The 126,889-nt window shown below is 40.3% G+C and overlaps 1 protein-coding gene across 6 annotated transcripts; it reads left to right on the top strand.

Annotated features, from left to right (window-relative positions):
- Nucleotides 1-14,975: 14,975 nt before the first annotated feature.
- Nucleotides 14,976-121,218, top strand: LOC125467215 (monoacylglycerol lipase ABHD2-like). 6 transcript variants are annotated; one of them, XM_059639339.1, is made up of 12 exons: nucleotides 15,023-15,084; nucleotides 19,531-19,628; nucleotides 31,888-31,957; nucleotides 36,281-36,489; nucleotides 59,765-59,940; nucleotides 61,217-61,384; nucleotides 71,803-71,986; nucleotides 90,088-90,180; nucleotides 92,201-92,314; nucleotides 103,711-103,780; nucleotides 105,223-105,307; nucleotides 111,450-121,218. In XM_059639339.1, exons 4-12 carry the CDS (start codon nucleotides 36,287-36,289, stop codon nucleotides 111,650-111,652), a joined length of 1,296 nt encoding a protein of 431 aa, XP_059495322.1. In that variant the 5' UTR covers nucleotides 15,023-15,084; nucleotides 19,531-19,628; nucleotides 31,888-31,957; nucleotides 36,281-36,286; the 3' UTR covers nucleotides 111,653-121,218. The 6 variants fall into 6 exon arrangements, with proteins under 6 accessions (XP_059495320.1, XP_059495325.1, XP_059495322.1 ...); XM_059639340.1 differs by lacking the exon at nucleotides 15,023-15,084 and adding an exon at nucleotides 15,109-15,126; XM_059639341.1 differs by lacking the exons at nucleotides 15,023-15,084; nucleotides 19,531-19,628 and adding exons at nucleotides 15,110-15,126; nucleotides 23,106-23,255.
- Nucleotides 121,219-126,889: the final 5,671 nt, after the last annotated feature.

The raw sequence follows: 126,889 nt of genomic DNA, 5'->3' as shown, positions 1-126,889 counted from the left end.
GAGCCCACGAAAGGAACTACATAGTCAAAGTGTAACTGTTTCCGGGGTTTACTTGGCCATTCCCACAAATTTGGGGGAGACGTTGGCAGTAATTTCTGTCCTTGTTGGCACTCTGGGCACTGCCACCAAATCAGCTCTGTCTGTATCCAATTCTGGCCACCAGACATAATTACGCGCCAACATCTTCATTTCAGAAGCCCCTGGGTGACCCTGGTGGAGTTCAGCCATTATCTGGCAGTGACCCTTACTTGTAACAATCACTCGCACTCCCTGTAATAATATGCCATTCTCGACTGTGATCTGGTCCCCTTAGAGATTTCAATTCGGGTTGTGATGGCCCTTTGCTTTCCCCCATCACCACTAACTGTTACAGTTTTTCCAGGACTGGATCTTTCTCCACCCAAAGTCTGATATTGTCAGCTATGGCTGGGAGTTTGGCCAGAAAATTTAAATCCATTATGGGTTCTTCCAGTGGCAGTACAGTGGCAGTATTCCAAATTGTAATTATGTGCACTTAGTATTACAGCCCACCGCTAAATTTGTCTGAAGCTATGAGTGTCAGTACCTTGTTTGCTTTAAGTAGACCTAGTAGAGGTTTGCAGTCCATTATTATAACAAACTCACATCTGAAAAGGTATTGGTGGAACTTACTGACTCCAAAAAGGATTGCCAAATGTTTCTTCACTACCTGGCCTTTTTTTACACTCAGTGGCCCAGTGGGTAGCACTGCTGCCTCACAGCATCAGGGACGTGGGTTCAATTCCAGCCGTGGGCCACTGTCTGTGTGGAGTTTTCACATTCTCCCCCTGTCTGCGTGGGTTTTGTCTGGGTGCTTTGGTTTCCTCCACTGTCCAAAGATGTGCAGGTTAAGCAAATTGGCCATGAGAAAAGCAGGGGTACAGGGATAAAGAAAGGAGGTATGGATCTTGGTGAGATGCTCTTTGGTAGGTCAGCATGGACTTAGTGGGCTGAGCGGCCTGCTTCCACACTAGGGATTCTATGATTAGACAAAGTCCTGGCTGTATACACTATTGGATATTCCTCTCCTTTGGGTCGCCTATGAGTTAATACTTCCTTGAAGCCGTACAATGAGGCATCTCATGTCAATACCAGATCTCACGTGAGATCATATTGTGCCAAGACATGTTAGAGTATGATATCTGTTTCTTCATTATTGGCTATGTAACCATTTCCAAGGCTGACCCTTTTTTTAAGAGTTGATGCAAAAGTGCCAGGATAAAGGCTGGGTTATAAATGAACTTTCTGTAATAAGCTCACCAAGTAAAGACCTAAGCTCTGGTACAGACGTGGGAGCCCATGCACATTTGATTGCCCTCACTTTTATCTTCCAACAAGTGTAACCTGGTCTCGTCGACTCTGTAGCCCAAGTCGGTCACTTGGGGTGCCTGGAAAGCACATTTTTCCCTTCATAGGGCTTATGCCAGCCAAAGGGCAACGTCCAAGTTCTCTGTGTGCATGTTATTGATCTACCCTGTCATTATCCCGTCACCGAGACAAATAGCGAACTGGGTTGCCCTTGTAAAATGCTTTCCATGTCCGTTGAAAAATTGCACAGGCTGAAGATGCCTCAGGTGGCAGTTTCATATGTTGATACAAGCCCTTATGATTATGAATTGTAGAATACTTCTGGGAATCCTCATCTAATGACAATTGCAAATAAGCATGGCTCTTGCTAGCTTTGTGAAGGCAGTCCCCTACCAGATTTGCATATACATCCTCTGTGCGGGTGACTTGGTATTTATTCAGCTGTGAAGTGCGGTTTATCATTTGTTTAAAACCTCCATCAAGGCAAACACATGTACCAGCAGGTTCAAGTACAGCTTCTTCCCAGCTGTTATTAGAGTGATGAATGGACCCTCTAACTTCAAATAATGACCTTGCTAATGTCGATCTTGCCTAATGCAAACCATGTGCAATGTAACCTGTATGTCTATGTCCAAGTTATTTTTTCATGCTATGATCTGTATATTCTTGCTTACTATGATCTGCCTGTACTGACCGTAAACAAAATTTTTCACTGTACTTAGGCACACGTGACAATAAATCAAATCAAATCCTTGACACTCATCAAGCTCCCTCAGAGCCAGCTCTCAGACTGAACAGAACCTCTGACATAATAATAAAATGTGAGGCTGGATGAACACAGCAGGCCAAGCAGCATAACCTCTGACATTCCTGTTTATATCTGTCAGCCAGGGTTCCCTGATGGAACCAGATTAGCAGCTCTAATCAGGGAACTCATATTTAATTTGGGGTGGCACGGTGGCTCAGTGGTTAGCACTGCAGCGTCACAGCTCCAGGGACCTGGGTTCAATTCTAGCTTCAGGCAAATGTCTGTGTGGAGTTTACACATTCTCCCCGTGTCTGTATGGGTTTCCTCTGGGTGCTCCAGTTTCCTCCCACAGTCCAAAGATATGCAGGCTAGGTGGATTGGCCATGCTAAATTGCCCGTAGTGTTCAGGGGTGTGTGGATTATAGGTGAATGGGTCTGAGTCGGATGCTTCAAGGGGCAGTGTGGACTTGTTCGGCCGAATGGCCTGTTTCCCGACTGCAGGGAATCTACTCAATGAGGTCCACTTGGCTGACCTCATTACAATCACCACAATATTAATTATACTTTGTGAATATTTATCCTGGATTTAAAAGATTTATGTTCATTTTATTTATTATGCTTCCCTTTCTATAGTCCATGAATGCAGAACAATTATTATGAGATTTTAGCTCTTCTTGCTTCCTGCCCTCTCACATGAGGTTGAAAACAGACTGTCATTGGTAACTTATCAGCATTTAGCAATCTGCAAAGAAGACTGTTAAAAAAGTGGTTTACCAAAAAGAAATTTCTGCCTTTAAGACATCTACATGAAATGGGTTTGGACCATCTGAACCTGCATCATAGCAGGAGCAGAGCCACAATACACGCTATCCCCGATATGGATCAATAATAATTTCCTTTAGTCAGAAAGACTGCAATAGACTGATGTGAGAAATATGAATGACAGTAACACAACAATAAATGTTTTTCCTCAGTCGAAGATGCGTCATCATTAGAAAGGAAACTACAATTTACATCTAACCAAGGTGTATCTAAATATGTTCAAAGCTGACATCTGTGTATAAATTAGTGGTGCATTCCGTGCCATATTTCCACCTTGAAATTCTTAGCAGAGAACATTTCACATTTCTGAATTCCATACCACACTCAAACAAAGTTTTGAGGATCTGACCACAACAATGTATCCCCGACTTTCTAACTGGCATTCTCCAGGAAAATGTATTCCCACAGGTAATACCAATTCATGGAATTAGCTTTCTGTCTATAACCAACATATACATATTTTAGTCCTCAGCAATGTTATAAAATTGTAAGGATATTTCTGTAACATTTCTATTAAGAGGTAAGAGTTGACTATTTTAAAAGTAAGTGGTGTCTTAGTCAATATTGTATTTGCCTTTCTATCATATAATATCTGAACAAAATACCCTAAAAAGCTTCTCACTTTGAATTACCTCTGCAGTAATTACGAGCGGGTGAGCATGGCAGCTATTTTGCATACTACAGCCTTCACACAGGGTTGAGATGAATAAGTAGTTAGCCTGTTGTTTTTCCCTCTGGTGGCTACTGAGTGAAGTAAATGGAACTCTGTTGCTTCTGTTTGATCAGACTGTTTGTCTGACATCCAGTTTTGGAAAAGCTACAATTTTCTCCAGCTAAACAAATTGGAAAGATGAAAGCCATTGTCTTCAGTCCACATTTCAAATTCTGCCTCCTTGCGATATTGACTCTATTCCTCCCTCTAAAGTCATTGTCTCAGTTGAAAAAGATTGTTTCCAACTTCATCCTGAGCTGAGTTTATTTTTCTGTTTTCTCGCCATCATGAAGCCCACTTCCTTCCATTTTTGTCATATCACTCATCTCTCCACCTATTTGTGTTCAATAGGTTGCAATCTTCATTTATTGTATGTCATTGTATCAATTCTCTTTTGCAAATGTGCTACTCTCCTCTATCCACAATGATCAGCTGATCCAAAATTTTGTTGTTCCTATATTATATCTCGGCCTTCTCTTCATCTCATCCTTTAGCATTTGGTATTCAGCTGTATAAGACTCATTGCTCCTGGCTTTTCCCCTTAAACCCCTCTACCACCATGGCAGCTACAACAATTTGCATTTAGATCTTGTCTTCAACAAAAGAAAATATCCTTTGAGCGCCACACATTTGCTTATATTTTGAGAACTCCATTCCTCACCCTCCCCCAACGTTCTTCATAAATTCAGATGAGAATCTTCATTTGAAGGTGAATTTATCTGTTACACTAATGGCTACTGAAGACCTGAGATGTATTTTCAACAGTTTTTTGTTTCTTGTCTCAGGTCCTTGTGTTCATTAATTCATTAATTTAATTCATTAAAAATTCATTCAGGGGATATGGGTTTCACTGGTAGTATCAGCACTTCATACCCATCCCTCAATTCCCTTTCCCTCAATTCCATTTAGAATGTGATTTTCTTTTGAATGACTACAGTCCTTTTGGTCCAGGTAGATCCACAATGCTATTGCTGGGGGACTTCAGGGGTTTTAACCCATTGACAACAAAGGAATGGTAATATATTTCTCAACGTGGATGGTGAGTGGCATGAAGGGGAACTTCCAGTTGGTGGTGTTCCCTTGTAGCCTCTGCCCATGTGCTTCCAGATGGCAGTGGCTCTGTGTTTAGAAGATGTTGGGTAAGGAGCATGGCTCATTTCTGCAGTGCATCTGGTAGATAGTACTCACTGCTGCTACTGAGCATCAGTGGGGGATGGATTAGATGTTGAGAATGTGGTGCCAATCAAGCGGGCTACTTTGTTCTGGATGGTATCAAACTTCTTTAGAGTTGTTGAAGCTGTACTCATCCAAACAAGTGGGGAGTATCCCATCACACTCCTGGCTTGTGCCTTGAGCAGGAGATCAGTCTTTGGGAAGTCAGGAGGTAAGCTACCCACTGCAAATTTCCTGGGCTCTGACTTGTTTTTATGGCCACTGTACTTACATGGCGAGCCCAGTTCAGTTTCTGCTGAATAGTAAGATCGTTGATTGTCAAGAGGTGACAGTTATATTCTCACTTGTTGGAGATTGTCATTTCCAGGCACTTGGTGTTAATTGCCCCTTGTCAAGTCCCAGCTACTCCAAAGTTGAGTCAGAACGTCTCTGAATTTTTTGATTTAACAAGCACCTACAGTGATGAACTCCTTCACTGATGTCCTGGGGCTGAAATTACTGGCCACAGCAACTACAGCCATCATGTTCCCCTTTATATCAGCTGTTCCGCAGAAATGTTGTTCTTTAAATAAACACTGAATAAGTCCTGTTATTAACTTCTCTTGAGCATGAGCTTTTGATGTCGGATGTAAATCACATCTGAATATATTCCTCAGACAAGAGCATTGAGAATAAGATTTCCACAGTTTAGTAGTTGCAAACTCATTGATGTATTTACAACTTTTGTATGTTATGCGCAAAGGAGAAATTTGCAACCATGATGACTAAAGCATACTGTAACCTTTATTCATTATGCGACAAAAGAAATATAGCAAACACTTCATTTCATGAAAAGTCTCTTTAATTTGTAAGTGATGGGAAATTCCCCTAACAACTGTATTACTTAATTCAATGTTTCAATAAATGCTAAAGAAATGCCTATTTTAATTGTGTCTTTTTAATGCTTTCTAAGCACTATTAAATCATTTTGGGTTAATGCTCAAATTAAACATCCAGACAGATTTAGTATAAATGGATTAAATTATTGCATGATTAAAGTGTCATTTAGGAAAAAAATGTAAAAATCTCAAAAAAGTCATGTGAAACTTAAATAACACAGTGTGAAGCTGGTTAACACAGCGGGCCAAGCAGCATCAGAGGAGCAGGAAAGTTTGACATTTTGGGTTGAGACCCTTCTTCAGAAATGGGGGAGGGGAAGGGGATTCTGAGATAAATAGGGAGATGGGGGAGCCGGGTAGAAGATGGATAAAGAAAAAGATCGGGTGAGAGTACTCAGCCAGGTCAAAGAGGTGCGGTTAGAGCCAGTGAAGGTGAACGTAGGTGGGGAGTTAGGGAGGGGATAGGTCAGTCCAGGGAGGACGGACAGGTCAAGGAGGTGGGATGAGGTTAGTCGGTAGAAATTGGGGGTGCGGCTTGAGGTGGACGGAATGTTTAGGGAGGCAGGGACTAGCTGGGCTGGTTTTGGGATGTGGTCAGGGGAGGGGAGATTTTGAAGCTTGTGAAGTCCACATTGATACCCTTGGGCTGCAGGGTTCCCAAGCAAAATATGAGATGCTGTTCCTGCATCTTTTGGGTGGCACCATTGTGGCAATGCAGGAGGCCCAGGATGGACATGTCATCCGAGGAGTTTGTGGGGGGGGGGGGTATTGAAATAGTTCGCGACTGCGAGGTGTAGTTGTTTGTAGCAAACTGAGCGTAGCTGTTCTGAAAAGCGGTCTCCAAGCCTCCGCTTAGTTTCCCCGATGTAGAGGAGGCCACAATGGGAACAGCAGATACAGTATATCACACTAACAGATGTGCAGGTGAACATCTGTTTGATATGAAAAGTCTTCTTAGGGTCTGGGATGGGGGTGAGGGCGGAGATATAGGGGCAGGTGTAGCACTTGCTTCGGTTGTAGGGAAAAGTGCTGGGGCTAGAGGGGAGTGTCGAGTGAACAAGGGAGTCATGGAGAGAGTGGTCCCCCCGGAAAGCTCAGAAGGAGGGAAAAATGTCTTTGGTAGTAGGGTCAGATTGCTGATGGTGGAAATGTTGGAGAATGATGCGTTGGATTTGGAGGTTGGTGGGGTGGTATTTGAGGACAAGGGGGATTCTGTTTAGGTTATTATTGCGGATAGGAGGTGTGAGGGATGAGTTGCAGGAAATGCGGGAGACACAGTCGAGGGCATTTTCAATCACAGTGGAGGGGAAGTTGCAGTTCTTGAAAAAAGAGGGCGTCTGGGATGTTCGGGAGTGGAATGCCTCATTTCGGGAGCAGATGTGGCAAAAGCGAAGGAATTGGGAATAGGGGATGGCCTTTTTACAGGAAGGTGGGTGATGGTAGGAATATTCTATGTAGTTGTGGAAGTCTTCACAAGCTTCAAAATCTCCCCTCCCCAGACCACATCCCAAAACCAGCCCAGCTCGTCCCCGCCTCCCTAACCTGTTCTTCCTCTCACCTGTCCCCTCCTCCCACCTCAAGCCGCACACCCATTTCCTACCTACTAACCTCATCCCACCTCCTTGACCTCTCCGTCCTCCCTGGACTGACGTATCTCCTCCCGACCTCCCCACCTACACTCACCTTTACTGGCTCCATCCCAGCCTCGTTAACTTGTCTGTCTCCTCTATGCATCTTCAATCTGCCTCCCCCTATCTCCCTATTTATTTCAGAACCCTCTCCCCCTCCCCCATTTCTGATGAAGGGTCTAGGCCCGAAATGTAAGCTTTCCTGCTCCTATGATGCTGCTTGGCCTGGTGTGTTCATCCAGCTCTAAACCTTGTTAGCTGTTCAACTCCTTCACTTTGGTATAACCAATTTATTCTGCAGGCTTATCTCTTGTCAATCATCTTTATCCAGCCTGTTTGCACATTTGCTGAATTGGACAGATTAAATGACTCATCTCCTTGGGTCCAGAAACCAGATATTCAGGCCCAAAGAAAGAAACACAACCAATGTACTACATGAGCCCTTTTCAGAGCCAGTAAGGCTCTGGAGTTAAACGTTGCCAGACAGGGGAAGGAAAGGAAGAGAAGTAAACTTTTGGAAGCTAAGAATTGGGTTTGGTTTGAAAAAGATGAAATGATTATCTTAGGGACAGTGTAAAATATACCTTTGAAGTAAGTTACTTGATTGCATTAAAAGTGAAAGAGGAAAGTTTAAAGTCAGCTTTCCTGTTCCTTTGATGCTGTCTGGCCTGCTGTGTTCCTCCAGCTCCTCACTGTGTTATCTCAGACTCAACAGTACTTACTATCTCTAACTTTACATAATAATTATAAAATTAGATAATTATTAAAAATAGAGTTACACTTCATACAACATGGCATAACACTTTCAAGGCATTTTACAATGAGGCTAAAATCTTGAGAGTCAAAGTTCTCATTAGTTCAATTATTTTAATTGTACTCTTGAGGGCCTCAGTAGTTAAAAAAGTGCTAAATCATTGATTTAGATGTCTAGAGTTTTGAGTTTAACAGTGCAGATATAGACAGAGGCCACATCAGAGGTGTTTTGCCAATGAAGATTAATAGTCCTGCAGTCATTATTATTACAGTCTCCAGACCAATATGTTTTGCCCTCATTTTCACTAAGTGTTGGGTGTCAAGATTGTTGTAGCCCATGAGGTAGATATAGTAAAGTGGTTATTTATTTAAAACCAGATGAAAGAAGTTGCCCAAATTTCCAGCTATTTCCAGGTCAAGAAATTAGAAGTAAAATAGCATTGGATTGTCCCATAATTTTGAAAAATTTGGTATGTAGAAATGAAAATTATGCCAAAAGATTCAAAATGAAAAACACAACAACCTCTCAGTGAAAATTGATAAAAATAGGCCAGGAAATTATATGTCATACAGTCTCACTTCAGTGGCTGAGAAACTACTGAAATTTATAGAAGATGCCAAATTACCAAGTACTTTGTGAAGCAAGTTAATTAGTGGCATTCATGTTGAATTTCCACAAGGCTGGTCATGCTTGACTGAATATAAATCTTTGATGAAATAACATAAATGATAGATAAAAGAGTTGGAGTGCATATGGTTTACATAGATCTTCAAAAGACATTTAATAAGTTACCAATTTAAAGTGTTATGTCAAAATAATGAGTCATTGACTTAAGGGGATTGGAGCCATATGAATGCAGAAATTATGGAAGGGCAAAAAAGCAAAGGGTAGACATGTTAGCAAGTTTATTGAACTTAAAGACTATTGTCATACAAGTCCAGATTGGTCTTCTTTTTATTTACTGTATAAGTTACTATGCTACATTTACAGGTAAATGAGGGAGTCAGCTCAGTTGGCTGGATGGCTGGTTTGCATTACAGAGACAACAAGGGCACAGGTACAATTCCTTCACCAGCTGAGATTACCATGAAAGTTCTGCGTTCACAATCTCACCCTTGGCCTGAGGGACGGTGATCCTCAGGGTAAACTTACCACCAGAAGTCTCTCTAATGACAGCACAGTCCTCTGGGCTTTGTGGCTACTACATGCGATCACTCAGAAATTGAAGGGATTAAGTTTGTGAATAACACCAACTATTGTAAATGGCAGTATCAATGAGGTTTATGAAAAAAGTCAGGATAAATTAGACAATTTATCAGGCCAGACAGTCTGGTTACAGGTACATTTCAATGTGAAGCAACACTTCTGGAAGAAGGCTTAGAGAAATGACATACAAATTAAATTAAAACATTTTAAATGAATTTGAGAAAATGGACATTGATGGATTAAAATACAGATCGATAAAATTGCTAGCAGCTGAAGCCATCAATATGGAAAGCATTGATTTAGTATTTACATGCAAGGAATAGAGACACAAGTAGACAATTTAAAACTTACGCAGAACACATTTAGGTTCCACTTGAAGTACCTTGTGTGTAATTGTAGACACTCTATTAGGGAAAAGATTTAAAATTAATGGAACAATATGATGCATTTTTAAAAGACAGGAGGGAGATATAAATTTGAGAAGTATGGGATTTTCTCACTAAATCTGAGGATGAACTGACAGAGTTTCAAGAGGGAAAAATAACATGTTATGCGAAACACCGACCAAATGGTTAGTATGACAAAACAAGATGGAATAAATTAGGATAATCAGACTTTCAAAAATTAAAGGGGATAATGAAGTGGTATGTTATAATTTTAAGTTTAAATATCTTACGTAAAATAATTTGAAGACTCAGTGATTTTAGTCCCTCCCGTATGAGTTCTGAACAGTCTGCTCATGAAAGTTAGCTCACAATTTAAGATATTTATTTTTATGAAAGCAGTACGTGGGACTGTAACAATAGCATCCTCTTAAAATCTGATTTAGTCACAAATGTCTTTTGCACATTTGTGCCTTCAGTACCTCTAAAAGGAAGACTGAACAAGTTTGGTTCAAATTATAAATGACATTATTCCACAGCTAAGTTAAATGTACAGTGATGGTAATATGATCAGAATAGCTTAGTTGAAATGACACCATGTGTATTCATATAACTACACCAAATAAAGAACTTTCAGCATATTTCTTTGGTAGGTTCAGGTACGCTCCTGCCAATGAAACATTTTTCCTTCCTTTCCCTATCGAAACCTCAGAAACTAATAAATGTCACAGACCAGAGGAGGTCCATCTGACCAATTCATCTGCACCACCCATTCAAATATGTATTATTAAATGGTACCATACTCCTGCTTTCCTCATATTTTTTGCACAATATTTGTATCCAAACAATCACCCAAAACACTTTTGAACTTGCTTCTCACACACTTTCAGGCAGTGCATTTTACATCCTAACAATTTAGTATGTGAAAAAGATTTTTCTTGCATTTTTTTTGCAATTCAATAAAATTTACATCCTCTAGCTCTTGTTCAGCAGGAGCAATTTTTCATTATTCATTCTATCAAGATCACCCATGATATTGGAAGTCTCCTTCATATTCCTACACAGTATTCTTTTCTCCAAAGGGTACAGTTCCAAATTCTTCAATCCATTCTCATTACTGAAGTTCTTTATTCCTGGAACCATTCTTGTAAATTTTTTCTGTGCGGTCTCCAATATGGAACATAGATATTCATGCCAAAACACTTTGTCATGACTGGGGGGAGTCCAGAAATAAATAGAGGGAGGGGTTGGGACTTGTGAAAGGTAGGTGGGATGGTGATAAGTGGATGCAGGTAAGGCATTATAGTAATTAACCAGTGGGAACGGTAAAGCGTATAGTTGAGTAGAAAGATGGATGGGTTAGGACAAGTCAGGGAGGCAGATATGGGATAAGGCTGGAGGTGGAGGAATTTTGAAGCTGGTGAAGTCAATATTTAGGCCCTTAGGCTGCAAGCTCCTAAGGTGAAATATCAGATGTTGATCCTCCAGGTTAGGTTTGGCTTCACTCTGACAGTGGAGAAGGCCAAGGATGGATATGTTGCCAAGGGAGTGGGATAGGGAATTAAAATGGATGAAAGTCATGTTGTTTGGTGTATGCAGAGTACAGAGGCTCCACAAACTAGTCCCTAGTCTGCATTTGGTATCCCCGGTATGGAGGAGACTACTTCAGGAGCAACAGATGCAGTAAATCAGGTTGACTGAGGTGCAGGTGAATTTCTGCCAGATCAACCCTTCCCACTCACCAATCACTTTCACACCTTACCTGCATCCACCTATCACCACCTCACTTACCTTTCCCCAGCCCCACCTCCTCACTCTTATTTCTGGGCACTCCTTCCCCTCCCACTCCCCAGTCCTGATAAAGGACTCTGGCCTGAAACGTTGACTTTCTTGCTCCTCTGATGCTCTGTTTGTCCAGCTCCACATTTATTGACCCTGGCTTGCAGCATCTGCAGTCATTACTATCTCATAGATATTCATGCCTTCTATAATGTGGTGCCCAAACTGTACACAGTTCCACATCACCTCTTTGCTCTTTTACTCTGTGCCCCATTCATAAAGCTGAGGATACTGTATGCCTTGTTAACTAATCTCTTCACTTGTCCTGCCACCTTCAATGACCTTTGCATACTTACATTCAAGGTTCCTGTAGTCCTGCACGCCCTGTAAACATTTAATAACACTAAGCAATATTTTAAAATCTTCCAGACATCCCCTGCATTGAGGGCAAGAGTCCCATTTTCTTTCTCCAAATCACTGAAATCCTTAAGCTCAGGCACTGTTCTAATAAATGCACTCTGCACCCTCTACAATCTCTTGCCATTCTTTTTAACAGTATAATACCCAACACTGGGCGGAAGGTTGGCCTAACAAATCACACAGTGTCCCTCAGTATACGTGAGACATTATGGGACTGCTGGACACTAGTTGGACTGAATTGTGGATAAAAGGAATAATATTACAATTTGAACACAATGTAGGAGTAAATTATTGCAGATGCTCGAATCTGTACTGATAACAAACTATGATGGAGATCACAGTGAGAGCAAATTACTACTGATGCTGGAATCTGTACTGAAAACAACAAATTCTGGGGCTCACAGCGTGCCAGACAGCATCCATGGAGACAGAGCAAGCCAACATTTCGAGTCCAGGTGACTCTTCACAGCATCAGACTCTTCAGAGCTGTGGCCTGCAGCATTTTTTTTGTAGTAATTACAATTTTGGCATTTGGAATTTATTATGTCCTTTAAAGGACATAATAAGCAAGTATGATTTCAGTATAATAAAATGTGAGGCTGGATGAACACAGCAGGCCAAGCAGCATCTCAGGAGCACAAAAGCTGACGTTTCGGGCCTAGACCCTTCATCAGAGAGGGGGATGGGGGGAGGGAACTGGAATAAATAGGGAGAGAGGGGGAGGCGGACCGAAGATGGAGAGTAAAGAAGATAGGTGGAGAGGGTGTAGGTGGGGAGGTAGGGAGGGGATAGGTCAGTCCAGGGAAGACAGACAGGTCAAGGAGGTGGGATGAGGTTAGTAGGTAGCTGGGGGTGCGGCTTGGGGTGGGAGGAAGGGATGGGTGAGAGGAAGAACCGGTTAGGGAGGCAGAGACAGGTTGGACTGGTTTTGGGATGCAGTGGGTGGGGGGGGAAGAGCTGGGCTGGTTGTGTGGTGCAGTGGGGGGAGGGGATGAACTGGGCTGGTTTAGGGATGCAGTGGGGGAAGGGGAGATTTTGAAACTGGTGAAGTCCACATTGATACCATATGGCTGCAGGGTTCCCAGGCGGAATATGAGTTGCTGTTCCTGCAACCTTCGGGTGGCATCATTGTGGCAGTGCAGGAGGCCCATGATGGACATGTCATCAAGAGAATGGGAGGGGGAGTGGAAATGGTTTGCGACTGGGAGGTGCAGTTGTTTGTTGCGAACTGAGCGGAGGTGTTCTGCAAAGCGGTCCCCAAGCCTCCGCTTGGTTTCCCCAATGTAGAGGAAGCCGCACCGGGTACAGTGGATGCAGTATACCACATTGGCAGATGTGCAGGTGAACCTCTGCTTAATGTGGAATGTCATCTTGGGGCCTGGGATGGGGGTGAGGGAGGAGGTGTGGGGACAAGTGTAGCATTTCCTGCGGTTGCAGGGGAAGGTGCCGGGTGTGGTGGGGTTGGAGGGCAGTGTGGAGCGAACAAGGGAGTCACGGAGAGAGTGGTCTCTCCGGAAAGCAGACAGGGGAGGGGATGGAAAAATGTCTTGGGTGGTGGGGTCGGATTGTAAATGGCGGAAGTGTCGGAGGATAATGCGTTGTATCCGGAGGTTGGTAGGGTGGTGTGTGAGAACGAGGGGGATCCTCTTGGGGCGGTTGTGGCGGGGGCAGGGTGTGAGGGATGTGTCGCGGGAAATGCGGGAGACGCGGTCAAGGGCGTTCTCAATCACCGTGGGGGGAAAGTTGCGGTCCTTAAGACATTTTTCCATCCCCTCCCCTGTCTGCTTTCCGAGAGACCACTCTCTCCGTGACTCCCTTGTTCGCTCCACACTGCCCTCCAACCCCACCACACCCGGCACCTTCCCCTGCAACCGCAGGAAATGCTACACTTGTCCCCACACCTCCTCCCTCACCCCCATTCCAGGCCCCAAGATGACATTCCACATTAAGCAGAGGTTCACCTGCACATCTGCCAATGTGGTATACTGCATCCACTGTACCCGGTGCGGCTTCCTCTACATTGGAGAAACCAAGCGGAGGCTTGGGGACCGCTTTGCAGAACACCTCCGCTCAGTTCACAACAAACAACTGCACCTCCCAGTCGCAAACCATTTCCACTCCCCCTCCCATTCTCTTGATGACATGTCCATCATGGGCCTCCTGCACTGCCACAATGATGCCACCCGAAGGTTGCAGGAACAGCAACTCATATTCCGCCTGGGAACCCTGCAGCCATATGGTATCAATGTGGACTTCACCAGTTTCAAAATCTCCCCTTCCCCCACTGCATCCCTAAACCAGCCCAGTTCATCCCCTCCCCCCACTGCACCACACAACCAGCCCAGCTCTTCCCCCCCACCCACTGCATCCCAAAACCAGTCCAACCTGTCTCTGCCTCCCTAACCGGTTCTTCCTCTCACCCATCCCTTCCTCCCACCCCAAGCCGCACCCCCAGCTACCTACTAACCTCATCCCACCTCCTTGACCTGTCCGTCTTCCCTGGACTGACCTATCCCCTCCCTACCTCCCCACCTACACCCTCTCCACCTATCTTCTTTACTCTCCATCTTCGGTCCGCCTCCCCCTCTCTCCCTATTTATTCCAGTTCCCTCCCCCCATCCCCCTCTCTGATGAAGGGTCTCGGCCCGAAACGTCAGCTTTTGTGCTCCTGAGATGCTGCTTGGCCTGTTGTGTTCATCCAGCCTCACATTTTATTATCTTGGAATCTCCAGCATCTGCAGTTCCCATTATCTATGATTTCAGTAATTGTTCTTCTGATTAAGGATCAATCATCCAAATTGCTAAATTAAAACAATTATCATATAATGAAAGAACCAAGAACACACAAAGATTCAAGGTACGTGTTGTCAGGTAGAAAGCTGTCAGGTACCTGACGTGTCATTGGTAGACTACGCTGTCAATCATTCTGATGCCTGGTAACGGTCATGGCGACCGTGAGCCCATTGGGGAAACGTGATAGGCGGGACCTACACTTGTGACGGGAGACGTATGGAGGCGACAGGCATAAACGCGGCGGGAGGGATGATGGATGTGATCGGTACCCAATAGCGAGCGCCGTTTGGATTGATTGACATACGTAGGTCGCAATGGTCAGCGGGAAACTGCGTGATCGATGGGCGGGGCGGGAAAGGTGCCAGTGATTGCGGGAGACGGCAGTCGGGGGGCGGGATCTAGCGGTTGCCGGGAGGGTAAGGTGCCGTTGGTGGTATTGCCCAATGTTCAGTGTCGCTGGAGGTGAGGAAAATACTGGAATATTCGTGGAGAAGGAAGGGGGAGGTGAGGGACTCGGGGGGTGGGAAGCTTGCGTTATGGTGGGTTCGGGAAGTGCATTCAGTCTCGGTGGTGGTGGGACTGCCGGGCAGAGATGGAGCGGCCTGTGTGTTGTGAGGAGGAGGAAGTGCTGCTTCTTTACCCCGCAGCGACCTCCTGTAGGCTCCCCGCCCCCACTACAACTTTACAAAATAGCAACAGTATGATTTAGATGAAAGAATTGGCCTAGAACATACAACGTGTCTTTTCATGTCATCTCTGCAATTTTTTAATGTATTTTTTGTTACGGATGTAATGTTTTTCTCCTATGGTTATTTGGTCAAAAGTCATTCTTTTCTCTGTGTTTTCTAAAAATAGAGCTAGGTGTTTTCCTTGTGACCTTTTGTGCCGGTGAATCACCATCGGTGCTGATTCTGTGTAATATAGGGCTGGAATCCAGGGTTTTCCCCCATTTTTGATTTGCGCCTGACGATAAGCCCAAAATTTATTGCTGCCTGTCAAAGTCAGCAGGTGGGTGGTGGCGACATGTCAAGTTTTTGAGGGGAGGAAACCCGATCTTAGTACTTTGGTTTTTCTCGTTGCCTTCTCCTTTACAGCCACACTGCTCCGGTACACACCTTTATGGGGAAGTTGTCTCTTAACTGCGGAAATGTTTTGAAGTTAATCGGACCATTTTGTAGAATTAGTTGATTGTTTTACTGAAGTATGTTTTCCGTCTTGTCACGTGGTAATTGGGATTGCTATGGCTATTCGAGATGTTCTTTTGAACACCAAAGTTATTGAAGTTGCGGTGAGAGGATATTCCCCTTAATTTCAGGATATTTCATATTACGTTGTCTGTGTGCGCTTCATTTGTAACATCGAAATTTTACAAACAAAAGTTAATCATGTCTTACTAGTGCCACAATCTACTTTGCCACAGTGGGATTAATATGTTTCAGAAATTAACTTTTGTCTCATGTTTTGTTTTTAACCCAATTGAAGCTCAAATGGTATCATTTCATCTAAACTCATGTGTCCTAACTTGGAGATAGCAGGAACTGCAGATGCTGGAGGATCTGAGATAACACAAGGTGTAGAGCTGGATGAACACAGCAGGTCAAGCAGCATCAGGAGCAGGAAGGCTGACGTTCCGGGCGTAGACCCTTCTCGAGAGCCGAAATGTCAGCCTTTCTGCTCCTCTGATGCTGTTTGGCCTGCTGTGTTCACCCAGCTCTACACCTTGTTCTGATCGTAACTTCACTGCATATATTTTATTTTAATGCATACAAACTAAAATGCTTCCATTCGTGAAGGAAGTACAATAAAAATGTTAGTGTTAATGCTGTTAAAAACACTGAAGTGAAAGGTTTCCCTTCAATGTGATACATAGTTAAAATGGCATCGAAGAGTTCCTTGCCTTTCCCTTCCCCTCTGATTTAAACTCTAGTGATTTTTGATATTTCCCACTTTGGAAATTTCCCAGCTGTTGCCTCAGGAACACTTGCACTGAAAATTGTCTTGTAAGAGATGTGAATGGCCAGCAAATATCCTGCTGCAGTTTAGCAGTTTGTCACGTGAGTTAAGTAGCAGTATCCTGTACTTGTTTAAATTTTTTTTTCTGTTATGCATATTTAAAACTGGTAGATAATGGGAGGGAGTGAAAAATTTAAAAACCAAAATGAAAAATCATTTCAAAAATTTAAGTTTCTTACCCAGAAACCAAAGAATAAGTTGCATTGCCGTCATCTACTCTACCAACTTGCATTGCATTTCTGAAACATCTGTCATATCTTCTGCTTTGCTGTGAAGGATGATGCATAAAATACACTCTATAGACTTAGCACAGATTTAATCAGAAGTTAAATGTATTTTGTAATGACAATGATTCATATACAATCCTATAAACAATGATCGCATGTAAACTCTACAGTCATACCACATTCAGTGGTAAATGATGATGAACAACTAAACAGCTACTTTTGAGGAGGAGGCTCCATGATATCCCCATCAAGAATGATGGGGGAGCTCAGTACTTTAGTGCCAAAGTCAAGGTTGAAGCATTTACGTCCACCTTCTGCCAGAGTGCCAAATGAATGATATATCTTGGTCTCTGCCTGAGGTCTCCAGCATCACAGATGCCAGTCTTCAACCAATTTGATTCACTTCACCAAGAAACATATGAAAACATTGGGTATTCCAAAAGCCCTGACAACATTCTGCAATGGTGCTATAGACCTGTGCTCAAGAACTACATATACCCCTGGTCAAGCTGTTCCATACGACTACAGCATTGCCATCTATCAACAAAGTAGAAAATTGTCCTTGGCTGCTTTGGGAAACGAGAAATGCAATTGCTTCGCCACTTGCGAAGATCTTTGCATCCTCGCTCTCCATTGGAGTCGTACCTGAGAACTGGAGAGAGGCAAATGTAATTCCTCTCTTCAAGAAAGGAAATAGGGAAATCCCCGGCAATTACAGACCAGTCAGTCTCACGTCTGTCGTCTGCAAGGTGTTAGAAAGGATTCTGAGGGATGGGATTTATGACCATCTGGAAGAGCATGGCTTGATTAAATGCAGTCAACATGGCTTTGTGAGGGGCAGATCATGCCTCACAAACCTTATCGAGTTCTTTGAGGATGTGACTAGAAAAGTTGATGAGGGTCGAGCTGTGGATGTGGTGTATATGGACTTGAGCAAGGCATTTGATAAGGTTCCCCATGATAGGCTCGGTCAGGAGGAATGGGATACAGGGGAACCTAGCGGTCTGGATACAGAATTGGCTGGCCAACAGAAGACAGCGAGTGGTAGTAGGAGGAAAATATTCTGCCTGGAAGTCAGTGGTGAGTGGTGTTCCACAGGGCTTTGTCCTTGGGCCTCTACTGTTTGTAATTTTTGTTAATGACTTGGATGAGGGGATTGAAGGATGGGTCAGCAAGTTTGCAGACGACACAAAGGTTGGAGGTGTTGACAGTGTAGAGGGCTGTTGTAGGCTGCAGTGGGACATTGACAGGATGCAGAGATGGGCTGAGAGGTGGCAGATGGAGTTCAACCTGGATAAATGCGAGGTGATGCATTTTGGAAGGTCAAATTTGAAAGCTGAGTATAGGATTCTTGGCAGTATGGAGGAACAGAGGGATCTTGGTGTGCAGATACATAGATCCCTTAAAATGGCCACCCAAGTGGACAGGGTTGTTAAGAAAGCATATGGTGTTTTGGCTTTCGTTGACAGGGGGGTTGAGTTTAAGAGTCGTGAGATCTTGTTGCAGCTCTATAAAACTTTGGTTAGACTGCACTTGGAATACTGCGTCCAGTTCTGGTTGCCCTATTATAGGAAAGATATGGATGCTTTGGAGAGGGTTCAGAGGAGGTTTACCAGGATGCTGCCTGGACTGGAGGGCTTATCTTATGAAGAGAAGTTGACTGAGCTTGGTCTCTTTTCATTGGAGAAAAGGAGGAGGAGAGGAGACCTAATTGAGGTATACAAGATAATGAGAGGCATAGAGTTGATAGCCAGAGACTATTTCCCAGGGCAGAAATGGCTAACACGAGGGGTCATAGTTTTAAGCTGGTTGGAGGAAAGTATAGAGGGGATGTCAGAGGCAGGTTCTTTACACAGAGTTGTGAGTGCATGGAATGCATTGCTAGCAGCAGTTGTGGAAGCAAGGTCATTGGGGACATTTAAGAGACTGCTGGACATGCATATGGTCACAGAAATTTGAGGGTACATACATGAGGATCAATGGTCGGCACAACATCGTGGGCTAAAGGACCTGTTCTGTGCTGTACTGTTCTATGTTCTATGTCCAGGTATGTTCTGTGCAGTAAAAGCAGGATAATTCCAACTCAACCAGGTACTACCCACGTTAATCTTTGCTCGATCATTAGCAAGGTGAAATACTGTCAGCAGCATTTGCAAATAAATAACTTGTATGTTAATGCAGTTTAGGTTCTGCTAGGACCAGTCAACTTGCAACCTCATTATTGTTAAGGTCTAAATATGGATTAAAGAGCTGAACTCCAGAGGTGAGGTGACAGTGACTGCAGTCTTGATGTCACAGGCATTCAACCAAGAATGGATGTCTGGCAAAACTGGGTATAATGGGAATCAGTGGGAAAACTCTTTGCTCCAGTTGGACTCATACCTAGCATGAAGGAAGATGATGGATGTTGGAAGTCAGTCATCTCTAGGACATCGCTGCAGCAGATCCTCTGAATGATATCCAAGGCCCAACCTCATCTTCAGTTGCTTCATTGATGAATCCTCACCCCTTCCATCATAAGGTCAGAAGTGGGTGAATGTTTACACAATAGTCAGGATCGTTGACATCACTTCATTGAAATTTTGTTCTTATGCAATAAAAGGCTGATAAGTGGCAAGTAATGTTTCTGCTACACAAGTACCAGGAATTTTTTTTATTAATTCACCAGATGAGTGTCGCTGGCTCGGCAGCATTTATTGCCCATCCCTAATTGCCCAGAGGGGACCACATTACTGTGGATCTGGAGTCACAAATAGACCAGACTAGGTAAGGATGACAGTTTCCTTCCCTCAAGGACATAAGTGAACCAGGTGGGTTTTTCAAACAATCAACAGTCAACAATGGATTCACAGTCATCATCAGATGCTTAATTCCAGATATTTATTGAATTCAAATTCCACCGTCTGCCATGGCGGGATTCCAGCCCAGGTTCCCAGAACATTATCTGGGTGCCTGGATTAACAGTCCAGCAATAATACCAGTAGGCCGTTGCCTACCCAACATTGAATGATCATTCCCAACAAGAAAGAATGTAACTGTCACTGAATTCCCCACTATCAACATCTTGGGAGATACCATTGACCAAACACTGAACTGGGCTAGCTATGTACATACTGCAAGTGTGAAAACAGGTCAGAGTCTCGGGGTTTTGTAGTAATATTTCACTAGTTATCTGCTCAATGCATGTCCACCGTCTGCAGGCACAAGACAGAAGTGGGATTGGAGATCTCCAGTTTCCTGTTGGAGAACTGCTCCAACAACTTTAACAAGTTTGCCACCATGCAAGATAAAAGGCACACTTGATTGGCACCCTATTACCACATCAGCATTCACTTCCTTGGCTACCAACATACAGTGGCATTACTGTGTTCCATCTACAAGATGTATCACTCTAACTCATCAAGGCTTCTTTCAACATCTTCCCAACAAAGTTCAAGAGCGGCAGACACCTGGGAACGCCATTCCCTTCTAGTGCACCTTTTTAAATACCACACAGCCCTGATTTGGATCCATTTTGCTGTTCTTTTGCCATCATTGGGTCAGAATTCTGGACCTACAGCACTGTGACCTATTCACTCTGAGGACTGCAGTAGTTCAAGGTGGCTCGTTGCCACTTATTCCAGAGAATTTGGGGATGTTCAGTAAGTGCCAGCCTAGCTAGCATTGCACATTTCCCATAAATGGAAAAGCAGTTTCTTGACTGGCTTAACCTTTTGAAATATTGTGGGGAAAAATTGTTTCATTCCAACTTTTACAGAAATCACTCTAGGTATTTCAACAAAAGAGGTCATTGAAAGGACACTGAAGATTTTTAATAACATTGCTTCTTTGAAATTACATGTTTGGCAATATCTGATCTGCTGTATACTCTGCTGGGCTATGTAAATTGAGACTGGATGGTGCCTGGAATTAGTTAGGCAAGAGGTCGATGAGGAAGGGCCGCTACCTGTGTTCAGACTGAAACCTTTTTGTTCACATGATAGGGATCAAAGTGTATTCAGGAAATACAAAGTAGACAAAGGAACTTGTCAAAAGATCCTCCAGAGATGGTTTATGATTAGCATGACCACACATGCCAGAACATCAGATCAGTTTTTAGAACGTTTTATGCTTTAGAGTTATTCTTTCAGGCAAAAGGGATAATGGCCTGGAAGTTTTTGTTTTAAACGAACCTCTTTAGAAGAAAAAAATCTTCTTTCCTCTTTACCTGATGCATGTATTTTGGCATTATTTAAAGTGACAGACATTTATACTTGCATATCGCCAACTGTGTATGCAAGCCAACTATTGCATTTTCATTGAAATTTTTGTTTTGATAATCCAGTAATTGTGTTAATCAAAGAAACCTGGTTGATAGTTTTATTTTTATTTGAAACCTGATATAGAAAAGATATTTACTTGGCCATTTTGGTCACTGGGAAAAGTTTTTGTTTTTTGTTTTGAATTATGGCCTGTGGAATACCAAGAGGAGAGTAATAGTCCACTTCCCCAGTCTAAGCATCAGTTTTAACAATTAATGGATTTGAAATAAGCTAAAGTGCACTTAGCACATTTAGATTTAGTATTTTCCAAGAAAACTTTACATGTATTAATCTTTACAAGCTTCAGAATCTCTTTCAGGATAGAAATCTTTTGCCTATATTTGCTCTTAGCCTGCACCCCTGCATAAACAGCTGACTCCATGTAGTCTTAATGGAGTATTTGACCATAAGCCTTTATCTATCTTTGTAATTTCATTTTAGTTGTCAACTAGATCTTTTTATGGCATACGTAACACTATGTCATTTGATAATGCTAATGTCCTGATCGACATGCCTATTATCTGTGGGGGTAATGTGGATTTTAAAACAATCTCTAGTTTGGCCTGAGGCTGTTTATTTGAATGTTTTGACTTGCATACACCCACATTTTAAAGGTTGGTCCTGCATATCTCAATGTGGAAGTGAAATCATCATTTGATATTGTCAAATGAAATTGGAAATTGGATGTCAGCTGTGAAATTACTTAAAGGTGTATGTTGTAAATCATGTATGGTTTTTTAGTGCATAACTCTGTATCCTTTGGTTTCTTTGTATGATAAGTAATGATACTGAGATGTATTGTACGGTACGTGCATACCTGAGAGACTCTTCAGGGCAGTAAACCACTGGGTTACATTTAATTTAGAGCATTTGAGCAGGCGATTTCACTCCAGCTGGTTTGTGCTGATGCATATGTTCCACACAAACCCTTCTATCTCATTCACCAAGCTCTTGCATCGCATTTTTTTCATTGTTGTCAGAGGTTTACATGGTTTCAGCTTAAATCCATCTGTGCTATTTTTTCAGAACAACTGAATGTTTAACGTTTTTCAATCCTTGGAATAAAATGTGTTTTTTTTATAGTTGGAAATCATTATTTGATTTATTGGTGAGTGTCTTTCTGTCTTGTGTAATGTGGAAGTATCTTTATAATGTCTAGTCTATTGAACCTCTTCATGGTTTTAAAGATGTCTGTTGGGTACATACTTGACAAATTATAAATATTCAGTAATACTTGCAGTTACTGTATAATGCTTTTCAGTTCTAGCCTATAATTGATACTGAAAAACAAATGCAAGGGTGAATTAATGGTCTAGAGCAAGTTGAAGTTACATAGAAAACTAAATGCACTGTTTTTTGTGTAGAAATAGCCTCAGTTCATAAAATGAATTTACCACTGTTTTGGTTGCTGACAGATTAGGTAGAATTGAGTCAAAATAGATTTTGTTTTTAAACTGAATTTAAGTATGAAAATAGAACCTCTGCTTATCTAAGGCTCAGTTTGATATTTTAAGAACATGGTGTATAAAATGAACTTAAACTATTTTACATGCTTCCTAAACCCCTTTTTTTGTTCTTGCTAGATTGCTTGGAACCATGTAAAATTAATATTCTAACATAGATATAAAGCACAACACAACTTCCTAATAATAACACACATCTTGGATCTGCTTAGTATTTATCCACCACAGCCTTTTCAAATGTCCAGGCCTGAGAAATTCAGAAGAAACATTTCTTCACTGTTTTGTGAACACGAATGGGTTTCAGCTGGATGGGTTTGCGTGTCAGATGTGACCCACAAGATACTTGGGCAACCCGGCTATGAAGGGTTTCTCTTTGAGGCTTGTGACAGAGTTCTAAGGAACATTTATCCTTCTGAACATCTTATTCCTTTTCTCCTGCATTTTTCCTGTTGTTCCTGGGAATCCTGTCTCTGGGCTAGTGTGAAGGATCCTCATATCAAAGAACTGTGTGGGTGGAGAGAAGAAACTTGTAGGAGTTGGCACATTCCTACTTGAAAGGATTGAGGTGATTGCAGTTCATAAATGAATATGGGTCGAGATGACTTGCAGGAATGGGCGTTGACAGTAAGGTGGGTCGGCATTGATGGCTAATACTACATTATGTTGCTTTGTTCTAATCTGTGTGGGAGGGCAGATTTGACCTGTGCTGACATTCTTCAGTTACTTTCTGAAGCTCTCTATGAAAAGCAAAACAATTTTCTAAGATTAGCTCTTCTTACGGGAAGATGCTTGGTTTCTGCTTGCCACCTCCCATACATATAGGTACTTTGTATGCCAAGAATCTAGTGTTTGTATCTCCTAACATATGGTGTCAGTTGAGTTTTAGTCTCTAACTTTGGATAGTAACAGGCATCAGGTTTGTGTGGCTTAGTGCATTTAAAGACATTTTTGAAATATTATGTTTTAGTCTCAACTGTGACCTCATTTGTGCAAGAGGTTTTCTGCAACTTGACACAACGCAAGTCTTTTTGACTCTAGCAATCCAATAGTTTGCTAAATAGTACATTGAAATTATAGATAAGAATGACAGGTGGCCTCGTGAGGATAATCACAAATTGTATTTATTCTTCATGTATCAATTTTGAATATAGTTGGTAAACAATTACTGTTTTTCTTTATTGGCCTTTCTTGATGTGTTTATGAATTGAAGAAGCTGTCAAAGTTGCAAAGTAGAATTAGAAAGGTCAAGTAATTATTTCATTCGAACTATAGTTTCTCAATAGGTATTTTTCAGATTAAGAATCAGGCAGGACAAAAACTAAATGGACATTCTTGAAAAGGGTGGAAGAACAGAGACCTGGTAGCTTACACTTTAAAGGCAGTGACAAGTTGATAAGGCTGTATGTTTTATTTGAGAAAATATATAACACACAGAAATAGCAAATGGAGGCATAGCACACCAAAAAATAAGGAAGTTGCGTTAAATCTTCATTGGTTAGGCCTTATCTGGAGTCTTTTGTCCAATTACCAGCAGCACATTTTAGGAAGAATGTCAACAGCTTCTGAAGGATGCAGAGAAGACTTGTTAGAAGGATGCCAGACGGGGAACTTTACTGTTACTTCGAGAAGCTAGAATTGATTTCTTTGTAGCAAAGAAAGTTGAGAGGAGATTTGGAAACCGGTATTGCTAAGCTTTTGAACGGAATAAAGAAGGTGGAACCCTTTTCATTGACAGGATAGTTAGTAATAACAGAACATAATTTTTAAGACCAAGGCAAAAACCAACTAAGACAAGAACATTTTTTATTCAGTAAGTTGCAAAAATATTACTGGAAAAATGCTGAAAATTGATACGGTAGAAACTTTTTGAAGGAAATATCATGTATATATTTACGAAGAACCATTTGCAGGGCAGTTAGACTAAGTGACTAGCTCTTTCACAAGCCAACATGACATGTCCACTTCCTGTACTGTGTGATTTTTGTGATGAGTAAATCTGATGGAAATGAGGTAACTTAAGATTTGAAGAACATTTAGATATTGTTAACCAGCATGTTTTTTGTTTAGTTTGCTTTGAAAGCAATTAGAGTCTGTAGATCCAATGGAAGGGGAAATTGTTGACATGAGAACCATCTTAGTTGCTTTGTTTTTCCTAAAAAAAAGTGCAGCTGCTGGAACTGAACTGTCCCTTGGGTAGCTTCTGTTCTCTCTCTTGTACCATGTGTGTAGTTTGAAGCTATATGGCATAATCGCCTTTAGGCCCTGACGTAACAGAAGTATGTCAGCTTGAGATTCCCTCAAGTATTGGTGTAAGTAGTAAATAACATTGCTGCAAATCTCCGTAGAGCATGCAGCCTCAATGATATTGTTTTCCCCTAAGCTGCTCTGACTGAGTTTTGCAACAAAACTCATTTCTTTTTTGACTCTCAATCGTAGAACTCGTGAACAAAGTTCCGATTTAATAAGAAAGGCTCAGTGTGCGATCCCATAAGAAATTTCAAGCAACAATAACGGCAGTAAAGTTAAAAAGAACATGATGCTGTTATTAGAGGGGTGGTTGGAGGAAGGATAAGAGATAAAATAAAGGATATTAGATTAGAAAGAAATATCAAGTCATTTTGGACCTGTTCCTTTCTTTTATTGTACAGAGAAATAATCCTGATTTGAGTTATTATTAAAGTATGCAGTAAAAAAAGTCCCCAAGAAGACAAATTGAATGGATGGCTTATGGGGTGTGAAGGGAGAAGATAAATTCTGAGTAGTGGTGGCAAAGAACAGGATTATATGCAAGAGTTAGCAAGAGGAACTTTTTAAAATGTTTTCAAATGTTAGTGAGTTGCTGTTACTTAACTGCTGTCACAGCCTGCTGTTCCCTTCAAACTGGAAAGCCTCTGGCACTCTCTCAGTGAAACCTATTCCTATACCAGTCAAAGGATATCCCTGTAAATTCCTCTGTCCACTCCTGTCCCAATCATTTGAGGGCAGGCTCTGGACCCAGAAACAATTTAATCTGTTTTCTTCCTCCAGGTAGAGAATTCGGCCATTGTTTAAAAGTAGCAATACTATAGTTGAACATAAATAAATGCATTAAAATTAATGATCTTGGATTGAAAGACGTAGTATCCAATGATGGAAGTAAGGAATAGAGGAAAAGAAGATACTGCTAGGAGTAGTTTATTGGGCCCCTGATGGTAACCATACCATGGGGCAAAGAATAAATCGAGAGATAGTGGCAGCATGTAATGAAGGCAGTACATTGGTCATGGGTATTCTCATGTTGATTGGAATAGTCAGATTGGCAGAGGCAGCCTTGAAGAACGATTTTATGGAATTATTTGGGACAGGTTCCTGGAACAGTGTGTTGTGATCTGACCAGGTATCAGACTATTTTGAATCTGATATGTAATAGAGAGGTCTAAATAAATGATGGCAGATTAAAATATCCCTAGGAAACGGTGATCATAACAATGTAGACTTTAGGGGGTTAGAGGGAGCCAGTTGGATCAGAAATTACCGTGTTAACCATAAATACATCTGTAGTTGAGTACATGACAAAAAATCAAAATTAATTTAAATTTTTAATAAGGATAGTTACAAAAAAAATGGTGACCGAGCTGGTGGGAGTGGACTGGGAAAGGAATTTAGCAGCAAAGGTGGTTAAGGAACAATGGCATAAGATTAAGAAAATAGTTCATCGCTAATTTAAAAATTAGTGACGAAGATGGATTCTAGGAATGAGATAGGCCAACTATTGTTGGCTTGGGAGGTTATGGATAGCATTAAATTGCAAGCAAAAACATACAATGTGGTAAAGGTTAATATCAAGCCTGAGAATTGGGGAAGTTTTAAAAGCCACAAACACAAAATGAATAAAGAGGGAGAAGTTAAACTTTGAGGGTAAACTTGCAAGTAATATCAAGACAAATAAGATCTTCTTTCAATATGTAAAAAGGAAAAGAGAAACTAAAATGAACATACACCCTCTTAGAGTGCAAATCTGGGAAGCAGGAAATGGCAGAGATATCTAATAAATACCTTGCAACATGCTTCAAAGCAAAAGACACTATGAGCATTCCAAAATTACTAAATAATCAAGGGGCAAAAGGAAGAAGAGAAATAAATACAATAACTGTTACTAGTGAAGAAATGCTAGGCTACTGGGGCTAAAGATCACTGAATCCCCAGGGCCTGATGAGATGGCTTCCTGGGATATTAAAGGAAGTAGCTACAGAGATGATTGTTGCACAGACAATCATCTAAGAACCCTTGGACTTTGCCAGAGTCTGAGGATTCAAAAATTGCCAGTGTAGCCCCTTTAATTATAAAGAGAGCTCTTGTGATGCAGTGGTAGTGCCCTACCTGTAATAACATGTCTGAACAAGTTGATTAGATAACTGCTGTGTTGGGTAGAGTACTTGTGGATGGAAAGGCACGTTGTTAGAATTTGGTTTTGGTTAAATATTGATGTTTATAAAACGATGGGGGGGAGAAAGCAATGTGTGGTCCTTTTAAAGGATGTGCTTTTTCGCAGCTTGGAGGCTTAAAAAAAGTGTGGGCAGCTTGTGGGTTTCTAGATGCACAGAGCACCTGAATTATAACACTTGTATCAAAAGCGCAGTTTTGTTTTGTTATCAAGACAAGCAGTTTTGATTTAACTAATTAATTAATTTAAACCAGATACTAAAAACCAATTAAAGTCCTATGATTTTGACAAAATAGGCCTAATGGTATTGTAAAAAGTTGATATGTCGTCATAAGGTATAAAAAGATGGGGACAGCTGGAAAATCGGCATAGAGTAAACTGTCATCTGCTAAGAGATCAGCTCTTGGAGAAAGCATCATTCAAATAATGGTACCACGGCTCATAGTTAATTTTCCTGACGCCAGAATTCGACAGAAGATGTCGCTGACGAAAGATCATAGGAGAAGACTCAACAACCTGGAAAATGTCACCTGACTGTAATTGTTAAAATTTTGTTTTGATTTATATATGTGGGACTTGTATTTATTGGAACAGCATACCATTATAATGTTGTTTTATTCAGGGAAAGTTAGCAGTTAGAAGTTTTTTTGGTTTATTAATAGTTCAGTTAATTTGTTCACTATTAGAGTTAGATAAATTGTTACTTGCTGATTATAGGAGGAGTGTCAGGAGTTTATTTCATTTAACCATGCCTTTATAAGAGATTTGTGAGAGGCAGGTTATATCACTTTTCACACTTCATTTAACAGATTATAGGGTGAGGTGAGCCTCTCTGGGTGTTTTTGGTTTTAGTTATTGGCAGGAAGGGTCAATCTCCCCTTTATAACAAAATGGAAGGAAGCAAAAAATAACAGGTAAGTATAGGCCAGAGTTTATTATAAAGGATGTAATAGACCATTTAGAAATACCTAATATAATCAAGTACAGTCAGTATGTTCCATTAAAGGGGAGGCCATGCAAAATGAATTTACTTGAATTTTTTTGAGGAATTAAAAAGCAGAATAGGTAAGAGGAAGCAATGGTCATAACATATTTGGATGGTGTTTGATAAAGTGCCATGTTTGGCAGCTTGTAAAGTTAAGAGCTCATGGTTTTGGAACAGTTATATTAATTTGGATGCCGGATTGACCAACTCATAGACAAAGATGGCATAAGTGGGGAATTTTTAGGATGACAACCTGTAATTAGTTGATTGCCATGGGGATTAGTGTTGGGGCCACGTTTATTTACAGTATATATTAATGACTTGGATGAGTGAAGTGTATGTACGATTGTCATCCACAAACTTGACAAAAATAGGTTGGAAAGCAAGTGGTAAGGATGACAGTCTTCAAGGGGATACAGAAAGTTTAAGTGATTAGACAAAAACTTAACAAATGGAATACATTGTGGGAAATGAGGTTATCCACTTATACAGGAAGAACAGAAGAGCTGACTATTACTTGAATGGAGAAATGCTGCAAAAAACTACAGAAGGATTCTACAGTTCTTGTCCATGAATTACAAAAAAATTGTATCCAAGTTAAGCAGGTAATAAGGAAGGCAAAGGGAATGTTGGCTTTTATCTTAAAAGGAATGGAGGATAAAGGAAGGTGGGTTTTTAGAAAAATAAGACGTTAATTGGGCAACAGCTGTAAACAATTTTGGTCCCATTATTTGACAATGTACTGACGTTAGAGGCCATTCGGGGAAGATTAACTAGGCTAATACCAGGTATGGAGGGACTTGTTACGAGGAGAGTTTGAGTAGGTTGGGTCTGTACTCATTGAAATTGAGAAGAATGAGACATGACTTTATTGAAACAAAAGATTCTTAGGGCAGTTTTAAGAGAGAGAGAATCAAAACGGATGTTTTCCTTTGTGAGAAGTTTATAAACTCAGAATCAGGAGTCACACATTTAAGATTGAGATGAGGCACAGTTTCTTCTGTCCAAGGGTAATGAATGTATGGAATTCTATACTGCTGAGGCTGGATCATTAACTGTATTCAAGGCTGAGGTAGACATATTTTTAATCAGTAAGGGAATTGAGGGTCATAGGGAAAATGGAATTAAGGATTGTCAAATCAGCCACGATCTCGCTGAATGGCTTACTTTTATTCCTGCATCTTATGGTCTTAAATACTTTAATATATTGCTGTTTTAAGATTCTGATTGAGAGCAATTAATTTAGAACAACAAAAAAAAGATTTTATCAGAAAGATTTCAAAGTTAGTGAAGGATTTTGAAATGGTAGATGTGTAAGTTTGGTTGGTCTGTTTGACAAATGGGTAAGAATGTGGGTTGATAATTATGATAACAATGAAGGAGAAAGTTGAATGAAATATTTTCACACAAGGCAGTCTGAATCACGCAGTGTTTATCTGCATTGGCTATTAGGCTATTGTATTTGGGTTAGGTTTATTAGTATGAATTACTGTATTTTTAGTAAATGGTGGGGGGGGGGGGAAGAATTTAAAGGATATGTGTGCATGAGATTTTTATATCAGTTTTTGAGAAGATTTGTACCTTGGGTCGTGGATGAGGTTGCAGACTTGCTCACCAAGCCGGGGTGTTTACCCATGTTTCGTCCCCCTGCTGAGCAACGTTGTCTGTGCACATTTGAAGCATTGGTGTTCCATTCTGCTTGTTATTTACTTGCCTCGGTTTGCTGGGCTGGTTGGTATTATCTTCAGCCGTTTGTATATTGGGCCCAGTTCACTGTGTGTTTTGCTCAAATTCCAGTTGGAATGCCAGGCCTCCAGGAATTCCCAGGCATGTCTCTGTTGGGCTTGTGCCATTATAGATGTGTTGTCCCAGTTGAATTTGTGTCCTCCTTTGTCTGTGTGTATTGAGACCAGTGAGAATTGGTCATGTCTCTTGGCTATTTGGTGTTTGTATATCCTCATCGTCAGTTTTCTTCTAGTTTGGCCTATTTAATGTTTCTTACAGTCCTTGTATGGTATTTTATATATCATATTAGTGTGGGTATGAAGTCTCTTAGATTCATCAGTAGCTGTCGCAGGGTGGTTGTTTGTTTGTGGGCTACCCTGATATCTAGGAGTATGAGTCGTCTTGTGGTTATCTCTGACTTGTCCCTGATGTACGGTAGGGTGACTAGTGCGTCTGGCCGTGTTGTATCATCTATCATGTTTCTCCAATTAAAATGTTAGCATGGAAGGTAAGGGCTGCACGGCATTTTCTGTTCTCTAATTTTTATGGTTCTGTTATATTCAGTGTGCCTCTTGAACTAAACTGTTGCAATTCTTTACAATATTTTAAATCTCACTCGACAAAGTTTTCTTGCTTTATTCTATCTAACTGTTATTTTCTAAATGTGCCAGAAAGTTAGAAATTGGAAAATAAGATTTTTGAATCCTCTAATAAACATCCCTACCTGTGTGTGCTTTAAATACAAATACAAAGGCTCAAGGTCAGAGTTCTACCTCATAAAATTGGCTATCCTGAGGATGAGGTGACAGTGGCTTGAATAGTTATGACAAAGCAGCTGATGTTGGTGGAAACTATTTAATTTTCAAGAAGAAACTTCCCTTAAGAAATCAGGAAATTGAGACTAGTCTATCTGCTGACATTCAAAAGCTGGTGTTGAGTATGTCAAAAATCTGCTTTTAGAAATTTGAGTATGATATCCTATTTCATTTACTTCTGTCCTCCCACACTCATGTATTTTCTTTTGAGAAATGAACACATTTTAAGAAGAAACTAGATCTGCGTGCAACATACTTTGCATTCCGTCTTCCTTCCTTCCTGGATTACAGTTGACATTCAGCAGATTTATTATCGACTTTTACTTCTTAAAAATTAGTTGATCTTATTTCTATTTGTACGTTTTATAGCCTGACTGTAGAGCTGGTCAAATAACATGGGTTTATTCTCAAAATCAGCAAACATGTGAATCACGTTTAACTGTGTCCATCAATGCTGTCAAGTTGTTTCACGGATGAGGCAGGCTGCTCTAAATGATGACTGCGTCAATAGAAAGGAGTGTGTAAAAGCCATGTTGATATTTTAAAGTTTACCTAAAGTGTGTTGGGATTTTTGAATTTTTGTTGGTTTTGTGAGGTGTTTGTTAGCTAAGCTGGGTAAATAAGTTATTTTTGCAGAAGGAATAAATATTGTGTCAAGCCTTTTTTCAAATTTGCTTACAACATCCAACACTGCTGTAGTGTTGCAACTCTTCCAGTCCTTTGAACTGACAAATTCCATCTTAGACATGTGCTTTGTTCTTTCTGGTATACGGTCAATAACAAGTTTTTAAGCACTTTGCCTCCAAATTATGCAACTGCTTCTTTTGATCTTGTTTCACCGCACTATGCAAATCTTCCTTTTTAATTCCTGCCTTTTTCAATAGTGCTTTCAATCAATTCCTACCATACCCTTGCCACTTTAATGTGACCTGAACTTTAAACTATCTTGGGACATTTTTCTCGAACAAAATTATACTACTTGCCAAGAGTATTTGTATAGCAAATTCTGGTTTAGGCCTGAACTTTTTAAGCCATGGATAGTAAGAGGGCTTACAGCAGTTTTGATATTTCAAAAACAGTTACTGTGCAGTCAATAGGAATGTAGTCACAAGGACAAAAGACATTAAACTGCAAATTAAGTTAATTTAAACCTGAAGCTGAACCACAGCCGTTGTTTAAGATTTAAAATGGGTCAGGGTATTTTGTTCTGATTCAGTAATTCACAGGATATTTTTAGCCCTGTTAGAATTTTGTACAGTTAGCATACATTTGTGTTTTTTTAGATTTCCAGTAATGTTTTCATTTGGTTTTAGGCTTTGAAGTCCAAGAACTGAACCTTGTTACCGGAACTGAAGTGTCTTACAAGAGTGAATAACGTAATTCGTAAGTTCTGGTCCATCCTTAATTTCCTCTTGCATTTATACTGAATGTGGAAGGGGATTGTCTGAATTATTTTTTTAAAACTGGTTTTAAAATTAACCCATTCTTGAAATTCTCCCACAAGTGGACATGGGTCTACTTGGAACCGTTCCTATTATTTTGCAAAACACTTCGAAATCGGGTGAAGGGACAAAGCCCATCGTGCAGGGAGGGAAATTGAGATGCTGGTTTGAGAATTCCAAATTGGATGAAAGTTCAAAATCTTCCACATCAATCTATCACATAAAGGTATGTGAGCAAAAGGTGGTTTATGCCATCTTTTAATTACCATTGGATCAGTAATTTTACTGTTGTTTTTTTTTTGTTTACTTGTTCAAGTTGATGGGATTGTGCTGGCTAGCCCTGTATTTATTGCCCATCCTTGATTGCCCTGACCAAGGTGCTAGTGAGCTGCTGGTTGGAACCACTGCAGTTCTTGGAGGATGTAATAACTCTGTGCTGCTTTGGGGGAGGGTGAGTTCTAAGATTTGAATCAACAACAGTAAAGAAACAGTAATAGTTCTAAGTAAGGATAGAATAGCACAGTGTAGGCCCTTCGGCCCATGGCCTTGTGCTTACCTATTACCCTTCTGAGATCAATCTACCCTGCATGCCCTACATTTTACTATCCTCAGAGTGTCTATCCAAGTCGTTTAAGAGTCTGTAAAGTATCTAACTCCACAGCAACTGCCGGCAGCGCATTCCACGTGCCCACCACTCTGTGTGAAGAACCTACCTCTGACATCTCCCCTATACCTCCCTCCAATAACTGTAAAATTACGCCCCCTCATAAAAGTCATTTCTGCCCTGGGGAAACTGTCTCTGGTTATCTACTCTATCTATGCCTCTCATCATCTTGTAAACCTCTATCAAGTCACCTCTCATCCTTCTTCATTCCAATGAAAAAAGCCTTAGATCCTTCAATCTTTCCTCCATAACACCTACCCTCCAGTTCAGGCAGCATCCTGGTAAATCTCCTCTGCACCTCGTCTAAAGTTTCCACGTCTTTCCTATAGTGAGGTGACCAGAACGGAACACAATATTCCAAGTGTGGTCTAACCAGAGTTTTATAGAGCTGTGGCATAGCCTCACAACTCTTAAACTCAATTCCCTTCCAGTGAAAGCTAACACGCCATAGACCACCTTTACAGCCCTGTCAACTTGGGTCGCAACTTGAGGGATCTATGGACGTGGAGCCCAAGATCCCTCTGTTCCTCCACACTGCTGAGAATCCCGCCATTAACTCTGTATTCTGCAGTCAAATTCAACTTTCCCAAATGAATCACTTCAGATTTTTCTGGGTTGAATTCCATCTGCCGCTTCTTTGCCCGGCTCAGCATTCTATCAATGTCCCATTGCAACCTACAACAGCCCTCTACAGCACCCACATCTCCTCCAACTTTGTGTCATCAGCAAACTTACTAACCCACCCTTCCACTTCCTCGTCCAAGTTATTTATAAAGATCACAAACTGCAGAGGTCCCAGAACAGATCCCTGCGACACACCATTGGTCACGGAGCTCCAGGCTGATACATGTCTTGAGGGAAACTTGCAAATGGTGGTATTTCTGTGTATCTGATAACAGTGTGGAGCTAGAGAAACTATGGGCCAGGCAGCATCAGAGGAGCAGGAAAGTTGATGTTTTTTTGGTTCAGACCCTTCTTCTATCTCCTTCCCAGTATCAAACCCTGTTTCTGAAGAAGGGGCCCTGACCTGAAACATCAACTTTCCTTCTCTGCTGCCTAGCCTGCTGTGTTCCTCCAGCCCCACATTTAACTCTGACTATAGCATTGGCAGTTCTTACTATCTCTGATCCATGCACCTGTTGTCTTTGTCCTTCTAACCTGTAGAAATCACAGGTTACAACATGTTCTCAAAGGAGTCTTGTTGAGTTGTTAAACTGCTTTCACTGTGCATTAGTAGGGAAAGAACTGAATGTTGAAGGTCGTGGGCTTACCACTCAAGCAATCTGCTTTGTCCTAGATGGTGTCAAGATTCTTCACTAATTTTGGAGCTGCATCCATCCAGACAAGTTGGTGGTATTCCATCACTCTCCACTTGTAGATAGTGGACAGGCTTTGGGAGCCAGCAATTCAGTTCCTTACTACATAATTCCTAGCGTCCAACCCACGTTGGTAGATACAGTTTGTATGTGACTATTCTAGTTTGATTTCTGGTCGGTGGGTAATCTCTAGGATATTGATAGTGGGCGACTCACTGGTGAAATTCAATTGAATTTCAATAATGGTTAAATTTTCCTTTGTTGGAGATGGTTATTTTCCGACATTTGTATGATGTGAATATTACTTGCCACTTATCACCCAAACCTGGATATTGTTCAGATCTTGCTGCATATCAACTCGGACTACATCGCATTTGAGATGTTGCAAATGGTGTTGAACACTCTTCAATGATTGCACATCTCCACTTCTGACATTATGATGGAGGAGAGGGTATTGAGGAAGCAGATGAACGTAATTGAGCCTGGGATAGTACACTGAGGAACTCCAGGCCTTTGTGGTGTAGTGATAATGCTCCCACTTCTGGGCCAAGGGGCCTAGACTCACCTGCTCCAGAGGTGTGTAATAATATCTCTGAACAGGTTACTTAGAAATGTCTAATCTGAGGAACTCCTGTAATGATGGCCTGGAACTGAGATGATTGTTCTTCTATAGGCAGGATGTTGTTTAAACTTGAGAGGGTGCAGAAATGATTGACAAGGGTGTTGCTGGAGAGTTTGAGCTGTTGGGAGAGGCTAATAGGCTGAGGCTTTTCTCCCTGGAGCATCAGAGACTGAGGGGTGACCTTTTATAGAGATTTATAAAATCATGAGTGGCATGGATAGAATAGCCAAGGCCTTTTTCCTAGGGCGTAATCTAGCAAGCATCGGTTTAAGGTCAGAGGGAAAGATTTAAAAAGAACCTGAGAGGTGGTATTTTCATGCAGAGGGTGGTGTGTGTATGGAATGAGCTGCCAGAGGAAGTGGTGTACAAGTATGACATTTGTTTAGGTATGTGAGTTGGAAGGGTTTGGAGGGATATGGGCCAAATGTTGGCAAATGGGACAAAGTAGATTGGGATGTTGGGCGCAGAAGAGTTGGACCAAAGGGTCTGTTTCCATGATGTATGACTCTAACTCTACCATAGACTCTAACTCTAACTCTCTCTTCATTTGTACTGGAAACTTCTCCAACCATTGTAGACTTTTTTGCCTGATTCTCATTTATTCCTATTTGCTGGAACTTCTTGATACTCTACTAGGTCAAATGCTATCTTTATCTAAAGACTGGTCACTTACTTCTCTGGTGTTGTGCTCTTCTGTCCATGTTTGGGCCAAGGCTGTAATGAGGTCAGGAGTTGAGTGGCGCTGGCGTTATCCAAAGTGAGCAGTAGTGATTAGATGACTCCTTTGCAATTGCCTCTTTATAGTGTCAGTGACCTTTTTTGTTAGCTTGCAGATGATTTGAGAGTAGACATGCAAATAATTGGCTGGGCTGGGTTGGGTTTGCCCAGCTTTTGTGTATGGGACATACTCTGACAATTTTGCACCTTGTCAGTTAGTTGCTAGTGTTATAACTGAACGGGAATAGGCTGGCTAAGTGCATGGCTATTTCCATAGCGCAAATCTTTGGTAATATTGGCAAAGCATTGTTAGGGTCCAGTACCTTTGCAGTATGTGTCTTCAGTCTTTTCTTGATATCACATGGAGGGAAGTGAATTGGTTGAAGACTAGCACCTGTGAAGCTGGGGACTTTGGGAGGAAGCCTAGATGGATAATCTCCTTGGCATTTCTGCTGAAGGTAGATACCAAATCAAGGGCTTGGTTTGTTTTTGCACTAATGTATTTGACTTCTTCTGGCCACCTTCCCTTCTCTCTCTCTCTCTCTCTCTCTCTCTCTCTCTCTCTCTCTCTCTCTCTCTCTCTCTCTCTCTCTCTCTCTCTCTCTCTCTATCCGTTACACTGGCTTTGCATGTGCAATCTTTTACAACAGGACATACTGTTTGTGTAATGGAGTATGAACATATTCGTCTGAAGTCATTGTAGATCTGTTTTTGTGCTTCCCTAACCCCTCTCCTCTTCCATTCTTGACATCACAATTAGTCTAAAGCTTCTTCTCTGCATTTCCACCAACTCTCTTCAAATTTCTATGGCTGTTTCGAAATCAAGTGAGCTGATTTGAGTTGGGAAATTTTGATTGTAGTTAAAGCCTCAAGACCACTTCAGCAATTAACTCATTTGAATGACATTTATACTTAACCAACTCTATCTTTTTAAAATACTTGTAGGCAAGAATGGCAGACTCGGAGAATTTAAGGATTGCTCCTGAAATGCCAGCAATGTTTGACGGGATGAAGCTGGCTGCAGTCGCTGCAGTACTCTACATCATTGTAAGATGTCTTAATCTTAAGAGTCCAACTGCTCCTCCAGAGCTGACTTTCCAGGATAATGCACTCTCTCGATTCTTGCTGAAGTCATGCCCACTGCTGACCAAAGAGTAAGTAAACCATTCGCTTTCCAGCAGTTATTGGATACAAAAGAGGTGTATCCATTGAGGATAGCCATGCAATGTATATTTCTTGACTAAAATGGCGGAACAATGAATATTATTGAATTCTGTTTCAAAGAAATCATTTGATCTTTCAGTTTGCTTCACTGTCGATTTATAGTTGTAACAAAATGTAAAATAATGGCTATGTAGGAATGAAACAAAAACAGAAGGTATGGTTGTTAGTGAGAACGCCAGCCAACATCTGCAGAAAGGCAAAGAATGTTAATATTGCATCAGAACTATTCTTTTTACCCATTGAGACTTTCTAACATTTTTGCTGAAAGAAATTGTTTATTGCTTCAGTGTTGGGAAGAATTGTTAGAAGTGAATCATTTAGCTTTTCAGTCAAGTTGATTGTTAAACCTCTTTACATAATTGCGTCTTAATTCACATTGTATGACTCCAGTTCGTGTGTTGTTCTCAACATACGTGATACAGTGTAGCATCTGCTTCTTGTAGATCTAATGTTATGTGCATTTTGAATTAGATTAATAATGTAAAATGCCATTTTGAAAACTCTTGGATGCATTTTTTTCTTATACATCGAAAGAAAAGTCATTGGGCTTGAAAAGTTAACTCTGTCTCTCTCCATTGATGCTGCCAGACCTGCTAAGGTTTTCCAAAACTTATGATTTAGCATTAAATTATCAATCACTTCAGGGCTTTAAATTTTTGTGGAAGCTTTGCCCACAAAAGTTGATAGGCAGTAGTTTCAATTATGGAGTTCATGTGTTTTGTAAAATTATTTCTCATGTGCTGGTGAGTGTGTTCCTGGAGTACTCTGTAAAGTTTTGAACCCCTTTATTTGAGGAATCATTTCATTGGAGGCAGTTAGAATCATACAGCACAGAAACACGCCCTTCGGTCCAACAAGTCCTTGCTGATCGTAATCCTGAACTAAAGTAGTCCCGTCTGCTTGGCCCAAACACTTCTTGTGTACTTAGTCGAATGTCTCAAACGTTGTAACTGTATCCGCATCCACCACTAACAGTTCAATCCACATACAAACCACACTCTATGCAAACAAAAATTGACCCTCATGTCTTTTTTAAAATCTTTCCCTCCACGTGCTTTTAAAGAAGTGCCTGCTAGTCTTGAAATCCCTGACCCTAGGAGAAGGCAGTTGGCACTCACTTTATCTATACCCCTCATGATTTTATAAACATCCATAAGGCCACCCCTCGGCTCCCTGCACTCCAGTGGAAAAAGTTCCAGCCTATGCAGCCTCTCTTTCTAACTCAAACCCTCTGTTCCTGGCAACATGCTGGTAAATATTTTTCTGAACACTCTCTCAAGCTCAATAAGATCATTGCTGTAATAGGGTGACCAGAACTACACACTGTACTCCAGAAGAGGCCCCATCAGTGTCCTGCACAACCTCAGCATGATGCCCCAACTCCTAGACTCAAAGGTTTGAGCAAAGAAAGCAAGTGTACTAAACACCTTTTTTTAATCCACCCTGTTTATGTGTGATGCAAACTTAAGAGAATTAGGTACCTAAATCCCTAGGTCTCTATGTTCTACAACACTGCCCAAGGCTGTAATTTTAATTGTATAAGTCCCACATTTATTTGTTTTTTACCAAAATGCAATACCCCACGTTTATTGGAATTAAACTCCATCTGCCACTCTGCCTCCTGCCCCAATTTATCTAGACCTCTTTGTAATCTTAGATAACCTTTTTTTACTGTCCACTGTACCATTCAATTTTGGTGCTTTCAGCAGCCTTAACAACCATGCCTTCTATATCCTCATAAATCGTTTATGTCAATGACAATGAAAAGTGAACCCAGTATAGACCATGTGAATCACCAGTGGTAACAGGTCTCTAGTCTGATTAAACAACCCTCCTCTACCGCTCTCTGTCCTGCCCTTAAGCCAATTTTGTGTCCAATTTGCAAACATAACCTACCAGAAAAGGTTGCTGCTTGGTATGGAAGGATTGCTTTATGAAAGGCTGTACTGTTTCGGCTGCTACTGTGGAGTTTAGAAGAACGGGAGGTGACCTTATTGAAACATACAGGATTCTTGAGGGGCTTGAAGGAGTAAATGATACAATCTTTCTCCTCATGGGATGGTCTAGGACCAGAGGCATAATGTCAGAATAAAGAAATACCAATTTAAATCTGAGATAGAACTTTCTTCACTGAGGGTTGAGTGTCTTTGGCGCTCCTTGTGTATATTTAAGGCTGAAGTAGATTCTTGATCAGTAGGGAGAATCCAAAGTTATGGAGAAAGGACAAGTAAGTGAACTTGAGGAATGATGGATCAGCAATGATCCTGTTGAACAGTGGAGCAGGCTCAAGGGGTTAAATGGCCTACTCCTGTTCCTATTTCTTATGATCCTAATGTATTTTTCATTTTTTTTTTGCAACTCTTAATTTTACAACCTTTCGTATAAATTGTTGATGGGACCAGTCATTCATTAGCTGGCTTAATTTTGATAACTTCTGTAAAATGCTTCAGTGCTTTCTTAATGTTGTGCAGAAAGGGAAGCTGATACAGTATTTTTTCTATACTGTTTAGTCTCCCAGTCAACTGAGATTGTTCTGAGGAAATAACAGTGAACAAAATCAAGTTTTGAGGATGTAACTTTATTTTTCAGAAGATAGTTTACTAAAAGTTACTTTAACATTTAGTTTATTTTAATTTGGATACTAAGAGACCAGTATTAACTCTGCAAGTCTTGAGCACCCTACTTTATTTTTGTTGTGAATTGATGAATTTGCATCCATGTTCAGGGAGGCAGTCTTAGCTTATTCACAATTCTGCCAAATCAGAAGTTTGATTATACAGCAGCTAAGATGGTACATCTGGCATTTAAAAAGCACAGATTAAAGTAACGTGAACTAGTTGATTTGGAAGTTGAGTTTGAAATGTTAGTTATTAAGTTGCGGCAGATAAGAAGAAGGAGGGAGGGCCATGGTGTCTTGCGGCCTGGAGGAGCTTTTCTGACTCGTACCACTTATATTCATGAAAGCAAGCACCTTTTAATAATCTAAAATGGGCTATTGAGATTAGACAGAGCCTCCTTCGTTCATTGCTACCTTTTAATAACCATTTCTTGTGCCATTTTTTTTTTCTTAAACAAATTTGAACCTGACTAAATTAGTTTGGATTTAGTTTCTTGTACATTTTCTTTATCTGCTTGAGACACAACATTTAAGAAAATCCAAGTGAAAAATCCATTGATATCTGTTTTCCTTTACAAAGAATTCCAATAGCCTGATGAAAATAGCCTCTGGCTTCTGAAATCATTTTGGAACATTTTCTTGTGGTTTTATTTTCTATATAAACTTAACTGAAAAATGCTTTCTTCAAGTCCTTCAGCTGATTTGTTATTAAAAATAAAAATGGCTGTAATTTGACTAAATGCTGCTTTAAGAAATCATAAAGCAGATAATTTATTCTTCAATATTCAAAATGTCATTGTAGTACCGCCAACATTCATTTTGAAGAAACAGTACAAATTCTGTTCTTTGGATTTGTACAAGTACACTTCTTGGATTCAATTAATCTGGATTATTATTGTGAGACTAAAACTTATAACCATTGGATGGAGGGAAACCTTTGGTGCTTTTTAAAAAAAAACTTCTCTTTTTAAAAAAAATTGAAAGAAAACTGAATTAAAATTTGAATATTTGAAAAAATGTGAACAAATCTAAACCAGATGGTTTACAAGACAATCTCCTGCTGTACTGAATTCATTCAACATTGGCTCTATAATGAACACTAGCATGTTGATAATAAGGTGTGTTGGGAGGTGAACAGGTTTATTAGCGCAGCTCTGCCTCTTGGCTGTAGGTAAGTTTATTTTTAATATAAATGCCTCTCAGATGATGGGTCATACCGTGGAACAATTTTTTTTGTGCGGGGAAAATTGTGAGAACTATTTCCCCTAGTCAAGCTCAATTACTTGTTCTCTTAGGAGTTGAACCATAGTATAACACATCGTGCATGTACTAAAATCATTGTGAGGTATTCTCAGTTGTATATTTGTGTGTTACAGCATTGCTTGTGTTTAGCTAACAGCGCCATTGTTTGCTATGGACAAATACAAAGCACTTTTTAGTTAATTCAAACCCAGTACTTTCAAATCCTATAAATACATTCTCAAATTTCATCCAAAATAATGCACCTCCTCTGTTAAACATCAGTTTTCTTTTTAAAAAAATGGACTTAGTCAAAACAAGGCACATCTGTTCATCTATAAAACGTGGTCAATTACCTAAATGAGGTCTGGAATTTCATCAGACTCAACAAGTGATTTCCTTGCTAAATCCTTCTGTTCTACTTGTATTTAGATTCAATTTGAACTATATGCGTAAAGGTTTTGACCTTTCTCACTATAATTAGGCATTTATTTGCCATTGTTGATCCGAGAAAAATCCTTTAAGTTCCTCAAGTTTTTTTTGTATGAAGCAAATTGAGAATCTTATTTCAACGTCAATGCTATTGCATCTGACTCAATGTATATTCTATATGTATATAAAATGTGTTACTTGCAATTTTCTGAGAGAAATTCCTTTTCACTTCTGTAACCAGTGAAAGTGATCCATCTTTACTTGCCACCTTTTCTAAATTTTTGTGCTAATACTTCAAAGCTGTGCCAGATAATTAGAGTTCAGTGATAGCATGTCACAGGACTGCCTTGTTCATAATTCTACAGTTGGTACACAAAATGTGTAAATAGGAGAAGGTCTTCTCTTCATAGAAAAAAATAGCCTGTTTTGGCTCGTATCCCTACATACTAGTGAGGTAGTAAGTGAAATTTTGACTTGGACAAAACTTATTCACTTATACAGATTTAAAAATTGGGCCCACTATTATTTTTGTAATGCTAATTTTATTCATTCATGTACTTCAATATTAATGCTAGCATAAATTGCTCTCAAGTAATTTCCCTAATTGCACAGGAAGTGGTCAGCTGCCTTGTTCAACCACTGCAGTCTGTGTTTTTGGTGCATCCGGAATGTTGACCACAGCAGGAAAGATGTCCCATGTGCCCACGAGGAGATATGCAACAGTAAATGCTGAAGAAATAGGAAATTGCTAAAGAAAACCAAGTGTATGATTTGGAGAAGAAGAATTATTCTGTCTTTCACAGCTACTTATCGCGTTCCATAGTTCAATACAAACTCCAGTCTGCCGTCTCCCCTTCGTGACTGCCCCTACTGATCTGGAGAATAGCAGCCCTCTAGCTGATAAAATAAACTAAATTACAAGTTGGTGTTCTTTAGGGAAGGTAACTGCTGTCTTTACCTGGTCTTCCCTACATGTGACTGAGACCCATTGTGATAGGTTTGACTCTTAACTGCCTTCTGGGCATTTGGGAACAGGCAGTAAATGCTGGTTAAGCCAGCAACACCAATGTTCCGTGAATAAAGTTTTTTTAAAATAAAATTGTGTTTTTTCAATCATGTAGATTTGATTATAATTTGTGATATTTATTTGTTACTGGAAATGTACACTGCTAAATATTACAGTATTGTGCTATTTGCAGAATTTCCTACAAATTTTCAAACCAAGCAGAACTCTGTCATATTCTTTGCACACCACAACCTTTCAATTTTACTGTTGATTTGCCATGTCAAAAGAAATAAACAAACAGTCTATTTTCATAGTTTTACAGTGAGTAGTTTTTTCTTTCAGATGTATTAATTGAGTACCACTGCTTTCATCTGTACTGTCTCTTGTTTACTGCTGTTCCTTTTTTCCATTATATTTCATAATTAAGGAATGAGCTGTTGTTTTGACATGGGAGGAGGAGCACACCTTATTGCAGGTAATCCGTGCTAACACAAAAATAAGTGAGAGAGCATGTTTTGGTGAGGTCAGGAAACCTGTAGATAGGTTGAGTGAGTGGCAAAACTTCAAAGATGGAGTTTAATGTAAACGAATGAAAGGTCATGCACTTTGGCAGAAATAAGACACTATTATTTAAGTGGAGAAGGCTTCAAAAAAATTGCGGTGTCTCATTTCAGATTTGGCGGGAGCTGTTGGTCAAAGCAGAGTTAATGCTTTGAGTATGGTGACTATCAGAACTGATGGTAATTAGAGAAAAGTGGCATTTATGCTGAAGATTAGGTTGGGGGGGATTGGAGGTGGAGATGAAGCCTGGGAGAGACATGTAGGCAAACGAGGATTTTTTGTGTGTTGGAGGGGGTGTTGGTGGTGGTCGTGGTGGTGGTAAAAACCATGGAAGAACAGAATCAGGCTTTAACTTGGAGATCCAACAGCCAGTATCAACAAGTGGAAATTGAGATGTTGTTCTTTGAGCTTCTGCTGAGGCTTACTGGAACATTGCAGCAGGCCTAAAACAGATGTGATAGTTTGGGATCACAGCGGTGTGTTGAAGTGGCAGGCAACTGGAAGCTCGATCAGTTTTACAGATTGAACATAGCTGTCCTGCAAAGTCGTCACCCAGCCTGCATTTTGTTTCCCTAGTGTAGAGGAGACCTCACTCAGGACAGTGAGTCAGGTAAACTATATTGAATGAGGTGCAAGTAAATTGCTGCTTTGCCTGGAAGCTATGTAGGTGGGGAGGAGATGCTACACCTACAATTGTGTGAGAAGGTGCCAGTGGGTATAAATTGGTGTTGGGAGTGGATGATGGTATTTGTGAGGGTATGGTCCTTGCAAAATGCTAACAAAGGAGTGGAGGGAAATATAAGAGTCAGAGCTGTACAGCATGGAAACAGACCCTTCAGTCCTACTCATGCATGCTGACCAGATATCCTAAATTAATGTCAGCGTTTTCCCCATATCCCACTTAAACACTTGCCATTCATGAACCCATCCAGATGACTCTTAAATGTTGTAATTGTTCCAGCCTCCTCCACTTTGTTCCATATACACACCACGTTCTGCATGAAAAATTGCCCCATAGGTCCCTTTTAATTCTTCGTCCTCTTGCCTTACACCCATGCCGCCTAGTTTTGGACTCCCCTACCCTGGGGAAAAGACCTTGTCTTAAAGTTTTTGAGTAGATTTGTAGCTCGGGTTGTGGATGCTGTGGTTGGTTCACTTGCCGAGCTGGTTCGTTAGTTCGCATATTTTTCATTACCTTGCTGGGTAACATCATCAGTGCAACCTTCGATTTAAGCGCTGTTGTGTTTTCCTGCATGTTATTTAAACTCTGGGGTCTGTTGGAATTGGTTACCTCATTTCAGATCTTTCTTCGCAGTGGTATATGTATAGGGTCTAATTATACATATTTATTTATGGCTTTCTTGGTGGAAAAGCAAACCTCTAGAAATTCCCGTGTTTGTTTCTGTTTGGCCTGCCCGAGGATCCTGATGTTGTCCCAATCAAACTGGTGGTTCTCCTTATCCGTGTGAATGGAGACAGTGAGTACTGGTCATGTCTTTTTGTGGCTAGTTGGTGTTCATGTATGCTTGTGTGTTGACCCTATTTGTGCATCTCCTGACTTTGTTAACTCTATAAGGTTCATCCCTCAGTCTCCAGTGCTTCAGGGAAAATAACCACAGCCTATTCAGCCTCTCCCTATAACTCAAACCCTCCAGCCCTGGCAACATCATTGTAAGCCTTTTCTGAACCCTTTCAAGCTTCACAGTCTCTTCCCTATAGCTGGGAGACCGGACTTGCACACAGCATTCCAAAAGTGGCTGAACCAATGCCCTGGACAGCCACAGCATGTCCTTCCAACCCCTATACTCGACGCACTGACCAATAAAGGCAAGCATACTAAATGCCTTCTTCACTTTCCAGTTCACCTAGGACCCCACTTTCAAGGAACTATGAACCTGCACTCCAAGGTTTGTGTTTGGCAACAGTGCCCAGGACGTTACCATTTAAGTATGTAAGTCCTGTCTTGATTAGCCTCACGTTTATTTAAATTAACTCCCTGCCACTCCTCAACCCATTGACTGATCTGATCAAGGTCCCATTGTACTGAGGTAACCTTTGTCACTGTCCACTACACCTCCAATTTTGGTGTCATCTGAAAACTTACCAACCATACTTCCTGTGTTCACATCCAGATAATTTATATAAATTACAAAAAGCACTGGACCCAGCACCAATCATTGTGGCATACCGCTGGTCCAACCTGAAAAGCAATTCTCCACCACACCCTCTGTGTTCTACAGTCAGACCAGTTCTGCATCCAAGTAGCTAGTTCTCCCTGTATTCCATGTGATCTAACTTTGCTAACCAGTCTATCAGGAGGAACTTTGTCGAATGCCTTACTGAAGTCCATTTGGATCATATCCCCCACTCTGCCCTCATCAGTCCTCTTTTTGATACTTCTTCCAAAAACTCAATCAAGTTAGTGAGACACACTTTCATCAATAAAGTCATGTTGATTATCCCTAATCAGTCCGTGCCTTCCCAATATTTGTAAATCCTGTCCCTCGGGATCACTTCTAACAACTTGCCCACCGCTAATATCAGACTCACAGGTCTGTAGTTCCCTGGCTTTTCCTTACCACCTTTCTTAAAGCGTGGCACCATGCTATACAATCTCGAAGTCTTCCGGCAGCTTACCTGTGCCTATTGATTCAAATATCTGAGCAAGGGCCCAGCAATCACTTCTCCCACTTTCCACAGAGTACTAGGATGCATCTGATCAGGCCTTGAGGATTTATCCAAGTTTGTATTTTTAGATGTCTAGCACTACCACCTCTGCAATAAGGACATGTTTGGTTGTGGTTTACAATCTTTTGAATGTGGAGGCTGGTTGGGTGGTAAGTGAGGAATGGGGACCCTATTGTTGTGGGAGGGAAGAAAAGGGGTAAGGAAGAAGTGCCGATGATGCGTCAGACATGGCTAAGGGTCCAGTTAACCTTGGCATGCATGCCTTCACTGCTTGAATCTTTGCATATTGAAGTTAGGACATCATATTGAAGTTGTACAGGACATTGGTGAGGCCTCTTCTGGAGTACTGTTAAGTTCTGGTTGCCCTATACAAGGGAGGATATTATCAGAAGAGATTTACCAGGATGTGGCCAGGAATAGAGGGTTTGAATTTATAAGGAGAGGCTGGATTGGCTGACACCTTTTTCACTGGACCATAGGAGGTTCGGGGTGACCTTTTATTGAGGTTTATAAAATCATGAGGGGTGTAGATAAGGTGAATGGCAGGTGTGTTTTGTCTAGTGTGGGAGATTTCAAGACTGGGGGGCATATTTTTGAGGTGAGAAGAGGAAGATTTTTAACACGACATTGGGGACAATTTTTTTTTAACATAGTGTGGTTCGTTTGTGGAATGAACTTCCAGAGGAAGTGGTGGATGCAGGTACAGTTACAACTTTTAAAAGACACTCCGGTTAAGTACATGGATAAGAATTGTTTGGAGGGATATGGTCCCAACTCGTGCAGATGGAACTAGTTTAGTTTGGGATTATTTTGGTACGGACTGGTTGGACCAAAGGGTCTGTTTCCATGCTGTATGACTCTGACTCAGTAACCACGGTTGACTGCCTGTTTGTAGAATCCTGTTATATCATAAGTGATTAAGCATTTCAACTGTGCTCCAGGGCAGAGTTCAGTATTGTAATGATTCATGTCTGTGCAAGGAACTCCAGAGTCTGGTTTTATATTTTGAGGATCATTGACGTTTTGGTGCATCCAAATATATAATTAGGATTTTAGCGAGTTTTGAGAAGATTTGTAGCTCAGTTTGAGGTTCTGGATGTGTTTGCTTGGGACAACACATCCATCCTAGGACAAGCCAAACAGAGACACGCACGAGAATTCCTAGAAGCATGGCATTCCAACTGGAACTCCATCAATAAACACATTGATTTGGAGCCAATCCACCATCCTCTGAGAAAGAACAGGAAATGACATCACCGACCCAAGGAAACCTAAACAGATAAATAGAAAGCGGGACGTAACACTAGCGCTTCGTCGGAGGCTCACTGATGTTACCTAGCATGGTGACGAAACGTCTGAAAACTAACCTTCCAGCTCAGCGAGCAAACTCTCATCCATAATTCGGATTTTTCCGTATTGAATATGCTCTATTTATAGATCGAAGTGAAAACATATAAAAATTGTACATAAGCAGCAGGAGAAATTGTCTTTCTCTGACCAGCATTGTCAATTTCTATTTCAGATTTGTGACACTCAGACTTTGTATCTCTTTTGTATTCAGCAGTCGACCTTTTCTTTTACAATGTTAAGCTGTGAATTGAATTCCGAATTACATTTTACTCAATTTTATGTCTGATCTCTAATTCTGAAATGTTGGTATCAAAGTAATCCACTTGGCCTGTTGTCTCTGTTGTGATGCAAGTTCTCACATTGGTGTTATCTGTTTCTATCATTTTTCTTGTCAATTAGATCATCATAGGTTTAATCTTGGATGGGTTTTAAAATGTACACAGTTTTAAATTTTATTATAACAAAGTGTGAAGCTGGATGAATACAGCAGGCCAAGCAGCATCTCAGGAGCTCAAGCTGATGTTTTGGGCCTAGACCCTTCATCAGAGAGGGGGCTGGGGAGCGGGTTCTGAAATAAATAGGGGGAGGAGGACCGAAGATGGAGAGAAAACAAGATAGGTGGAGAGGAGAGTGTAGGTAGGGAGGGGATAGGTCAGTCCAGGGAGGACGGGCAGGTCATGGAGGCGGGATGAGGTTAGTAGGTGGGAAATGGAGATGCAGCTTGAGGTGGGAGGAGGGGATAGGTGATAGGAAGAACAGGTTAGGGAGGCGGGGACAAGCTGGGCTGGTTTTGGGATGCAGTGGGGGAAGGGGAGATTTTGAAGCTTGTGAAGTCCACATTGATACCATTGGGCTGCAGAGTTCCCAAGTGGAATATGAGTTGCTGTTCCTGCAACCTTCGGATGGCATCATTGTGGCACTCCTGGAGGCCCATGATGGACATGTCGTCTAAGGAATGGGAGGGGAAGTTAAAATGGTTCACGACTGGGAGTTGCAGTTGCGAACTGAGCGGAGGTATTCTGCAAAGCGGTCCCCAAGCCTCTGCTTGGTTTTCCCCAACGTAGAGGAAGCCACGCTGGCTACAGTGGATACAGTATACCACACTGGCAGATGTGCAGGTGAACGACCGCTTAATATGGAAAGTCATCTTGGGGCCTGGGATGGGAGTGAGGGAGGTGGTGTGAGGGCAAGTGTAGCACTTCCCGCGGTTGCAGGGGAAGGTGCCAGGTGTGGTGGGGTTGGAGGGGACTGTGGAGCAGACAAGCGAGTCCCGGAGAGAGTGGTCTCTCCGGAAGGCAGACAAGGGTGGGGATGGAAAGATGTCTTGGTTGGTCGGGTTGGATTGTAGATGGCGGAAGTGTCGGAGGATGATGCGTTGTATCTGGAGGTTGGTGGGGTGGTATGTGAGAATGAGGGGGATCCTCTTTTGGGCGGTTGTGGTGGGGGCGAGGTGTGAGGGATGTGTTGCAGGAAATGCGGGAGACGCAGTCAAGGGCGTTCTCGACCACTGTGGGGGGAAAGTTGCGGTCCTTGAAGAACATGGACATCTGGGATGTGCGGGAGTGGAATGGCTCCTTGTGGGAGCAGATGCGGCGGAGGCGAAGGAATTGGGAATTCTAAAATTCCATCTCTTTCTCTCCATCTTTGGTCTGCCGCCCCCCCCCCCCCCCCCATATATTCCAGAACCCTCTCCCCATTCTTCCCCCTCTTTCCCCCCCCCCCCGAAACGTCAGCTTTTGTGCTCTTGAGATGCTGCTTGGCCTGCTGTGTTCATCCAGCTTCACATTTTGTTATCTTGGATTCTCCAGCATCTGCAGTTCCCATTATCTCTGATTTAAAATTTATTATTTGTGTTTTAAGTGTGCCTTGTAGAGGCAAAGACAAAATTACTCACCAAAAAAAAGACAATTGAAGGTACTCTTTTAGAAACTTCCCTTAAATTGAGATGGGAAACTGAAATATTTTACTAATTGTCTACTTAAACTAGGGCTTGTGGCCCTTTTGGATTATTAACTGAACAAAATGAAGCACTTGGCAGCAAATGCTCAAGCTCTTTCGTGCATAGCAAGATTGCTTAACATGCAATTGGATGGATGATTTGTTGCTCTTGGGGAGTTGCTTTGTGGAGTTATGCCAGCCACAGCACAAACTTTTTTTTGCATAGCACCAGGTAGTCCTCCACTCAGCAGGGTCATCAGCTCAGCGTCTCATCTGAAGCTTACTTTAACAGAGCAGCACACTCAACATGGCACTGGTGTAATAGTCCTGTTTGTGCTCATTCTCATTCTTCTGACTGACACAGGAGTTTTACTAATCTGACCCGTACTTTATCAAGTTGTGTTTTCATGACGCAAGGACCTTTCTCATGGTTTCTTGTAATCTTCCAAATGTTTATTCTGATGGAGCAATGTGAAAGCTATTCAGCATGAGCTGTAAAACTGTGTATTGGCTTTAAACCTGAAAATTATTGCACAACAGTCAAATTTAGTGTTTACCCTTAAGTCCCTCCCGAGGAAGATTTTAATATTGATGCTGTTATCACAGGCAATACTGCAGAGTAAATGGAATACTGCGAGATTTTGTATGCAGAATGTGAGAATCCTAGACTCAAGTAAGTTTCTAATGCTAGATAATAAAATGTGAGGCTGGATGAACACAGCAGGCCAAGCAGCATCCCAGGAGCACAAAAGCTGACTTTTCGGGCCTAGACCCTTCATCAGAGAGGGGGATGGGGTGAGGGTTCTGGAATAAATAGGGAGAGAGGGGGAGGCGGACCAAAGATGGAGAGAAAAGATGATAGGTGGAGAGAGTATAGGTGGGGAGGTAGGGAGTGGATAGGTCAGTCCAGGGAAGACTGACAGGTCAAGGAGGTGGGATGAGGTTAGTAGGTAGATGGGGGTGCGGCTTGGGGTGGGAGGAAGGGATGGGTGAGAGGAAGAACAGGTTAGGGAGGCAGACACAGGCTGGACTGGTTTTGGGATGCAGTGGGTGGAGGGGAAGAGCTGGGCTGGTTGTATGGTGCAGTGGGGGGAGGGGACGAACTGGGCTGGTTTAGGGATGCAGTTGGGGGAAGGGGAGATTTTGAAACTGGCGAAGTCCACATTGATACCATTAGGCTGCAGGGTTCCCAGGCGGAACATGAGTTGCTGTTCCTGCAGCCTTCGGGTGGCATCACTGTGGCACTGCAGGAGGCCCGTGATGGACATGTCATCTAAAGAATGGGAGGTGGAGTGGAAATGGAAATGGTTTGCGACTGGGAGGTGCAGTTGTTTGTTGCGAACTGAGTGGAGGTGTTCTGCAAAGCGGTCTCCAAGCCTCCGCTTGGTTTCCCCAATGTAGAGGAAGCCACACCGGGTACAGTGGATGCAGTATACCACATTGGCAGATGTGCAGGTGAACCTCTGCTTAATGTGGAATGTCATCTTGGGGCCTGGGACCTATCTGTTCTTCCTCTCACCCATCCCTTCCTCCCACCCCAAGCCGCACCCCCATCTACCTACTAACCTCATCCCACCTCCTTGACCTGTCCGTCTTCCCTGGACTGACCTATCCCCTCCCTACCTCCCCACCTACACTCTCTCCACCTATCTTCTTTTCTCTCTATCTTTGGTCCGCCTCCCCCTCTCTCTCCCTATTTATTCCAGAACCCTCACCCCATCCCCCTCTCTGATGAAGGGTCTAGGCCCGAAACGTCAGCTTTTGTGCTCCTGGGATGCTGCTTGGCCTGCTGTGTTCATCCAGCCTCCCATTTTATTATCTTTGGATTCTCCAGCATCTGCAGTTCCTATTATCTAAGTTTCTAATGCTGTTCCCTTCCTTTGCCGAAGTACCCAGCCTTCACTTAACACAGTTGTCTCACAGAAAACTTGCATACGGAACTTAATGTGGCAAATTATTGTTGCAATTCATGCTCTATCATTTTCTGATAATTGCTCTTTTATTGAGTTTATTTGTTTCACTAACTTGTGCTTTTTAAGCTCTTTCTAGAAATATCTCCAAGTCTAAGCAATTTTAAGAATTTTGCAAAATGAATTTTAATTAAATTTTTAAATTTGCAAAGGTAGAGATGGGGAATCCAGAGAATAGAGCTGAAAAATTGAAAGTCATTACTTCTGATGAAGTAAAGGCTGTGGAAAATGCACAAGAGACGAGAGCTGTTGAAGTGTTGTCGGGGTGCAAAAGCTCACAAATAGAGAAAAACAAGACCATGGGGGGATTAAACCAAACAATTGGCTATTTTAAAAACCGGATATGTTGAGGATAGCATTGGTGTGTATTTAACCTTTACCAAATAAATTTGGATCATGTTGGCCTGACAGGAGAGGCTTTGGTAGACGGGATATGTTAGATGAATTCAGCTTGCATGTCTTAGCTCAGGAACTTCAATCTCTGCTTTCTTAAAAGAATTATGATGTTTTATAATGCTTTTTGCTTTGAATGCAAAGTCCTATGCCACTGAGTTTTTATTTTGAAGGGAATGTTTAGATTTGGGTTAGTTTCTGAAAACTAATGTTGCAGCTTGCTTCAGTGAAATACTTCTGAGAGATTCTTGAATCTTCTTTTTTCAACCAGGCTTTAAATTCAGAAGAATGATTAACCTCCTGCAGTACAATAGTAATAGTGTTTGATTCAACTAGCTAGCCAGTAAGACCTCTTGAGTATTGTATGAGACCATTTGTGCATGGGGTTCAGATGTTTTGAATTTTGACCAGAAATATTATGTTCACTGATCTAAGAACAGTACAGTAACTCCTTTCTTATCTGCTGTTATCTTGGCTGCAGGCTGGAGACACTGCATTAATGACGAAGCAAACTGCCCAGTGTTGAATTGGATTGGATTGTTATGTAGCTGACTCAGCTTTGCATTTGCTATAGATTTGAGCACACAAATCTAGTTTAATATTTCAGTGAAATCCTTCCATGTCCTAGGCAGCATATGTCTCAGCTGACATAGTTTAACTAGTAATTTATCTAATTTGCTGTTAGTGGAACCTTTTTTATTTGCCTTTACTTCAAAAGGTTACTTTGGGATGGCAGCAGTTTTGGTGTCCAGAGCACATGAAAGGCACAATCACAATGCAAGTCTGCCTTTCGAGAGGTGTTGCCACCTCCCATTGATTTTTCTCTCTTGCAGCCAGCTACTATTTGCATTGATGTCAGTAGCTCAGTGAACCTTTGTGTGCACAGTTACTTTGTTTGTACTGCACTAGAGTATTATATAAATATTTGCTTCTAAAATGGTGGCTTGAGAGCATTTTTCGAAATGTTTATATCATCAGTAAAATACATTGAATAGCATAGAACGTCATAGGTTATTATGTTTTCCATTTTAGTTATACCAGCTGCTGTCTATTTAAACATGGCACAATGTTTGTTTTTTTTCTTTCTTCTGTTAATATCCCCAAAAGAAAAAGTGTACTCCATATGCTGTCCTGGCTGAGATTAGCTAATTCGGCACAGGTGAGCGGTGGACTCTTGAATATGTAGCTTGCTACATTGTCTGATACGCATTGAACCACCATCAAAACTTTAATTTGAACATTTCAATACATTTGTTAATTTTCACAGTTGCTCATTGATTTCAATTTGGATGCCAAATTAGCTGCTATGTTGCTTCTCTTTACTTTCTGTATTTTATTTTTCAGAAGCCACTAACTGAAAATGCTGTGGAATCAGTTTGTGAATGATGTAATGGTTTCAATGGGGCAACGTTTGTGTATAATGTTTTTATGTAGAGAATAACTGAAGCACATGTGAGATGTGTATCATTTTTGAGTTTCAGTATAACCTGAATCAATACTCGGTGTAGTCCCTTGGGTTTATTGTCTCTTGTTTGTAAGATCCAATGAAATAAGAAGAGGAATAGGACATTGGGCCTAGCATGTCACCATGCTTATGGCCTCTGATTAACAGACCCAATCTGATTGTGGCCTTAACCGTGTACTTGCCTGTCTTCTGTCACGAATCCTTGCAAGTCAAAAATCTAACATTGTGCTCCAGCAGGGAAAAAAAAAGTTTCTTTAACATAAGTTGGTCTGTATCTGTATTGGATTGATGTGGTCATGATCCAGTCTGCAATTTGAGCACATAATTCTGCCTAATATTCTTGGAGACTGTTAAGGGTTGTGGACTGAAGTTCTGTTCTCGAGGCAGGTAAGCTGAGGTTGTATCAGCCTACTATTTTTGGATCAAGTAGATTTCTGAAGAGGAGGGTGGGTTTCTGTATTGTTGTCAACAGTATTTTCTCAATCAATGCCTTTTGGATCAGGCAAATAGATCATTTCATTAAGATGTAATTGGACCAAGTTGCTTTTTAAAAATTCATTCACAGGATGTGGGTGTTGCTGGCTATCCAGCATTTATTGCCTATCCCTAGTTGTCCGTGAGCGGGTGGTTGTGAGCTGCCTCCTTGAACTGCTGCAGTCCATGTCCTGTAGGTCGACCCACAATGCCCTCAGGGATGGGATTTGAGGATATTGACCCAACAGCAGTGAAAGAATGTCAATATATTTCCAAGTCAGGGTGGTGAGTTATTTGGAGAGGTACTTGCCAGTGGTGGTGATCCCAGGTGTTTGCTACCCTTGTGTTTCTTGGCAGAAACTGTTGAGTTTGGAATGTGTGGCTGAAGAGCACTTAGTGTATTGCTACTGTGCATCTTGTAGATGCTGCTGCTAATTAGGGTTGGTGGTGGAGGGAGTGTACTTTTCTGGATGTTACCATCAAGCTGGCTGTTTTGTCATGCTTTTTGAATGTTGTTGGGGCAGCACTCAGTCAGGTAAGTAGGGAGTATTCCATAACACTCCTAAGTTTGTACCTTGTAGCCAGTAGACAGTTTGTGGGGCATGAGGTGAGTTACTGTCTGCAGTATTCCTAGCCTCAGACCTGCTTGTGTTGTCACTGTATTCATATGGCAAATCAAATTTGTTTCTGGTCAAAATGGTGACTCCCAGAATATTGGTAGTCGGCGATTCAGTGATGGCAACACCATTGAATGCCAAGAGCTGGTAGATTGTCTCTTGGGGAGTAGTCTTGGCCTCGTAGTTGTGTGGTGTGAATGTTACTTGCGACTCCTCAGCTCAAGCCCGGATATTGTCCAGGTCTTGTTACAGTTGAACGTAGATGGTTTCAGAGTTTGACGAGTCGCGAAGAGTGCCGAACATTGCGCAATCATCAGCAACCATCCCCTCTTCTGTTTTTATGATGGGGGATGGTCATTGAAGCAGACCCTGACCAACTTTGTGAGTACTGCTGGTGGACATTGAAATCCCCCTAACCAGAATAAATTCTGCACCCTTGCCTCCCTCTGTGCTTCCTTCAAGAGTTTTCCAACATGGAATATTGACTCATCATTTGAGGATAGTACATGGTAATCAACAGGAGGTTTGCTTTGCCACATTTAACCTGATACTGAGAGACTTAATGGATTCTGGAGTCAGTGTTCAAAACTCCCAGCAATTTATCCCTGATTGCAACCCACTGTGCTGTTACCTCTTGCTGGGCCTGTCCTGCAAGTGGGACAGAACATATCCAGGGATTGTGATGGTGTGGCCTGGAACATTTTCTTTTAAGGTGTGATTCCATGAGTATAACTTGACAGGCTATTGCTTGACTGACTTGAGAGACAACTCTCTCAATTTTGGCACTAACCCGTAGATGTTAGCAAGGAGGACTTTGCAGTCTCAGAGTCACATGTATAGCAGATCAGATGAAGATGTGTTCTTCTGATAATGGGCAGTGGTTTCATGGTCATCATTAGATCCTTGATTCCAGGTATTTTATTGAATTCAGATTTCACTACCATGGTATTTGAATCTAAATCCCCAGAACTCTAATTGAATTTCTGGATTGATAGTCGAGAGAGAGTACCAGCGTGCCATCACCTTCCCTCCATGCAAAATTGCTACCAAATACCTAAATGCCTGCACTGATGCTTCAAAGTAACACTGAATACATGTACCATTTTAGTTTTCTTGGCAAACACAATCGATGTGTAAATACCTATCTTTCTTGGAACAGTTAAGCCAAGCAAATACCTGTTCCATAAATAACTCTACAACCTAAAATTGTGTTTTGAGAACTACATTTGCATAAAAGTACAATGGTTGAGGAAACAGGCTGATTCATTAACAAATTCAAATCTATGTTAAATAGGTCATAAAAATAATTATGTATGCCAACATTGGTTTCCAACTGCCTGACAGCATTCTGTCTGGCATTGGCTAAATGTAGTGAAAACCTACTATAACTCCTTCATGAGGACACTAAGTAAGTTCCTCCTAATCAGGTCTATAAGTGTGTCAGTGATAATGGGAACTGCAGATGCTGTAGAATCCAAGATAACAAAGTGTGGAGCTGGATGAACACAGCAGGCCAAGCAGCAACTCGGGAGCACAAAAGCTGACGTTTCAGGCCTGTGAGAGGTCTAGGCCCAAAACATCAGCTTTTGTGCTCCTGAAATGCTGCTTGGCCTGCTGCGTTCATCCAGCTCCACACTTTGTTATCTATAACTGTCAGATGTGTGTGCTGTCATAACAAAATTAGTTCCTGTTGGGAGATCCAACTTGCCAAGTTTTGCACCAGATAAAAAGTGAAATAAGAAATAACTAAATCTGCCAGAGAGAAGAACATTTTCTCTTTAGTGTTTGCTTTCATAATTACTAATGGAAAAAGCAAAAGGGCAGATATATTGTGTTTCAGACTACTTTCCCAGATTTATTCTTGTTGCAAAAGCAACTTTTGTCAGTGGTGGATTCACAATGTCTCACCTTAAATACGTGGATGATCACTTGCAGTTGAAAATGCATCATTGCTCGGACTCCAAGTTAAACAAACCTGGGTGAATAATGCACAGTGATTTCGCTTAAATTCTTAAGTTTTATTTCCTGGTGCTACAGACTGTTTGCTTGTAAAATTGCATTTCATTCAATGTATTTTCTTACAAAATGTAATTCATTCACCACCTCTAATACTGCTAATTAGCAGTAGTTGACCTGTAATTCTGCACATGCAGAGGACACAGTGCTGTAGAAATGATCCATAATTAAATGGACCAAATCTGTAACTGTGGACCTCACTAAAACTCAAGAGTAGATTTGTCTTGTGATCACCTGTGATTTTAATTTTAATATCAATCTCCCCTCCAGTGCAAGCTAAACCCTGACTCCTAATGCTTTCTCATTTTCTGGCAGTTCTGGATATTTTCTAATCAATCTGTTTAGAGATGAAATTATGCACACAAATTGAACCCAGCCCACTGGTTCAGAGGTAGGGACACAGCCACTGTGTACCACAAGAAGACTAGCAATGTATGGTGTGCTTTAATTTTTAAATATCAACTCTCTTCTTTTCACCGTAATTAAAGTAGCGAAGGAGCCAGTTTTCATTCTTAAAATCCTCAATCATGATGAGCAGACTCTTTCTAGCAACTGTACAACTTGGACATTGGTGAATAAGTTGGAAAATTGAGTGAGATCTGTGTGGAGATTTCTGACATTGAAGAACAAAATAGAAAATCAACTGTTGAATGGCAAGATGAGATTTATGATATCAATGCATGCAAAGATGATCCTTCACTACTAGTGAGTAGTGAAGGATCATCTTTGCATGCATTGATATCATAAATATTAGATCATCTCACTTCATTGGTACACAGTTTCTTTTTCTCCCATTTGCTGGATAGAAACTAAATAGTGCCAATTTCCGTCATGTAAGTCGAACAGTAATTTGGTAACCCCGGTTTTCTGCCTGCTCCTCCATTTCATCTTGAGCACTGTCATCAATGTTCCAAGGACAGTGACCGCATACATTCCCTGCCACCAGGCTTAGCTATCCTGTACAGTTCCTATCAATTACCCCAGATGTGTCACGCATGCCAGAAATCCTAGGAGGTCCCACCTATGGCATGTGGGAGAATACAGTCACCAGGGCACCATAGAGGCATGGTGCATAGGCAATGAGAAGATAATGTGAGAAAATTTGGTAAAGTCCAGGAAGAAAACTCTCTGAAACTCGCCAGAATTGACACAGCTAACTTCTGGCAAAGTTCAGTCCGATCGTCTCAAAGGTGCCAAGTCTTTCATTCTAAAACCATGCAATTTAACAGGTTCTCAATTTTAGTTTATGACACACTGCAAACTTAACTTTCTTTTGAAGTCTCTGAACATAAAGATTGTTACGCTGCAGCTTAACCTGATGCCTTGTAAAATCTGAAACCTTGATTTCTTGTTCACCCTCTGCCCCAATTTATGTTCAAGCTTTTGGAAAGGAGGAGAGAGGTCACTGTGCTTTGTGATCTTTGAATACTGTTTAACTCCATCCCACATGGCTGGCTGAATTTTTAATATCCTTTATCATTAACTTTGTGCTGACTGTGTATTTTGCCATTAACCAGAGTATTTCCTGTTTAAGCTCAATCATTTTGTCAGTGAAGAGCTTTCCCATTTTTCTTTAAATCTCATACCATTTGGCAAATGACATTTTAATGCTGCTCTTAGTGACTTAACCCTTGACAGCATAAGTTGTGTAATTATTATAGTAATTTACTAGCCAATTTTTAATTTGTGCAAAGTTGTTTCTGTGGCAATTGGTCATGAATTAAAGGTGATTTATAATTATTTTCTGTCATTGGACATGATGCATTTAGACAAAGCATTTGATATAACTGGAAAAATTCACTGTTTAAGAATAGAAAATATTGCAATTCACAACATTCAAAGCTCAGTCTCAGTTCACAAAGTATTCCATCTTTTTAAGGTGCTGACTAAATATTTCTAGCATTTGCTGTTTTTGCTAAGTTCTATTTGTTTAATATGGTTAGCTATCGTAACTAGACTGCACTATAGCAAGTTCTGGTTGCCCTATTACAGGAAGGTTAATAAGCAGGAGAGGTTTCAGAGATATACTAGAATGTTGCCAGGACTGGAAGGTTTAATTTGTAAGGAGAGGCTGGATAGGCTGGGACTTTATTCACTGGAGTGTTGGAGGTTGAGAGGTGATCTTGGAGGTCTACAAAATCATGGAAGATATAGTGAAGATGAATGGTAGGTGTCTTTTCCCTATGGTGGGGGATTTCAAGATTATGGGGCATATTTTTAATGTGAGAAGGATTTAAAGACATGAGGGGTAACTCTTCCGCCCCAGAGTGGGCCATGTGTGGAATGAACTTTGAGAGGAATTGGTGAATGTGAGTACAGTTGCAACTTTTAAAAGACATTTGGATAGGTACATTAGACATGTTTGGAGAGCTGTGGACCAAAGGGTCTGTTTTCGTGCCGTATGACCTTTTTATGACTCAATGAACACATGACATCTTCCAGAGCCATCTTTTATATTGGTCCACATTTACTGTGGTTCAGACTTTGAATTTAATTTGTCTAATATTTATCTGCAATCATATGTAGTTAACTGCACCTGTGCTGTGCAGGAGTGGAATATAATAAGTCAACAATGTAACAGTGCAATGTGTCAACCTTGCATTACTTTTACACTGGAAGGAAATTGGAGTATGTATCTAATTGATGACAGGACTGTTTGTGTTTTAAATTAAGGTTAATTGCATTGCTTCGGTCAACAGTATGCAATGTAGCATTTTATTATTTAGTGGCAAAAAGGAGAACAAATTTAAAAACTCCAGAAGTCAAGCAAGTAGTGGCTGTAAAATAATCTGTAGAGTGTTGCATGACCTGAATTCAGGCTGATCAAAAATAGTATTGGATACTACGACTTGATTCCAATCTTCTAAATTTAGTGCTATCTATGAATGTTCAACTTTTTGCACTGAGGTGAGATTGAAGTTGTATTTGAAGATGTAACTATAAAATTAGTTAAAACTTAACACACAGAGGAGTCTTTTAATCATTGCCCTGGAGTTAAAAAGCACTTTTTAATTTGCTGTCATTGAGTTAAAGATGAAGTCCCATCCTAAGCAAGTTGTGACTTGATTGTTTTCCATTCATGGGAGAATATTTCTGATGCGATAAAATGAGGAAGTAACCAACACGTAAAGCAACCTCTTTACTTCTGGTCAAATAAAAGAATCCTTCATATGAGTTGTCATTTCAGTTACTGTGGCTTCCAGAAAGAAGACATTTAAATGTAGTGTACATTGCACACAAACAATGTCTGGGAAATGGAAATACTGATAGGGAATTTCTCTTCAGCTTCATTGTAGCTTACCAGATCTTCCCAGCCAAAAAATAAAGGGAATTCTCTGAATCAACCCGAAGCGTCGGCCTTCCTGCATCTCTGATGCTGCTTGGCCTGCTGTTTCATCCAGCTCTACAACTTGTTATTTCAAATTCTGCAGCATCTGCAGTTCCTATTATCTCTGAAATATCCTTGACTGTTTTTCACTGTGTTTGAACTGCTTTGTGGTTTTGGTTTGCAGATAATGGATAATGTGGGTTTGAATTGCTTTGTGAAAAACAGTAAAAAGATGTTTCATGGACCTACAACTGCTGGGCATACATTTTAGATGAAAACTTTGCCATTGAAATGGGCAATCATTGTAGGAACACAAGGCATAGGATCATGGCTGATCTGGTCTTGGCTCCATTCTGCTTTCCCCTTGTTACCCTATAAACCAAGAATCTATCTATCTCTGGCTGGAATATATTCAGACTGGGCCCCTGCAACACTCAGGGACAATAAATTCCAAAGATTGACCATGTGAGAGAAGAAGTTCCCCTCTTGGTTTTAAACAGTTGATCCATTATGTTGAAACTAGATTTCTGCATCCTTTCAGTATCTACCTGTCAATTTCCCTCAATCTTGTTTCAAATACCTCTTGTGCCTCTCAACTCCATGATGTATGGGCCCAGCCTGCTCAGTTGCTCCTAATAAGATCATCCCTTCACCCCAGGAGTCAACCTAGTTAACTGCTGTGAACCACCTCTACATCCCCTTTAAATAAGTATACTAAAACATTGTGCATTATTTTGGGTGTGGTCTTCCAATGCATAATATAGTGTAACAGACAGAAGTAAGGTTAAGATTAATTTAAAAACTGGTGGAGTGGGAAGTGATGTAAATATTACAAATACGTGCAGAGTTTTAGTATTATTTTGCCAAGTTTCTGTTGAGTTTTCAGTCAAGCTGCTATGATGGGAGAAGGAGGGATAGGATCAATAGGAAGTCTTTTCTTTAAAGTATGATTTGCACCCTGTCAGTCTGTGGTTTGGGTTTGGAGTATAGGCAGGGGAACTGCAGAAAATAATTGAAGAAAGCAGGATGAGGAAATGAAGTGCTTTTGAAGTAATTTACTAATACATATAATTATATAACTAGAGGTTTTTTGAAATATTTTAATTAATAGATATATCCCACCCCTGATCTGGGGGAAAAGTGGACATGTACAGACAGCATTATATGGTAAAATGGGACGTGTAAGCTCTCCCCATCCTTACGGTCTCCGCAAGTATCTCTCTATGCCTGATGGAGCAACTGCAACATGGGATCTTTTTGAGCCGTTGGCAGAGCATAACACTGGAGGTAAGTGAAACGCTTTTGAGTTCCTAAAGATGCTTGGCCTGCTGTGTTCATCCAGCTCCTCACTTTGTTATCTTGGATTCTCCAGCATCTGCAGTTCCCATTATCTCTGGTTCACATTCTCGTTGGGATAGTTGATCTCTGCAGCAGTGGCAAAGGGTATAGGATTCTGCTCCTGTCTTTTATCCAGCACCTCTTGTGACCAGTTCGCATGGGATCCTTGCAGGAGGGGCAGGAATCTGTTCACCAGGTGTTGTCTTTTAAAGGAAATTAAAATGTGCATGTTAGGTTAATGTGCAGTGCTGCATAAGGTCAGGCCCCACCTGAATAACTGTATACTGTTCTGCTTACCTCATCAAGGTACAGATGTTCATGAGTGATCAAAAGTTCAATAATGAAAGCAGGACGTTCAGTTACAGGGGAAGTGTAATTAACTTTGGCTTGAATGCCATAGAAAAGCAAAGTCTGACATTAGGCTTGCAAGGTTCAAAAGAAATTGGTAAAGTGATGCAGGCCATTTTAAAAAAAATTTTACTGAAGCACTGTCAAATACCAAGAACGCACATTTAAACATTGAGCTTTTTCTTTATTCATTCCTAGACTGCTGACAAGACTAGTGTCAATTACTCTTCTGAGAATTTTTTGACAGTTTTTGAAGTTTTTCAAATTCATTAGTTGCAAGTGTCACTGGCTAAGTACACTTGTTTTATTGCACGTCCCTAATTGCTCAGAGAGCAGTTAAGAATTAACCTCATTGCTGTGGGTCTAGAGACATACCAGCTAAAGATAGCAGTTTCCTTCCCTGAGGGCCATTAACGAACCTCATCTGTTTTCTCAAGAATGGAAAACTCTTACGTGCTGTTATCTTTTCTTACTTTCTTTAAAATTGGCGCCAAATCCCACCATCTACTGTGGCAGGATTTGAATGTGGATCTGCAGAACATTACCTGGGTCTCTGGATTATTAATCTAGCAGTAATACCACTAGACCATCACTCTCCCCTTGAGATAAGAGAAGTAGAGCGGAATATTTTCAATCATGGGTGTTGAATTGTGGAATTATTCACCATTGATGGCATCCAGGTGCAGACCAAGTAAGGTCTGAAGGAACATTGAGATTAAGATAATGTAGCGCTAAAAGAGGCTGGTATCAAATGGCATTTGTAGTTTACACAAAAAAGATTTAAGAATTGATACATTGTATAAAATGATTGTGAATTGATAATTAAATAAAATTCTCAGTATTTAAGCTCATTTTGCTATATTCCTATGTTTGCTAGAGGACATTACTATGGTGATTTGTCCTGGGATAGCCAATCACAGTGAAAAACAGTATATCCGAACATTTGTCGACTATGCGCAGAAGCATGGCTACCGATGTGCTGTTCTTAACCATCTTGGTGCTTTACCTAACATTGAGCTCACCTCGCCTCGTATGTTTACATATGGTGAGTAAGTTTTCTTCCGAACATTCCGCAGTGGGAGAGAAATGTGTTTTACAGCAATGATTTTGGGATATGCAAAATTGTAATAGACATTGTTTCACACATACTGTTTAACGACTATGTTTTGTCCAGAGTTCATTCACCTTAACTGAAGTTTCCAATTCAATGGAAACAAATTATTTCGTTCATCCTTCACGTAATAGCAGCAACTTTTGGCGTTTTATATCATGACATTAGCTTATTAAAGTGGTCCTAGATGCCATTGTGAGCATAATCAGCATTAAGGCCTTCTGATGTTGTTACAGAAAACTGGAAGCCACATCTTTCAACAGACTTGATTTTAGTCAAATTTGGTGAAATGCAACCAGCTAGAATGTTGTGTAACTTGCCAGTAGCACACATTCTTTGATTTGGGGGCAGGGGGTGCAAGACAAATCAATTCTGAGGGCCTTTCGTAAGCTGTTAAGAGTCTCTGGCTGCTTCTCTTGAGTGCCATTGAGATGACCTCAAGGAAAAAAGTTAATTTTTTAAATTTTTTTCCTGCTTGGTAGTTTTCTAGCTCGTAGGCAGACTTTATAGAGAAAACTTTATGTACTGGACACAAAGTGCTGTTGTCATGGTGTTATTTTTCCCACAAATGTAATAATAATTACTATTTGAATTTCACACTTGATTTTAATAGTAGGTTTTGTTACTTGGATTGTGCATAAGACAAATATAGTGCAATAACATTGCTGAACTGATTAAATCTTTTTGGTGGCTCATTGCATTTGTTACAGCTCAAATATTTAATTTACTCTTAAGCTGAATTTGGAGTATTGCTAAAATGAAATCTTGTAGATCATATTTAAAACGCACACAAGTCTTAATGATTTTGTGTGTTATTATGGCACAGTGGCCATCACTGCTGCCTCATGGCATTAGGGACCCAGATTCAACTCCAGCCTTGGGCGACTATCTGTGTGGAGTTTGCACGTTGTTCCTATGTCAGTGTGGGTATCCTGAGTATTCTGGTTTCTTGTCATTGTCCAGAGATATGCAGGTCAAGTGGTTGGGCCACGCTAAAAATTGCCCCATAGTGTCTAGGGATAAGACCATAAGACAGGAGAGGAAGTAAGGCCATTCGGCCCATCGAGTCCACTCTGCCAATTAAATCATGGCTGATGGGCATTTCAACTCCACTTCCCTGCCCTCTCCCTGTAGCCCTTGATTCCTTGTGAGATCAAGAATTTGTTGATCTCTGCCTTGAAGGCGTCTAACGTCCTAGCCTCCACTACACTCTGTGGCAATGAATTCCACAAGCCCACCACTCTCTCTCTGGCTGGCTGAAGAAATGTCGTCTCATTTCCGTTTTAAATTTACCCACTCTAATTCGAAGGCTTTGCCCACGAGTCCTTGTCTCCCTGCCTAACGGAAACAACTTCCCAGCGTCCACCCTTTCTTAGCCATACATTATCTTGTAAGTTTCTATTAGATCTCGCCTCAACCTTCTAAACTCTAATGAGTACAATCCCAGGATCCTTAGCCGTTCATCATACGTTAAACCTACCATTCCAGGGATCATCCGTCTGAAATTGTGTAAGTTTAAGTGGGTTAGCCACAGTAAAAATCCTGTATGGGGTTGGGGGGGTGGGTGTGGGTCTGGATGAGATGCTGTTTGGAGGGCCAAATGGTCTCTTTACTTGTGGGGAATCCCCCACTTAATTTCCTATAATTCAACATGTGCCACATCCAATGATTTAAAACTTGCTGTTATTTGCCATTCTTTGCAGAAAGTGTTTTGTGAATTTGTATTCTTTGCCACTAAATCTTAATTTATCTAAATTATTAAATAGATTTTGAAAGAGAAAACTTCTCTCCTCTTGCCGGTTTAATGGAATAATTCTTCTCTCCCCTACTTAGTCTGCATCCCCTGTTTCTCCTGCTGTGGTTCACATCGCTGCTGTTTCCTTCCTTCCATCTTCACGTCCCACACTCCTTCCCAAACCCTGAATTTTCTTAGCTTTTACCTGCTTCTCTGGCGATTCAAATACTACTGACAATGTGCAGCTGTATCTGCTGTTGTGTGCTTGAAACAATATTTTTGTCAGCTTCTAGTCAATACGATTGAAGCAGAAGGCAAGACATGATTTGCTTGGATTCACTGAGTTCTGAAAAAAATGATGTGACCTGAATCTTGCCAGTGACTCAACAATAATTTCCAGTGTAGAGCAAAGGTATTTGGAAGTTTTAAAAGTTCTATCCCAAATCTGCTCAGGGTGAAATGATTTCAAATGAGTCAGGATGCTATAACTGGCCTTCTGTCAGTGCAGGAAAAATGGAGAGAACATTGGCCTCGAGTCATTAGGCTGACTGCTGTTCTGCTGGAAATTTTCTTCTAAATGTTTGAGGAGTAGATTTAGAATTGTTCTGACGTTGGCGTGAACAATTTCGTTGATCTCTTCCTGAGTAGAATAATTGACCAATGTTCACTTGTGCAAGCTTATACTGCGCCTAGAGTGGCAGAAGTACCAGAGGTGTGTCTGAGCAAGTGCACATTCAGGAGATATGTGGATAAAAACTGGAGGGGGAAAATTGTTTATCATTACCATAAACTTATTTGCGTTCAGAGATCATCTTTGAATACTTGAAGTGCTATCTTATAACTAAATGAATATGTATGTATTATCTTACAAAAGTAGTTAGCAGTCAATAAGCATAAACCTTAGTTTGTGCTTTGAATTTGTTTTCTTTGATTAGCCTCTTTCTTTAGCTGGATAGCTAACTTGTAGGCAGCACTTTTGACAGCTGAAGTCGGAAAAGTGCAACAGTTGAATGTTAACGAGTGGAATTGTTGTAATGGAATACAATAAAACAGTAGCAGTGAATTTTTCTGATGGTTCAGTATGTTTGTATGGAATGTTGCTGCACAACAGAGTCAATAATGCTTGGTGTTAGAGAAAAGTTGACAAAAGCTCTGGCTGCATTTCTTTTTGCTCCCAAAGATCATGATCATTTTTTCAAGATTGCCAAACTGAAGATGCCCCCTCTCTCATTTATACCCAATGTACCAGCAACTGTGTTCTTATGTTCTGGTAATTAAGTTTCTAATTTGAGTCACAGTTTCAGGCGAGTGATGTTCAAATGGAGAAGGATGACTTCTGTGTCTTTTTCCTGTGTGTTGCTGATGGTGATGAAGAAATTTGAGGCTGGAGGTAACTGAAAATCTGATTACAACTTGGCACAATATTTTAGGTATTGGACAGTGCTGAATTGCAAGAGATTGCCAATTTGACCTTTGAACATTTGTTGTGGGAGGGTAGGTACTATTGTTGTCAGTGCCTCTTCTATTAAAAAAATTGTTTTCTGAGTCCCTAGTCCATGCCGGACATGTATCCTTGAACACATAGAATTTTTTCCGGCCTCCTCTGCTTCCAAAACCCCTCCCCACCACCAACTCCCTGACAATACTAAACACTAAAGCAGTTACCACAATCTGTCTTCATTGTTTATGCTTATATTGATGGTATTACTCTTCTGTTTCTGTTCAGCATGCTCTTAATCCTCCTTGCATCCTCAATCTTGAAATTAAGACTCATTGCAGAAATTTAATCTGCAGCTCTAGCTTTATTTTACTCCCTCTGAGAAGAACGCTACAGTCCTACAATCTCAAGCCTTTCTCCAAAATTTCAGAAGGACACCATTTTCAGCAGAACAGTCAGTTTAGTGACTTGAGGCTGATATTCTCTCCGCTTTTACTGTACTGACGTGAGGTTGGCTACTAGCACAAAAGTAAGGTGTTTGGAAAATAAGGGCAACAACTGGACATTAGAAAGACGTAATTAGAAGATAATATTGCAAAGAAAACATTTAGAACATAGAACAGTACAGCGCAGAACAGGCCCTTCAGCCCACGATGTTGTGCCGACCATTAATCCTCATGTATGCACCCTCAAATTTCTGTGACCATGTGCATGTCCAGCAGTCTCTTAAATGTCCCCAATGACCTTGCTTCCACAACTGCTGCTGGCAACGCATTCCATGCTCTCACAACTCTCTGTGTAAAGAACCTGCCTCTGACATCCCCTCTATACTTTCCCCCAACCAGCTTAAAACTATGACCCCTCGTGTTAGCCTTTTCTGCCCTGGGAAATAGTCTCTGGCTATCAACTCTGTCTATGTCTCTCATTATCGTGTATACCTCAATTAGATACCCTCTCCTCCTCCTTTTCTCCAATGAAAAGAGTCCGAGCTCAGTCAACCTCTCTTCATAAGATAAGCCCTCCAGTCCAGGCAGCATCCTGGTAAACCTCCTCTGAACCCTCTCCAAAGCATCCACATCTTTCCTATAATAGGGCGACCAGAACTGGATGCAGCATTCCAAGTGCGGTCTAACCAAAGTTTTATAGAGCTGCAACAAGATCTCACGATTCTTAAACTCAACCCCCCTGTTAATGAAAGCCAAAACACCATATGCTTTCTTAACAACCCTGTCCACTTGGGTGGCCATTTTAAGGGATCTATGTATCTGCACACCAAGATCCCTCTGTTCCTCCACACTGCCAAGAATCCTATCCTTAATCCTGTACTCAGCTTTCAAATTCGACCTTCCAAAATGCATCACCTCGCATTTATCCAGGTTGAACTCCATCTGCCACCTCTCAGCCCATCTCTGCATCCTGTCAATGTCCCGCTGCAGCCTACAACAGCCCTCTATACTGTCAACGACACCTCCAACCTTCGTGTGGTCTGCAAAGTTGCTGACCCATCCTTCAATCCCCTCATCCAAGTCATTAATAAAAATTACAAACAGTAGAGGCCCAAGGACAAAGCCCTGTGGAACATCACTCACCACTGACTTCCAGGCAGAATATTTTCCTCCTACTACCACTCGCTGTCTTCTGTTGGCCAGCCAATTCTGTATCCAGACAGCTAAGTTCCCCTGTATCCCATTCCTCCTGACCTTCTGAATGAGCCTACCATGGGGAACCTTATCAGATGCCTTGCTGAAGTCCATATACACCACATCCACAGCTCGACCCTCATCTGCTTCCTTCCTGCACTGTTCTCTCACTTGGTAGTCTGTTTCTAGAGGGAAATTACTGGAAATGAAAAAGTAGATAGCAAGAAATCGAGAGGTTGATTCCAAACCCCTTAGAAGTGGAAATGCAGATGGATATAAGCATTAAAGAGCATTTTAGGTTTGATAAATCTGCTGTACAATTCAATAATGTCAGGATAATTGTAAACTTGTGCACGCCAATTATTAGGCAGATGAAATTGAGCAGTTTTAAGGAAGTTGTATGCAAACTACATTCGAGCTATAATGAATTTTCAAGTTTTCCAGGGTGATATCTGGAATTAAAAACTGTAGTTGAGGACAATCTTGAATTACTGGGACTACTTCTACTGCAATAAAGACTTTGGAGGTGATTTAAAGCGTTTACTTTCGAACAGAAAGATATTTTATTGGATAAATTACCTGAGAATATTGCATATTTTCAAGAATGGATAAGCATTTGTAGCATTACCAATTAAAAAGAAATGGGCAGAAAGCATCTGGTTCATTTGTTTAGGTTTGCTGTGGCAGATGCCTGGCTCATGCAGTGTAAACCAAGTGACTTTCTTCACACAAGATTCTCAATATCTACTACTTAACAAGTACTAGTTGCATCTTTCTCATACTGCCTTTTTCAAACTTCTTGTCTGGTATTCTGACTCTTGGTTCTTCACCCGAGCTTCTCAATTTTTTTCAAATCATTTTTTAAAAATTCTAACCCTGGCACATAATTTCACTTTAAACAGTGAATATTTATTATTGTTTGAAATTTTGCCTATGTAAAAAATGTCCAATCTGATAAGAGTCGATTATAATTGCAAGAAGGCTGTGACACTGTGAATGTAAGTGTTTTGACTTTTTCAAAGAGTTGTGGTCACATTTAAGATATGGGATTTGAAACATGATGCATCTTCATACAGTTATCACCATTGGTGATTGGCAACAAGTGCCTCCCAGTTATTTGAGGTCAGTGCCTCACTTTGAGGAGAATTTAAAGCTGTGACTTCTGTTTGTCCTTCCTAGAATGTTGGCAATTTGAGAGTTGAGGAAAAAAGGTCTAGCAGGGGAGAAGATACTTTCAGTCATCTGGATATAGTTCAGTCCATCAAAGTTCATTTGTAGGTTAACTTTGCCTGAATGCTTCTGGAGCTGACTTAAGGAAGGTCACTGCTGTTTGTTTGACCATTTTCCTGTTGGATCTGGAGTATGTAGCAGAAACATTTGTTGGGAGTTTCACTAGCCCATGTCACGCTAACTGAAACTGCTGGCCTTCCAGGTGATATCTACATCTCATTTTTTTTCAAGTGAATGCCCTATATATTTTCAACCTTTGACAACTGTCACGGCCCAAGAACATTTTGATTTCTTAGTGCTACTTCAGATGTAGTTTATCATGTGCTGGAGCTATCTGTTCAGTTTGATGTTAAATTTGATTATTATTGAATTTTTGAAGGACTCGCATTGATCAGTTGTTCAAGTTTCAACCTGTCAATTTTTAGCCTTCTGCACTTTTTAACACCACTGCAGGGACCAACTTAATGTGTGAAGAATAATATTACTAAAATCTATGTTCAGTTTTGTATTCTTTTCTAATCAAGTGGTCAATAACTGCTGGTAATGAAATGACCTAAATATATTAACTGGCATGTGGAGGAAAGTAGTTGAATAAAAAGAGTGATTCTCTATCTTTTTATGCCTCAAGCATATTTAATTTTGGCTCTGTTCTCTGCATATATTTCTGCATTTCAAAGCCCTGCCAGCTTATTTTGTCTCCTGGAAATGATTTAGTAGTTTGTCCTGATTTTTTTAAAACAAGAATTAACATTTCAGTAGCCTGTTTATGCTCTGCCCGGATTGGCATTTGGCAAATCTAATCAAATATCTCTTAACAGGTGAATAACAATATTGATGTGATTCTGATGTGTTCAGTGGACCTTCTGTTTAGAGCTAGATAAGAAAAGTCCTATTTTTGAAGCTAGTGCTGTTCCAATGTTGGCCCAGCCCCAATCCGGACCACCTTCAGTTTCTTATTTTCAGATTTTAAAAAAAATCTCAACTGCATACCACCATCTCCACAATAATGTCCACATTTCTATTACAGGTGTAAGGAGAACATGTTACAGGTAAATATGCGGCAGAGAAACAATACTGATGGCTGAGTGCAAGATCAAAGGAAGTGTCTTTAATCAACATTAGCAGTTGCTCATTTGTTGTTTTTTTTTGTTTCTATGATACAAAGCTTCTGGATAATTGTACGACTCTAAGCAACAAGGTCTCGAATAGTTTGCCATCAGAATGCTTTGCTTTGATTTTGTTATTAATTTAGAGCGCGTGCCTATTTCATAAGCAGTTTTTCTCAGTAGATTAGTTTTACGTGACTCTACAGTGATTATACATTGTTCAAGAAGTACAGTTACAACATTTAAGATACATTTGGATAAGTACATGAACATGGAAGTTTTGGACTGATATGGTCCAAACACAGGCAGGTAGGGGCAGACAGCAGGAACTGCAGATGCTGGAGAATCAGAGATAACAAGGTGTGGAGCTGGATGAACACAGCAGGCCAAGCAGCATCAGAGGAGCAGGAAGGCTGACGTTTCGGATCTAAACCCTTCTTCAGAAATGGGGGAAGGGAAGGGGATTCTGAAATAAATAGGGAGAGCGCTACCGGTAGGCGGCTAGAAGATGGATAAAGGAGAAAATAGGTGGAGAGGAGACAGAGTACACCCAGTTTGCTTCAGGACATGACATGGTCAAGCAGTTTTAGGGCTGAAGAGATTACAAGAGAGTTGTGGTGAGAGAGAGAGTTTTGTTTGGGGGAACATGGTTGGCATGGACTAATTGGACCAAAGTGTCTGTTTCCATGCTATATGACTCTAACTCTATGGTATCTTACCAAAGTAGCTATTAATCATAAGTAAACTCAAAAGATGGCCATAGATTTGGCATAAAAATATACAAATCTGTTCCCCTAACCAGTGTTCCAATGGAACCCATGTCTAGAGGTGCAGTACGTTCTATTTATTTTTCTAATGTCTAGAAATTTGCTGAACTTAATATTCTCAAGTTTAGCCTCGATTCTCCTGTCATAATGTTGAATCGCCTGCTATTGCTTAGGGGGATGGGAGCGAAATGCAAGCATAAATGTTCTTGGTAGTTTGTTCCCTAGTAATATTTGAGCACTTGGATAATAAAACATGCGTTAAAGAAAAGGCACTGAAGGTGGTGTTCCTATTCTTGTACCTTGTCTTTGCACTTTATTGGAACTCAAAATTTTGGAGCTCCTCAGAGTTATACAGCATGGAAATAGTAAACTGATCTAGTCCCATTTGCCAGCATTTGGCTCATACTCCTCTAAATCCTTCCTATTCATGTACCCATCCCAGTGCCTTTTAAATGTTGCAATTATACCTACCTACAACTTCCTGTGGCAGCTCATTCCATATGCACACTACCCTCTGTGAAATAGTTGCCTGTCAGGCCCCTTTTTAATTCTTTCCACTCACCCTAAACTAATGCCCCCTAGTTTTGGACTCCCCTACCCTGGGAAAAATACCTTGTGCATTCACCTTAAGTATGCCCCTCAAACCTCTAAGGCCATCTTTCAGCCTCTGATGCTCTAGGGAAAAAAAGCCTCTGCCTCTGCAGCCTGTCTATAGCTCAAACCCTCCAATCCCAGCAACATCTTTGTCAATCTTTTCTGAACCCTTACCAAAGCAGGGAGATCAGAATTGAGTGCAGTATTCTTAAAGTAGCCTAATGAATGTCCTGTGCAGCTGCAACGTGACATCCCAACTGCTGCGTTCAGGCCACTGACCAAAGAAGGCAAATATGCCAAAAGCTGCCTTTGTCCTCCCTGTCTACCTGCGACTCTGCTTTCAAGGAACTATGCACCTGCACCCCTAGCTTTTGCCTTCCTTTCCTTCTGTCAGGCTTTCACCTCCCAACAAGTGACATTGGCAATAGGTTCTCTGTTTATCGCTTAGTCTGATAACCTGCTCCAAGGACCTTGGCTGAATTCTCAGTCTAATTATTTCAAACAACTACTTGACTATGCTTTTGCATTATTTCTACTGGAGCAGTTGTCCTTTAATAAAATTGTGTCCGTGACTGTTAGTATTACCAATACTGTGTCAATGCAGTAGTCCTGTTGAAAAATAGGGAGCTACTCCAGTACCCCTTTCAGTTCCATTATATTCTCAATATGTGCCAAAACACATTGCCCCATTGCTTTATGGGAATTGTTACATATAGTTGTTGTTTTTGCCCTTACAATTGTGATTTTCTTTTACTGTCGATGCTGTGATAAGGCACTTGGTGCAAGCCTGCTAAACTGCCTTTATGCAGATGTCTGGAAGTTTTATTAATCTGTTCTCGATGTTCAGTTTGACATTGAAAAGGCATTATCAAGAATAGACTTTCTGGAGTATTCAAATGAATAGTTTGTGCTTGTCAATATATTTTTTACACTTGCATGTGCATTTCTTGACTTAACTTCAAAAAGACAAAACAAAATTAGTATCCATTGCAATGTGTTAATATTGTGATTCATTGTTTGTGATGGGAACAAATTACCTGAAGTGAATTGTCAATTTTTGTGTGTTACACATGAACACAAATATATTTATTGAAATTTCAGTAATTGTTGGCTATAATATGATGCAGAATTATACCAATGTTATGGGTTCACCCATTCAGTATTGATAGTTCATTGCCGCCTCCCACCTTCATTGCACTGATGCTTGATGCAGAGTAGTGCCACTAAGCTATATACCACTTATCACTCCCTCTCAAAGAAAGAGATACCTGTGGTCCCTGATGGACTGTAGATAATTACAATGTACATTATTGTAGAAGGTACACTTGTGTAAACTTCAGAACTGCCTTTATCAACAGCACAGACTTCAATCTGGGGTAGCAAATCTTTGAGTACCTGAATATATTGCCCTGTTACTGACAGGGAAAATATTTGCTCAAAAATAATGTGGCTAAGATCTGGTTTGTCAACTGGGGAATTCTCTGTTTAGTTTCCAGTGTTAGTACAACTTTGAAAGACCAATCAAAAACTGCTGCTGGTCTGTGTTTACTTTTGGCCGTCCATAATAAGTGAAACCGAAAGCTCCTTAAAAATGAATTCCCAGGTTGAATGGTATTATAACTCTTGACAGTGAATGGATTTGCTTGAATTTGTTTCTAAACTTCAGAACACCATTCATATTTCTAAATTGCTCGGATTTCCCGCCTGCAGTTAGCATCTATAAAAACAGGGGGGAATAGAATGAATGTAGATTTAAATGTTTGAACAAATTATTTTAAAATCTGCTCTTTCAACTTAATTTAGTGATTTGAAATTTAACTGAGGGTCTTTTTTTTTTTGTAGGTTGTACATGGGAGTTTGGTGCCATGGTAAATTACATAAAGAAAACATTTCCTCAGACCCAGCTGGTGGTTGTGGGATTCAGTCTTGGTGGAAACATTGTTTGCAAATATCTTGGAGAGAATCGAACCAATCAAGAGAAGGTTCTTTGTTGCATCAGTGTTTGCCAAGGCTATAGTGCTCTACGGTGAGTTGTTTCCAAATGAAATATGCTTTTATACTTAAATTGCGAAAACTATATAGTTTGAAGTGTTTAAATGAATTCAGCAAGGCTAAAGATTGAATATGGTGTGGTACTGAGCCAAACAAACCAAATGTTTTCTATAGAGATAGTGGGAACTGCAGATGCTGGAGAATCTGAGATAACAAGGTGTAGAGCTGGATGAACACAGCAGGCTGAGCAGGAAAGCTGACACTTCGGGTCTGGATCCTTCTTCAGAAATGCCCATTAACAAGCTCTACGCTTGTTATGTCAGATTCTCCAGCATCGGCAGTTCCCACTATCTCTGAATCGATTTTAACGCCACTGCAAAGCCTCTTCTAAGGATGCCTACATTGAAGTTACCTCCTCCCTCAGAGACCTTAGTGGATCTCTCTCCCGCTGCAACCCTCTTGTAATCTCTTCGGCCCTGAAGCAAACCAGGTACGAGAGCCACGTTGCCTTTCTTAGTACCTGCCTATGGAACCAGATCATCCCAATAGACTACAGTCTAAATTCAGGCCTTCCCAATTTGGTCCCGACCGCGACATACAGAACATTCAGATCCTCAAAACGTTTCTCTCTGTGACAAACCCATTTCTGAAGAAGGGTCCAGACCCAAAACATCAGCCTTCCTGCTGCTCTGGTGCTGCTTGGCCTGCTGTGTTCATCCAGTTCTATACCTTGTTATCTCAAATGTTTTCTATGTCAGGTGTTCAGCAAAAGTAGCATTTAAGCTTTAACATTGGCTTGTAGATAGCACAAGGATGTAATGGTCATTCAAAACTCCAAGTTAATCTTCTTAGAGACATGGGTTTGAATATCAGCATGGCAGTCAATCCTAATTGTTCTTTGAACATTTAATCCCTTGTTCTATGAATTTTTTAAAAGTGATTGATTGTATGGACAGCTTTTGAACAAAATTTGGTGACAAAACATGAGATATTGGACCACATGGCCAAAAACCCACCAAAAGTTGAGGTTTTAAGACGCATCTTGGAGGAACAAGAAGCAGAGAGGTTTACGGGGGAAATTCAAGATCTTCGGCTACTCGGCTCAAGGAGGAGCAGCAGCAGTGATTTGAGAAATTGAAATTAAAATTGGGTGTTTTTAAGAAACCAGAATTCAGGGTGATGGGCAGGTATCCTGGAGAGGTGCAAAGCTGGAGAAACTTGGTTATGACAAGGGATGAAACCATGGAAGTATTTCTAAAGAATGAAAGTTTTAAAATCAATTTATTGCCTGGCTGGCAGACTGTCAGGTAGGATAGGGTAGTCGGCAGTGATACATATTAGAATATGGGTAGCAACATTTCGATGAAATTATGGAGGGGAAAATGTGCTGTGAGATGGGGTATTGGTGAAGGTTTGGAAGTGGTGGTGAGCTTCTTTTCCAGTGTTAAAGAGGTGGAAACATGTTATTTAAGTGATAACATAGATTCAGAAGCTTTTCTGGCAGTCAAATATGACACTAATATTATGAACAGAGATAATGGGAACTGCAGATGCTGGAGAATCCAAGATAACAAAGTGTGGAGCTGGATGAACACAGCAGGCCAAGCAGCATCTCAGGAGCACAAAAGCTGACGTTTCGGGCCTAGACCCTTCATCAGAGAGCTCTCTGATGAAGGATCTAGGCCCAAAACGTCAGCTTTTGTGCTCCTGAGATGCTGCTTGGCCTGCTGTGTTCATCCAGTTCCACACTTTGTTATCTAATATTATGAACAGCCTGTTTCAACCTTGCCCTGTTGCCGAGGAAAGGGATAGAGTTGAGAGCTAAGAAACAAATTGTGGGAGAGACTAAAGCCAACATCTTTGATGTTCCTGATCTTTAGTTTACGTTCTCATTGTTAGTGGATTTCAAATAGGAGGTCATGGCAACTTGAAATGCATTGGATGGGTATGCAAAGTTTATAATGAGGTAAAACTGGGTGTCATTAACGGATATATGCAAACTACCTATTTTTTGATGTTATGTGAGAAGCAACATGTATTTGAGAAGTAGGAGGGAGCCAAGAACACATCCTTTGGAAAACACTAGAGCAAATGGTGAGTGAGCAAATAAGTTCTTCAGGTCATTCCCTGGCTATAACTGAATAATTAAGAATTTAAGAAAACAAAACAAATTTCTTCTATAACAGGACTCTCAAGATATAAGGTATGTTTAAAAGAAAAATCAGGGCTCACTGGAACTCCACGCTGTTGAATAACAAGTTTACGCTTGTATTTAAGGCCAGTCATAATGAATAGGGCTTTGTGAAAAGAACCAGAAGGCTTCTCACATCCTGGAGTTACAACATAGCTCCTTCAGGAGGGAGGAGGAGGCAAAAAATACCAAACTCTTAAATTGTGTGTTTTTTTATAAGAATCCAAATTTAATCTAAACTGTTATATTCTCTAACACTTTTCAAGCATAATTTTTTCCACACTTTATCAATTACCTTTTTAAAAGGTTCATTCAATAAGTTATGAAGTTTCATAAGTTGCAGATTCATGAATGCTAGTTTATTGCCCTACTGTAACCCCCATGTTGTGTTAGATTAACTTTTTAGACTACTTTTTAACCTGCAAATAAAATTGCCATCTGTAATCAAAAATAAGCAATGCTGGGCATATCAAAGGTTCTTTTAAATCAAAAAACTGTAGTTAACGACAGTGTATTTAGAATGTCTTAGACATGTAGGACTAAATTAAAGACTTTATTTTGTAGATTAGATAATGCAGTAGAACCTCAGATAAAAACATTGAAGTTATAAATTAACTGGAATAAAAACAAAGTGCTAGGAAAGCTGAAAATGTTTTTGGCAGCATCTGGATGGAGAAAACTTATTAATGTTTTGGGTTTAACGAGTTTTATTCAGAACTGAAGAGAGAAGTGATGGGTTTTATATAGAGGAGAAAGTGGGAGTGTGCTAGTGATACAGACAGAAAAGAGGTTGGAGGCCAAAAGAGATTCGAGATCACAAATGTCAGAACAAAAGGTAAGTGAATGGTTCTGAGAAAGGGCCACCAGACCTGAAACGTAAACAGGCCAAGCAGCATCCTAGCGCCTGCTGCATTCATCTAGTTCCACACTTTTTATCTCAGATTCTCCAGCATCTGCAGCTCCCATTATCTCTGAAATGTAAACTCTTTTTTTTCCCTTCACAGGTGCTGCCAAACTGCTGAGCTTTTCAAGAAACTTTGTTTTTGTCCTGATTTACAGTATCCGCAGTTCTTTTGGTTTTTACATTGTAAAATGAGTGCTAATGATCATGGAGGAGAAGGAGGAGTAGAATATAGGTCACTTCTGCTGAAAGCAAAGCCAAGAAGACCAGACTGTCTTTTGGGCAGATGAGAATCAAAGTGCAGGACAGATTCTTGATCTGAAGTTGAATTAAATGTAGACTTCAGAAGTGTAAAGCTCCCAAACAGAAATTGAAATGATGTTCTCCCTGCTTGAGTTCAGTGCTATGCAGAGACACGCAGCAACAGAACAACTAGGACAAAAGTATAAGCATGGGAGCAAGATGATATTAAAATGGAAAGATACCAGAAATTCTGGCCACGTTTATGGACTGAGTAGAGATGTTCTGCATTTGATCCCTCTAGTGTAAATTGTTGCTTTATGCTAAAGAACTGTTTTGGGTTATGGTTTGTAAAGAGCTGAAACAGTAAGTATTTCATCTCCTATGATTGCATGGAAGAGTACCATGGGAGGTTGAGGCTGATATACTAATGGACCAAGGTGTAACAGAGGCATTGTCTCTTTGTAATGTTGGCAGGATGTGGAGGTGCCGTGTTTGACTGGGACGGACAAAGTCAGAAGTCACACCACACCGGGTCATAGTCCAGTGGGTTCATTTGAAATCACAAGCTTTGAAGTCACCTGACGAAGGGGCTCTGCTCCGAAAGCTTGTCATTTCAAATAAACCTGTGGACTACAACCTCGTGTTGTGACTTCTGACAATGTTGACAGAAACGACGTTGTGTTTGGTGATAGCAGACTGGAGATGGCAGAAACGACAAAGGATGATTCCTCCGCGCCCCCACCACCGCAGTGGTCGAGAATGCCCTCGACCGTATCTCCCGCATTTCCCGCAACTCATCCCTCACACCCCGTCCCTGAAATAACCACCAAAACAGAATCCCCCTTGTCCTCATGTACCGATCCAACGCACCCTCTGACGCTTCTGCCATCCGCAATCCGACCCCACCACCAAAGACACTTTTTTCCCTCCCCACCCTTGTCTGCTTTCCGGAGGGACAGCTCTCTCTCTGACTCCCTTGTCTGCTCCACACTCCCCTCCAACCCCACCAAACCTGGCACTTTCCCCTGCAACTGCCGGAAGTGCTACACCTGCCCTAATACCTCCTCCCTCACCCCCATCTCAGGCCCCAAGATGACTTTCCACATCTGGCAGATGTGCAGGTGAGCATCTGCCAATGTGGTATACTCCATCACCTGTACCCGTTGTGGCCTCCTCTACATTGGGAAAACCAAGTGGAGGCTTGGTGACCGCTTTGCAGAACACCTATGCTCAGTTCACATTAAACAACTGCACCTCCCCCTCCCACTCCTTAGACAGCATGTCCATCCGGGGCCTCCTGCAGTGTTACAGCGATGCCACCCGAAGGTTGCGGGAACAGCAGCTCATATTCCCCTTGGGAACCCTGCAGCCCAATGGTATCAATGTGGATTTCACAAGCTTCAAAATCTCCCCTCCCCCTACCACATTCCAAAACCAGCCCAGCCCAGTCCCTGCCTCCGTAACCTGTTCTTCCTCTCGCTTATCCCTTCCTCCACTTCAAGCCGCATCTCCATTTCCTTCCTACTAACCTCATCCCGCCCCCTTGACCTGTCCGTCCTCCCTGGACTGACCTATCCCCTCCCTACCTCCCCACCTACGCTCACCTCTACTGGCTCCATCCTCGCCTCTTTTAACTTGTTTGTCTCCTCACCACCTGTCTTCTCTATCCATCTTTTGATCTGCCTCCCCCTCTCCCTATTTATTTCAGAACCCTCTCCCCCTTCCCCTTTTCTGATGAAGGGTCTAGGCCCGAAATGTCATCTTTTGTGCTCCTGAGATACTGCTTGGCCTGCTACGCTCACCCAGCTCTACACTTTTTGTTACCTCGGATTCTCCAGCATCTGCAGTTCCCATTATCACTGATATCCTTTTGAATCCTTTGTTTTTGTTATAAATTAACTGGCCAGCAGAGAACTTGTGTGACTTCTGCTTTTCTCACTTGGTTTTATGTTTTAGAACAGGTACATTGTCTTTTTTTTTAAAAGAAACCTTTGCAGAAAACAAATCCAATGCCTATAGTGCCATTCTGGAGCATTGAAAAACTTGAGGTCTACTTAAAATTAAGAAACTCTTACATTTTTGCCATTGAGTCCAAATGTAAGCACCACCCCAGCAAAACAATCTGAAACTCGTTTTAATCTTTAGCAGTTAAACCACTCCCAAGCTTGCTGTGACCACACTTCAGAACAGGTCACATTATTCCCTCCTTTGTCCTGAAATTAAAGCTACAGTTCCAAAATATTATTATTATATTATAAACATCATAAATTTAACTATAGCGATGATGGGGGTGGGAGGATCCAAAGTAAATTTTTTTTAATCATTTGGAATACTGCAGCTTTACAGTCTGCTCAGTTCACATTAACATTCCCCAGATTTGAGGTATTTACGATTTTAACGTTCGCTGTGTGTCTGAAATATGTAGTTATTTAAGCTGCAATATCCATTGTTTGTCTCCCTTTTTTCTCTTCTGTGCCTTTACTCCTGGATTTCTGTTTCAATTAGATATCAGATCTTTTGTAATTGTCCTCAAAATTTCTTTCCCCAGTGCTCCAGAATGGTGTTATAGGCATTGGATATGTCAACAGTTGTGCTGTGAATGTTCCACTTGACCTCTTATCTTTAGAAGTGAAGACAATTAATTAATAGCTCTATCTGAATCCAGGTTAATGTGATTCACTTTGTCTTAGGGAGAGGGTACAGGAACCCATTTTAAGTTCAGGTTATAAACTTTCATAAAAATTAATGAATATCACGGACTGTAAAATTTTCTGTGCAGAACTGAGATAAAAGGCTCCTTGACTACTTGCATATCATAATGAGATGCAGGACAGAGATGGAATAAACCAAGGATTGAAAGGTAGCTAAGTCTGTACCAACATTTTCATTACTTTCCACTCTTCCTCTCTATTTAGTAGTAATGTAGCTTTGTCAGATGTGAACAGTGGCATCTTTTGGAACCATAAGGCAACAGTTCAACTCTGAATTCTGAATGCTTCCAACAAGGTAACTCATCTAGCATTTGACTGAAATATAAGATGTTTTTAAGATTGAGGCTACAGTTCAGGCTGAGTCTTTTGACTGAGCTGATGTTATTTCAGTGTTTAACACTAGCACCACACTGAGACCAGCCATGTCTTGAACAGTTAATGCAGAAAAGGGGGATGGTAAACACCAACTAATTAAACTGATTTTATTTCACTCAAAGTGAGATGTGAAATGAAAGCATGTTAATTTAAACCAAGTATAGAACAAGTACAGTAATGTTTCAGTACTAACCTTCAGTCCCTGCTGAGGTGGCCCTTAATTTAAAGTTACATCCCAGCTGTTCCTTGGAGTGTTGTGGATTGTTGCATTTAAGATTATTTGATTCATCAGAAGCTTAATTGAATTTGGTTGAGATAATATTTTACATGGTAGCTAGGAGTTATTTATCCTATACGAAAGTGATGATATTGACTTTGTGGTTGTATCCAGATTAAAACAGCAAATTAGGTGATTTTTAAATTAACACAACACAACTTTAGAAAGTGTGCAGCAATGAGTCATGGTGGTACTTTAATTCATTGTGCCACAAAGCTATAGACTCTGACTTAGTATCTATAATATTATGCATTGATTTGTTTTCTTTGAAAACTGATAGACATTTCCAGCACAAAAGAAGCTATTTGACCCATTTTGTACATGCCAGTCAACAAGGATCTGACAATACTAATCACAGTTTGCAGCTTTTGACCCATAGCCGTAGAGGCGGTGGTATTGCAAGTGAATATCTAAATAATCCTTAAATGATTTGACAGTTTCAGACTCAATCACCTTTCAGACATTGTTACAGCCTCCCCATCCTCTGAAAAAATAATTATCCTCAGCTTCTACATTTATCCTTCTACCTCTAGCCTTAAATCTATGGTCCCTGGTTATTGATGCCGCAACTGATAGGGTGAAAAGGAAAGTATTTTTTACCTATCTGTGCCCCTCTCAATCTTGTACAACTCTACCTGTTGCGTCCCCTCACAACCTTTTGTTGCTCTAAGGAAACAACTCCCAGTGCACTGCTCAAATGAAGTAATCTGAGAATACAGAAGACAAGCTGTCAAGTTGTGTCGCAAACACATGAATCTTTGTTAAGCTACAATTCACCTTTTATTGCACACAACATTAGACACCTTTTTTCTCATCCGACCATTGCACAAAAAACCAAGGCTCTGCTGCTGTTAGCAGTGCTGACAAAGTCTTCACTTGAAAGTTTCTTGCTTTAACCCTCTGATCCTTAGAGTGCTGAAGCTTTATTCTTTGAATTTAATTCCTTGGTAGAATTAATTTTTCAGTTGTGCAAAACTGAATGTAGCTTTATTGCATTTTTATTGATACTCATACTGAATTTTTTTCAGGTTGGGATACTTCCTAGCTGTCAGCTCTTATTAATTTTTGCTAGAGATTTTTGCTCAGTGCAGTATTGTACAAAGCAGGATACAACCTCTAGTGATTTGGATGAGTGAACTGCATAGTTGAAAACCATTTATGCCTTTGATTTAGAGATAGTAGGAACAGCAGATGCTGAAGAATCTGAGATGACATGGTGTAGAGCTGGATGAACACTGCAGGCCAAGCAGGAAAGCTGATGTTTCAGGCCTAGACCCTCCTTCAGAAATTTTCTGAAGATGGGTCTAGGCCTGAGATGTCAGCTTTCCTTGTAATGCCTTTGATTTGGTTACTGAAATCCTTTCTCCTCTCTTGTAATGCAAGTTGAATGGGATGCTCGTACACTGAGATGCTGCCTTCATACAAACAAGAAAAAGCTCAACATTATAATGGAACAATTTGTTTCTCTAATTTGTAATCATTGAACTTGGCCTTTATGAACTCCTGGGGGAGATCCCTGCTTACCGCACTTTTGTAATTAAATATGAAAGCCAAGCAATAGAACTTATGTAGTTACTATTTTTAATGAACAGTTGATCTATCGTACTTGGCTTAACTTTATTTCAATGTACTTCACTGTGTTTTATGAGAGTGTAATAAAACTTACCTTTTGGGCATTTGTTTTGTAAGATTCAGACTTTGCTCAGAATTGGCATTTTTATGCATTGTATAACTGGAATTTTTCATTCTTTACACAGGGTATTCCTTTAAAATATCAGTAAGATGTATGTTCAAGACAAATTACATCAGGTTTTCTCAAGATTGTGGTCAAAACCTTGTATGATTTCTACTTCACACATTAATCGTCTCAATTTGTTGCTAATTAATACCAGACTTTTGGCAATTTTTGTTCTTGTGCCAATTTTTTTCTTGTGCTAACCATGGCTCAGAGGTCATACACGCACCTCAATCTGGTTTCCAGAAATGCAACTACAACATCTGTTTGATATAAATATAACGGGTGCAAGAGAAGGTCAGAGGCTATTAATGCATATATATTGATTCATGCATTATAATAAGAAATTATCTTAGCTATAAAAGAATAAATATACTTCCTCATTTCTACACTGGATTATCACCTCAGATTTTTGAGCTCAGTGGAAACTTTGTTTTAATTCATTCATGGAATGTGGACTTTGCTGGCTAGGCTAGAATTTCTAGCCCATCTTGAGTGCCCTTGAGATGATTGCAAGCTGCTTCTTGAAACACTGCAGTCTATTTGATGCAGCTACACCTGCAATGCTGTTAGGGTGAGAGTTCCAGGACTTTGACCCAGTGATACTGAAGAATGGTGATATATTTTCAGGTGGTGAGTGGCTTGTAGGGGAACTCGCAGGTAGTGGTGTTCTCCTGCATCTGGTGCCCTTGTCTGTCTTGATGGTAATATTTGTGGGTTTGGAATGTGCTGTCTGAGGAGCCTTGGTGAATTTTTAGTGTATGTTGAAGATGGTACACAGTGTTGTTACAGTGCACACTAGTAAGCTAGTGAATGTTTGAACTGCCAGTAAAATGGATTGCCTTGTCCCGGATGATATCCAGTTTCTTGAGTGTTGGAGCTGCACTTGCAGGCAGGTTGGAGATCTTTCATCAGACTCCTGATTTATGCCTTGTGGATAGACTTGAAAAGATAGGAGGTGTTACTTGCTGCAATATCCCTAACCTCTGACCCAGTCTTGTAGCCACTACATTTATATGTCTAGCCCAGATCAGTTTCTGGCCAATGGCAACCCCCAGAATGTTGTTGATGGGGGACTCAGTGATGGTAATGCTTTTCAATGTCAAGGCATCACAATCTTCTGCTTGGAGGAGAAGGTTTCTACAACTTAAACCAAAGCTGATGCAAGTTTGAAATTCATCATTAAAGTGAACAAGATCAGTTTGCGTTTTTTTTGCAACACCTTTTAACATAAGGCAATTTACTAAGATCCTTGAGGTTGTAGACTTGCGCACTGAGCCAGTGTGTTTGTTTGCAGACGTTTTGTCATCCTGCTAGGTAACTTCATTAGTGTACCTCCAGTGAAGCGTTGGTGCCCCGTACCACTTGTCATTTATATGCCTCAGTTTGCTGGGATGGTTGGCATTACTTCTGGTTCAGTGGCAAACCATTGAAAAACAGCCAGAAGTAATGCCAACCATCCCCAGCAAACCAAGGCATATAAATCACAAACGAGACAGAACACCAATGCTTCACTGGAGGCTAACTGACAATGTTACCTAGCAGAACGATGAAACATCTGCAACCAAACGCATCAGCTCAGAGAGCAAATCTACAACCTCATTCACAACCAGAGGTACAAATCTTCTCAAACTTTATACAAGATCCTTCATAAGAGCATGATCAGACCACACCATAAGAAGATAGTAAGGCCAATGAAAAGGGAGGTAGCGTTTTAATAGGTGCCTCAAATCATGCATTTGGGGAGACAATCCCAGGGTTCAAGGACTGGCGGCTAACAGCTCGTCTATTGATGACCGATCACTGAAAGCTGGGGATGTGTAACAGATCAGATTTGGATGTCTCTGATGGACATGGAAATGGAAGAGATTCCAAAAATCAACTGGGTTTGAGGATTTGGAAGCTAATAAAAGAATTTTAATTTTTTTTAAGAAAAGAGTGGAATGGGAACTTTGTAAGAATAGCGAGTTTTGAGAAGATTTGTAGCTCGGGTTGAGGTTCTGGATGTGAGTTTGCTTGCTGAGCTGGAAGGTTAGTTTTCAGACGTTTCGTCACCATTCTAGGTATCAGTGAGCCTCCGACGAAGCGCTGGTGTTATGTCCCGCTTTCTATTTATCTGGTTAGGTTTCCTTGAGTTGGTGATGTCATTTCCTGTTCTTTTTCCTCAGGGGATGGTAGATTGGCTCCACATCAAATTGTTTGTTGATGGAGTTCCGGTTGGAATGCCATGCTTCTAGGAATTCTCGTGCATGTCTCTGTTTGGCTTGTCCTAGGATGGATGTGTTGTCCCAATCAAAGTAGTGTCCTTCCTCATCTGTATGTAAGGATATGAGTGATAGTGGGTCATGTCGTTTTGTGGCTAGTTGATGTTCATATCACTCATATCCTTACATACAGATGAGGAAGGACACTACTTTGATTGGGACAACACATCCATCCTAGGACAAGCCAAACAGAGACATGCACGAGAATTCCTAGAAGCATGGCATTCCAACCGGAACTCCATCAACAAACACATTGATTTGGAGCCAATCTACCATCCCCTGAGGAAAAAGAACAGGAAATGACATCACCAACCCAAGGAAACCTAAACAGATAAATAGAAAGCGGGACATAACACCAGCGCTTCGTCGGAGGCTCACTGATGATGTTGCCTAGAATGGTGACGAAACGTCTGAAAACTAACCTTCCAAGCTCAGCGAGCAAACTCACATCCAGAACTTTTTAAGAATAGTTGAAGTTTTTTCAATGCTTAAGCTTAAGTGTTCTTCCACAGTAAAAGTGCATTTTGCCCTGTCTGACTTTTATTTTCCAGCTTGGCCTTTCCACTCCCTAATAAGAGAATGTGTGAGATTATTAATGTTCTGTTAGGATTTGTTCAATACTGAGACAAGCAGTCAGACCTAATTTTAAATGGATTTAGAGAGACACAACACCTAAAGGTCCAAACATTATTCCATACTGATTAGCCAAGGCTAAGGTAACTTGGATGCTAAAAAAAGCAGTTAGAATTACTGAAAAATGTCAAAAGGTAGAGTAACAGTATGGAATTGAATTTCAGTTCAAATGGTTGTGGTTGAAAATCTCTTTAGATTGAAAGTTAGCAAAGTTTAAAAATAGCAACGTAGGATGCATCAAGTGCAGTTCTGAAAAGATGATACTAAATTACTGAAGCAGAGAGCTCCTAGCTCTGGCTGATCAAACAACCAGTGCTAGCTTTCTTCTAGCATCGTAGTAAGGGGAATTGTTTAGCTGTACATTTTGTATTGCAAATTGCTTGTTGGTAAGACTGAAGAAACAAGCTTGTGGTTGTTTGGCCAAAAATGTTGACATTTTTAATTTCTCACCCCGTTTAGAAGATTGTTCTATGGAAGACAGCCTGAGATGTCACGTCATGCATTTAAGAGCGCAATGTTCTGATATTGGAGTGATGATAAGACAAATAGTAAAGTCTTGAGACTGAGCAGCCTCCCCTTTTAGAACATGGACATGAAGAGACAGAAGGAGCAGTTTGCTAACTTAGCACCAGAGATGCACAAGTTGCAATTTTTCAGGCATGCCATAATTTGACTACTGAGGTAGAAAGTAGGCAACAGCCTTGCCATACACAGGCAGCCAGTAGCAAAAATTTGAAGTTTCTGTGTCTGACTTCTGACATGTTAACAGTTGGAGGAATGCTTTTGTGTCCGGGCTCAACGGGAGTAACCCAGCTGGGTTTGCCTGAAATTGAGGAAACAAGACAGATGTGTGGTGACATGAGGAAATGACCAAGGAATACGTTTTCAGAAAGTTTCATGCAAACAACATAACGTCACTTTACCAGAGCTGGCAATTTGGCAATAGGCAAAAATTGTAATAGAACAGGTGGGAGGGATAGCATAATGTGGTATGAGACTAAGTGGAAGTACTACAAATCTGTTCTTTCTGCAAGACACACGCAGTCTTGAAATAATAGATTCTTTCTGATTGTTCACGGCTCATTCTCCTTAATGCAGCTGTTTAAAATGAGAAAACTGCCTCTGGAGGATGACCAGTCTGGTTTCTAAAGGCTGGTATTCAAATATAAGGCATGCTGATCATCAGTTTCCTTCTCCAGTGCCACACATGTGCCTTCTTGAGTAATATAATTTATTAACTTGCCTCTCCTGCCAGCTCATGGTTTGAGCATCCATTTGTCAACCAACATGAAGGCTCAAGAATGACAGTTACCATTATATTACACTAATTCTATGGTTTCTTCAGATGAGGGAAAGGTGCAAGATTGAACGTTGAACTTGTCGCAACACAAATGCCAGGCAATGACCATCTCCAATGAGACACTTAACCATGCCCCTTGACAATCAAGGATGTTGCCATCACAGAATTCCCACTATCAACATGAACCAAAAGTTCAGCTGGACTTGCCACATAAACAGTGGATACGAGAGCAGGTCAGAAGCCAGGAATACTGTGGTAGGCAACTCTCCTCCATGACTCTGAAAAACCTGCCCAGTACCTGCAAGACACAAGTCAGGAGTGTGATTGAATACTCCCACTTACCTGAATAGGTGCAGCTCCAATAACACTCAAAGGGTTGACAATATCCAACCCATTTGATTGGTACCGCATCCACTCCCTCCACCACCAGTGCTCCTTGGCAAAAATATCTACAAGGTCCTCAGCAGAAATTCACTAATGATCCTTAGATAACATCTTTCAAACTCGTGACCACTTCTATCTGGAAGGACAAGGGCAGCAGATACATGCGAGTATCACCGCCTGCAAGTTCCTCTCTCTAAGTCTCAAACAATCTTGATTTGGAAATATATTGCCATTCCTTCACAATCACTGGATCAAAATCCTGAAATTCCCTCCCTAAGGGCATTGTGGGTCAACCTACCGAACACGGACTGCAGTGGTTCAAGAAGTGGTCAGGGAGAGATATCAGCTGAACATGTGGCTGCAGGGATGGTGCAGGAGGGAGGGTTTCAGATATATGGATAATTGGGGCTCATTCTGGGGAAGGTGGGACCTCTACAAACAGGACGGTCTCCACTTGAACCAGAGGGGTACTAATGTCCTGGGAGGGAAATGTGCTAGTGCTATTTGGTTGGATTTAAACTAGCTCAGAAGGGGGATGGGAAACTGGTGTAGTTCCACTACACAGGAGGAGGAGTGTAGAGAGGATGTGGACAGGATTGCACTGTCACAGGAGTGTGCTGGCAGACAGCAAGCTGGTTTGAAATGTGTCTACTCTTAAGGCCAGGAGTATCCGGAATAAGGTAGGTGAGCTTGCAGCATGGATAGGCACCTGGGAGTTCAATGTTGTGGCCATTTCAGAGACATGGATAGAGCAAGGTCAGACATGGATGTTGCAGGTTCCAGGGTTTAGATCTTTCATCAAGTTCAAGGAAGGTGGTAAAAGAGGGGGAGGAGTGGCTTTGTTAGTCAAGGACAGTATAACAGTGGCTGAAAGAACTTTTGAGGACTCGTCTACTGACCTGGTTTGGGCTGAGGTCAGAAACAGGAGAGGAGAGGTCACACTGCTGGGAGTTTTTTGTAGGCCTCCGCAAAGTTCCAGGAATGTGGAGGAGAGGATTGGCAAAACTTCTGGGCAGGAGTGAAAGGAACAGGGTGGTCATTATGGGAGACTTTAACTTCCCCAACTTTGACTGGAAGTGCTATAACTCTAGTACATTGGACAAAAACTGATCCATCCTATGTGTGCAGGAGGGTTTCCTAACACAGTATGTTGAAGGGCTGACGGGGGGAGGCCACACTGGATCTGGTACTTGGTAATGAACGAAGCCAGGTGTTTGATTTGGTGGTAGGTGAGCACTTTGGAGAGAATTACCATAATTCGGTTACGTTTACTTTAGCAATGGAAAGGGATGGGAACATGCCACAAGGCAAGAGTTGTAGATGGGACAAGGGCAATTATAATGTGACTAGGCAAGACTTAGGAGGCATAGAATGGGGTAGCTGATTTAAGGAACAGGTATTGCATGTCCTTGATAGGTATGTCCCTGTCAGGCTGGGAGGAAGTGATAAGATAAGGGAACTGTGGTTTACTAAAGAAATTGTATCTCTTGTTAAGCGGAAGAGGGAGGCTTCTGTGACGTTGAGACAAGATGGCTCAGATGAAGTGATGGAGAGTTACAGATTAGCTAGGAAGGATTTAAAGAGTTAAGAAGAGCAAGGAGGGGACATGAGCAGACATTAGCAGGTAGAATAAAGGAGAACCCTAAAGTTTTTCTATAGGTATGTGAGGAATAAGAGGATGACTAGATTAGGAATAGGGCCAGTCAAAGACAGAAGTGGGAAGTTGTATGTGGACCCTGTGGAGGTCGGAGAATATTTCTCCTCCTCTGTTTTCACTCAGGAAAAGGAGAACATTGTAGAGGAGAAGACTGAGTTAAGGGCTATTTAGAATTGAAAGGATTGAGGTTAGTAAGGAGGTGTTATCAATTCGAGAAGGTGTAATAGTATGTAGGTCCCTGGGCCGGATGGGATTTTTCCGAGGTTTCTCTGGGAAGCTAGGGAGGAGGTGGCGGAGCCTTTGGCCTTGATCCTTGAGTCATCATTGTCTACAGGTTTAGTACCAGAGGACTGGAGGATTGCAAATATGCCCTTGTTCAAGAAGGGCAGTAGAGATGACCCAGGTAATTATAGACCAGTGAGCCTTACATGTGGTGTAGGAAAAGTTTTGGAAAGGCTTATCAGAGATAGGATTTATAATCATCTAGCAAGCAACAATTTGATTGGAGATAGTCAACATGGATTTGTCATTGAGTTTTTTGAGAAGGTGCCCAAGCATGTGGATGAGGGTGGGGCAGTTGACGTGGTGTACATGAACTTCAGTAAAGCCTTTGATAAAGTTCCACAAGGTAGGCCATTGGAGAAAGTGCAGAGGTATGGGATTGAAGGAGATTTAGCAGTTTGGATTAGAAACTGGTTTTCTGTAAGAAGGCAACGAGTGGTGGTTGGTGGAAAATATTCAGCCTGGAGTCTGGTTACTAGTGGTGTGTCTGAAGGATCTATTTTGGGACCACTGCTGTTTGTCATTTATAAAAATGACTTGGACGCAGGCATAGGTGGATTAGTTAGTAAGTTTGCAGATGACACTAAAGTCAATGGAGTGGTGGACAAAGTGGAAGGATGTTGCAGGGAGTTGGATAAACTGCAGAATTGGGCTGAAAGGTGGCAAGTGGAGTTCAATGCAGATAAATGTGAGGTGATTCACTTTGGAAAGAATAATAGGAAGGCAGAATACTGGGTCAATGGAAAGATTCTTGGTAGTGTGGATGTGCAGAGGGATCTTGGTGCCCATGTACATAGATCCCTGAAAGTTTCCACCCAGGTTGATATGCTGTTAAGAAGACAAATGGTGCGTTAGGTTTTATTGGTAGAGGGATTGAGTTCCGGAGCCATGATGTCATGCTGCAACAGTACAAAATGCTAGTGTGGCCTAACTTGGAATATTGTGTACAGTTCTGGTTGCCCCATTACAGGAAGGATGTGGAAGCATTGGAAAAGGTGCAGAGGAGATTTACCAGGATGTTGCCTGGTCTGGAGCAAAGGTCTTATGAGGAAAGGCTGAGGGACTTGGGTCTGTTCTCATTGGAGAGAAGAAGGTTGAGAGGGGAGTTAATAGAGACATACAAGATGATCAGAGGATTAGATAGGGTAGACAGTGAGAGTCTTTTTCCTAGGCTGATGACGTTGGCTTGTACGAGGGGGCGTAGCTGTTATTTGAGGGGTGATAGATTTAAGACAGATGTCAGAGGCAGGCTTTTTACTCAGAGTGGTAAGGGTGTGGAATGCCCTGCCTGCCAATGTAGTTAACGCAGCCACATTAGGGGCATTTAAACAGTCCTTGGATAAGCATGTGGATGACGATGGGATAGTGTAGGAGATGGGCTTAGATTAGTTCACAGGTCGGCTGAAGGGCCTGTTCTGCGATATATTGTTTATGCCTGTGGCAGCTCACCACCACTTTGAGGAGCAACTAGGGACGGTCAATAAATGCCAGCCAGCCAGTGATGCCATATTGCACAAGTGAATTTAAAAAGAAAAAACTTTTTCAAGGGCACTGTCTCTTTTGAAGAACATTAAATTGATGCTCCCATCAGCCCTTGTAGATGGACACAGAATTCTGTGTCATGAGTGAGAAGAGCAGGGGTCTTTAGATTCTGCAATGATCAGAAGTGGAAAAAACATTTTACATTGTATTAAAATATAATGGCTGGTTTAACAAACAATCCTATACTAGTGGCACAACTAGAGAATAAGGCCTCTATAACATTGAATGACCTAATTTTTACCATAGACTGTTGTTCTTTTGTTTTGAATATTCCATCAAAACATGCACCTAAAAACAGTTTATTTCCTTTGGTCACAACAAAACTTGGAGATTGATGCAATACACTTAAATAGCTGCGGTGTTTGATGTCGAACAGTGATAACTTACTCCTTATTCTGTCTCCAAATTTTTCCAAAATTATGAAAGTTTCTGGTTTGACATCTATTATTAACAGCTGAAAATTATTAAGAAAAGGAATAGCTGTCTAATTCTCATTAGTGCTACAGGTGGATTATATTCTGTGGGAATTGACTTTCTTTAAACTGGGATAAAAACCAAAGATCAGGCACTGACAGATACAAATGAAAATCTTGACTTTTGAAACTTTCTGATCACCAAAATCAACTTGATGTACAGAAATGCAGATCTTTCCCAGTAGTATAAACTGAACAATCTTAAGAGTGATGGAGTGAATAAGGAGAAGCTTGTAAAATTGGAAGGTTTCTGAGAAGAAATTGATTTTAAATTCTTAGTGGAAGTAACTTTTCCCAAGGTAATTTGGGCCATGTGAACTTCTTTTGTCTGACTGTTGAACGCTGCCAGATTTATGTCATTAGGAGAGGGTAGCAAGTTTGAACAGACTTTTGATTTCATTTATATACATAACTAAACCTCTCTGGTCAATTATGAAAATTAATTAACCCAATTAATGAGATTTTAAGTTATTTTTTCACTTCCACACTTGAACAATTATAGCAATGATAACTATTTATAGTGGAGCTGTTGCAAGACATTTCGTGAGTGTACCTACTGAACCTAATTGAGTTTTATTAAGCCTGTTGTGGTACTCCTAGTATAGTGTTTGGTACATTGACGATCAGTCATATTATACATCACCTGTAACAAAAAGAAATGAGATTAGTGAAGTTCTAGTGATGAAATTATGCAAATCTTCAGGTCACATCTCCTTTTCACTGCATGGGGCAGGGCTGGAATAGGATGAGAAGAGATGGAATGAAAAGGGTTTCCATAGTCTTTAGCTTCTATAAAGAATTAGTTGAAAGAATGCTGGAATGAATTTTCGTTATGAAATAATCCAGTTACGAGTTGTAACTCATTGTGCAAAAAATTTGAACTTGCAGTGTTAGTAGTAGCGTCAGTAGAATATATGCCCTGTAGAAAGCATGAGGGAGAGAGGTTGAAGGCTAGAGAAGGGTGCCTACTGGACAAGAAGCTGTTCCTAGCCCCTAATGATGTTTTCAAGAATTTCCTGATTGTGTGATTCAAATCTTGGGCAAACGTTCAGTGATAAATTATCACTGCTTTTTGTTTTACCTTTGGAACTCTGAACTCACTGTTAGATTTAAAAATTGTGTTTTATATTCTGATTTTTCTTACCTGAAATATTTTCTTTTGCTTAGGGCACAAGAAACATTCCTCCGATGGGATCAATGTCGGAGGTTTTACAACTTCCTAATGGCAGATAACATGAAAAAGATTATTTTGTTTCACAGGTGATTATTTAAAATTTATGTTGGCTATTTGTATGTTTATTGTGATTGAATATATTCAATTTAATAAGAGTTGTAGAGTATTTGCAGATCTCTTTTTTGAGAAAAGACTAACCAAATAAGCTGTTACATAATTGTAGTGACCAATCTTTAACCTACTTTAGGCTTAAGAAACCATTTTCTTGAATTCTTTTCATTGTTACTTTGTAATGCACCTGTTTGTGCTTTCTTAACCAAAGTTTAATGTAGATTTTCAACCATAAAAGTGCACACTTGAAAATGTAAACTGATTTAATATTTTGCTCGCTATCATTGTAGTGCCCTGGGCCCTCAAACTACAGGTCTTTCAAAATCAGTAATGATGCCGAAGTAAGCATGTTGGATTTGCTAACATCAATGCTTACATATTGCTTTGTCATTTTAGTTTACTTTGCTACTGGTGTCCTAGTTGCCTGGGAGTTGCTAGCACTCCCTAGCCATACACAGTAAAAACAACACTTGTTGTTTGGCCAAGGGAAGATTTTTGGTATTATTTAATTTTTTTTTAGATTTTGTAATTTCATCATTATTCTTAGAATCCCTACAGTCTGGAAACAAGCTATTCGGCCCAACAAGTCCACACGGACTGTCCAAAGAGCATCCCACCCTATGCCTGCAACCGTGTACCTCCCCTAGCAAATCCACATAGCCTGCACATCCCTGGACATGAGGGGTGGTTAAGCATGGCCAATCCACCTAACCAGCACATCTGTGGACCTTGGGGGGGGTGGGGGGGGGGGGGTGCAGAATGCAGAGGACACCCACACAGACACTGGAAGAAAGTGCAAAGTCCACACAATTGCTTGACACTGGAATTGAATCTGGGTCTCTGACTCTGTGAGGCAGCAGTGCTAACCACTGAGTCACCATGCCACCGCTATGGTCAACAAATACTGCTCCCACTTTTTGTTTTAGATAGGGGTCCTGTGCAATCAATTAAGACCTGTGTGAAAGATTCCTCAAATGCAGGAATTCAGGGTGCTCGTTTTATTACTGTCTAAGGTTTTCTAAATAGTCGACATGTATAACATGTCTGGCAAATTTCAACTGCATCCCTGCATAGTCCAGGCTTAAAAAAGAAATTGGATTTTGGCTAGAGTTTTCCTTGCTCTTAAATGACCTGCTGGTAATTCATTGGCAACCAGCAACATGTCCTTTATGTAACCCACTGGTAAAACAATTTTTGATAAACATCCGCCTATTTCTCATCCACCTGAATAAGAGATTGGGCTCTCTTCCCTCATCAAGATGTCATTTTTAAGATTGTAACATTCTGGGATACACTCAAATTCTTCTCTGTAGTAATGTTGCCATTGTATTGATGCATTGCCAATTGTTGGGTGGAGGATAACTTTGCCATTGAATCCAATACTAAAATATAAAAATATACGTATCCAACAGCTTCTAGAGCCAGTATTTAATGGCATCTGCAAAATCTAGTATTTGTGCTCCTGTTACTCTCCAAAAGCACTCTTAGCACTGTAGTTGTGATACTTCTGTGTTTTAGCTTCCACGTAAAATATGGATAGCAATTGCTTAGTTTGAATTTAGCAGATTAGAATTCTGCAGAGTTAAGGTGGAGCATTGAGCTACTTTGTTCATTCTTGTATTTTATTCTGTGTTGGTTATTTATCTTGTTTCCATGAACTGTTTGGAGCCTGTGTTTATTTTGATTCTCTCAATGTAGATATGGGTGTAAATTCTCAGTTGTACAAACAGTTGTATGATGGAATAGAAAAGCAAAATATTGCAAATGCCGGAGATCTGAAAGAAAAACAGTAAGTGCTGCAGAAACTTAGCAGGTAGCATCTGTGGAGAGAGAAACTAAGCTAAGATTTCAAGTTCAGTATGAGTCCAAAGAATAGTGCATATGTTTTCCTGTGTCTGCTTTTCATAATGATAGATTCTCTGCCAATTGACTGTTCAAAATTAATAAGAAATAGTTAACATTTTGATTTTGGTGTTTACATTTTCTATATTACAGAAAAATTTTATTTGGAGAAAATGAGTGCAAAGCACCAAATCCTCTGGCAGATGTAGACATTAGCAAACTTTATACAGCAACTTCCCTGATGCATATTGATGACAATATCATGAGGTAAGCAGCAGTCTGCCATCTTGGTTTTTGCGAGCAGTATTGCCTCTTAAAAGTTTTAGTTTGCAGCTAAAAGTTTTTAATTTTGAGTTTGCATGCCAGCAAAGCTTGTGGGAATGCTGCATTATCATAGCAGCTGTACTTTGAATTATACCTATTTAGGTGGAAATAAAAGATCCCAGGCCTTTATCAGTGAAGAACTAAGGGCTTTCCCAATGCATCAGCATTGCTATTTCAATCCCAAACAGACAAAAATAAAGCTGTCTCCAGTAGTGTTTCAAAAATTTCCAGCTATCGTTGAATGGTGTTACAGATGCAATGGTCCATATCTCTCCTTTAATGTATTTGGTTTGACAGATTACTCTTTTTAAACCTGTAGATGTTTCCGAGGTTGTTTCCCTCAAACTTGCTTGTTTGGTTGTTTTCAAAACAAATCTCCTTCTCCATTTTATGTTAATTCAAAATCTTTTCAATTATGCAATTTTTATTAGGAAGAAAAAATATTTTTCTGCAGGAGTGTTTTGGTTAACAGAAATCCAAAACATGCTATTTTTGAGCATTTTTATAAATGTGATATAGTAAAGAGGTATGAGTAGAGGCCTGGTGAATAAGGGAAGAGAGTTTGTAGAATTGGAGCTTAGTAATTGGATGGGATGCATTCATGTAGCTATCTAACATACAAAATTTATAAAGGAGTGGAGGTAGGAAACCTATGCATTTACACGTGTCTAGAATTGAATTTTAAGAAATACAGCACAATTTATGCTGATAGTTTAACCCTGATGGACAAAATGCTGTTTACAAAATAAGTGTATCACTGACAGAGTGCACAGTGTAATGAATCTAGAAAAGCCTAAGTTATTGTCTTTGGTCCCTGCCACAAGTTCTGCTCTTTAACCACCCTCCTGGCAACCATATTAGACTGGTTTTTGATTTCCTATCCTTGATTCTATATTTGACCGGAAAATGAACTTCTTACCACGTATCAATGCCATCACCAAGATTAACTACTTTCACCTGCATCATGCTGCCTCACTGTTCTGCATCTGCCTCAATTTTTAGCTGAAACCTTTACCTGTGTCTTTAAATCTAAACTTGACTGTTCATGTGTTCTTGTATAAGATAACAAAGTGTGAATCTGGATGAACACAGCAGGCCAAGCAGCATCTTAGGAGCACAAAAGCTGACATTTCGGGCCTAGACCCTTCATCAGAGGGTCTATGCCTGATGAGTTAGGCCTGAGATGCTGCTTGGCCTGCTGTGTTCATCCAGCTCTACACTTTGTTATCTTGGATTCTCCAGCATCTGCAGTTCCCATTATCTCATGTTCCTGTACCTAGTTTCCCGTATGCCAACTCTAAAGATGAGGACAGTCAAAACTGTGCTACCCATGTATCAGAGATAATGGGAACTGCAGATGCTGGAGAATCCAAGATAACAAAGTGTAGAGCTGGATGAACTGCAGAGCACAAAAGCTGACATTTCAGGCCTAACTCATCAGACATAGACCCTCTGATGAAGGGTCTAGGCCCGAAACGTCAGCTTTTGTGCTCCTGAGATGCTGCTTGGCCTGCTGTGTTCATCCAGCCTCACATTTTATTATCCTGTGCTACCCATGTCTTGTCTTATGCTGAATCATATTCACTTATCATCTCTCTGACCTTGTATTCGCCTAGTTCTAGCTGGACCTCAATTTTAAAACCCTCATCCTTGTTTTCGCATCTCTCCATGATCTTGCACATCTCTGCTAGTCCTGCACTTTTTCAGAATACTTCCTTCCTAAACCACACTTCTTACTAAAGCATTCCTCCACCTCTTTGACAAGGTTTTTGGACTCTCCAGATATTTCCTTGTGTGACCTGGTGTCAAGAATTGTTTTTGATAATACTCCTGTGCAGCATACCAGAATGTTTACTGAGTAAACATGCTATAAAACTGCATGTTGTTGAGAAAAAATGGTAAATTCTGGTCATGACCTGATTAGAATTTAATATTCCATTCAAGAGTGAGAAACTTGAGTCAGAAACAACTGTGTTTACTTAAAGGGAATTATAATGAAATGAGGATAGCTGGGGCGGCACGGTGGCTCAGTGGTTAGCACTGCAGTCTCTCAGCGCCAGAGACCCGGGTTTAATTCCAGCCTCGGGCGACTGGCTATGTGGAGTTTGCACGTTCTCCGTGTTTGCGTGGGTTTCCTCTGGGTGTCCCGGTTTCCTCCCACAGCCCAAAGATGTGCAGGTTAGGTGGATTGGCCATGCTAAATTGCCCGTAGTGTTCAGGGGTGTGTGTGTTATAGGGGGATGGGTCTGGGTGGGATGCTTCAAGGCGAGGTGTGGACTTGTTGGGCCGAAGGGCCTGTTTCCACACTGTGGGGAATCTAATCTTACCTAAAATGAACTGGGTGGACAGATCAGCAAAATGATGGTAAACAAGCAGTAGCAGATATTTAATGAGGTAATTCATGACTCTCAGCAAAAATACATCCCAGTAAGGAGGAAAGATTCTATGAGCAGATAAATCAACCGTGGCTAACCAAGGAAGTTAACAAAAGTGTTAAGTTAAAAGGAAAACGTACAAGGAAGCCAAAGTTACTGATTATCCCATACTTCAGGACAAATTCAGAATCCAGCAAATGAGGACTAAAATATTGATAAAGAAGAAAACAAACTATATGGCAAAACAAAAGAAATATAAAAACTGACATTAAGAATTTCCTTAAATATATAAAATGGACAAGATGGGTCCAAATGGTCATAGTTCCCTTAAAAAATGATGCTAGGGAGCAAGGAAATAGCAGAGAAGTTAAACAGGTATTGTATCCCAGTCTTTACAGTGGAAGATACTTCAAACATTCCCTTTAATACTAATAAATATAGGGGAGGAATTGGGTACTATAACCACCACTAAAGAAGCAATATCAGACGAACTAGTGGAGCAAAAGACAGATATGTTCCCGGCCCTGACGGTATGTGTCCTAGGATCCTAAAAGAGGCAGCTGCAGGAAGCATTGGTTCTAATTTTCCAAGAATTTAAGTTGGATTTCCAAGTTGAATTCTGAAAACAAAGAACAGTACAGCATGGGAACAGACTCTTCAGCCCAACAAGACTGTACCAACATATGATGCCTTGCTAAACTAAGTTTTCTGCCTCTACGCAGTCCGTAGTCCTCTTTTTTTTTTCTACCTATTTGTTTACATGTCAAGATCCCTCTTAAATGTTGTGGTCCTATCTGCCTCCAGCAGCCCATTCCAGGCACTTACCACTCTGTTCAAAGCAAAAGTTGCTTGCTTCTCATGCCTTCTTTTAAACTTACCCTTTTTAGCCTTAAACCTATATCCCCCAGTACTTGCTATTTCTGTCCTGGGGCAAAAGACTCCGACTGGTCATTCTATCCATGCCTCTCAATATTTTGTAAACTTTTAGCTGGTTGTCTCTCATCCATTAAGTGAAACTGAATCATGTTTGTCCAATCTCTCTTCATGGCTAATACCATCCAAACCTGGCTTTTTTCCTGGTAAATGGTTTCTGTATGCTCATCAAAGCATCCATGTCCTTCTGGTAGTGCAGCAACCAGAATTGTACAAAATATTTCAAATATGGTCTATCTAAAGTTCTGCAGCTATAACAACAATACTTGCTGATTTTTATACGCTATGCCACGAGTGATAAAGGCAAGCATGCCATAAGCCTTCATGACCACCTGATACACTTGGGTTGCCACTTTCAGAGAACTGTATACCTAGATTCTGTCAATGCTACATGCATTAGATGTTTCAAAATGCAGGACTTCGCATTTGCCTGGATTGAACTCCATCTGCCATTTCTCTGCCCATGTCTCCAGCATATCCGTCAACCTTCACTGTTGACAGCTCCTCCAATCTCTGTGTCATCCACAACTTTGTAATCAGACCTGCTACATTATATTGCAATTACTAGGGGTCCCAACATTATCCCTGTCAAACGGGGTATCAAAGTGGTTGGCACCGATTCTAGCCTAAGGTAATTGTCTGTGTGGAGTTTGCACATTTTCCCTGTGTCTGCATAGGTTTCCGCCCACAGTCCACAGATGTGAGAGTTAGGTGGATTAGTCATACAGAAAAAAGTTGCAGGGTTACAGGGGTGGGTGGGATGTGATGCTGTTTGGAGGGTTTGTGCTGACTCAGTGGGCCAAATGGCCTCTTTCTGCACTGTGGTGTGTCTATAATTCAGTCCACAGGACCAAGGAGGGAATTTATGCTTGCAGTTGGAGAACATGGGTGAGGTCCTTAACAAATACTTTGCACTGGCATTAACAAAGGGAAAGGATGTGGTGGATGGTGAGTCTCAGATGGGCCATGTTGATACTCTGGGGCACGTCAATATCAAAAAGGCGGTAGTGTTGGCTGTTTGGTAAAGCATTAAGGTAGATAAGTCCCTGGCACCTGATGGGATCTGTCAGTGAATGCTGGGGGAGCAGGTGAGGAAATTGCTGGGGCCTTGTACAAATTCTTTGTAAAATTGTTAGTCGCAGGAGAGGTCCCAGAAGACTGGAGAACTGCCAATCTTGTTCCTTTAAGAATGGCAACAGGAATAATCTGAGAAATTACAGGCTGGTGATATTTATGTCATTGGTAAGGAAATTATTGGAAATGATTCTTAGGGATAGGACTGACTCATTTGGAAAAATATGGACTTAGTGATAAACAGCATGGATTTGTGCAGGGCAGGTCATGTTTCAAACTTGATTGAGTTGTCTGAGGAAGTAGGTTCCTCAAGGCGGGCTGGTACAAAAAGGTGAACTCACATGGGATCTGCCATGCACTGGTAAGATGTATACAGAACTGGCTGAGTCATAGACAGATCGTAGCTGGGGAAACGGGTTTCTCTGACTGGAGATCTGTGATCGGTGGTATTCACTGAATCATAGACACACCGCAGTGCAGAAAGAGGCCACTTGGCCCACTGAGTCAGCACAGACCCTCCAAACAGCATAACATCTCACCCACCCCTGTAACCCTGCAACTTTTTTCTGTATGACTAATCCACCTAACTCTCTCATCTGTGGACTGTGGGCGGAAACCTATGCAGACACAGGGAAAATGTGCAAACTCCACACAGACAATTACCGTAGGCTAGAATCGGTGCCAACCACTTTGATGCCCCGTTGACAGGGATAACGTTGGGACCCCTATTAATTGCAATATAATGTAGCAGGTCTGATTACAAAGTTGTGGATGACAGAGATTGGAGGAGCTGTCAACAGTGAAGGTTGACAGATATGCTGGAGACATGGGCAGAGAAATGGCAGATGGAGTTCATAGCTACCTTCTTGGTGCTTATATGTATGAAGTACCTTGGAACTTGCCTTAACCCTGTTTGCCAAAGACCAGATATTTCATGGCTCCTTTTAGCTCTCCTAATTCCTTGTTTTGAGTTTTTTTTTCTGCCTTTGTATTCTTCAAGGGTTTTGTCTGTCTTCAGATCCTTAAACTTTACATATGGCTCCTTTTTTCTTTTTCACTTAGCTCTCAAGATCTCGTCACCCATGATTCCTGAACCTTGACATCCTTATCCTTTATTTTCAGAGAAACATGCTGGTTCTGATCTCAAATCATCTGGCATTTTAAAAGATTCCCACATGTCAGATGAGAATTTACCTTCAAATGGCCACCCCAAATCTATATTCCCCAGTTCCGGCCTGATATTGTGGTAATTAGCCTTCCCCTAGTCTAGTACTTTCAACCGAGGACTGCTCCTTTCCTTATCTACAATAACTTAAAACTTATATAATTATGGCCACTGTCCCTGAAATACTCCCCCACTGAAACTTCAATCGCATGGCCAGGCTAATTCCCTAAACACGAGGTTGAGTATGGCCCTTCTATATTTGGACTATTTACATATTAATTAAAAAGAAACTATTCTGGATTCACTTAACAAATTCCTCCCCATCAAAATCCCTCGTACAAAGTGAGGCCCAGTTAGTACAAGGGAAGTTAAAATTCCTGCCACAAGAACCCTCTTGTTTTTGTTTTCCGTAATCTGCCCACAAGTAAATTTGCAGACGACACCAAGGTCGGTGGAGTTGTGGATAGTGACGAAGGATGTTGTAGGTTACAGAGAAACATAGACAAGCTGCAGAGCTGGGCTGAGAGGTGGCAAATGGAGTTTAATGCGGACAAGTGTGAGGTGATGCACTTTGGTAGGAGTAACCGGAAGGCAAAGTACAGGGCTAATGAAAGATTCTTGGTAGTGTAGATAAGCAGAGAGATCTCGGTGTCTACGTACAAAGATCCTTGAAAGTTGCCACCCAGGTTGACAGGACTGTTAAGAAGTCATACAGTGATGGAGTTCCGGAACCAAGAGGTTCTGCTGCAGCTGTACAAAACTCTGGTGCGGCCGCACTTGGAGTATTGCGTACAGTTCTGGTCACCTCATTATAAGAAGGCTGTGGAAGTTTTGGAAAAGGTGGAGAGGAAATGTACTAGGATGTTGCCTGGTATGGAGGGAAGGTCTTACGAGGAAAGGCTGAGGGACTTGAGGCTGTTTTCATTAGAGAGAAGAAGGTTGAGAGGTGACTTAATTGAAATATATAAAATAATCAGAGGGTTAGATAAGGTGGATCGAGAGAGCCTTTTTCCTAGCATGGTGACGGCGAGCACGAGGGGGCATAGCTTTAAATTGAGGGGTGAAAGATATAGGACAGATGTCAGAGGTCGTTTCTTTACTCAGAGAGGAGTGAGGGAATGGAATGCTTTGCCTGCAATGGTAGTAGATTTGCCAATGTTAGGTACATTTAAGTCGTCATTGGACAAGCATATGGACGTACATGGAATGGTGTAGGTTAGATGGGCTTGAGATCGGTATGACAGGTCGGCACAACATCGAGGGCCGAAGGGCCTGTACTGTGCTGTAATGTTCTATGTTCTATATCTGTTCCTCCTTCACCCACTGGCGTTTGGGAAGCCTAAAGTATTACCCCATGGTAGTGTTTGCACTTTGGTGGAACTCAGAATGACAATGTGGCTTTTCTGGACAAACCCTAAATGTGCCCTCCCACAGTATAACTGTGATACCCTCTGCATTACCCCCACCTCTTTTATGTCCCCCTCTATCTCGCCTGAAGCATCCAAATCCCAAATCATAAAGATAGCAATCTTGTCTTTCTCATAGCTAAGTTTCTGTGATAGTTACAACATCACGGGTATATGTATTAATCCAAGCTGTAAGTTTATCTGCCTTACCTGTCATGCACCTCACCTTACACTAAATATACCTGAGACTATCTGTCCTCCATGTTCAGTAACCTCTCCTTGTCTGTCCTTCCTCTGAATCTTACTGGTCTTAATCTCTGACACTTTGGTCATTTTATTCCTGACCTACTGCTCTGATTCCCACACCCTGCCACACTAGTTTAAACCTTCCTGAATGGGAGGATATTGGTGCCTCTCTTAGGGGCAACCTGTCCTCCTTGTACAGGTCCCAGCTGCCCCAGAAGATATCTGAATGGTGCACATACCTGAAGCCCTCCCTCCTCCTTCAGGTCTTTAGTCATGTATTTAATGTATTATCTTTGTATTCCTAGCCTCATTGGCACTTGGTACAGGAATTAATCCTAAGATTACAATCAGAGAGGTGCTGCTTTTCAACTTCCTACTTAACTTACTTTGCAGGCCTTGAAATAACTCCACAAAGGCCAGTATCCCATCACCAGGCCATCCTTTATTTATACATGGCATGTCCTTGACACTGGTGTGGCCTCAGTCAATTCCCAGAGTGTCAGGATGTCTGTTATGTATCAACTAGGGCCTCCTGATTGGGGCTGTTAATCTGGCCCAATCAGGGAACAACTTGTTGCTATATACCTGGCTGAACTCGTTACAATCACTACAGAACAAATTGTGCTCTCTCTCTCTCTGCCTGTGTCATTAGCATCAATATGGATCACAACCTCTGGCTGCTCACCCTCCCACTTGAGAACGTCATTTTCCTGTGAAGACATGCTTGATTTTGGCACCAGGAAGGCAAAATGCCATCCTGGAGTCTCACTTGCAGCCACAAAATGTCTGTCTGGGCCTGTGACCATCAAGTCCCCTATCACTACTGCCTGCCTAATCTTTGACTCTTCATGGTGCCACTGATCTATCGGTTCCTGCTTTCCCCTGAGAGGCCATCTCCCCAAAATGTTGGAGAGGAGAATGGTCACAGGGGATTCTTGCACTGTCTGTCTGTCCACGCTTGCTCATCTTCCTAGCAGTCATCTAACTCTTCATTTTGTGTAGCCCACTCTGGTTGTGACCAGCTCGCTAACTGTGCTATCCATGACATTCTCAGCCTCATGGGTTGCGCCACAGTCAGTCCACCCATATCCCTAGGTGCTCTGTGGAAAATCAGGATCTGCAGTGAAACACACTTTCTGCATGCGTGGTCACCACAGACACTAAGTGTCCCTGATTTCCTACATATTGCAGGAGGAACATTCCACGGGGCCACTGACTCCTGCTATTTCAAAGGAGCTGATTTACACAACAGCACCCACTCATCAAACTCATCTCTTGTTCCTGCTCTTTATTCCTAGCACAAAACAATACAAATTTCAGTAGATGGATAGGTATTATTGAGAATGCAGAGAGGCTGCTGAAGGATTTGGACAGGCTAGGAGAGTGGACAAACAAGTGGCAGTTGGAGGACAACTTGGGAAAGCATAAGGGCATGCACTTTGGTAAGAACAATAGAGGTGTGGACTATTTTCTAAATGGTGAGGAAATTCAGAAGTATGAAGTGCAAAGAGACATAAGAATTCTAGTCCAGGATTCTCTCAAAGTAAACTTGCAGGTTGAGTCAGTAGTTAGGAAGGCAAATGCAATGTTGGCATTTATTTTGGGAGGACTTGAATATAAAAGCAGGGATGCGCTTCTGAGGTCTATATAACGCTCTGCCCAGGTCACATTTGGGGTATTATACGCAGTTTTGGGTCCCATATTCCAGGAAAGATGTACTGGCTCTGGAGCGGGTTCAGAAGAAGGCCATGAGAATGGTCCCAGGAATGAAAAGCTTAATCTATGAAGAATGTTTGAGGACTCAAGGTCTGTACTGAATGGAGTTCAGAAGATTGAGGGGGATCTAATTGAAACTTGTAGAATACTGAATGGCGTGGACAGAGTGGATGTTGGAAAGATATTTCCGTTGGTAGGAATGACTAGGACCTGAGGGCAAAATCTTAAACGGAAGACCTTTTAGAATGGAGATAAGGAGAAAAGTCTTCAGCCAGAGTATGTTGATTCTATGGAATTCACTGCCACAGAAGGCTGTGGGAGCCAGGTCATCGAGTATATTTAAGATGGAAATTAGTTTTCTGATTGTCAAGGGAATCAATGGTTGTGGGAAAATGGGTTTGAGAAACGTATCAGCCATGTTTGAATGGTGGAGCAGATTCAGTGGGCTGACTGGCCGAATTTCTGCTCCTATGTCTTATGGACTTTATCTCTCTCTAGACACTATTCACTTGGTCTGCAAATCTGGTTCCTGAGCAGCAAAGCCAATGCCAATATTTGATTGGTGTCATCACGTCCCAAGTTTCACTCCTAGATTCAGCTCCATGTCGCTGCCGTGCACCCAGGTTCATTTTCCTTCACCCTATTGGTGCTAATGTTACTGCTCAGACTGACCTTGGTCCAGGCTGATGTTCAATGTAGGCCACTCTTCCCAGACCGGAAGTACCAGAGGATCGGAAAACTGCTACAATGTGACACCCCTATTTAAAAAGTTACCCTGTTTTTACTTTCTATCCGCCAAATAGCTTAGCGTCTGTTGTTGGGATAGTATTGGAATCGATTATTAAGGAAAATAATGAGAAAACATTTAGAAAATCATAATCCAATGAAAGGGAAATCATGTCTGACTAATTTGTTAGACATTTTCAAGGAAGTCTCAACCAGAGTCAGATAGAGGGGAACCAGTAGATGTGTTGTATTTGGATGTTGGAGGTAGTATATTGGCACAGATAAATCATTTGTGGACAAGAAACAATGGGGTGAAGGGATTCTTTTTCAGGCTGGCAACCTGTGATCAGTGGATTTCCAAGGGATCAATGCTGGGACTGCAACTGTAACGATATATAATAATAATTAGGAGTAAGGAGCTGAATCTACTGCAGCTTGATTTACAGACAACGCTAAAACAGGTGGAAAGGCAGGTTGTGAGAGGGATACAGTTTTCACAGAGATATTGATGAGTAAAGTAAGTCAGCAAAAAGATGGCAAATGGAGTATAATGTGGGAAGATACAAATATTGGATCATTTTGGTAGGGACAACAAAAGATGATTTTTTAAATGGAGAAAAACTGTAGAAGGTTGCGACACAAGGGCCCGTGTGTACTTATGCACGAAACACACACAGGTACTGCAGTTAATCAGGAAAGCTTAATGAAATGTTGGATCTTATCTCAAAGTGGTTGGAGCATACGAGTTGGACACACTTAGTGCAACTGTACAAGATGCTGGTGAGACCACATCTGGAGTACTGAGAGCTATTTGGGTCCCCTGATTTGAGAAATCTCTTTTTCATTAGACAGTTCAGAAAAGGTTCACTAGGATGATCTCTGATATGGAGGGATTGTCTTATGAGCAAACACTGAACAGGTTGGGACTGTACTCACTGGAGTTTAGAAGAATGACAAGTGATCTCTTTGAAGTGTATAGGATTCTTAAGGGGCTTGACACAGTAAAAGCTGAGAGGATGTTTCTCCTCAGACTCTAGGACCAGATGGCAGACGAAAGGGGCATCAACTTAAGATTGAGTTGAGGAGGAGTTTCTTCTGAGGGTTGTGACTCTTTGGAGCTCCTTGCCATAGAGAACCATGATGGTAGAGTTCGTGTGTATATTTATGGCTGAGATGTATTGATTCTTGATCAGTAGGGAATCAAAGATAACAGGGAAAGAGGTAGGAAAATAGGCATGAGGAGTGTTGGATCCATTTGAATGTGAGAGCATTTCTGAGCAGGCTCAAGGAGCCAAATAGCCTACTTCTGTTCCTGTTTCTTGTGGTTTTATAAATGTTTCTAACCCCCCCACTTGCATACTGCTTGTAATAGTCTTTAAATTTATATCTCTAATAGTTCACTAGTTTGTGCACATATGATTTTTTGTAATAAAATCTGTTTTCATAATTTTAATACATTTCCTCGATCACCTCTGAACTTTTATTCTAGAAAATACATAGATTGTGGTCATGAATGCTTTGGTAATTTAGTGTTTTGATATCATGCTATACTGTGTGTATATGTGTACTATACATACTATACTATATGCATATTTTGACTGTAGTGAGAGTACTTAACTTCAGTCTTTGTTCAAAACACTTTACTTTGAGCTTATCTCTTATGCATTTTGGATCTACAGTTATATTTGTCTTTTTCAGAAAGTTCCATGGGTATGACACACTGAAAGAATATTATGAGAAAGAAAGTTGTATGCACTATCTTCACAATGTAAGTCAGCTTCATTCAGGTTTAAATTGTAATCCATTTCTTTGCGAATTATTACAAAAATCACATTGCAATAACTTTATCCAGTTTTAAAAGATTACAAAAAGCCGACTTCACTACAAATGACATGGCATGTGGCGGATTGCCGTTCCTGGTATGCTGGTCCCAGAAGCTTTGATATCTTTTTCCACTGTACTTACTTATTTTGTTTGGTAAATATAAATTGTTATTGAACTGTATTGTGATAGAATGCAAATTAATGGAATCAAAAGGGGCTTCTATTTGCTTAAAATTGTTGCTATGACAGCAAAGCATAATTAGCACCAAGGGTCTGTGGTGCATTATTGATGTGGAGATTTTTTCAGTTTTCTCACCTGTGTTTTTATTTATCGTTCACCTCCCCTGTTGAAATATCTGGTGTTTTGAGAAGTAAAATTGAAAATCCACCCTATATATTTTGAGATGCATAGCAAAAAAAGCTATTAAGACTTTGCCTAGCTTCCTATAGTAATATAAGCAAATCTGTCCCTGTTCAGCACATTTTAGCACTTGAGATTTATATCCTACAGCAGGATGAAGTACTCCATGCTGTATAATTTCCAGTGAAAATTTCGACTGTGGCTGCTGGGGAAGAGACTGTGTTCGCCCAAGTCTCAATTATTTTTGTCTTGTTTTTCACAAAATATATCCAGGTTAATCCATGAGTAGTATCATTTAACGTTTTTGATACCTACATAAGTTTGCTTGTTCTTGTTTGTAAATGTTGGTGTTGATTTCAGTAGTTTCATTTTAAGCATCTACACTTTGTATTAAAAGTGGAAGGTCATGAATTCTCTATCCGTCATTTAAAATAGTTGTAACATTTTTTTGTGCTGTTCTTCAAACACGGCACATTAGTGCTAGGATTACCTGTCATATTTCCCTCTATAAACAGAGGGAAGTATTATACAGGCCAGTTCACTTTAAAGTGTTGCTTTTGTTCCCTGTCAAACAATTCCTATCTGTGGGTTTGTGACCTCTAGTACTATGCACAACATGTATGTTAGGACAGCCCCAATTTATCCAAAGAACATTGAGCATTCCAGATATTTTCCACAGTCAATGACATAAAGGAGAAACATTCTTAATATATTTACCATTATTGCTTTGCTAAAATTCATATTTTTTTTGGGTTGGGATTGATAGACTAGAGAAGAAAGAAGAAATAAGTTTTTATACTGAATTTCATAAATCATCAACAGACCTGCTATTAAGCATTTCTGAAATACCCATGGTAAATATTTGTATAGTAAGAGTACTGGGAGGAGGTTGCAAGCAAACCATTCAAGACAATGCAGTTTCTTTGCTCAAGTAAACATTTGGAATTAGTATTTGAAAGGCTTGTCTTTCCTGTCAGTATATGGCATCTGTTTGTAATATAATGACTATTTTATCTGCTGATACAGATCCAGGTTCCTCTTCTACTAGTGAATGCTTCCGATGATCCCCTAGTGCATGAAAGCTTGTTGACCATCCCCCGTTCGCTTGCAGGTGAGTTTAGTAATTCTGCTTTTTAAATGTTAGAAACAAACAGCAAACTGCTCCTCCATCTTTAATGCTTGTTCGGAAGTCAGTTAGCTTACTTGGCTGGATGGCTTGTTTGTTTGAGATGCAGTGTGATGCAGTTCAATTCCCATAACAGCTAGGTTGCCTTGAAGGAATGTCTTTCACAGCCTTTCCCTCCCCTGAGGCATGGTGACTGTCAGGTTACCACCACCAATAGAGAGCAGCTGTATGGTCTAATAAGGCTGTGGCAATTTTACCTTTATTATGTAAGTACCTTCTCTCTAACAAACTGGAAATGCTTAACAGTTGATCTTGGGTCAATCAATTAGCATTGCACAGTTTAAGCATTAGTGCCAAATATTTCAGTACTGTCTTTGATTCAAAATCAATTTACGATATTTTAAACTTCAGCCATGTTTTGAGGATTAAAAGAAAACAATAATTGTTTACAGTTTTAAAATTTGATTCAGACTTAGTTGCTTTCATTCTATTCAAAAGTGCACAGTCCAGCTCCTGGGAACTGGGAGCCTGTTGTGCTGTGAAATGTAAAAACAGTTTATCAACACATGCTGTATTCACACTTGACCTAACTCTAACATTACATACCTATCCCTGTAACCTGTCCATCGCCCACAGCTTTTGTTTGATAAAACTAAAGATGGTTATGCCATTCTGAAAGTTGCATTTGCATTCCACTGTTCCATTTTTTTGACACCCAGCATCATTTACGTTTTGCATCTGGTTTGAATTCTGCCAGTGAAACATACCTGAAAGGAATGCAACTGAGCAGAAAATTAACCTGTATCATTTGATAGTGTCCTGTAAATCAGACATCAAGTAGAACTTTAAAGCAGCCAGTCGTGGTCATTCTCACTAATTTCAGTCTGTGACCAGGGTCAGCTAGGAAACTTGGGCAATGCAATGGATGACTTGATATGGCACATGATTTGAAATACAAGGCACTGGCAGGAAGGAGTGATATATGCAGTAAACTACATCTTTTTTAGCATTTTAAAACCTTATTTGATACAGAGGTACTTTTATGGGAAAATTACTTGCACAACTTTCACGGATTGAACTGCAAGATCGGCATGGTGTGTACCTCTGAACTAATGAGTGTTCTCGACTGTAGTTAAATTGATTAGGTGTGTACTCTTGAATTCCAGGGAAGCTTGGCAGCCATGAAATCTTTCTGTGCACGGGATGAATTTGTTCAATTCTTAGTTATTGGTTGAGTGTCTGTCTATTTTTACTATGGTTACAACAGGTTAGACAAAAAGTCTGAAGCTGATAGCTGCATAGCACACTGTGCAACTAACAAAGCCTGAATTACACTGAGCTATGAATCACACATTGGCCACAAACAGAGCTCTGCTGGTTGTTAATCAATTTCAAGTATTTTCAGAGCACAGATGGAAGTGCCTGTGTTCGTGAAGCAATGAAATAAAAACTCATAAGATTATGAAGTGAAGATTATTCTTAATTGAACTTGAATGAACTGCAGATACTTTCAGGAGTGAGAACATGACCTCACTCTGGGGGTCTGACTGTTGATTTACGGTGGATGTAAAATAGTTGTGTGTTGTTTTGTGTTAGGGTTGTTTCAGATGAGATTTGGGAGGAAAGCAGGAAAGTGAGCACTGAAAAGTGTTAAAATAACAGGATGAGGAAATTGTAGCTGCTTTAACCTTAAATTGTGCCTCGTCCGTTCAAAAAAAAAGTGCAAATGTCACTCCAATATTTAAGGAAGCAAAAGACTGACCAGTAAACTAAAAACATGCCTGGGTGGCACAGTGGTTCATTGGTTAGCACTGCAGCCTCACAGCGCCAAGGACCCGAGTTTGATTCCAGCCTCAGGCTACTGTCTGTGTGGAGTTGGCACGTTCTCCCCGTGTCTGCGTGAGTTTCTTCCGGGTGCTCTGGTTTCCTCCCACAGTCCAAAGGTATGCAGCCTAGGTGGATCGGCTATGCTAAATTGCCCATGCTGTTCAGGGGTGTGTGTTATAGGGGGATGGGTCTGGGCGGGATGCTTCAAGGGGCGGTGTGGACTTGTTGGGCCGAAGGGCCTGTTTCCATACTGTGGGAATCTAAGCTAAAGTAAGTGGAATCTATCGTCATAGACAAATAACTGACTACTTGGCCAGGTTATGACTGAAGGAATAAACATAGACCTGTGTAGACTCAATGTCTGTCCAATTTATTTGAGTTTTTGTTGCAATTGATGGAAATTGTACGTACAGGCTTGCAGACAGAATTTGCAGAAGTTTTTTGCACAACAAATTATTGTAAAAAATTGCTAAGGCAAAGAATTCAAGGTCGCTTTCTGACACAAGCGAAGAGATTGTTGACAAACTGAGATAAAGGGAATTTTCTTTGGCAGAATGGCCTCTTTGGAATTAGTATTAGGACCTTAATTTTTCATAATACATATTCATAAATTTGGTGAAGGGCTAGAGAGAGAGATCCAAATTTTCAGGTAACTCCATCCATCCATCCATCTAAGTAACCAACCATTACTCTGTGATGTATTGCTTAAGCTAGAAAGACTAACTGAGCAGGCAAAGCTATCATGTGGAATTCATAACGGAAGAGTGTGAAGTTTGGATATGAGAAAAACAAATTAGGCTCATTTCATGGTATTGAGAGACAAAGCTATGAAGAACATGTGTTTTATTGATAGCCTTACCTCCAGAAAAATATCGGAGGTGGGATCATCTGCTGATCTCACAATGTCCAACACCGAAGCAATCAATGTCCAAATGTGGAAGAAAAGAACAACATGTGGACTTGGACTGCCAAGTGGCAAGTGACATTTGCACCACACAGGCAATAGCTATCTTTAACAAATAGCTTTCAGTGGTATTGTCATCACTGAATCCCCCACTATCAAAATCATAGAGGTTAGCTTTGACCAAAAACTGAACTGAACCAATCGTACAAATGCTGTGGCTATAGAGCCGAGGGTGGGAATTCTCCAGTCAGCAACTACTTCTCTCCTGACAACTCAAGGCCAGTCCACTAACTGCAAGGCACAAGTGAGAAGTACCCTTCACTAGGCTGGATGAATGCAGTTCCAACAACATTGTAAGCTTGCCACTAACCCATTTGTTTGCTACCTCATCTAATATTTCAGCATTCACTTCTTCCACCACTGACATGCAATGACAGTAGTGTTTACCAACCGCAAGATTCACTGAAGCAACCCAGCAACTTGTTCAGCATACATGTGGAGTCCTGCATTTAACTTTGGACACCAGATTTCAGCATACATACCACCTTTAACGAGGTACAATCAGTTCTGAAGAAGGGTCATTGGACACAAAACATTATCTGCTTTCTGTGTAGATACCACCAGGTCTGTTGAGTTTCTCCAGCAATTTTTGTTTTTGTTTTAAATCGATATGTTGATTGGCCTTGGAACAAATTCTCCCACATGATATTGGTTTTAAAGGATTAAATGTTAGACTACCTGTGGGCATTTGTGTTCTCCTAAACACACACAGTTGAGGCTATGACAGAGGTTGGAGGAGTGCATCAATTTTTGTGTACAGTGTTGCCATTTCTCCACTGAAATTTTAAATTTAATCAGTGATTATGTCCGGTTAAATAGGTTTTAAGTCAGCCATATTTCTTAGTGAAGAAAGAATAAAGGGTTTATTACAAGTAAAACTTAAATGTGCAAAGATTATGGACAAAAACGATTTAGACTGTGCAGTGATAGATATGCAAATAGTCATTTGATCATACTAAGCTTAACTATCACTGAAAGAAGACAAAGCATTTCATTTTACTGTCATCAGGGTCCTTGACAAGAATACCAGTTTAAGGGAAAAATAACATTTACGGTTTCTGTCTGCAAACAATAGGGCACTGTTAGTATGCATAGCTTCCAGTACATACAAGTGCACCACATTGTAAGCCCAACTACTACTGTATGTTGTATTGTAATCATATTCTATCCACAGTCTAGATTCTCCAGTAAATGTCCAATTGCAAAATCATATTTAATGTTGGACATTGTTGTGGTATTTGCAAACTTGGACTGTTTGGGTATGGTCGGTAACTTGTTGCAAACAGCCAAAGGAATCTGGTGTTTAATATGATCTATCAGCCTTTGGAGCGTGCAACCTGATTACCTAGCATCACACTGACAGAGTTTCATAAACCACATGAATCTCATCAGTTGTGTAAAGGACAGAACACCATCTTGTCTTCATGACAGCAACTTGTTAGTGATGTACACAACTCGTTATTACTGCATAGCACTGAGAAACAGCTAGTTTCACCTTTCGCTCAAACTTCTGAGATGCCTTTTACAGGTGGTCCTTATTAGCACATCATCTTGTCCAATAATGCAATCTTTTGAGTTTAAAATATTCTCAATGAGAGGTTAACATCAACGTTTAGAATTTGTTCTAAGATTAGTTATGCTGGAGTTTCCACTTTAGCGCAGTGGATTGTAACAAAATCAGAACTTTGAAACCTATCATGAGAGAACTGTAAATATACCTAAAGGAGAGTCATACTATCCCACATGTTTGACATAATAAGAGTATACCTGCACTGTCTGTGTGGGTAGGCTTTCAAAAAAAGTGCCTGAGATCAATTCAAATACATAACTCTTCCACTTTTCGGAACTGAAATGGTTCTATGGATTTGAAAATTTGCCAATATGTTTGTGACATATGGAATGACTGTCACACAATTTTTCAGTTAAGGCAATACTATTACTGAATATATACTTCTCTGGACACTGTTTAGAGTCTGATGTACAGTGAGGCAATATGACAAGGTGTTGCTAGCTAATGGTTCGATGTGAGAGTAGTGATGACAGTGTAGTCTGTGTTTTTCTCCCCCAGTATGACAATGGGACAATCTGTATAATTCTGAAGTAGTTATAATTTGTAAAAATATTTGCCATAATAACAATCATTGATGTAAAAAATTGCAATAAAGCAGTAAATTAAACTTTCCCAACCTGGAGACATAGAAAACTAGTGAGTAAAAACACTCTCTGGCATGTGTAGCACAAATGTATTTTCATCCTTTATTGGTTGGATCTTTCATCTACTGATTTTAATTTTTTTGCTTGAAGTAAGTTTAAATCTCCCTTTGGGGCAAACATTTCATGAAAGACATTGAAGTTTCTTAGCTTCGTCAGTCAAGCTGTTGATTTCCTGTTGTGTACAAGAAAACATAGCCTGCTTAGTGAAAAAAGCCATTCAGCAGTGCAGAGTTCTGAAAGTCTCTGATGTTTGTTTGTTTACCTTGTACTCAATATGCCAATTGACTATGAAGGTATGCTGCAGTTTAATGAGCTGGACAGCAGGTGCTGCTGGGTAAATATTTGACTATGGCGCCATCTCCTGAACAAATACTCTGCACTTACTGACTTGTCCTTTATCCTTATTCTGTAAAGTGGATGTATTCATGAGCTAAAACAAGCTTATAATTGGATACAAAATGTTTTGTTTCATTTAATTTTCTGGATTATCAGTTTCAGATGAATCAGACTCATTATTTGAATAGCTGTGCAAAGTGCCTGCTTCGTTTGAGTATAAATTGAGTTTTAACTGGATTGCAACTTATGACTACTGTGGTGTGAATATCAAAACAAAGTTTCATTGTGACCTTGTCTAACATCCACGCATTTAGATCAGTGGATATTGATCATGAACTTCTAGCTCATTTCTTGCCCCAATCCCCTCCTTTTTATGCTTTCTCTGACCCTTGCTTTTGTCCTTTTACATGCTCCCTCTCTCTTCTGCCTCCTGCTTCCACCACCCTGTTTGCACCCTGCTTCACCCCGCCCCCCCCAACCCCAGTAAATGGGTACTGAGGTCACTTGTAGCAGCTTTACCCTTCCCTAGACTGAGACCAATTGATTCAACTGCAATAATCTTTGAATATGACTCCATCCTTCACTAATCAGTTCACATACTTCACTTACCAACTGAACTATCAAGGAAACAATTAGAATCTGATATGAAGTTATAGCGATTCTTCATTTACAACCACAGAATCAAGATTGCAATTTCTTTTAACTAGTTATGTTAATGTTTATTGATGTGCATTCAGTTCTCTGCGAGTAGCTTGTGATTTATAACTTCTTTCTCTTCCTTTTCAGAGAAAAAAGAAAACGTCATGTTTGTGTTAACTTTACATGGTGGCCACCTTGGATTCTTTGAAGGAGCAGTACTCTTCCCAAAACCTTTAACTTGGATGGATAAGCTTATTGTAGAATACACAAATGCCATCTGTCACTGGGAGAAAAACAAGCCCCATTGTACGGTAGCTGGAGACCAGAGCTGCTCAGAGTACAGTGATTAACCTTTGCACAAATCTCATTTGCCAAACTCTAATCATTTAGCCCTTATCATTGTTACATTCCTGACCTGGGTTTGACTACCTTAAGACTAATCCCTGCTATTAATGTAGCTCAACCAGCAGAATCAAACTCTTTTATCACCAAGGTTTAAATATGATTGTAAGGCCCTTTTCTATGCCTATCTCCACTAAAAGCAACTTGGAGCACACACAAAATGATGACTCACTGTGTTTGCACAACACCACAGTGATTAGACATGGGACAAGAGTTATTCTTGCCAAGGAATATCTGATATCCGTAGGTTTGGAGCAAATGAGCCACATACAGGATTTCTAGAGGTTAAACGTGTCTTTGCAAGAGCTCATTTGTTTAAAAAATTGTGCCTTCTATTATATATCTTTTAATTTATGACAAAAGGCATTTATTTTTCTGCCCTGCCAAAAGATTCAGTTTTGGTCATTTGATCAGACTAAGTGCAGCAAAGTGTTTGAGTTTAATAAATACATTTGCAAAGAGAAGACTTTCACTGGCTTTTGTCATTTTAGAGAAGCTGAATATGGAACTCTCTTGGAGGGTGGGGGCAGGGGAACTCTTGCAACATTATTTTGTTACTTCTGTTGGCAGCTGTGTGACAGGTACTCCAGACAGATATTGTAAATGTCTTGTTCAGATGTGTTATGACAGATTTAAGGAGAAGGTGGAACTTGAACTTGAGCCTTCTGGTTCAAAAGTAGGGATGCTACCACTGCATCACGAGCCGTCCATATGATACTCCAGGAAACAGTTTTGAGCTGGATGATCAGCAACTGTGGTGCAGTTTGCCTCTGGAATATGTATCAAATCTGAGTGTTTGCAATGACTCAGTACTTAATACTGTAGTGTTTGATCAGCACTATTTTTAGCCTTTCAAAACAGACAATAGAATGTCTATGGAAATAATTTTGCAAAAAACTAAAATAATTTCCATTTAAGTCCATGTATTTCTACCAGTTTTGTATTTTTTTTTTCAAATATGGAAGCTACTGCATTGACTCATGGGCATGGAAGGTGGTCTAGATCTACATTTATTTAAAAATCCGTTTTAAAAATGTTATTTACTCTGGTTATAAATGTTGCCCTATGTAGAGATCATTCCACTGAGAACTTGATATATTCTCAGCCATTCCAGCAAGTGCAAAGCTAGTTGTGAATCCTCTTAAATCGGTTCGGTGGCTGTTCTATTGCCTAGTGGAATTTGTATATGCACAGCCTTTTAATATTTTTGAATCAAACAGTTGAAAGGAGATGTAAATTTCCAGAAAGTTAGTTGAAATGTTAATCAGTTTTTAATGCCTATTTCTTCTCGCTACTATAAAACTGTTTCCCAAGTTATTCCTGATCTGTGCAGTGTTAAATGATTTTGATTAGGGAAGCAACTGGAAATGCTTCAGTTAGTGACTGGACTCAGGATAATTGGAAATAAAACATTGCCTTCCACTTTCCGATCACTCACTTCCCAATAATTTTTTACAGTGCACCCATTTTTGTGGAATGGTCTTAGAGATATATGAATGCATTTGCTGCCTGGAAATTGAGGAAGCATCATTTGAAGAGACAAAAATTCAGAAGCCAATATTATCCAATGTTCCATTTCTTCTTTGCCCATTCCAGGAACAGCTGTGTTCTATTTAGTCGTCCAATGACAGTGGATGAGTATGAGGTTTTGTTCAGTATCCAGTTAGGTCTTGGAGTTTCAACACTAGGAAAATATGATATTGGTTAGGGTTAGGGAGTCAAATGATGCTCACATCAGAGATTCTGTAGTTAAACCCTAATTGAGTAGTTTCTGTAGACTGATTTATGAAACCAAGTTAGATTTTTGAGTATTAATGACTGCTAAAATAATTTTGCAAGTTCTGTCAACTGTTCTAATGGTAATTCAATCTGAGTACTTTTTATAATAGCAAAAGTATAAAACTTATGCCGCATCCAGTAGAATGAACACCAGCTTGGCCAAGTCATTAGTTATTAAACTAAAGACTGTTGAGTGCATTTGTATGTAGTTACCATCACCATGCCGGCAGAAGGTCTCTTTGACTAAGTTCAAATTATGTATAATACTCCACTGTGGAGCTGTGAGGCTGCTTCCAACTTGAGAAGAAAAATCATTTATTTGAATCTGTGCTTTAAGATCTGAAAATTAGGTTATGATTCTCTGCCCCTGGTTTTCAAGGCTGTCAGGTTAGCCATATGCAATTGTATAACGTTGTCAAACATCTGTGTATAGATGTGTTAGCTAATGCTGTTGCTGTACTTGGGGAGTTTGGTAAAGGGCAGGGAAAGCATTGGCAATTACTTAATCAACTGAAAAGCTTTTAATATTATTGTTAAAATGGCTAATCCTATAGGAAACTTTATCTGATCAGGTGATTAGTGCCTTGAAAACTTCAGTATGGATAGTATACAGTTGGCTTCCAGGCAGCCAGCTCCTGGTAGAATGATAGATTTCTATTTGTCTGTGTTTCTGGGTGATGTTTGATTGTATAAAATCTGAATTTTCCTGCTTGAAAATCGGACTGTGTCGATGTGCAAAAAATGACCTCTTATCATGTTGTTCTGGAAGCGTTACAATTCTACAACATTTTTAAGCCATTTAGAAATTGCTTGATGATTTCTCCTTAAAAGAAGGAAATCAGTTTCAAACTGCTAAAGTCAAACTTCTCACTCCCTGGAATATCTTGGGCTAACGTTGGTCTGTTGATGGTTAACTTTTATGGGTGCTTCATCTGATTTTTACTTATTATAGGTGGTAGAATTGATGTAATGAAGACCAAAGACAACATAACTCCATTATCCCATGTTTAGCAGTTTCATTATTCAGGTGAATTCACATCTGAATGATATGCTGGAGAGGTAGGACATGATGGATAAGATCTGAACTTTGTGGTATCTATTAGGGCACTTGTAATTTGAAAAGCTTCTAGTTACGGCATTTGGTATGTACATAGGAGTAGCACTTAAGGTTTATGTTGGGCATGCTAAAGATAATTAACCATTTTGGCACATTTTAGTCTAGGTAAAATGGCATATAGATGTGTTTACATTTGACTAACCTACCTATGCAAGATCCTTTTTCCAAGCCTCCTTGACCAAGATTGAGGTATAATTTATTGCTAGTCAAGTAAAGATTCTTTAACTGCATTTCTTGTGCTCAATTCAGCTGCAAATCATTTCAGTACTGCAGTGCATTAAATGGCACTTGAACATCAAGCCTTGACATTCTCTTAGTGAATGTAATATACATTTTAGGATTAGTGATTTGGTAAGTGTAATGACTGCAGTAATCTGCAGTAACTTGCTCCAACAGCACAAGTTATTAGCAACTTGACTAGTTGAGACTAATATCAACAATGTTGGATAGGTATCCTTTCAAGGCCAGTTGGTTGAGTTTTTTTTAAGAACCATAAATAACCATCAGTAAAATGCTGCCTTTCCTTTGTTATTTTGTGGTTTTGTTTTTGAACATTTTCCTTCAACACATTTTAGTCTCTATTACGCAGACTGAAAGGTGCATGCTGAATATCTTATTATAGGACCTTTCTCATTTTCACTGCATGTTGGAGGGTGAATTGTAATAGATCATGGACATACGCTGCAAGATAATGTTGGTAATTGTCATTTAATAACTTTTTGTTTTTGTGAGGTTTTGAGTCTAATATTGCTATTTCCGCAATTAAACGAGCAATCTGGCCTTTATAAGAAGAATACTGTGAGCTAATTATTTGAAACAAATAGTTTCATTGAAAGCTTCTTTTGGAGTTGCAATATCCTCATTGGTTTCAACATTTCATCATTGCATTGTGTTTGGAATTGCAGTTCTAAGGTGTAGTCTATAAGCGCACTCTACTATTTTGAATGAGTTAGACCTGCCAAGAACTGTGTAATTAGGAGACTGGTGAGTTTACGTCTTTTTTTTCTTTTGCATATAACCTCAACGTCAGATACAAAGTGAAAATGTAGAGTTTTGCCTGCCTTTGACTAGCTTGCCAATGCACAATCATTCTTTGAAATGCATTGCTGAAGATTAGGGCATAAGAAAAAGGTTTTGATTTACGCTTTTATAATAAATGTCTGTTGTCAGGACTGTGGAACTAACATATACTTGTCCATGATCTATAACATCGAGTCACAAGTCCTTAAAAAGCTTGGTAAAGATGTCCCTAAAATCCCAATTATATGTAAAATAATGAGCAATCTTGAGCAGTTTGAAGAATTGAACATTAAACGAGCACTTTAGTATAATGATAGTAGGAACTGCCGATGGTGGAGAATCTGACAAAATGAGGTGTAGAGCTGGATGGACACAGCTGGCCAAGCAGCATCAGAGAGGTGGGAAAGCTGAAGTTTCGGGCCTAGACCCTTCAGAAGAAGAGTCTAGACCCGAAACATCACCTTTCCTGCTCCTCTGCTGCTTGGCCTGCTGTGTTCATCAGCTCTACACCTTGTTACTTTAGTATAAATATGCTTTTACCAAATAAATCCCTGTATAAGCACAGCAGTCCTGTCAAGTTCCTGTTTGTGGTAATGACTGGAGTCTTGCTTTGAACTTTCACATCTTGATCAAGTTTTAGTGATTTTGTTCCTTATTCTAATGAATATTTAGTTCTCAACTTCCTGTCTGTTCTGTTAATTTTGGTAGCAAACTTAGTTCACAAATGAAACTAAGGTAAATCTGGAAATATTATTCATGTAAGGTAGTTTTTTAAAACCACTGCAACAGCCTATGAATACCATTAGTTTAGGAGGATCTGCACTTTGGCCGATGCAGCTTTACCATAATATAAAGCTGGTTTTAAAATCTCTATATAAATATGCTCCAAATAGTTTCAAGGGAAGTTTAATAGCATGACACGCCTTTATTAACTTCTAAGTGCTGAGCAGAGGTTCTTCACTCTAAAAAGCATTTTATTTTAATTAAATTTTAACAAATAAATAAAGCTCAGATTTGATTGAAATTTGTAAATCAATTCATGGGATGCAGTGCTAAGATATCATGTGAACCTAACTGAAGAGAATGTCCAAATAATTCATTCTTTTTTAATCCTTTTTTATTTCTTTTGAACTTTACCAGTTTTACCAGAATAAATAAGGGAAAGTATTTTTGCCCGTGTATCAGACCATCAGTTATAAGTAGAAAACAGAAATGCAAAATATTTTATGTCCTGTAATGGTTTGTACTGTCAAAACTTCACTGTCATTCACGTCCTGATGTCTTTTGATATCTTCCCTTTAAGATATCCATATGCCAACAAATTAATTCTGTATTTTCATAAAAGCAGAATTTATTGATAATGTACACCTGTATTTGGATAATGTATGGTGTTACAGTTTCTATTTAGGCGATTAAGACCATATCAGAAAACGTAAAGTTACTGCAATCATTCAGATCCCCGCAACACATTCTATGTTCTGTGTCCTTGTTGAAAGGCATGAAAGTTCCAGAGTAATACGGCTTAGCTTATAATATTCAACAGTCCTTTATTAACCGCTAATATCCTATGAAAGTGTCACTATCCTTAACAATGTTTCAATCAATGTTTATGATGAGTAGAACTAATATCTGCACTGTTTGACATGAACATAACATTGATTAAACCAAGGTTTTCCACAATGTTCTGCATTAACTGCTATTCATTTTTATTTGTGTTCACAATAAGCTGTCTTTTTATACAATAGGTAAATAATTATTAATTTTGGAGGAAAAACTTTGAACTATTTTGAGGGAAATTTGTGTTTTTTCCTTCCCAAAGAAAATAACTGGCTATTGTAAATTTACAATGCTCTCTCGCTCTGCCCCCTCCCCACTTATGCACTTAAGATATTATACTATAGGTTAATGTTTACAGAAATTGCACAATATGATTTTAATACCACCTTTCAGTCTTCTATTTGCTGAGGTTATTGTTGAACCATATTCTATTTTAGTTGTTATTATTTGGTGTGTTGAAACCAAGCCTAGAAGATGCATTGACATTGAATTGGTGCATTCAGATACTGATTATATGTTTAGATATTTGTTCTATTGATTCCAGTTTGCCTTTCTCCTGTTTTAAGAAAATAAATTTTGTTTCTCTATAACTTTATTTTTCTGATCACTTCACAGAATAGATCTACAAAAGAAATGTACTAAGTTGTAGAATTCCAGAAACACACATCTCTCAAACATTTGATGGAAAATAAGGACATTTTATATAGTGCCTTTAGTGCTCTCAGGATGTTCACAAAGCATTTCACAATGTATAAGGTACCTTAAGCGTGATATCTGGCTGCTGTGTTTTTCTGCATTTCAGTAATTTGTGTACAGCAATGTTCCACACTTGCCATTGATTTAATTTTATAGTAACATTGAAGGATAAATATTGGCCAAGCAACAGAACTTCCCTACCACCCACTTCAAGTAATGCTGTGGAAATTTTTATACACAGTTAAGGGGGAAGCTGGGGATCTCCATTAATTCAGTCCACTGCACTAAATTTTTTTGCACTTTAATGTTGACAATTTTTGACAGCAAAGTGAAATACCCTCATAGGTTAAGAATTCCACCATAAGAGGAAAAATAATTTCCCATGACAGTAAGCATCTCTAACATACCTCTTTCTTCTTCAAGTTACAAGTATAATCTACACACAACTTCAGGATTTGCATTAGTTCAGCATACACCAATGGAAAAACTTGCAGAATTCATCTGAGGAAGTGTCACCGGACCCAAATCGTTAACTGTTTTCTCCTTCACAGATGCTGCCAGACCAGCTGAGTTGTTTTCAGCAACCTTGTTTTTGTTCCTGAATTACAGCATCCACAGTTCTTTTGGTTTTTATTTTACGGAATTCGTCATTGGATGTGGATATGTAAATTATGAATTGGTAATTTAATTTAAGACACTGCAAATTTCAAAAACTTTTAATGTGATAATACAAAGATTTTTAGTAGAACTGCATATGACTGATACTGCTTAATGATTTTGAAAGAAAACAAATCCCTTGAACCTTCTCAAACTGGGCATTTTGTTTTAGTCCTGTTTTAATATATTTTGTTTCTTTTGTGTTGCAAATCCCTGATCCTGTTTACAATACAGTCCAATAGATTAAAAATTATTGATGTAAATCGAAGGATTTGTTAATCACATTTAGAAAAAGATAAAAGTACAGCTTTAAAAAAGAATTGCGATCAGGGGATATGCTCCACAGTATGCACATCTTTAACAGCTGCAGTTGGTTTCTAATGTACTGATATAGCTATCTCTACAAGTATGGTCAGAAGCTACAGTTTTGTTTGGCTTGACTTGGCCTGTGACATAGAATATTCCATAATGGAGATTTCTTAGTAATGCAATAATGTTCATTTGTGAGATTTAGGGACCTTTCATGTACCTTTTTTATAAAAAACACTCTGGAGGTTCAAACATCTGACAGAAAATCTTTTTGAAGTCTATCTGTTTTAAATTTTGTAAGGATTGATAGTAAAATTTGTGAATGGCAAAAATTAGTCAATAAAACCAGGAAAAAAACACATCACCTGTGTCAGCATTGGGACGCTGTCTTTTTTGGATAATGACCGGCAGTTGTGTATTTCCAATATTTTGTTTCCTTTAATATTGGAAATGGGAGCCTTTCCTATAACTGTAAATCATATGAATTGTAAGCCCTCTTCTGTTGAATTGATCTGTTTGTATCAAAATCCCCCCCCACTTTACCACAAATAGCTTTCCAATGAAAGTGTTTTCCCTCTCTGGGGCAGGATTTGAACTTGGGTGTCTGCAGGGGTGACTGGTTTTGTTCCTTGCTCCTTTTTATAATTTCACCTTTTCGGATGAATCTTGATTATGTTTTATCTTGCTGTTAAAATTTCTATCCAGGAATATTCAACATTGTAGGATTGAATTAGATAAGTGCATTAATTGTTTTTATTTCACAACCTGTTCACTGGCTTGCATTTCTCCAGACAGAGCAATGCAAGTCTCGGCCATGATCCTCTAGGTGCCAGATCCTGGCAAACTCTGCCTGGCAGCTAGGAAATTATGTGGGATCAGAATTGGCAGTCTTTGGCATAGACACCAAGGCATGCAAAGGTGGAATCCAATTGAAGTGCAATTTATAACCACTGTTTACAAATGACTGTATAGAAACATTGAGCTGGGGCCAGATGTTTTTTCTGAATGTGATCATTAGAGAGTCATCACCACTAATAGTAACAGGTTCAGGACAGGCAGATAGAAACTTAGGGGCCTGCTTGTGTATCATTACTATATTTGTTGCTAGGACTGAGGACATCAGAAACTGGGGTGCAATATAAAAAGAAAGCAGTGCCCTTTGACCTTCCTTGTGTCTCTTTAGGAAATGTTCCTTCTATTTGACTCTAGGTGAAACCCACCCAACTGAGAAAAGCAATTCAAGTGATTGAACTGCCCTGAGGCTTGACCTTGTGCCTTTGTAATGATAGTCTATTCAAGCTAAAAGGTATTCACTCAAGAATGAAGTTAAGAAATGTTAATGGAAGGATTACAGCCTTTTGCAAACTCACAGCATAAATCTGTTTCTTTGTAGTCCTGTGCATAGCAATGTGCAATTTAATGAGAAATGACTTTATTCCCCAGTTTTGCTTTATTCTTGTGGCTTTTGCAGTAGTTTTATTTAAATTTTTTGAAGGAGTAGAGGTCATGTTTGTTAGATTCACATGATTTCAATGGATGGCTCCATTTCATTTCACACTTTGACACTTGCACAATATTCCTGACAAATCCATGTATCGGTTGGAGTGTGTCAATAGGCCGTCCTGGAACAGAGCTAAGGATGATTATTACCAGAGTGCCAATTATCAGATTCTAAACAAACAACTTACATATAGAAAGGATCTTTGCGAGGGATCAGGTGTTTTAAAAAGTGTTCGGGTGATCACTGTCTTGGAGGCCTGAGTATACAAAGTACCATAGCAAATTATAATATAAATAAAGTGAAATGTAACTGGACAAAGGAATATGGGGTCAGGGTGAGGGTGCAGAAAAGATTGGTATTTGAATATGCACGTGTGTTCAATTCAAAGTTTGTAGGCATATGAGAAGGCAAAATTTTTGTGTAAGTTTTATGTTTCAAGTTTATCCAAAATAAAACATTTGCAGCCCTGTTAGCAATAGTTGGATGTCTTTATTGCATACATTTGATGGGCACTTCTCATGCTGATGAGCGTGCAATTTTTGCAGTGTTGATATTGGAGACCTTTAGCAAACCCACAAGCGCAATGCCCTGTGTGATCTGTTATTCCTGGAGAATCAAACTATCAAGTGATATTCTGAATTTTATTCAGCACCACAAAATCAATAGGAATTACAGTAAGAAGCAACTAGCAATGCAATGTTCCAAACATAATAATGTTTACCTACAAATGAAATAGAATTTTGTTCCTTTGTGTTGATTTCTAAGCAATCTGCTTGTTGACCTGTATGGAATTGTGCAATGTATTTAAATAGTTACACTTCCACTGTTTTCTTTATTGCATTAAAATTGTTGCAGAATTTTATAGATTTTATTTGAATTTGTGGGTTCGATTTTTCAGCTATTGAAATAAAAGTCATAAATCTAATAAGCTTGAATGTCTCAATGATCCTCTTTGCTACTTTGAGAGGAAAACGACGTAGCACCTGTATCAGCCTCTGGATTATCAAAGTTATTTGTGACCAGTGCGAACAAGTTTCTTTTTTTTAAAAAATGTTAGTGTTGCAAACAGTTTTTGTACAGTAAGATTACACAAACAGCAATATGATAATGAGCGATTAGACTTTTGGGATGCTGGTAGAGGGGTAGATATTGGCAAGGCAATGTGAGAAACTCTGCTGTTGAAAATATCCACTTTAGAAGACAGCTGGAACTTTGACTTACCATCTTGTGTGAAACATGTCAATCCTGACAAAGGTGCATGTTTTCAGGAGTATTGGCCTAGTTTTGAATCCCCATCCATTTTACTTGACAAACATGTAACCATCAAGTTATAACTAATAACTGCAAATTAGGTATGATAGGCATTTAGTTGTACCATGCAAAATATTAACTGAGGCTGATAACAGTTTCGCAGTTTTGAGGTTATGGAAACAGTGTTGATGGTACTCCACTTATTTGACTCCTTATAAAGAATGTAACATAGGCAATATGTGCTTTCAAGAGGAAAACACAAGGTAAAGCATGGTAAAGTGCATACTGACCTAAAATTCCTACAGATTTTAAACAAAATTAACACTTCTCAACTTGAATAATTTGGATTTAATGATGACACCAGTTACAAATTGCATGCTTGTCATCTGTGAAGAAAGCGATATTTAAAGAACTGACAGTCAGAGCAAGACATGCGGTGAAGCAATAAAGTGGATCACTGAAGTTCTTCCAACCCATTGCTATTTCTGATTGCAACAGCAGCAGCTCGACTAGACTGCAAATATCTATAAGGAAGCAGGAGACCCAACAATGTGAGCAATTCCACCTGTTGATATTGGCTCCTCAAATTCCAGCTAAAGCCAAATAACCTTCAATTATCAAGTTGCAGACTATGCCTTTATTATGAGGAATGGAATTAAAAACACAAAAATAGGTCTATGAAAAATGCTTTCGTTTTGACCAATTTTCTTGCTTCCCTTTTCCCTTGATGATTGCCTCATCCTAAAGAAAATTGAATGAAGGGTACCTTTTCATGGAATATTAACTGCAGCCTTGTTGGTGATTTGCAGAAGCAGCAGATCTTTACTTTGGATTTTTAGAGATGAAACTTATTTATTTCATATTATTTGTTAGACAATTCATTGTTCCTGTTGTGTGGACATTACTATGTTGCACCAGGGTAGAAGTAAATTAGGATCTGTCAGATGTGAAATCCTAGAGTAATGCCATAGCACTTTCAGGAATTGGAGAGCTGTTGGACAGAGATCAAAATGGTAATAACAATGCTTGTTGGCCCAGATTTTGACATTATATCTGTTTTACTGTTTGCGTCAAATGTCACTGCACTATCCTGCCTATGAGTTGTTGGTGAGTGGGTGGGGAAGAATTGGGATTTATGTTCAAAAGGTGAGACAATGTTTTCAAATCTCAGACTTGTAGACAGCTATCTGTTCAAGTCTTAAACTTAGGACCCTTCCGTTATTGTTGACTTGAGTACAATCTGAAGAACTGCATCCAGGATTGCTTTTTAATGATCTTCTGTATCAATAGATCAGAATGGCACTAAACCCAAAATATTCATGCAGAATCCACAACCACCACCAACACCATTGCTTCCATGTATGAAAGCTTGGTGTCTCCCTATTAACTACTTAAAGAGAGCTATTAATTAGGCTACATAGATGCTGCAAGTTGTTGAGATTGGATCTTTTATTTTGCTTTTTCCTCATTTCTAGAACTGACAGCAACCTAGTGTTCTCATTACTTATTGTAACATGACCTGGAAAAGAAAAATTCAGTCTTACTTGGAAGGATTGAACAATAGTAACTTTCACAATGTTTCAAACATTACAATGCTAACGTTTTAAACATCTTTTAAAGTTCTTTCAGAATTTCTGTTTTGTGGCTATGAAGCTTCCAAGTTTTATCAAAGTTTATACAATTGTTTTATTTGTGAAATTGCATCAAACAGGGACATAACTAAGAAAACCTTATGATCCAGGTGGAGAGACCACATTTCAGACATGCACAGTTCATGACTGATGCAAAGGAAAATCCAGTGCAAAATGTCAACATCAAAATGTAATTCTCCCACTGCCCATCTTAAGTTCCCTAAGATTATGAAGACTGATCAAATCACATAAATATCTTCTAATCATTCATAACATACAGCTATGAAGGATTCTAATCCATCTATTTAAGGAGGAGTTATCTTTGGCTGGTTCCTGAACCTCCCAAACAAACAAAATTCCAAAATATCTATTCAATCTAACAACCAAAGTTATTTATGAAAAGGCTTGAGTGGTGAGCATTCCACTTGTTACTACGTTTCTCTGCCAGATTTTATCAATAGCAGTGCTTTTATAAAAGACTATCCTTCAATTTACTGTGAGCAATGTTGCAGGAGATCAGATAATATAGTTATAAAGTGTGCTTATTAAGTAAACTATGTTTATGACAGGGATTTGAATCATTTTTTACTTCTGTTATGTGGTCCCAGGCCAGATACCATACTGTCACTGTGGCTTCTGTGCTGGTGCTTGCCAGCTTAGTGTTAGCTCAAAACTGATCCCTATGCTCCAAGATCACAGATTTATTTAACGTAGGTACCCCGGGGAGTCTGTAATGGATTCCAAGGCAGTGTCGAATTGGTTGTCATGTCATCAAACTCTGAATATTTAGTATCAAGTTTTTGTACATTTAGATTTTCCTGCATGGATGTAAATCAGTTGGGTGATCATGATTCTTTCCTCTTGCAGAATTGAGCTATATAGTGTGCCCTGGGAGCTTTTACTTCATCAAAGATATGCCCCCTACAATCATTAAGTCACTTCTGTCTTTATTGTGAGCTTCTCAGCCCATGACTAGCAGCTCACCTGGATGTTGAGGTGAAGAATAGACATTGTGAAGTTGCTGGCAGCTGATGGAAAAATTTCCAAAGACAAAATTGCCTCAAGTTTTAGACCCTGTTTGAGTGTTGTCCAAATAGAGCTTTACAATTTTCATCACTACAGCAATGCTAGGCACCAGATTCCAAAGTGGCACTTCAAATAACATTTTGCTTCTATTGGAATAACAAAATTGTTCTTATCCCATATGAACTTAATTCCTTACTCAAGAAAATCAAAACTACATTAACCTCTCTGCCACCTTGTTCACACTATCAGCAGAGGACAGTGCAGGGCATATATGGGATGGTATGTTCCAATAAAACAGGTAAACTAAATGGGCAAAGTTTACCCGGGTTTTTCATTGATTTTTTTTTTCCAATTTTCTTTTCAATGACAATTGTTAAAGAAGTCACACAACCAACAGTAATTATGGGTGACAGTAATATTGCTCAATAAAGTTATAAGATGGAGGAGTGATTGTGTGCATGTGTAAAATTGATCTGCACTCACTGGTGCTTAGTGCTCTTTTAAATGTGCCCCTGAAACTATACTTTTATGCAGGGATGGTGATATTAGAGTTGTGTAATTAGCCATCTAGGGCATGTTTGGAAATGACTCTGGAGCAGATTTTAGAAGTACTTGTATATTTATGGGCTTGCAAAAATGAGTAGGAGCATTATTTTTAGTCCTTGCCCTATTTCTGTTGAAGATCCAAACGTCCATTAATGAGGATTTGGCCACATTCTTCATTGCATTCTCTTTCAACACTTCTAAACTTTCAGTAGCAAGAAAAGGAAGGTAGATTTTTATCTGAGTGGCGACAGACAGGAAAAGAGGGATGACCCTCTCTGATGAAGGGTCTAGGCCCGAAACGTCAGCTTTTGTGCTCCTGAGATGCTGCTTGGCCTGCTGTGTTCATCCAGCCTCACATTTTATTATCTTGGAATTCTCCAGCATCTGCAATTCCCATTATCTCTGGTATATTGAGGCCCTGGTGTCCTTGTACACTACTCACTGAAAGTAAACATGTAGGTACAGCAGGTGCTGAAGAAGGCATGTGGAATGTTGGCCTTCATGATGAGAGAATTACAGCAGCAGGAATGCAATTATACAGATATATCCCTTGGTTCAAACACATCTGGCAAATTATGTCATTTGGTCTACTTTCTGAGGAAGGGTGTTGTGCCTACAGAGGAGGGCACAAAAAGTTTACTAGACAGATTCCTAGAATGGCAAGAGTGTTGTATGAAGAGAGACTGGATCGTTTAGGATGTGCTAACAGGACTACACAGAGTAAGCATTAGAAGAATGTTATTGATGACCAGGGAGGTCAGAACCAGGGGTCACAGCTTAAGAGTACAGGCTAGGCTATTTAGGACTCTGAGCTATTTCTTCACCCAGAGAGTGGTAAGCCTGTAGAATTCCGACACTGAAAGCATTTGAGACTAAAACATTGAACGTTTTCAAGAAGATTTAAATACAATTCTTAGCGCTAGCTAAAGGGATCAAAGGCCATGGAGAGAAAGCAGGAACAGGGTACTGAGTTGGATGATCAGCCATGATCCTATTGAATAGCAGAGCAGAGTCAAAGGGCTGAATGTCCTTTTCCTGTTCTGTGTTTCAGATATACAGCTCTAGTCTACCTGCCCTTATCTGTAATAGCTGCTTCCATGCCCTCCCTGATTCGTTTGCTCCAAGTATAAGCTATAAAATTGCGCTTAGGGATCTTTTTCATTCCTCCACCTCAGCATGATTCAAAGGAGTCATGCGATCTCTTCTGAATCCTGTTAATGCAAACTTGCGGTAATATTATTATTGATAAGAAATCTGGACAAATCCATTCCCTTGTGACTGGTTTGAATCCCATCAAATCTGGTGAAATTTGAATTTAATAAAGATCTGGAATTGAAACGCTGATAATGACTATGAAGTTATTATCTAATGTAACAAAAACTCTTTTATGGATTGCTGATAAAAACATCAGCAAAGTCCAAGCAGGCCAGAGCCTGCTCTCCAGTTAAAGAGAGAGATGACGCTTGGTAGGTTACCCTGCTGGTCACCACACCCCAGCTAAAGCGTCATATTGGAAATGAGGGACCTTCATTGTAACGTTAGCTGGTATAGGCATGGAACCTATACCGATGGTGTTATGTCACTCAAACCAACCAAGATCTCCTCAATAGCAATTAGGGCAGGGAAAGAAGTTCTGGACCAGCCAGCGATAATCACTTCCCAGGAATGAATTTAAAAAATAGTCTTTGGGAATGGTAGAAATATTAGATTTTGTAAATACCTGTACTTAAATCTGTCCATTTATTTCCAAGAGTTCAGAGTTTGGGGAAATATTGAATTAGCATGTCTACCTGGATAGAAGGCATCTGATTCACACTACCATGGAGATTTGTCTTTCTGTGGCCTCTTTGCCCCTAAAAGTTACTGTAGATCAGGCTGCAGATTTTCCTTGAAGAAAGTTGCGGTATATGCCAGTTTTGTGATCTGCAAGAATCTGACAGAGCAGAGAAATAGGACCACTATGATCCTGCTGTGCACCAAACAGAATGCAGTGGGAGCTCTAACTTGTATTGAAGAGACCACAAAGGAGTTTTTAACTGAAGCTGAGATTCATATAGCTTTAGCTAGAAGAAAGAGCCTTTTGTTCCCCAAATCA

The sequence above is a fragment of the Stegostoma tigrinum genome, chromosome 33, assembly GCF_030684315.1.
Source record: "Stegostoma tigrinum isolate sSteTig4 chromosome 33, sSteTig4.hap1, whole genome shotgun sequence".
NCBI lineage: Eukaryota > Metazoa > Chordata > Chondrichthyes > Orectolobiformes > Stegostomatidae > Stegostoma > Stegostoma tigrinum.
The sequence above is the reverse complement of the archived record's forward strand: the minus strand, read 5'-3'. Positions and strand labels throughout refer to the sequence as shown.

Coding starts and splice junctions, on each gene's coding strand:
- LOC125467215 (XM_059639337.1), top strand. CDS start 36,287: ATGGCAGACTCGGAGAATTTAAGGATTGCTCCTGAAATGCCAGCAATG. Junction 90,181..92,200: donor AAGATTATTTTGTTTCACAG/GTGATTATTTAA, acceptor TCTATATTACAG/AAAAATTTTATTTGGAGAAA. Junction 105,308..111,449: donor CATCCCCCGTTCGCTTGCAG/GTGAGTTTAGTA, acceptor CTTCCTTTTCAG/AGAAAAAAGAAAACGTCATG.